We start from the raw sequence: 144,179 nt of genomic DNA, 5'->3' as shown, positions 1-144,179 counted from the left end.
AATTAAAAGAGGATAAGAGACATAGGTTTGATTAGAATAATACCATTATTAAAGTAAATTTATATGTATCAGTGTATCATTGAAGCAATAGGGTGGCTTTAACCAATATTTTTATATAAAAAAGATTAATTATTCTAATCGAATGCAAACCATAGATTCCTTGATGTAAGAACGAAATATGCAAAAACAAAACAATTTGGCAGTAAATGAAACTGGATTGTATATAAATATAAAGTGCTCTCCCACCATGCTAAAGTTTAGCAGTAAATGAACTGTTAACTTTACTGAAATTCAACTTAATTTGAATCTGCTTCTATTTATATACATGGTTTCTATATTCTTTGCCACTAATTATCTTTTGGGCTAGATATATTCGCATGTTCAAAATAATATTATTATATTTCCATTCCTATATATATTGCAAAGTTAACACTAGTTAGGATATTAGCACAAAATCTAACCTGGGTATATGTAATCTGGCGTCTAGTGTAATGTTCAAAATAACCCTAACATCACTCACATGAGACATTTGGATGGTTATATAATACAGAAATATAAACGACACAGCAATTTTAATAAACTCTTTTTAATATATTTTCTTTTATTATTAGTTTAATTTTAATAAAAATTACAAAAACATAATTGGTATGTTTATTTAAACTTTTTTTTTTCTTTCTAAAAGTGTTTCACTTTAATAAAATAAACGTTTTTCTTTTAATTTTTTAATGTGTTTCTCTAAATTTTATTTTTTAAAATTAATTTTTTTAACTTTTTTTTAATAAACAACTCTATTTGTTTCTCAAAAAATTACTTTTTTTAAAAGCACTTGTTTATAAATATTTCTTTTTAAATTTAAATAAACGGACTCAATAAGTTCTACTTCTTTTTAATGAGCTACATTCATAATATTATAGTTTCTAATAAATATTAATTAATTTTAATTCTATTGTTACAACTCCTCTATATAGTATAAAACCTCTGATTCTTTCTTATAACAACTAAATATTAATGGTGAATTCTCCCTAATCTCACTCGATCTTCAACGATTGTATATTGATATGTATTTTCCAAGTAAGCACATTAGCTAAATAAGTGTGAAATATATAAGTATATAGATAATGATATGGACATATTTGAATAAGAAGATGGTAAGAGAATAATTCTGGAATATAGTAGCAGTGTTTGGGTTTATGCGGAATGAGAATAATCCTTTTTACAGAGTTGAAAGACCAATGAATTAGGGTTGCTTTCTTAGTGGGTCAAGACATTTAAAAGATCCAAGAATTTGGTCACACGCTCACACTACTTAGAATTTGTTCAGCTGACTGAGTCTGCCGACTTCATTTATACCTAACACAGTTGAATGCTTCTCTGTCTCTCTTTCCAAATAAATATATTAAGATGCTTTAATTTTTCTTTTTTTCCCTAGACAACAAGTGTTATTCATGTTGGACATTTTTGTTTGAGGGAAATTAATACAATTATTATAGTCTCATACTAAGTATTTAGTTTAATTATATATTCAAGATTTGAATTTGAAAGTTAAAATAATCTTTTGTCAATTGATTCATGCGTTGATCGGTTGAAAAAGATGCCTAATTAAACTTTGGTCACGGGAAGGAAAAATTAAAATGGTTAATTAAACTTTGGTCAAGGAGAGAAAAAAATTAAGGCCTTTTACCCTCGTCCTATGTTATGAAGGAGCACCAGTTTCAACGGCAACATGTGTCGTGTTATCATTAATAAATAATCTTATTCTTTAAAAACGTATTTAACCATTTGATTCTTTGGTCTATGAAGGTATAGTTTAATTAAAAAATAAAGTTTCAACAGCAAAACAAAAGAGTTTCCAGCAAATACCCACTTGTGGCCATTGGCCAAGTGTACGAGGAGGTTGGGAAGCACTGATAGATACAGCAAAACACAGATATTATACAATATGATTATAACTATAGGCATATATAATGATTTTTTTAAGTTGTAGCACATATATAGTGTGTTTTACTTCACAATGTGCAAAATTATTTTAAAATAAAAACAATCTCAAATTATAAGAGATGATTCAAAATTACTATGTGAGAAATCAAAGTTTTATATTCTTGGTAAGAGAAGCGTTAACGTTAAATGTTTGAGTGTCTCAAATAGGATTACTTTTGCTAAAAACAAAAAAAGTACTTGTAGGAAACAAAAAGGAAACAAAATAATATATGTATTAATGGTGTAAAAAAATTTATATTATTAATCACTTAGAAATTATTATGTATATAATTTGTTAACTTTTATAATGATTATTTAAAAGTTATCTTATCATAATTTTTTATTGACTGATATATAGTGTAAAAATTTTCTATATGTACAAAAGTTAAAACCTTTCATTTTTCATTGTATTAAAGTTTTTAAAAAAATTATAAAAATGTAGCTAAATTTTTAAAAGTATTTATGTAATATTCAACATTAGTAGGTGTCTATACAATTACCACGTAACATTAGTTTATAAGCATAGATGTTTATTTATGTCACTGATGTATCTACTTTACAAAAAATATATTGACAAATAAATTCTTTTATATAGAAGGGGCGTTAGTAAAGGCTAGAAACACATGGAAAACCTTTAAATTCATTTTAGAAACGATCACGATCGATAACTTAGCGTAACCTAAACGTTTGACTAAATTAATTTTAAGGATAATTTTAAAATATAATTTATTTATTTAAAAATATCTACTTATTCAAATTTTAAATATAATTTATACATTTAAATATAGTATTTATTTATACACATAATTTATTTTAAATTTTAGTTATATAATAAATATTTAACATATGTATACACATACTAAAATATTATTTTATAATTAATAAAAAAAATACGTTTTTTTTAATACATTTTGTAAATCATTTTATCTCTTAATTTTTTTTATAAAAAATTTTTCTCATAATTTTTTATTTAATTTTTTATTTTTATAAATTTATTTTTTAAACATTTCACACTCTTTAAATAACTATTAAAAAATGTCCACGTTTTATAATCCTTAACTACTCAAATATACTTAACATCAATCAATTGCTATATGAGAGTTCTATTTCGAAGATAGTAATTTTCTCTTTTGTTTTTGTTTGCATATGTTACCAAAAAATATTTTTTTAATATTAATCATTTTTATTTTTACATAAAATATATGATTAAAAAAATACATAAAACACAGGCGCATAATAATAATAGCAGTGTCACACTATTTATAACGGAATTAATTATCATTTATTTGCATTAATATAATAAAGGTAACGTCAAATTTGTCAATATACATTATAATTAAACCTTCATAAATTTGTTAAGTATTAACTGTAATAAAGTAAATAAAAAAATGACATTGACTAGTCAAAACAACTCTATACTTTATACACGTATACAGTAAATATCGTAATTGTTGTTCATGTGACCTTGCAAAGGCAAAGCAAATTGGATGAGTTTAATGTAAATAAAAAATAAAAAATAAAAAATAAATGAATGCGTTTTGATGAGTTTCTCTTATCAATATTTAATTGCACTATTACATTCGTATTTTACACGTGGTTGCTGTAAAAAAATACATGTGGTTATTTTTTTACATGATTTGTATTTTACTTTAATCCTTTTAATTTGAATTTTTGCATTTAATATTCATTATTTTTTAATTATTCAAATTAAGATATCATCATTCCATCAAATAGTTTAAAAAAAATGTAACATGTATGCGATATACTGTTAATTTATTCGCAAGGAAAAAAGTAAGTATTGAATATTTAAATAAAAATTTAAAAATTATTAGATACAATTTTTAAAATGATTAACTTAATTTCAACAAGTAGAAAAGTAGGAAAACTAAATATGTGTAATCAAAATTAATTATAGGAACACTAAAATCACACGTAAAACTAAAATATCAAAGTCAAAAGTGAAATTAATTTTATTTTTATAAAAATATCATTGTCAGCTTCTGTTTGCATTTTTCTTAACCAGCTTAGTGTTTTTTTTAACATTATAATTAAGATATTTTTGTCTTATGACATGGTAAATATGACATCTAGTTCATATAGTTGTTCGTTAGTGTCAGGATACATAATGATTACAATATTTAGTTTGAGTGGTGGTATAAAATTAATATTAATGTTAGATATTTATACAGCTGTGAAAATGGGCCAGTCCGGTCTGTTTCGCCCGGCTCACCTCAACTCACTTTTAAATGGATCAATCTGGTCCAGCCTACTAAATTTATTATGTAAATTTTTTTAGCCCGGTCTGCCCCATCAACTCACCTGATTTTTTTTAAAAAATTATAATTTAAAATAAATTTCAATATAAAATAATGTTTAATCTAAAGTAAAAACTATCAAACTAAGTATCATGGATACAACATTAAAATTAAATTAAAAAGTGTACAACTTAAAAAAATTAAAACAAAAAAATAAAAATTCTTTCATGAAAGTGATTATTCATCAATATCAAATTTTATTGGAGGTTTGGGTAGATAAATTTATACCAATTTCATATTGTTTAACATTGATTTTATCTTTATCTATAAAAAAAGATATCTTATTAAAATAATGCATATGTAATAATAAATAGTTAAGTGAGTTGTTAGTGAGTTAAGTTGATGGGTTGGTAAGTGGGTCAGGTGGGCCGCCCAATCCACTACGAGTTCAACCCGGGTAAGCCGGGTTGAAAGTGGGCCAGGTCACATTTTTGACCCATCATAAATTTTTGTTTATTTTTTTGGCTCGGCCTATCCCGTTTTCAAGGTGGGCCGGGTTGACCTACGAGTTGGAGTCTACTTTGACAACTTTAGATATTTATGTATCAGTTTAAATGATGATATTGGAAATATCTGATGAGGTTTGATTTATCATTCCACACTTTTGCATAATTGAATTTTTTACACAAATATAATTTTTTTTAAAAAAAATTACCCAAAGAGAACCTGTTACACATTATTTACAAGAGTAGCACAGTTCACTGTTCAAGCTCAGAATTTAGTTATCGAGAAATCAAATTCTGAGCAGCGTTATATATATATATATATATTTTACATTTTGGATTTAGGTAATGTGTTAATTTTATATCTTGAACGGTCCATTCTGAAAACAGAACGATTCGTTCTGAAAACAGAACGGTTCGTTCTGAAATCAAAACAGTCCGTTCTGTTTCCACTCGTCATGTGTTAATTTTGTATCTGAAATGATCCGTACCATTCCAGATACAAAATTAACATATGACAAAGAAAAGCAGAACGACCAAAATTCAATTTTTTGAAAATTAAATTCTGAGCTTAAATAATAAATCGTGCTACTCTAGTAAATAATGTAGAAGATGTTTTTTTTCAGGTAATTTTATAATAGCGTGAGATGGAATAGAAAATTGTGTGGTAAGTGAAAATATTAGTGAGGGAGAAAAAGTTATTGTATTGTTGTGAGGAGAGAAAGGCAGAGAAAAAGAGAAGGGATAAAATAATGGATTTCCAAAATGAAAAAAGAAACAAAAAAGAAGAAGGTTCTCATAAGCAGCGCAGAAGAAAACGAAAAACAGGTCCTCCCTGTCCCTGCTTGCCTCGTAATCCAAAGCCGCCCCTATTTCCTTTTCCTTTTGCTTTGCGCCTACAAATATGAAAACCTTCCCAACGTTTTCTCCCATCTTCCTCTCTCTGCATCACATCACCCTTCCATTCTCTCACACATCTTTTATCCTCTTCCTCTTCCGAGGTATTCCCATTTTCTCGCATTGCGATCTGCCTTTTCTTCCCCTTCTTCTGATTGCCTCCGCTTTCTAAACTTTTCTTTTCTTCTTTCTAATTTTTAACTGGGTTTTCTTCTACCTGCTGGAAATTCTTAATGGTTTTTCTTTTAAAAAAAATATTTTTTTTGTCTCCAAATTTTCATGGTGAGGGATCAGAGTCGGACAGAGACAGCTTTTGAGAAAGAAAAGCCTGTCAATTGTTGTCATGTATTCGTGGAAGTTGATGAAATAGGGGCTTATCTCTATTTAAATCTCATTTGCATATTTTGGCTGTTGTTTTTTATTCCACAGCTTGTAAATGTCTTCTAATCTCAATGGATTTTCTGGACTCTGTTTTCTTTACAATGGAATTCTGCGCATATTGTTAGATCCCTTGGTGATTGATGTGGTATTCATCTGTTTATGTTTTTGGGTTCAGGGCTTATCTTAAACCAGGATTTTGGGCACAGATTTCTCTATGGTGAGCATCCCTTTTTCCTGCTATTTCATTCAGGATTTGGATGGTGGTTAAAGTTTGTAATACTGTCTAGTTTCAAGTGGAATGTAAATAGATTATGATGTTCAAATATGGATCAAAGTGATAATCTATCGTTGGTTGTGATCACTAGGGAGAAGCACCGGCATTGCTTGTTGATGACATTCAGGGTGGGGCTCTGAATGGCCTGGAATTGAAAAACGGAACTTGCAAAACAACTGCTACGGTTGGTGATAAGACGGTGAGTATATGCAATATGCTATGAAACGAAGATAATCTCTATGTATGTTGTCACTGGTAATTAAATTGGTCCCTAGCCAATTTTTCTGCATAAAGCAAAAAGTGAGCCTCCATTTTTTTGACAGTATGTCATTGGTGGATCTGATGATGGAACTTTGTCCATTGAAGTTCAAATTTTTGACCCTAGTCTTGGAGAATGGTCAGTTTAAGTTTTCTCAGCTTCGTAGCTGCTTCTCTCAGGCTTTTGTTGCTGATATCTGTTTGAAATTTCAGGGTTCGTCCCACTGTGAGGGGCACCAAACCCACGTCATGCAAAGGCCTCTCAGCAGTGCCTTTGGAAGACAGAATACTAATTCTTAAGAAGGGTTCCAAGTCAGATGATCAAATATGGTTCCTGGAGGTTGGTGCTTTACGGATGCAATCCTCAGTCTATTCATATAATAATGAAAGAATATTAATGCATGGAAACTCTGTAACAACGTTAGATTTCTAGCAAATGCCTAACAGATGGTAAATGTCTCATTTTCTCAATATTGGCAGGTTGACACCGAATATGTTAGGCAGCAGCAAAAATCTTTGGGGACTGAGGTGGTTGCCTGGAGTAAAGGTGTGATAGGCAATGCTGAGAAGCCTGTTGTTATTAGTGGTCCTTCTGGAGTGGGTAAAGGAACATTGATATCAATGCTCATGAAGGAATTCCCATCTATGTTTGGTTTTTCTGTAAGCCACACCACGCGTGCCCCGAGAGGAATGGAAAAAGATGGTGTCCATTACCATTTTACAGAGAAGAGTATAATGGAGAAAGAGATCAAGGAGGGAAAGTTTCTTGAGTTTGCTTTAGTCCATGGTAATCTGTATGGAACTAGTGTTGAGGCTGTTGAACAGGTTGCAGATGCAGGGAAAGTAAGTTGCTTCTGGTTTATTATTAATTTTATTGGAAGCTTTGGTATTTAGAACATGAAATTGCAGGCTTTATTATCCAAATCAATCTTTGTGCAAAGGAGCCTTGCTCTTATTTGTCCTGATTTCAACCAAAGGTTTTAAATTAGTTATTATGTTTTTTTCTTAAAGTTTTATTTATAAATGGCTTTTGTCATTTTTTTTTTCTCTTCAAATCTCGATGACATTTATAAAATATCCTTACTCTTGTGAGAATCAGAATCAAGACTTTACAATACATAAAATGCAATGTATTGTACTCTGTCTCTTGTTGGTAATGAAATTAAATTTTCTGTTTGATTATTATGGGTGTAATATTATTTGATTATTTCAACATTGTGAGATTGCCTTCCTTCAGATATTATTTTTTACTTCTCTTACCTGAGATAATGATTTTTTTTTTTCAATTGATTCAGAGATGTATTCTCGATATTGATGTTCAAGGGGCAAGATCTGTGAGGGCTAGTTCTCTTGAAGCCATATTCATCTTTATCTGTCCCCCGTCAATGGAGGAACTGGAGAAGCGCCTTCGTGACCGGTAAGTTGTTTGCTCCTTAGTGATGCATTTTTATTTCTCAAGCAGGCCACAATTTTGGGTTAAACTCTGCTTTGAAATCAGAGGTACCGAGACTGAGGAACAGATCCTGAAGCGACTAAATAACGCCAAGGCTGAGATTGAGCAAGGGGAATCTTCTCACGTATTTGATTTCATCCTATACAATGACAAACTTGAGGAGTGCTATGAGAGTCTTAAGGTATGGTGTTTCTGAAGGAAAAGCCTCCAGAATCTTTGAGATGTTTTTTAACCATTAATCATCCTGATACAAAGTATCCATTGGTGCAGAAACTATTGGGACTTGATGGTTTTGTCACTGCTCCACCTAAATCAGGTAAGAATTTTCTTAATAGAACTTGATGTGTAGTTTCACAATTATAAAACCATGAAGCTAAATTGATGTGTTTAATCTGTTAATCCAACAGGCCATAATAGAGAGATTGATCTACCAATGGACCATTCAGTGTCAAAAATTGAAAACAAAATCATCATAAACTGCATCTCCTCAGGAGAGAAGGAATCAAAGAATTTGTAAGCTTTCAGAACACGTAACTTATTCCACACCATCAAAGGTTATCATACTGACGTTGAATTTTTGTTAGCAGGATCATCTTGGATGTTTCCTCACTAAAAGGGGGTGCACCTGGACGGACTAGAGGGCTAAATTTCCAAACCATTGGCTCGTTTTCGAACGGCTTGAACGGGATAGACCAGCTTAGCTAACATTCAACGAAACTAACTTGGTATCATACACATGAAATTGGGACACGTGATAAGGCATTAGATTCAAGTCTTAAAACATTTTTTACCCTTGTGGCGTTCTTTGATTGTTATAACTGTTGAAATTGACTTGAGGGGTGTTGGCAATCTCTCAATTATAATTCCCTACATAGGCAATGAGATTATTTGTGTTGTTGCATGTCAAGGAAGGCAAAATATGGTTGTTGAAGTCTCTCTATTTTCCCCACCCCAAGATCTGATGTGTTATGGGAAATACCAAGGGGGCCCAACAACAAGAGCACTTCAAAGATGTCTGTTAGACATTAGGTATTAGACTAGGCATGGCTATTCATTGATTCAAGCCATACGTTCTACACATTAAATTTGTTGGATAAATGTTTTATGTCATGATCGTGCTTTTTAGATTCCATCAGTTACATTATAGCGTTTGTTATGTTAACATCCACTTCTTTTGGCAACCACATATTCAACTAAGGAGGGTTCCCCCATTTAACACCCTTAGTGATCCAACCTCTAACGGGTTTAGAAGTGGTACTTTTATCCCCACATATTGGCTGTGTCACGAATCTATTCCAATCTGAGCATTGAGCGAGACAGTTCTAGAGCCTTGTTAACTTGACCAACCATTTGGTGGTCCAGAGCCTTTTTAAGTTTCTGATAAACATAATGAGCTTATAAAGGGTCTTGGCAGAACAGAACAGATAAAGATAAATTGGGCTTAGGATAAAGTAATTAAACATAATGATTACATAAAATTACTTAATACCCTATGTGAATTGAGCTTACAGAGGCAAAATGTCGAAAAAGATTTGTAGAAAATAGTAATTATGCGGGATGATTTTTCGTACCATACCCCATCATACCAAAATGCCATTGCTAATGAAGAATGAGCAAAAACTTGGTCATAGACGGAACTAAGAAAAGGGTTTATGGAATCGTATGATCTCTTCCGTTGGAAAGGAAAAGAAAAACGTTTTCTTCATGTGACACTTTGAACAATGTGAATATATCGGAATGCGTGGACAAGATGATTAAAACATGACAACACCGAAACCAAACTATACCAAGAATATAATAGATGAAGGCAAGTCTTGCAAGATCTTCATAGTCTTTTGGAACAAGTACTTAAGGTCAATGACAACCGACAGGTTGACCTAAAGCAAAGGTGTAAAAGAGCAATCGCAAATAGAAAGTCGGCGTGTTTGGATTTTTTTAGTTTATAGTGACTTATTTTTTACAAGAACATTTTACTTTCCCATAACACTTGAATGTGAGTTAATAATGTATATGATGAATTGTGAAAAAGATGAAGTTGGGGGAGAAGAATAAGGAAAGGGCGTTGTGAAGGCAGAAGGAAAAGTGTTGTGACATGGTCTAGTTTGGCTAAGAAGGGGTTGTGAGACGGACATAAACCGAGAGTGATGTGTCGTTCAAGGAAGGCCCTCCTCACCCTCCAATCCAATGGCGGTGGGTTCGGCCCAATTAAATAAAAAGCATTCAAATCCAACTAGTTGTTGTATGTATAAGGTCAGTATTGTTCCACATTTAAATTTGAAGGAATGAATGGGGAAGGTTCCTGAGTTGGGTGGTGGTGCAACTTGCCATCTCTGCACCCAACCTTTTGCCTGTGGGGCCCACAATTGTCCTTTTCCTTTTACTAAGTGCTAACAACACACCTATCTTTCTCTTTCTCTTCGGTGGAAAACAGGATCCTTCACAGCCAACAATCACCTCACGTGATTCTCATTCTGATTGTCACTGCAGTTTTAATTCTTTTACTTCTTTTCCACTCTGCATTATTTACGCTCTTTCTTTTTATTTTATTTTATTCTATGTTTATTTTATTTTTGTTTACGAATTTCAATCCTTCTCTTTCTTTTATTCTCTTCTTTCTTAGGTTTTTGTCCACATACTTTTGGTTAAACAAGGTTAAGATCTTTGTGTTTTCATTTCGAGCGTGTCATAATAACTAATAATTATTATTAAATTAAAATAAATAATTTAAATTAAAATTTTATAAACAAAATTATTATATACTACCATCATTATTAAAAAAAAAATTATCATTATTGTTGTTATTTACATCACGTCTATTATACTTTTGTCATATTATTATCACTATCAATGATGATAGTAGTAATGATTTATACAACTATTACCATCACAATTGTTATTGTCACCGTTTTCATCACCATTATTGGTGATGATGACAACAATGTGATAATAGTAATACCAATGATAATGATGATATGGTAACAAAATAATAGTAGTAATAACGATGACAATGGTGATTTGATAGCAGTATAATGGAGGTGATTGTAGTAACAACAATAACAATAACAGAGATAAGAATAACAATGATAAAAAAAATTATAATAACAGTGGTATATTATAACTTTATTTATATTTTTTTAATCTTGACCGTTTATTTTAAACTAATATTTATTATTAACTATTCTCATATTAATAAATATTCTTACTTGACTTTTTTTGAAGAGTCAATTTATACTGATAATATATATATATATATATAAAATACAACTAATAATAAAAATACTCATGAAAATTACTACTTATATAAAATGTATATCATAGACAGAGAATATACCTTCATTTGATTTTCAGGGTCTATTAGATATTGATATTCTTTTATTATAATTCTTTTTTGTTAGTATTATATCTCTTAAAGATAAAATAGGAAAAAAAATTATTATACAAAAAATTAATTGTTCACTCTATTAATAACATACTTATTTTGTAACTACCTTCTATTTATTGAAGATTATTTTAAGCTTTTCTATTTATACATTATTTCACTTGATTTACATGTTACTTCTATTATTTATAAATAAAATTCACATATACATGAAGCGTCTATTTTCTTGTAGTAAACATTAAAAGAAATGTTCACATGAAGATAGTAATGTTCAAGAATCATTCCAAAATGTTAGATATATTAAAAAAAAAAACTGAAAATTGTAATTTTTTTTGTTCGGTCTTCAATTTTCATATTTAAAATCGAATCAAATCAAACTATAAACATGTTAAATTTATCTTAATTTTTTTTATCTTTAAATAAACCATAACCTAAAAATTATTTTATTGTTTGATTTATATTTTAGGCATGTACCGTCCAATTTTTTTCATCTCAATTTATATTATGATAATGAAATTTTTTATTGAATATTCAGAAAGATAAAAATTGTTACAGTAGAATTTTTGAAAATTTTAATCATAAAAACTAAAAATTAATTGTTAAAAGGAAAAGTTGAATTTCAAATAAGTTTAGATTATTAAGTTCGGAAATTTTTGTAACCTTAAATAACCAGATTTTGATATACAATTGAAAATTTAAGTTACTTAAACCTTAATTTTTACTGGTATATTTCAATAATAATTTCCATGTGTGAAAAGTTGGAAAGTTTCTTATATTATATATTTTTTCATGCGAATTTATACTGAATATAAGATACATCCTAAATTCTAAACCCTAAATCTATAAATAATTTATAATTAAGTTGTTTCTTATTCTAATTTAAATTTTTTTAAAAGAAAAAAAAAATAGTTTGAAACGGCAACAAAGTGTCGAGCCTATGCTAAAATTATTGGGTGATTTCACTTGTATTTCTCGTAGCCCAATTCGCGTGGTTAGAGGAATGTCCAGCCCAGTCCATGTCATGTGCCATCTGTTCAATCCGTGTTCATTTGTTCCCCTTGGTCCGACCCATTCACATGTTCTTGGGCATAATTGTCATAAAAGTTTTGGTTCATGATATATACACTTCCTTTTTTTTATAAGTACACCTCCTTTTAAGAAAAATTAAAATTTTAAAATATTTTTAATTTTTTAATTTTATACTCAAACATTTAATTTATTACTTTTTTTTACACATTTTTTCTCATTTTTTTTTCAAATTTTACATGCACCCCTTTCCTTTCTTTCACCTCACTTATTTTAATAAGTAATTTTAATTCTTTTGATCTTACATTACTCTTCTTCCCTCCTCTTTCAATTTTCTTACTCTTATCTCCTCTCTTCCCGCTTTTAGTTTTCACACACATGTAAAATGTATAACTAGTTTTATAATATTATAAGTGTGAGTGGCTTTTTTGACAATAAGTAAAAAATTAGAGAAATACGAAATGGTGCATGTAAAAATTGAAAAATAAAAAAAGATGTGTGAAAAATAAAAAGAAAATATTAAATTAAAAGTTGGAGATATAAAATTTAAAAAAAAAATTTATAATTTTAAAAAATAAAATAAAAGAGGTATACATATAAAAAAAATATATAATAAAATTAATAGAAAGAAGAAAAAAAAAAGGTGAATGTAACAAGTCCCACATCAGGGAGGTCTCCTTACTAGGGAGGCCTTATAAGGCGGGAGGTTCTCTAACCTCTTGGGCCGGCTTTTGAGGGATGGTTCCCCTCCCTTCCTTAGTCTTATGCTTGTTACAATTGGTGCTTTTGTTGAGAGTCAGCCAACTCGAGAAGGGCTACCCACGGAGGGTTCTGACCACCGGAGGGTTCTGACCGGAAAAGGCCGAGTGAAGTACTGGTAAGTGAAGTACCGTGGAGTGCAGCCATCGAGGACGCTGGCTTTCGAAGGGGGTGGTAATGTAACAAGTCCCACATCAGGGAGGTCTCCTTACCAGGGAGGCCTTATAAGGCGGGAGTTTCTCCAACCTCTTAGGCCGGCTTTTGAGGGATGGTTCCCCTCCTTAGCCTTATGCTCGTTACAATGGTGCTTTCATTGAGAGCCAGCCAAATCGAGAAGGGCTACCCACGGAGGGTTCTGACCGGCAAAAGGCCGAGTGAAGTGCCGGTGAGTGAAGTACTGTGGAGTGCAGTCATCGAGGACGCTGGCTTTCGAAGGGGGTGGTAATGTAACAAGTCCTACATCGGGGAGGTCTCCTTACCAAGGAGGCCTTATAAGGTAGGAGGTTCTCCAACCTCTTGGGCCGGCTTTTGAGGGATGATTCCCCTTCTTAGCTTTATAATTGTTACAATTGGTGCTTTCATTGAGAGCCAGCCAACTCGAGAAGGGCTACCCACGGAGGGTTCTGACCACCGAAGGGTTCTGATCGGAAAAGACCGAGTGAAGTACCGGTGAGTGAAGTACCGTGGAGTGCAGTCATCGAGGACGCTGGCTTTCGAAGGGGGTGGTAATGTAACAAGTCCCACATCAGGGAGGTCTCCTTACCAGGGAGGCCTTATAAGGCGGGAGGTTCTCCAACCTCTTGGGCCGGCTTTTGAGGGATGGTTCCCCTCCTTAGCCTTATGCTCGTTACAATGGTGCTTTCATTGAGAGCCAGCCAAATCGAGAAGGGCTACCCACGGAGGGTTCTGACCATCGGAGGGTTCTGACCGGCAAAATGCCGAGTGAAGTGCCGGTGAGTGAAGTACCGTGGAGTGCAGCCATCGAGGACGCTGGCTTTCGAAGGGGGTGGTAATGTAACAAGTCCTACATCGGGGAGGTCTCCTTACCAAGGAGGCCTTATAAGGCCGGAGGTTCTCCAACCTCTTGGGCCGGCTTTTGAGGGATGATTCCCCTTCTTAGCCTTATAATTGTTACAATTGGTGCTTTCATTGAGAGCCAGCCAACTCGAGAAGGGCTACCCACGGAGGGTTCTGACCACCGGAGGGTTCTGACCGGAAAAGGCCGAGTGAAGTACCAGTGAGTGAAGTACCGTGGAGTGCAGCCATCGAGGACGCTGGCTTTCGAAGGGGGTGGTAATGTAACTTGTCCCACATCAGGGAGGTCTCCTTACCAGGGAGGCCTTATAAGGGGGGAGGTTCTCCAACCTCTTGGGCCGACTTTTAAGGGATGGTTCCCCTCCTTAGCCTTATGCTCGTTACAATGGTGCTTTCATTGAGAGCCAGCCAAATCGAGAAGGGCTACCCACAGAGGGTTCTGACCATCGAAGGGTTCTGACCGGCAAAAGGCCGAGTGAAGTGCCGGTGAGTGAAGTACCGTGGAGTGCAGCCATCGAGGACACTGGCTTTCGAAGGGGGTGGTAATGTAACAAGTCCTACATCGGGGAGGTCTCCTTACCAAGGAGGCCTTATAAGGCAGAAGGTTCTCCAACCTCTTGGGCCGGCTTTTGAGGGATGATTCCCCTTCTTAGCCTTATAATTGTTACAATTGGTGCTTTCATTGAGAGCCAGCCAACTCGAGAAGGGCTACCCACGGAGGGTTCTGACCGGAAAAGGCCGAGTGAAGTACCGGTGAGTGAAGTACCGTGGAGTGCAGCCATCGAGGACGCTGGCTTTCGAAGGGGGTGGTAATGTAACAAGTCCCACATCAGGGAGGTCTCCTTACCAGGGAGGCCTTATAAGGCGGGAGGTTCTTCAACCTCTTGGGCCGGCTTTTGAGGGATGGTTCCCCTCCTTAGCCTTATGCTCGTTACAATGGTGCTTTCATTAAGAGCCAACCAAATCGAGAAGGGCTACCCACGGAGGGTTCTGACCATCGGAGGGTTCTGACCGGCAAAAGGCCGAGTGAAGTGCCGGTGAGTGAAGTACCGTGGAGTGCAGCCATCGAGGACGCTGGCTTTCGAAGGGGGTGGTAATGTAACAAGTCCTACATCGGGGAGGTCTCCTTACCAAGGAGGCCTTATAAGGCAAGAGGTTCTCCAATCTCTTGGGCCGACTTTTGAGGGATGATTCCCCTTCTTAGCCTTATAATTGTTACAATTGGTGCTTTCATTGAGAGCCAGCCAACTCGAGAAGGGCTACCCACGGAGGGTTCTGACCACCGGAGGGTTCTGATCGGAAAAGGCCGAGTGAAGTACCGGTGAGTGAAGTACCGTGGAGTGCAGCCATCGAGGACGCTGGCTTTCGAAGGGGGTGGTAATGTAACAAGTCCCACATCAGGGAGGTCTCCTTACCAGGGGGGCCTTATAAGGCAGGAGGTTCTCCAACCTCTTGGGCCGGCTTTTGAGGGATGGTTCCCCTCCTTAGCCTTATGCTCTTTACAGTGTATATATCATGAGCTTAAAGTTTTCAAGATTCAATTTTGAGTGTTTAATATGATGGACTAATCATGTATTAAACCCTCAAAATGCTCCCAATTTAATGGTTTCCTACTCCATTCACTCTCACCCTTCTTGATTATCTTTGTTTCCCACAATACAACATTACAACTGTTCCATTCTTCGTTATTTCATTTCCCAAAGTTTGTTAAATTCTTATATTGCTTTCTCTTGGTATGATTGTTGGAATTTATGAGAGCTTATCTCTAACTTAATTCCTTAAGATTCTTAAGAATTGAATTTATGAGGCTCAACTCTTAAAAAAATTCTTATATACTTTCTCTTTATAATCAAATTAGAACTCTGTCCAAATAAATCATCTAAAACATTTAAAGACTCCTCGAAAATTCTTTCTCTCTCAAAATTTCTCAACATCACGCCTTAGAATATCATAACAGACAATTATTGTTAAAAGATAATACTTAACAAAAACTTATATTGTTATAAGTCAAACTAGTTTAATTGGGTCATGAATTATCCAGTTTCTTATTTAATTTTACTAAATACCTGTACAAAGATTAAATGTTTAATAATCAAGAGATAAAAAGCAAATAAAAATTTAAATTTAATAAACTTATGACTAAATCCTTAATATTATATATATATATATATATATATATATATATATATATAAATTTACTATAGTGTTATATATAATGATGGATAAAATTACCATATTATATATAAGTATTTTTATATTAAAAATAATTATAACCATTGTAACATTATAAATTTTTAATCCTTTTCTTAAATAAAATAATTTTTTCATATCTTATTTATTACATTAAGATAAATATGTCAATAAAAATAGTTATATAAGTTGAATTTTGGAAAAATAAAAAATAAAAAATAACAAAAAATTTAAAACTGTGGAAGTGGCTCGAAAAGTGTGCAGCCTACATAAGGTTGTGCTTAGACATTAATTTAGGAAGCCTTGGCCTTGTTAGCCCAATCCATTCTAACATGGCTACCTCCCAACGAGTATGGTAACCTATTTACATAAAAATCAAAGTTTTACTTCTTGCACCCAACTATTTTAATTCGCATGGCAGGTAACACGACCGTTAACTTTTCCTTTTCCTTTCAATTATTCATACATTTACTCAAACTAGATATGAGAAAATATACGACGAACGAAAAGAGAAAATGAAAAACAAAGGAAAAGGGAGCTTTTAATTAAAGGAGTATTTTTTGGAAATGCAATAAAATTACGGGAAGAAAACTAAAAATCATTTGGACTTCTTCCTCAAAATGCCTCTTTCCTCCTAATTAACAAGCGGATCATTGCTAATTTATTGAACAAATTTTAACTAATCATACTCCTCTCTCTTTTTTAGTTAACAAAGGGTGTTTTGAATAATTTTTTTATAAGCACTTTTTAGAAAATAAATTTCTTTATAAATTAATTTGCAGAAGTTCTTTTATTAAATTTTAAAAAATAATATTTTAAATTTATGCATAAGTTAATTTTAATTAATAAAAAGATTTATTTTATTTTTCTTTTGTATCTTGTTCTTTTAGAAGTATTTATCAGCTTATAAAGGAAAAGTTTATCCAACAAACCAAAATTAATTAATACACCTCAATTCTATGTATTTGTTTCTACATAAGTAATTCTAAGTTGGTAACTTATTTTTAGTACATACCACACCCCTCTGTATTTTATAAAGTATTTTGGTGATGGAAATTGGAGTAATATATGTAAGATGTTAGACTCAAACTATGTTGTTAACTCATTGTCATCATAATTCCTATGATAGAAAAAAAAAAAAAATTGGAGACCACGCTCACTCAGTGTGGTATCAATTGATTTATGGGGTCAATGTTAAGTTGTTAATTTCTTAATTAAACTAACACAGAAATTCCTAGACAATTCAGCAACAGAGGCTTATTCATTGGTAGTTAAATTTTTTAGAGTCCTGGAAATGCCCCTTACATTTGTGCCCATATACAAAATGACACATTTTAAAATGATGGCCACCCGAACCACCTTATTCATTGGATTCTCTCTCTCTCTCTCTCCGTCTGTGTTACCTCGTATATGTAGGAAGGACACCATTTGGGTCATCAACTCAATCATATATATAATAAACCCAAAACTAGCATCATTTATATTATGGACTTTTTGGTTACATTGCATATATTCCATCAAAAGCAATCCATGCATCTTTGGATTCTCATTTTGCTGCTGCAGATGCTGTACTTTTACTTCCATTTTCTATTCTTTTTTTAGCACTGTCAAAGGTAACCGTGACAATGATAATGATACCCAACATTTTCATTTACCGCTCATGTTTAATCTTTGTGCTAGATATGCAACTTTAATCATATAAAGTAGTCTGGACGCTTCTGAATACATGCAGTGCATAAAGAAAAATAAATATAATGAGACAGAATTAGGCTTCTCATAATAAAGCTTATAGCCGCATTACGTGTGGACTGCATTTCATCAGCATCATATATAGTGATGACAAAAAGAAACATCAAAAGAGGTATAAGGACCAGATGAAGGAATATTCAAAATCAAAAGCATACACATCCACATTCAAAAGTTGCTTTCTTCCCCTCTTTCTTAATAAATATAGTGTGGAGATGGCACTAGCAAAAGAAAATATTAGATAAGTTCAACACATTCAGCAAGCAAAGTTTATATAATTAATCAACTGATCATATTCATGAAGCCAAACACAGCCGAATCCTTCGGCAGCTAACACATAATTTTCAGAAGATGTCAAAGTTGTATGATACAAATTGAAACTACATGCCCTTTGAGAAGGGTATAGATAGAACCTAAATCTACATACTCGCAAATTAAGGACTAAGCTTCATTGTTTAGAAGTTTAGATTAATTCACACACACCAGCTAGCAAAACCAAAACCACAGAAATTTTAAGAATAAAAAAGTCATACCTAGCTAACAATTAAGTGCACTCTACAAAATAGTCATAAACTTTATCTCTTGCTAGTATCAGCAATTTAGACAGTCACCAACTGAAGTGAACTAAAGTGAACTGAACTTCACACTCTCTTGGAACTAAACTAGAAGCATATCCATCAAACTGAAACATTTCTGAGTGCAGAAAAGAAGAACAACTCTATATCCGGTGAAGAAAAAAATGCTATTTGTGACCTATTTGATGAGCAATTAGGCCTTGCCCTTCTCTTCTTTGGAGCTGGTGGACATGTTAACAGCTCTTGTATTCTGTGTCTTTTAGCCTTTGGTGTAGCACAGCCACTTGAACTTGAACAAACATCTTTATTATCTTCCTCAACATTGCAAATACCTTGTTCTTGGCAGCTTGAAGAAGCACTATTCTCACTTGGCCTTGTCATTGATCTTTGTTGCTTTGTTTCTTCAAGCTTTTGCTTTTGCCACTTGATTCGAGTTCTTGTAGAGGTTGACGACATCTCAGGTTCTGCCGTTGCTAAATCCAAAACGGGTCCACGCTAAAACACTTGCACAAAAACTAGTGGAAAAGCTGAGTTTGCATGTCTAAGGTGGACACAGGATAAGACCCTTACTTTTACTTTGTTGGTTTCTGCCAAAACCATGAGAGAAACCACGGAGTGATCACTCAGCAGAAAATATAGATTGTTGTTGTGAGAAGCATATGAAGGAGTTTTGAAGGCATGAAACTGTGTGAATGGTTGAAAAGTTCCTGGCCGACCATAGTATATAATATTATATATGATATATATGAATATGAAATCCTAAACTACTACGCGGCAAAACTACTACCACTAGCAAATTAATTAAATCATATTGCAAGTGCTCTAACAAATCCTGATATATAAGATGGAAAACTCTCGAGACCCTTTGTGAACTGGAATCACACACCTTTTTGCTCGAGCTTATATAATCCCCACTTAATAGTATTATTTATGGGAGTAATTAAGTTAACAAATGTGTTAAAAGATACTTAGTTATATGATAAAACTTTTAATGGAAAAGTAACAATGCAAGCAAAAGTTGGAGAAGCCGCAGACAAGGAAAGATGGAGCTTTTTAAAAACTCTTTTCTTTTTAAAAAAACGGAGCCTTTTGAAGTGGGGGATTAAAGAGAAATGTTGGAATAAACTTTTAAATTTGCCTTTTAAAAATGAGTTTCCGAAAAAACAATCCATTTTTTTAATCTATAAATATTACAATTATGTAAAAAAAAAAAAAGTTTGAACATAAGAACACATGCATATTACCTCAACTAGTCAACTCCCAAATTTTTACATTATTAGGAAATGTGTTAAATATCATTTTTAAACTAATTATTATAATTTATAAATATCAATAGTCTTATTAAACATGATAATCCATAATTAGATTGCATAAAAAAATTATCAGACCATCAGTAGGATAGATTTAGCAAGGGAAACTTTTTCCTGCCTTTATAGTTATTTACATATTTAAATTCAAATAATGTAATACATTAATTAAAGTTTAAAAGTAATAAAAAAATATTAAAATTCAACCATATCAATTCTTATATATTAAATACGAACTTCTATTTTATACAAAAAAAATTTTTAGAAATTTTTCTTTGATGAAAAAATTTTTAGAAATTTTTTTAATTTCTTATTTAATTTTATTATTATTTCATGATTATTTATAAATAAATTTTAATACCTTAAAAAACATCAATAAATAAAAATAACATTGTGTTATAATATAAATTATTTATTATAAATTTAAAATATAATTTATATATTTAAAAATATTTATTTATACAAGTTTTAAATATAATTTATATATTTAAACATAATATTTATTTATATATATAATTTATTATAAATTTTAATTATATATAATAAATATTTAAGCATGTTAAACTATTTAGTTATTCACCATGTATCTAATGAAAGTTTTTCATAATTTTTTTCTAACAATTTTATATCAAACATATTATATATTAACTTAAAATACTACAAGAAATGTTACATATAGTGACATACAAAAAGTATCACTATAGGTACAATATATGTAGGTATATATCTATTTGACATATAGTTACACACAATTTTAGTGTTGATTTTGAATGAGATTTAACAACATATTTTGTGTGTCACTATAGCTTATACCCATACTTTTTAATAATATACCAACATATATTGTAGTTATTATGTGGATAAAAATAATTTTTAGTAACATCTATAGTGTCACTATAGGATGTGTGTCACTATATAGCAATATTCTAGTAGTGAAATATTTGAGGAAGTGGGGGCCAAGGCTTATATATATATATATATATATATATATATATATATATATATATATATATATAGGGGTTATAATAACATCGGTGTAACTTTTACCAAGTATTACACTACTCAATAATTCTATATTAAATGTAAATTTTGTAAATCTAACCGTTAGATTGAAAATTCATATCACTTTATATGTGTATATCAAATTTTGTTAAAATTGAACAACAATTTGAAGTTAATCAAAGCATTCATATTTTAGTATATTTTGAAATGAATATATTACATCAATTTTGTTTTATAAGAATGAAGTATCAAATCATCTTGGATTAACATAAAATTTTATATATATGATCTAAGAGTAAAGAACTCTCAATTTAATGGTTTAATTTGTAAAATTCACATTTAATATAGAGTTATTGAGCAGTGTAATACTTAGTAAAAGTTATACCGATGTTATTATAACCCTCTTCATATATATATATATATATATATATATATATATATATATATATATAAATTGTAACCAAATTGTCCCGTTGCTTATATTTCTTTTCCTCATTAGGCCCCTTTAAATACCAATAGTTTGTCGTTTCATAAGAGCAAATGGGAAAGTCATGATAGTTTAGAGGATAAAAAAAATTTATGGTATTTTCAAAATTAAATGAGGAATAACAATTGCAAAAAGACCATCCGGCAAAGAAAAATATTTTGAGACTCATGTGAAAGAAGAAAAAAAAAAGATGAAATTAAAAAATTGTCAGATTTTAAGAGATTTAAAAATTAAGATTTAATTGTTGTATTATGTGTTGAATGTTTTAAATCGTGTCATTTAAGAATAACTGTAGGAACTTCTATTTGTATTTTAATATATATAAGAATTAAATGAATTTTTGATTATAATAAAAAAAATTATAAGTATAAGATTAAATAATAAAAAAATGAATCAGTTAAGTTTCTTCATAATTAAAAGAAAACTATATAAAAAATAATAATAATAAAATTTTCTTTATTTTTTTTTTATTTATATTTTTACCGTGTTTCACTATGAGACATACAAATATAACTTTAATTGATAATCCCGTGACCATCCTTTATTGAATCGAAGTACATTATGATTACTCAAGAATCTGTCGAGTTGTAATAATCAATGATTTTCATTTTTGTTTTCTGTTTAGTCTATCAAAGGATCATTTGTCCATTTCACGCTTCACCTGTCTTGTGACCCTTCAAACACCTCATTTTATTTTTTTTATCTGTTAGTACCATTCACGGATCAAACTTCTCAAAAATACAAATTAAACTGAACGGATCAGTTAATAGATTAGATCGATTTGGTGTAATTCGAATTATCACTTTATACTCATGAATTCATCTTTAAAAAAAAATCCAATCGATATTTTCTCAAACCAGATGGAATTATATCTAACATTATACAAAGTAAATGTCATGTTAATAAAATAGCAACTCTAATTAACTTGTGTCATACCATCTATCATGTTAAGTTCTCCAATCCATTCGATGAAGCATTAGACAATTTCGTGAGACTTAAAAATGAGTTTAAGTAATTACTTTCAGAGAGAGGGTGGTCCATCAACCTTCCCTTTGCATAACCAATTGCCATTACGCGAAATCATTCAAGTAATTAATAGTAGCATCTTGAAGAGTAATGGAGAAATTTGGAAGAAAAAAAGAATCCCAAATCACTGAAGCACACGAAGAATCTAATGACAAACTTGAAGAATCGTATAAAATAGAATAATTGCTCATTGCACTGCTTGGATAACTACATGTTCTTTAGAATCATCATACAAATTTTCAACTTTCTAACTTGAAAACCTATCGCCACCTCTATTAAACCATTGCATATTTGGGCCTACTGCAAAACTATTTGGGCCAACTACAATGGGCTCATTAATTAGGTATACCTATTAATTCTACGCGAGTTACAGTGATACCATTGCCCACTATTGCAATAAGGCAAATTGAAGTTTGCATATACTATATAAATGTGTAAGAAGCATTTCAGGTTAGTGACATCAACAGTATTCTCGTATCTAGTAATCAATGACGCATATGTATTCAATGAAAATATGGTGTTCTTACAATTATGATTACTCTTAAACTATAGACTAAATATAACAGGAATTCATCAGACAATTGGAAATTGAATGCAAACATCAGACAAATCATCACAATAACTAATATTCACACATACCTATAAAAAATAAACTACTCAGTCATTTAGTGTGTGCTCAAATGAAGACTTAAATTCACGCAGATGCGGCAAATTTCAAATGAACAACATAGTCTTCGAAGTCTACAGTCACTTCCCCATATAGGTTGAGGGGCAAAAAGAGTTGAACGACTAATTTTCACCTAGATGTTAGTCCTACTATACACGTTGAATATGAAGGTAACAAAATGTAAAGTAAAAGATAAAAAGATCCTAAAAAATTACTTATTCTGAACCATTTTCTTGTGGATCATCTTCCTGTGAGGGCCTGTGCAAGACAAATGGTGGTGGTGGTGGATCAACGTTCAATGTACCATCTAGTACTCTCACTACCTCCTCCATACAAGGTCTTCTACGTTCATCCATTTGAAGGCACCAGAATGAAATTCTCAATGCACGTTCTAGTTCCTCTGAATTGACAACACCTTCAATTCTTTTGTCAACCACATTAACTCCCCTCCCTTCCATCCATTCCTTGTAAGTCCACTCACAAAGTTGTTCATGATCTTGGCACCCTGTTAACAAGGTTAATACCAACTTCCCAAAATCCCCTACATCCTTTTCAGCTGAAAAGCCACAATATGTGGCCTCACCATCTGCTATTGCAAACCCATATTCACACACCTTAGCCACTGAATTTTCATCCAACATGACATTCTCACACTTCAAATTCCCATGGCTCACAAACTCCCTACACCCGGTGTGCAAATAACAAATGGCCTTGGCCACACTTGAGCATATTTCAACTCTCTTTCTCCAACTTAGCCTCTTGCGAAGAGTGCAATCGTCAATGTATTTATCCAGTGAAACGTTTTTGGCATGTTCATACACCAAAAATCTATGGTTAAACTCGCAACAATAACCTTCCAGCTTCACAAGGTTCTTGTGGTGGATGTTGCTCAACTTTAGAACAGCACTTCGAAACTTCCTTTCATCTATGGATGCATTCAGGTCTTTGACCGCAATCAGGCAATTGTTCGGTAGCACACCCTTGAACATATTTGGCCCAATTTGATCTTTGAGGTCCCCAGTGAGGCTCTTAATTTCTGAGAAGGAGAACACAACTAAGCCCTTTGGATTTTGGCTTGTGAAAGCTGCCGTGACATTTTGCATGGTGGAGTTTTTTCTTCTTAAGATGATGAAAACAACTCCCAGCTGGAGGATAGCAAAGATGAAAAATGTTCCTGAGGCTGCTCCCATTAGACAAGGAACACAGAACATACGAGGCAGTTTCGGCAGAGGTGGCTTGGTGAGAGCAGGATTTACAGCAAATGGACCTGAACAACTTTTAACAAAAGATATTGAGCTTAGAGATGGATCTGCATAGCCAGTAACATACTTGGTTTTCTTTATGGAGCATCGTGGTCTACCATTGTTGGAAAAGGTTGCAACCGTACACTGCGTGTCATTCAGGCATAACTGCTCACATTGCTGCAAACTACTTGTGACAACTGAATCATCAGGAGGATAAATTCCATACAGATAAGTGTTCTTATATGGTTGCATATTGGATCCAGATTCACACTCCTGTTCATATGGAACCAAACATTGGTTAGACTCAGTTAGCTCAAAGGGGCACCTGCAATCAGTAGAACCGGAAGCAGTGAAGACACAGACACCAAGTTGACCACATGTTGCAAAGACTTTGCACTGATTCTCAACTGCTTGCCAGACTGATCTCCATGACTGTGAAGCTTCAATCCATGAATACAGGCGGAGATTTCCATCCACTTCGAGCCTAAGAAATCGATAATTCACAGAATCATTATGGTCTGCTCCAAAAACACTCCAAACAGCCTTCAAACTTTGGTCTCGAAGTTGCAAAGCTCCACCAGTTGTAAGAAATGCAGTCAGATTTGAAGCAGAAGAAGGGCTTCCACTTGTCCAATATATAATATTTCTCTCCCAGCAGAGCTGCAATTGACCTGAAGCATTCATGTAAAGTGTGTAGTAACTGGTCATGGGATTCTTGGTTGTCGCACGAAGGGTCTTATAAACAGATAAACTCTGTCCTGGAAGCAGTGTATCAGATGGAGTATCAAAGCTTTGCCAAATGATGTTTTGCTCTGTGTCTATCAGAACAAGATTGCCATTATCATGAAGAGTAGCTGAAACAACAGCTCTGTTCCCAGTTCTACTCCTCCATACAGTGACTCCTTGTAAGGAATCAAACAGGATCAGTTCCCCTTCAGGAGTGAGTTGGAAATAGGACATGTTACTCACTTTGTCATGAGCTCCAACAACCCAGACCACTGTTTGTTGGTCATATGGTATAGACTTCGAATTGAATCGAATGCCAGCACTAAACTGGTTAGGTTCGTCTAAAATGTTAAAGAACCCAAATGCAAAATCACCATTGGAGGAAACCCAAAAGTTATTGTCAACCACAGAAAGCTTGGAACCCAATGGTATCACGGTTGACACAACAGGATGCAGCAAGAAGCCAACAAAAATACATAGCAAAAAGGGTGATCTAGAAACACAGTCTTGTTCAAGCATATCTATATATGCTGAGAGGGTCAAATATAAGAGATATAACAATGAATCCTATTGCCCAAGTCACATTTACAAGTGAAGGACGTTGAATTTCACCGTGGCCAAACACCTATAAAGAGATTAGGTAAGTTTTTGTCAAGGCCAAAGAGTGGCTCAGCAGTGCAATGATAAGAGCTCAAAAACACATATTTCAAAAAATATTAGGAGAGAATAATGTCAAAATTGAAGGGTCGGGAAGAAAATAACAGAATGAATCAAAGGAGGTAGAAATGTACACGTTTGGTACCTTATTGTCCAAAAGTCAGAAATTCAATCAGCAACCACACACTGCTACCATGAGCTTCATACAAACTTGCAAGAAATTGACAATGTAGCAACATAAATTTGTCAGAGCAACTTGAAATTGGACAGTGTGGAGAGCTATGTGCGGAAAATGGCTGCAAAAGGAAGATAAAAAGGAGATCCCAGGGTGGAAGGCCTTTTCATTCTTGTGGAAAATAACAGGAAAAGACGGGTTTGAGATTTAAAAATTGGAACTTTAAGCAGAGACGGGTCCCAAATTAGACTAAAGAGGAGTCCATTTCGTAGAATGCAATTACTTTTCAAGGTTTAGACTTTTAAGAAACAAAAGAATGGTCTTGCAGAAGGGTAACCTTGAATGTCGCAAATGGTTCCAATAACAGACCATGAGATGAGACCAACCCCACAAAAGAATGAAAAAGAGACAATTTGCATAATATTGCTGATGGCTGAAAAAGAGTTAGCTTGGCATTTTATGGGTTAAAGAGAGTGAGAGAGATCTGAATGAATCAAACACAGTGGAAAAGCTTGAGCTCTGAATTGGGGGAATGCTCAGCTTGAATGCACAAAATCTGATGAACCAAATGGAAATGTTGTACCTTTTTTTCCACCCTTGTCTTAGAAACCAACAACTTAGCTGAAAAGGAACTGAGCTAAAGAGATGCACCAGAAATGTTAGACTGGTTGGGAAAGGACATGAAGTTAAAGGGTGTGGATGGAAGTGAGTGAAAATGGGGTGACTTTGAGGATGCTGCTCTCTGGGAGCAGAGAAAGAATAGTGGTAAGTAAGAGTGAGAATAAGAGCAAATGGGGGGCATAAAGAAAGCAATGTAATGGGAGTACAGTGGTGAATATTGACGAAGAAGAAGAAATGAAGAACGGAAAGCAACACCAGAGAAAGGGTTTAAAAGGAATTTACTTTATTGTAAGTTATTTATTATTATTATTATTATTATTATGGTGAAATGAAGAAGAAGAAGGAGAAGAAGAAGAAACCATAGTTTGAAAAATCGGACCGGTCATCGAACCGGTTAAGGTACTGGGTCAGTGGGTCAAAGGTTGAACCGGTGGGTCACTAGTTGAACCGCATGACTCGGTTTTTATTTATTTTTATTAAAAAAATATTCATATTAAATATATTTTATACTTATAAATTTTAATAAATTTATATTTTATTTTAAATTTCAATTTTTCTATCTTATTTAAAATTATTTTTATTTTTATTTTGTAAAAAATATATAAAAAATTACATATTAAACTGTATATTAATACAAATTAAAAATATAAATAATATGTACATATATAATATGCTTGCAATTGATATCACAAAATAATATATGTAATATTTACATATATTATATTATTAAATATATAATATAAAATTAATAATATACTATAAAAGTTATTTAAGTTGTATATTATATAAACAAATACATTAGAACAAGTAGTTATTGTTATATTTAATAAGAATCTTTGTTCTTCTATTAAAAGATTCAATTTTCATTATTATTTTTGTGGTTTATGTCCCTTAAAAAAGAAATAAAAAAATAAAATAAAAAAGTGGTTGAACCGGTTTGACCCACCGGTTCACCGGTTGAACCGGAAAATTGACCGGTTCAATCCGGTTTGAAACGGGTCGACTGCATAACCGATCCAACTTAAGGTTCGGACCGGCTGGACAGCCGGTTCCCGGTCCAACCGGTCTGACCAGCCGGTTCGGTCCGGTTTTTTAAACACTGGAAAAAACATTTAAATGAATTGATTATGTTTTTCATTAGCTAAATTTGGAGTATATATTTTTCTGTTCCTAAATTTAAAATTTATGCTTTTAATCTTTAAAATATATATTAAAAATTATTATTTTACTTCTTTAACTTATTTTTTTAATTATTTATAATTATATATATATATATATGTTATTTTAATTGCTAATATTATAATTGATAATAAGAAATCGAGAAAGATTAAAATGATATTTTTTTATATTTTAAGTATTAAAAATAAAAGTTTTAAATTTAAAAAATTAAATTAATAATTTTTGAAATTATAATTTTAAATTTGAGGAGAAAAAATATATCCTCCAAATTTAAGAGACTGAAAATATATTTAATATTAAATTTTTAGACATTTCAAATAACATAGTTCCCTTAAAATATTATTAAATGATAAGTGAACTTTCTCTAAATTTTTAAAAGTTAATTTTTATAATAATTATCTTAAAAGTTACACTAATCATGATTAATGAATAATTGATTGTAAAAAAAATAGAATTTTTTTGGTATATTATTTGTTTGGGTATATTTTAAAAAAAGTGACATAATATTTTATTTTAAATAAACATTTACCACTCTTGTGCATTTAATAAAGTGATCCAATATTTTATTTTACTAAATTTATTTCATCTCACAATAACTATGGTTTAAATTTCTTACACGTATATTAAGATAATAATATTGATCATATAATTTTATTAAAATAGCTTAATGTGTAATAAATATATTATTTTTAATTATAGCAGTTAAATAATTTATTAAAAAATAATTAATATTATATTAAAAAATAAAAATATCATTCATTTTAATATCTTTTTTAAAATATTAAAACTAAAGTTATTGTAGGATGAATGGAATATAAACACTCATTATTTTATATTATTTTAAAAAGGTGAATATTTTTTAAAAGACTATAAAAATTAAGAATGTTGGTTTACTTTTCATTTAATTATTGTTCTTTTAACAATCATTGATTTAATTATTGTTACATCCTTATTTCAAAATGCTCTATTCCATAGAGTAATTATTGTTTTTTTAATATATAAATGTCTTAAGCATATTAAGTCAAATATAATGATTATACACAGAAAGTGAAAAGCTATTTTATATTTTCAATTAATTATTAATTATGATATAAATGATTTTAAATTTATTTAATAAATTAATAAATTCATCACACATAGTCAATGCATATACTACTTTATCAATTAAATACGACTTATAATATTTGCATTTTTAAGAATATACAAAAATGACTCTATGTTTTAGGTTTTAATATAATAAATATTTTTGTTTAACTTTGTACTTTTGATTTTTAAAACATTAATTAAAAATTTTTATTTTCTAAGTCAAATTAGATACATGAAATTTGTATACCACTCATGTGATACTATGTTAATATATATACACTATAGTATTGACAATAATATTCTCTAGTTTTGTTGGCAACCATGTTAGAATGTATATGATATTACTCATTTAATTATTAAATCAACGTTTTATTTTAAAGAAAATGATAATTTAATCCTAATTTTTCTTTTTATCGAAATAAATAACAGTAAAGTATGTGGAAAAGAAATATATTTAAAAAAAACACTTTAATTTTAGTCTCTAAAATATATAGAATTCATTAAATTATGTAAGTGTAGAGACGTGAATTTAAGTCTAACTTTTTCTCTTTTTTTACAAAATGAACTCACGCCTATTGAGTAGCTAAAATAACTTTAATTATGGATCAACTATATTTTTTTTGGTAACACCACAATATTTAGTTACTAAATACCTTACAAACTTTATTTATATATGATATCTTGCATATAAATTTCACTTTAAAAAAAGAAACCTTACATACAATTAGTCCTAAATAATAATTTTTATTGACAACTCTTTTATGTTATTTTTTTATAATTTGTTATTAATTTGATCATTAATAACATGTTATTTATTATTCATTGATATCACTTTGTAACATGATATGCAATTGATAATGTGACACTTAAATGTGTCAAGTCACACATCAACTAAGAGTATTAGGAGGTGTATTGAATTAAAATTTTATAAGATTTTTTTTTAGCACAAAACACAAAGACTAAAATTTTTGTAGAAATTTTTTTAAAAAAATTTCGAAAGATCATGTAAGATTGTAATGATTTTTAAAAAGTCTTTTTTATTCAAAAATTTGTAATATAAATTTTAATAAATTTGTATCTTAAGATTTAAAAGAAATTTATTAGATTTCAAATGACAATCTAAATTTTTAAAAATAATATAATTAATAAAAATAACATAAATGACAATGTTCGAATAAAATAAATAAAATTAATAATTTTTAATCTTTTAATAAATAATTAATTATGATTTCATTTTTTTAAGTAACATTTTTCTATATACAATCTTTTATGCAGTTGTATTTTTTTATTCATACTATTGAATTTAAACAATATGCTTGAATTTATGATATTCAATAATCTATAGAATTGTCAAAATATATTTTTAATATATTTTAATATTGAATTTTATTGAAAATATAAAAATTAGTTGAATTTTAACAAATATAATATTTAATCATTTAAAAAATAACAATATATAATATTTAATAATTTTAGATAAATATTCATAAATTATAATTCAATACTAATAGATAAAAATGCAACAAAAGAATATTGATAAAAGAAACGAGAGAGATGAACAAAAAGATAAAGAGAATATGAGATACAAAAGACATTAGAAGATATATATATATATATATATATATATATATATATATATATATATATATATATATATAGAGAGAGAGAGAGAGAGAGAGAGAGGAAGAAGAAGATGAGATTGGGAAGAAAGGGAGAGAGGAGAAAGAGAGGGAAAATAAAAGATGAGAGAGGAAGGGGAGAAAGAGAGGAAAAAAAAGAATATGGGATAGGGAAGAGAGATAGGAGACACAAAAGATGAGAGAAAAGCAAAAGAGGTGAGAAAAAAAAATCATGTAAAATCTCAATAATTTTAGTGAGATAGTTGAATAAGTAAATTATATGTTAGTTCTACTAAAAAAATCTCACAAAAATCATTTATCAAAGTAATCTATTGAATTTTTTATGTTGTGTAATACCCATAAATTTTTTCAATTAAAAAAAAATCTTAATTGAATACTATTGGATTTTAACATACTCGTAAAAAATGATTTTCTTAATTGAATAACACTAGATGTTAATGTACTCTTAAAAAATATTAATTGTATTAATTGAATACCACATAACATTTTTATATTAATAAAAAAATTTGATTAAATATCAATAGACTTTTTTATAATAAAAAATCTTTTAAAATCCTTTGAAATTTTAATCCAATACACTCTTTAATATCTTGTGATGATAAAAAAAAATTAAAATGACTGATAAAAATAAAAAAATAAAAAATAATTTATCATATTTTTTCTACTATTATCGTGTCTCATGAAATCATAGACCAAAGTAGTACTCTACTCTACCAATAATATATATTACTTAACTACTTCATAATTAACTTGAGAGGTGATTTACATTAGAACTAGATATATTGAAACTAGAGTGGGCCTAATAGTAAAAATTAAAGTAATATGCACAAAATTTTAGATTCAAACTTTGACGTTCTTATTCTAATTCAAATAGATAAATATACATATACATATATATATATATATATATATATATATATATATATGCAACTTATTTATTTGGTGCTTAAAAAGTATAAACTTTTTTTTAATTTGTCAGTATTTATGTTGTCTTTATTATTAACTAATGACTAAAAAAAATAAAGAAAGATAAGCAAAACTGAACCCAATATAAACCAAAATTAAATGATAGATTGATATTGACAATTTATGGAGATATTTATATAATCTAAGATAAATATTACTATATCACGATTTGGATTTTTTTTATTTTTTAATGTATTTCATTCATAATTTGTTGGACAATAGAGTGAGAGATATAACCAAAGTCATGTAAATCAGCATAAGAAATAGTCACCTTTGTCAAAGAATGGACTATCAAATTCGATTGTCTACTAATAAAATCGACTTTATAATTTTTTAAACTAAGAAGTAACAATTTAGATTTGCTTATAATGGTTCCAAACTCAAAAAAATCTTTATGATTATTTTTAACGTTGTAACCACTCTCTTGCAATCTACCTCGAAAGAGATTGAATCACCCACTCAAGGACTTTAAGAAGTGCATAGGCCTCACATTCATGCCACTCCAAAAACAAAGAGAAGATGTTTAATGATGGAAACCTTAAAGAGAAACTTGATTGTTGTAGCCTCTCCTTCAAGTTTCTTCCCATTTTTTTTTTTCTTAACACTCCTCAAGCTTCTTCAAGGTTTCCAATGGAAGAGGGAACTTCTAAACTCACCTTCAATGGTGAATAACTCTCTTCAAGTGGTGTCACTTTAAGGTAGAAGATAAACTACTTTAAATCCCATTACACTCTTAGCAAAATGATAAAAGAATTGGAAGTAAATCAAAGAGAGAATTTAGACTTTTGAGAGACACAATTTAGAGAGAAATTCTTAGTCAAAATCTAAATAACATCAAAGTTGTACAAAATGTGTGAAAACTACAATATATATAGAGTTTAGTTGACTTATGGTGCTAGTTAGACTAATTATGGTTATATTTAACCATGGTTAGTTATCTTGTACTTAAGATAATTAACTCTAGTTAAATGTCTCTAATTAATTGTCTAAAAGCTTATGGGATAACCTAAGCTAATCCTAGTTTAAGAATAACCTATGTTAGCTTGAGTTAATTCTAACTATCTAACCTAGTCATTACAACTTACTAGACTAATGATTACTTTTAACAAGTTTGTTGAGATGTTATTATCAAAGCTATGTGACTTAATTTGTAGCTTGGATGGCAAGTTTGACATGGTTTGGACATCCAAAACACTTGCTTAAGCAAGTGGACATCCAAACCCATGGGCCATAAAAAGATTTGGGTCATTCAAACCCAAATAAATCTAACAAGACTCTAGTAGTTACACTTCTCATAATCTACTAATTACACCCTGTAATACAAGGACAAAATTACCTACACTACTTGACCCAAGATACAAGACCAAAAATATCATAATACATTAACTACTAAAATGAATTGCAAATAAAAAAAAAGCATAACAATAATAGGGTCCTTTAAGGTAAGATAGGTCTCCAAAGGTATGGTACCTTATAAAATAAGGATAAGTACCATACAATTTTTCAAACCAACTATATCAACCTTCACCCTTCTTGAACTTATCTCTTTTAAAGGAATTCTTAGGAAGTATGTTTCCATCACCAAACCTAGCCTTCACAAAAGAGCCTTCGTGGTTGCAAAGGTAGAAACCAAACATCGAAGGACCTCTTAGTTGTAAATAAAGTCACATCCACGTTGCACTTTGGCTTGCCAACTTTGGGAGGAATCCACCTAAGTGAGTGAGGCGATATGGTGATCTTGTGGGCTGACACCTTATGGTTGTGCTCTTGAATCCAAACTACTAAGGTGTTTTTGGCTCATAGCTTAATTTCATAATAGTTCCAAGTTGCACCCTTCCCAAAGCTTCTTGTTTTTGCTAGTCCACATTCTCCACACTAAAACTACAAATTTAGCAGCTTCATGAGTTTTAAAAGTTTTACAAAACAAAGAAAAATGAGATCTTCTAGGCTTTTACATTTCATTAAAAAAGTAAAGATGATTTTTCCTACAGAGTTGGCATTCCAACATTGTTGAGCGTAGGCACAACCAATGAGAGTGTGCCAAGAATTTTCATATTGATCATCGCAAACTACATAAATTGTCAAACAATGTATGCCCCTAGCCTATAAATTTTGTTTGGTAGGGAGGCAATTCTTACGAGTGCCAAAGGAAGTCTTTAACTTTGGTCAAGATATTTAGTTTGCACATCTCATTTCATGCACCATTAGCATGCAAGTAGTCCAATTTCAATATGTTGCTCACGCAACTGTGGTAGGTGTATTTAACCAAGAAGCAACCATCTTTACTCCATTTCCATATTCTTTAGTCCATTCATGTTTACCAACGGGATGTTAAAGATAACAACATTATCCTCGTTATTAAAAATGGTTGTGATAGTGTCTTCTTTTCAACTTTGGTTAATCATGTAAATGAGATCATTACTTTCACTCCTTACAACTTGGGGATAATTGGTGTACTAATACAATTACCATGAATATCATGTTTTATTCAAGTCTCGCCCTAAATCATAATATCCTTTCCACTACCCACTCTCCAATGGATACCTTATTTAAAAAGAGGTCTAGAGCTCCAAATACTTTTCCATGTGTAACTAGGGTCATTTTCTAATGGAGCGACCAAATTTTCTGTTATTGAATTTTTTCCCTTATTTCTATTACTTTTATATTTTTACTTCATCATGATTTATTTATTTAAATTAATAAATTTATTTTAGATATTCAACATAATCTAAATTGAGCATAGTGAACTTTGAGCATCTTCAACCAACAATTCAATCAAAGTTTTTCTTCTACATTTTGATAATATACAAAATCATATTACATTAATTATTTTAAACAACTCAAATAATAACTTTTTTACTTTAACTAAGAAACTCACTAAAATTTCTTAAATGAATCCCACAATATATTTATTAAACATTAAAAAAGCACAAAATATTATATTTTAATGATATATTTAAAAATATGGGCCCATAACAAGAGAAGAGAAGTGGATACCTTCCAAGAACCTACTTGGAACTCTAAAAATTACTCTCCAACATTAAAATTTTACTTTTCAACTTTCTAATGCTGTTCACATGAGGTATAGTATTGTCGTAGGAGTTGCTCTCAATCAAGGGGATGGTGACATGACGTTCTCATGCATATTTTTATTTCTTTCAAAACATCAGGTTCAATTTGGGGGTAAGTTGTAAGTTCTAATTTTCATTTTATTAATTTAGAAACAATTTCTATCTGAATAAAATTTAAGGTTGAAATGATTTTAAAATTAATTTAAAAATAATTTTAACTTGCTTTTACAAACAGAAGAAAAAAAAATCTTATTTCTTGTTTTAAATTTTTAGAAAGTGTATTATCATTTTCCATATTTTTTTTCCAACCATATTAATCTTTTGCAGATCATCTATCACACGAAGTTTATCTGAATTTTTTTTGTAATCTTAGACCATAAGGTTTTCATAGTTGTGACGAATCTATCTAATATATATTAAAAAAAATTAAGACTTAAATATTATTTGGACTATAAGCAGTGTTTAAAAAACCGGACCGAACCGGCCGGTCGGACCGGTTGGACCGGGAACCGGCGGTCCAGCCGGTCCGAACTTTAAGTTGGATCGGTTATGCAGTCGACCCGTTTCAAACCGGATTGAACCGGTCAATTTTCCGGTTCAACCGGTGAACCGGTGGGTCAAACCGGTTCAACCACTTTTTTTTTATTTTTATTTCTTTTTTTATTTCTTTTTTAAGGGACCATAAACCACAAAAATAATAATGAAAATTGAATCTTTTAATAGAAGAACAAAGATTCTTATTAAATATAACAATAACTACTTGTTCTAATGTATTTGTTTATATAATATACAACTTAAATAACTTTTATAGTATATTATTAATTTTATATTATATATTTAATAATATAATATATGTAAATATTACATATATTATTTTGTGATATCAATTGCAAGCATATTATATATGTACATATTATTTATATTTTTAATTTGTATTAATATACAGTTTAATATGTAATTTTTTATATATTTTTTACAAAATAAAAATAAAAATAATTTTAAATAAGATAGAAAAATTGAAATTTAAAATAAGATATAAATTTATTAAAATTTATAAGTATAAAATATATTTAATATGAATATTTTTTTAATAAAAATAAATAAAAACCGAGTCATGCGGTTCAACTAGTGACCCACCGGTTCAACCTTTGACACACTGACCCAGTACCTTAACCGGTTCGATGACCGGTCCGGTTTTTAAAACTATGACTATAAGTAATTTTTAATTTTATTCTTTATATTAAAATAATCTTTATTTTTAATTCTTTAAACTTTTGAATCATTAAATTTGGTCTATGTAAAATGAGTAAACACTACAAAAAAAAATTGTTATACAGGGACATATACTTTATAGTAACACAATATTTATTACTAAATTATTTTTATATACACTATAAACATAATATATATTGATATATTAAAAAGTGTAGATATAAACGATAATAACATACAATATATGTTATTAGATCTCATTCAAAATGAACATTAAAATTATGTGAAACTATATGACAAATAGATTTATATCTACATATTTTATACTTATAATGACATTTTTTATGTCAATATACATAACATTTCTATTAATAAAATTTTGATTTTGATCTTCTTAAAATATTTTCTTTAGTTTTTATCTTCTAAACTCTAAAATTATTATTTTTAGTTATAATATTCATTTTAAGATAGGTAAATAATATTTAATTATAAAAATTTATATTTTTTTTTAAATATCAAATACTAACATATTATCATAGACATTTATGATTGTTACCTAAAGTGGTCACTTAATCTTATAACAAACACATTGATTAACAAAGATTACATAATAATATATATGGGCTAAAATTAAACATTAGTTCCATTTACAAGGATAAAAAAACATTTTTAAGAGAATTAAAATATACTCGTTTTATAGAATAAAAATATATTTAAGTCATTATCTTAATTATCACATACTTAACATTTATTTTGTCTTTATAATAAAATGTTAAAATTACTTAATTACTAAATATTAATAATTTTGTGGCTTAAAAAATTATTATAAAAATTGATATTAATATTTCATTAATTTTGATCGAAGAGGTTCGGAATAATTTAAATAAGGAAGTAGAAACTTATTGATATACGACATTGAACGATCTTTCTTTTGTTCCGGTGAAAGTTTTATCTAAAGAATTTGTTTTGAATTCAAAAATTTTATATATAGAATCTATTTAAATATAAGTTATAAACCTTTTTGAAATATTTTATATTAAAAATAATATATATATATATATATATATATATTTTCAGTAAATAAATTTTTAAAACATTATATCCAATTAGATTCAAGTTTTTTCTCCTATCCTAAAATCATGTATGAAACAAATTAACCCTATGGAATTAGGTGGAAAAACCTAGCTAGTTGCCATGAGACAAGGGTTAGAAGTCACCCTTTTAAGTGATTAACAAAAGGAAAAGATGAGTTTTATGTCTAAAACAAACAATGAGATAGTCTTCTTTTAGTGATAAAAAAGCAACTAAAAGAAGGGAGATTCTCTTTTGATCTCTCCGTCCCACCTTTTATCAAAAGAATACAAAAAATTTAAATTATGTGTGAAAAGCACTCGTTGGTGCAAACTCGATCATGAATGCAATGTAATAATAAAGTGGCCCTTTCCCTTCATCGAATTCTCATTTATAAAATGGACCCACTAACAAATTTGTCCAAGATTTCGCACGGGAATAAATTAGGTTTAAAGTGGTGATTTTAAGTGATAGAATAGTTCCAAATCTTGTGCAGAACGATCTTTTCGTTCAACAACTTATGTCCGTGACTCAAGTCCTTGTTTTTATTACCCAAACTTTTGTTTAAAACCTTAAACTAATAAGATAGAAGTTTTATAATTTATGATGAGGTGTTTGACAAGGATTGGTGAAAAAAAGTGACTAAAGATATGGGGATATCGATGAACAAATTTATTTTATTCTTTTACTACTGGAGTTGACAATAAAGTAATATGTAACAAAAGATTAAGAGGAGGTTTAATTAGTAATAAAATTACACTTTATTGACATCACCTATTAAAGAAAACGCTAAGCATAGCCTATCACGTAGTTATTAGTCATTTAAAAAGACTATTAACAAAGAGATGACTAATATAGTTGATATTAAGATTAAAAAAAATAACAAATAAAAAAAAAGTAAAAAGATAATAATACTTGGAAGGTCAATTAATTTCTACTGAAAGACTACTAATAAACTACTAATAGGTATGACTAGGTGAAACTCAGGAGTGTAGAGGAAATGAGAACATAACCTGTTTTTTTTCTTCTTCTTAGAATGTAAAGGAGTGAGGTATTAAAAATGGCTAATTAATTATTATAGTATTTAAGATTTAAACTATCAATAAATTAGTTATAGAGACATAATTCTAGTTAATATATTTGAAATATCTAGAGAGACATAATTATAACCAATAACATATAGATGCGATGTCATCAAGTGTGAAAATTAATTCTAACGTAATGTCTTGATGATATTTTTCTATAGTTGATTTGAGATACTTCCTAATTCCTATATATGTACCTTAAATGTAAAAATATTAAATTTGTGACACCGACTAATATTGTACTTGTGATTAACACCATGCAAAAGCTGAGGGATTATGATTTTATCAAAATCATGTAATATTTTTTTTCGATTTTTAAGCATTTGAATGAAATCGAATAAAATGCCAGTAAAATTGTTAGTTCACACTTATTTGTCATTTTCTTGCTACATTTAACACAAATTACTAGTTGATAAAATCAATATTCATGTTTTATTTATTTTTTTTATTGAAATCATTTATCTTTGTAACCATATAAGGTATTGTATTAATAAATGATACAAATACATCATAATTCAACATTCACCATAAAAAATATTACCCATAATAATACATAAAAAAATATCATTATAAATTTATATATATATATGTACCGTCTAGGTAAAAATCCGACTAATGTATCGTTTAGGTAAAAATCCGACTTGACCTTCTGCTCGGCTAATACCTGACTAGGTTACCAAGCTACAAGCCTTTTCGCCTTATAGGCTCAAGGCTGGAAGGCAAGTGTACCGTCCCGGTCAGAATTCGATCCAACCCATCTACATGGGTACACTCGGTTAGAATCCGACCTGTCTGCTCTGCAGGAGTAACTCGGCCAAAATCCGATCTAACTCTCCCACATAGATATTGTTCCGATATCAGGGATAAAATCTCATCTTTAATGACAAGATATTCTCCAAATATTAACGGTTAAGGAAATCCCTTGATCCTCGAGGCCCAAGAGGCCCATGAACGACGCACTATAAAACCCAAAGACCTAGAGCTAAGGAGGCAGATTACACTTTTTGAATGCTCTGGCTTTGCGGCTTGACCTAGGAAAAACCCTAGCGCACCCCGTGGCCGGAACATTATGGCGCCCACCGTGGGGCTACGGTAAAACTCTTCCTACGCCCCAAGTCACAGGAAAAAACCTACACTCTACTATGGCGAGAGGCGGCACATCCAACCACGACCCACAACACCCTACCGTGGAGGAGATGATGGCGTTGATCAATGGCTTGAGAGAGGGGAGCGACCCTGAGAGAGAGAAGGAGAGGAAGTTTCCCGCACAAAAACAGAGTGGGCTCTGTGTTTTCGTCGGTGTGAGGTCTTGCACCGTTGGATCGGGCTGATTTTTGGACTGCAGGTTCCAGAAGTGTGGTTCTTCATTCTGACCGTTCGGATTATTAACCAGAGGCCTGGTTTGGGAGAAAACAGCTTCGTATCAGTAGGTGAAAGTGTTCTAGCGCAAAACAGGACTGGTACTGTGTTTTAATCGGTGTGAAGTCGTTCACCGTTGGATCGGGCTGATTTTTGGACTATAGGTTCGGGAAGTGAGGTTCTTCATTCTGGCCGTTCGGATCGTCAATCTAAGGTCCCGTTTGTCAAAGAACAGCATCGTATCAGCAGTTGGAATCGTTTGACGGGAAACAGGATCCTAGTCAACATCTAATGGACTTTCGTGCCCAGATGTTAATTCGTGGAGGAAGCATGGGAGTCTGCTGCGAGGGTTTTATGCCACAAAGGTTTTTTAACGAGGTAACATCAAATAATAAAAATCATTATTTTCAAATTATTTTCAAATTGATTCTGACTTGTAGGCAAACTCGTGATTGTCGGCAAAAGTCCGGCTGGGCGAGTATAAATAACTCGAAGAACTCGTGATTGTCGGCAACAGTCCGGCTGGGCGAGTATAAATAACTCGTTTTGTGAAAAAACTCGACCTTGATCGGTTAGATTCCGACTTGGCGAGTACTCGTGATTGTCGGCAAAAGTCCGGCCGGGCGAGTATAAATAACTCGAAGAACTCGTGATTGTTGGCAACAGTCTGGCTGGGCGAGTATAAATAACTCGTTTTGTGAAAAAACTCGACCTTGATCGGTTAGATTCCGACTTGGCGAGTACTCGTGATTGTCGGCAACAGTCCGGCTGGGCGAGTATAAATAACTCGTTTTGTGAAAAAACTCGACCTTGATCGGTTAGATTCCGACTTGGCGAGTACTCGTGATTGTCGGCAACAGTCCGGCTGGGCGAGTATAAATAACTCGTTTTGTGAAAAAACTCGACCTTGATCGGTTAGATTCCGACTTGACGAGTATAAATAACCCAGAACGGGTAGTTCAAATGAATCAGTGACAACAACGAATCAGGGCTTAATTGTAGGTTCAAATTACCACGACTACGGCTCAAAGTTTCTATAACACGAACTGCTTTAGAAGTACTCCTAATTTGAAAATACTGATCGACCACCGATTGCAAATCATCTCAATCCACAGGCGGAGACTCGCAATTCGCTTCAGTTTCCACAAGATCAAGCTAAACATCAATCTTGGCCCCCTCACATGATTAGGGTGGTATATCGGAACTGGTAGTTCAATCAATACATTCAGAGTGATTCTCACAAGATGATTCTCATATCTTTCCTACTTCAGAGGTACCACAAGTTCCTTACTTAGTTCAGTTTCTGATGTTACTAGTCGGTATTTTAACGACTAGATATGGTCGGTATTCGGGCGATTAGTTATTTTTCAACTGTTGTAAAACTTGGTGAAAAATTTGGAGTCACTAGTCGGTATTTGAACGACTAGATATGGTCGGTATTTGGACGACTAGTGATTTTCACCTGCGTTTTAAATTTAAGTAAATTTTTGGAGTCACTAGTCGGTATTTGAACGACTAGATATGGTCGGTATTTGGACGACTAGTGATTTTCACCTGCGTTTTAAATTTAAGTAAATTTTTGGAGTCACTAGTCGGTATTTGAACGACTAGATATGGTCGGTATTTGGACGACTAGTGATTTTCACCTGTGTTTTAAATTTAAGTAAAATTTTGGCGTTACTAGTCGGTATTGGGACGATTAAGTGCATTGCCACATTCGCATGATCAAATGGGAAGTACAGGAAAGTAGTTAATGCAACAAGACATATGAGCAATGAAAAAGAAGCTAATTCTTGAAATATCGACAGGAAATTCATCATTGGGAAATTTCCCTTGTTCGCTATGTAAACCGGTTTTTGGCCGACTTTGAGGTCCCTTCTTTAATCGGTAATTGGCCGAGTGGTTCTCCTCAAATTAATTTTAACTTGGAAAAATTTTCCTTTCTTTTGAATCGGTATTTGGCCGAGTGGTTTTCTTCAAATTAAGTTTCACTTGGAAAACTTTTCCTTCTTTAGTCGGTATTTGGACGACTATATATTTTCATATGCACTTTATATTTAATTAAATTTTTGGCGCTACTAGTCGGTATTTGGACGACTAGATATTTTCATATTCTTGTTAGATAAATAAATCTTTGGTGTTACCTAATCGGTATTCGAACGACTAGAAGGTTTCATATTTGGTACTTGGACGACTAAATGTTTTCAAAAAGTGCTCCAAACTTGGTTAAAATTTTTGGTGTTATTAGTCGGGAGAGTTAGATCGGATTTTGGGCGACTTGTTCTCAACTCGGCCGGAATTCGCTTTGACTCTACTTATTTCTGATATGGTTCGTAAGAGCCAAGCCAGAAGCCCTCTCGCCTTATAGACTCAGGGCAGGAAGGCAAGTGTACCGTCTAGGTAAAAATCCGACTAGTGTACCGTTTAGGTAAAAATCCGACTTGACCTTCTGCTCGGCTAATACCTGACTAGGTTACCAAGCTACAAGCCTTTTCGCCTTATAGGCTCAAGGCTGGAAGGCAAGTGTACCGTCCCGGTCAGAATCCGATCCAACCCATCTACATGGGTGCACTCGGTTAGAATCCGACCTGTCTGCTCTGCAGGAGTAACTCGGCCAAAATCCGATCTAACTCTCCCACATAGATACTGTTCCGATATCAGGGATAAAATCTCATCTTTAATGACAAGATATTCTCCAAATATTAACGGTTAAGGAAATCCCTTGATCCTCGAGGCCCAAGAGGCCCATGAACGACGCACTATAAAACCCAAAGACCTAGAGCTAAGGAGGCAGATTACACTTTTTGAATGCTCTGGCTTTGCGGCTTGACCTAGAAAAAACCCTAGCGCACCACGTGGTCGGAACAATATATATATATATATATATATATATATATATATATATATATATATATATTTTTTTTTTTTTTTTTTTTTTTGACACATAGATATTCACAATTTTAGTATTTTAAATGAGATTCAATAATATATATTTTGCATCATTATAATTATTCATACCTAGATTTTTTAACAACATACTAAAATATATTATATATATAGTATAGGTAAAAAAATTAATAATAAATATAATGTCATTATAAGGTGTGTATCATTATACAATAATTTTTTTTAACAATTAAATGACTTTTGTTTGAATCTTAATTTGTTGATATATTTTATAATCATGTGTTTTGTGGCCACATTAAAAAATATGTTACTTATTTAAGAGTCATTTTGCTTCAATAAAAAAAAATGTTAAAATATTTTTTTAATAATTATTGAGATTTTTATGTTTGGAAAAAATGAGCTAATGACATGATCTTTTATATGATACATAAATTCACTAATATAGTGATAATTTGATAATAAGTTTAGACACTTAATATTAATTCGTATGGAACTGGTAGGCCAACGGAGGAAACACCAAATAATATGTAAGAATGATATCTTCCATATTTTTTTTTGTAGTTTTATCTGTGTTTAATTTTTTTTTAGGATAATAATATATAGAAATGTTTATTTAATAATGCTTAGATATTGAATTTTTTTATTAATATAATATTTTCCCTACAATGACACTAAGATTTGAATAAAAAAATTATATATATACTATTTCAATCCTTCGTTATTAGGTCAATTTAGTGATTTATAGTAATATTTAATGAGAAATAATTGACATGGAGTGTCCAATTTAAAATTTAAACTTAACTTGAGCTTGTTTAAATTCAATCAATAATATTTAAAATAGACAAAAAAAAAACGTAATGTATGTGTGACTTGATAAGAAATAAAACAATTCTTGAAAATCTTCTCATTTAAAAATAAATATTCACACTTATACTATATATATAAAAGTGCAATTGTGTACATATGATACTTTATTGATGGAAATGTTTTAATTTTTCAGTACTCTTCAATCCTATTATTTTCTTACTTGTTCCTTTCATTAATTTATTGTTCTGTTACTCTGTTAGCAATTGCATCCATGTTTCAATTGAAAAAATAATTGAAGAATGTATGGGAAGAAGGGGAAATACATTTAATTAAACGTTTTGTCCTGTTAAGATTGGTTAGACAGATATGTTACAGTAGATAACAACACTTGCATGCTGCATTTTTACCGTACAACCTTATAATACATTTACTATATATGATGACAACATCAATCTTAATTGCATTTTAGTTAAATGAATTAAATTTATCTTTTTCTGCCTTCGTTGAGTTGAAGAAAAAGTAACTTATGTGAACGAAGTTGATAATATAATAATTCAACTACAAAACAGAAGTGTCGTGGTGTATATATATAAATCATTCAATCCTAGTTGATACTTGTTAAGTACGCGTTTACTATACATATACACATGTCTCCACATTGGTGACATATTATTCATTTTGGATCCAAGTTCTCATGGATTTGTTTTTGGACATCACCCAAAAGTAGGCAAGTGTGTGTATATAAATTCATGTTTATCCTCTTGTTTAAACGATGTGGGACTTTGTTTGCATCCTAAGCATCCTACCACTTGTTGAGCACGGACGGGGATTATCACACATATACACATGTTTTCATGTTGGTGAGATATTGTCCACTTTGGACCTAAACCCTCACGGATTTACTTTTGGACATCACTCAAAAAGTCTCTCAACCAATAAAAACAAATGTGTGTATATAAACACATATATATCCTCTTATTTGAACGATGTAGGACTTTACTTGCATCGCAACAATAATTATTGAGTTCTTCAAATCATTTTCTATTACTGTACTACACTTTGAGATATATTGAACTGGTAGTGGTAGCCAAAGAGCAAGTAACTGGTCTATCTTCTATCTATCAATAATGACTTTCACATTTCATTCTCAAACACTGTTCTGTTAGATCGATACATGTAAAAAAAAAAAGGAAGAAGGAATTTGAAGAGGAAGAGGATGAATAAATTGAAAATATTGAGTTCAGATTAATCTATTGAATCTATATTATAGATTGAGAAACGTGTTAGTAACCTAGAAAGGCTAGAATTCGAATTACAAAGTTTATGAAGAAGTTCCCGTGATCATATCCGATCGACTCGGGAAAAGTTTTTGATACGTCGCTGTTATATTTGTCTGCGCCTCTATGATCTTATGGCTCCATTCGCGTCATTTCGGTTTTATATATCCTTAGGACCAGGCCCAGGATCAGGCCCAGCATGACATAGTAGAGACTTATAATATGTCTCTTGCATGATGAGATGTGAAAAATACTAGTAAAGTCAAATTCTTGATTTGTGGTATCTGTTAATACTTTGTGTATATATCACATTAAAAAAAAAATCATATAGTGGGCCATTGGTTTCTTGTCACCTTTATCAGAAGCAGTCTCTTATTTAGTTATTATTCTTTAATGGAAGCATTTATACAAATTTGTGGTAATTTTGTCTTAAACACGAATTTATTAGTGTGAGAACTCCTTTAACCAGCCAAGTGAAGGACTAGAGAAAGAAAGGGTTAAAATATAATTTAAGAAGATGGTTAAAATTAAAATTAATTTGAACAATTCATATATGATTATCATAATTATGAAAATAAAAAATAAAAAATGATGTTTGGAAGAGTGAAAGAGGGACAAGTGTCCGTTAGGCAATGAAGCAGGTGGCATTTGGTCCCCATGGGAGGGGGAGAAATTAGCATGTGACAAATCAGAATCCAACAAGAAAGAGGTGTAAGATAAGAGTGTGTTGCCCCCACCACGAAATCAAAGTGAGAAACAAACGTCACTTTCTAGATACGGATATCTGCTTTTTAAATGCTTCTTATTGCTTCCCAGTTTTTGCATCACAATCACTTCCCAAATTTTCAAAACTTTTATTTATTCCCTCCTTATTCTCCTTTTCCTTAATGTCTAATACTTGCAAGTGCATGAATGCAATTTCTGTTTTGCACATACACCACTTCTATCGTATATGCCGACTCCCACCTTTGAAAATGAGAGCAAGAAAGAGAGTGAGAGGGGAATCCAGACCAAAATACTGACCTTGCTTTCTTATTTCTATATCTCTTGCATAAGAGATTAAAACCTTGCATTTTTTTTCTTCTTACTCTCTTCATTGGATATTTTTAATAATTTTTTTCTGAATTAAGAATATCTCTTAGTAAATTTTGTATTTTTCAACAGTCTTTTTCAAATAAATGATTAGAGAAACACATTTGATATGTATTTTGTATTTTAAGGAACCTAAGTGGATGCTTTCAATATTTTTTATTTACATATATTATTTTTATAACAAGCAAATCTTTTTTAATTTGACTCATTTGATCGACTATAATTTTATTTCTAAGTTTTAACTTTCAATAATGTTTTTTAAAAAAAATTGTTAGTTTTTGAAAATCTTGTCTTGGCTTAAATTATTTATTATAATTTTTAAATTTTTATTATAAACTTTAATTATATATACAAATTAAAATACTAATTGATAATATTTTCATGTAATAAACAATCATATTCAAACATGTGGAATATGTAAATACTATGTGCAAAGAATATATATTCTGTGACAAATGATAACACTTTTGTTTTTTAATGAATACAATATCAATCATCCATAAAATGGATGATTTTGTGAGAAAAAGCATATCTATATGTATTATAAAGAGAATATTGAAATATATAATCGCTTATAATCTTAATTTTTTAATGGATCATTATATCTGTCAAATATAAAATAAAAAATAAAAAATGAAAGTAAAAAAATATTTTATATCATTTCTGAATATCAATACGCAATCTTTTAATATGTTATCTGTATATAATTATTAGAGATACAAAGTGTCTCTACCTCTTTAATACTTATAATTATTTTTTTTCCAATTTTTAGTAGATTATTATAACCTTTAAATATAAAAAAAAAAATCTTATATTATTTTTAAATAACTACACACAATCTTCTAATATTTTATTTATGGATAATTATTTGAGTTACGAAGTTTTTCAACCGCTGTAATTACAGAATTACTATATATGGGTCAAAATATAGCAGGAAAAAAAATTGCAAGGGATTATCCATTACTTTGTGCTACAAAATGTTTTGTTTCCTTCTTCCACTTGTCTCGTCTAATCTAATAGTAATAATATGGAATTTATATTTCCAATAAATTTTTTAATTTATTTATTTTATATCTAAATTTAATTTAGTCTCTCATCACATGATATCGTTATAGAATTCAGTTTTTCTTCTTAAACAATCTAATAAATATGTTTAGTTGGGGGAGGGAGTGTTTGACAAATAGTGTGAGTTTGAAAAGCATGGATTTGAAAAGAAAAGAAAAACTATATGTTTGATTGGTAAAGCTGATTTGTAGAAAAATAAATGGATTTCATGTGGGTTTCATATAAAATTTCTTACCTTGAAACAGTGAGTTTTTGTGCAAAAATAGTACACCTCTAATCCGGATGACCAAAAACCTCCAACGTGACAAACAAGGCCAGGAGGGACGGAATTACATGAGTCATAGTCTTTTTTTAAATGTATCAAAATTATTTTAAAAATATTTTTTTTCTCTAAAATTTATATAAAAAAATTATTATAAATTGATAGATAAAAATTATTATAATAATTTATATTTAGAAGAAGAAAAAAATAAAATATATATATATATATAAGATTGATATATAATATAATAGAAAGAAAGATTAAATAATAATAATAATAATAATAATAATAAAATATTTATAATATCAAAATATTTACATATAATCATTATAAAAAAATTATTAACCTTCCTCAAGTCAATTTTTTTAGCTCTGCTCCCGGTGACAAAGTAACTGTGTTATTTGTGTAATGGAGTGGTGATCATAATCCATTATGATATTTTTATAATCCATTATCTAACATGTGTTATTTGAGTCATATGGTGACTATAATCAACAATGATTGACTGGTAATCCATTATGGTCTAAGATAATCAATTATACCAATTCATTATGATTTGAGATAGTCAATTATGTCAAATTATTTGAAAATAACACGGTATAATTAATTATACTTTTAAATTATATTAAATAATAAAAAAATATTATATGTTAAAATAAATAAAATTGTATTACAGTAATTTTATAAAATAATTTATTTTTACAAAATATATATATATATATATATATAAATATAATTTTGAAATAAGAATTCTTTTTATTTCTCACTCGATTTTACTTTAACAAACAATTATAATTTTTATTTTATTTTTTTTATTTCCTATCAAAATATTTCTCACTTATTTCTTCATTTTTTCTTCAATTATTTTTCCTCCTTCAAACAACACAATCATATTTCTTTAACTATTATATAATCTTCTAACTTTATCCTTTGTTTCATTCAAAACACACGATGTTCAATAGTGGTATATATGGTAGTGGTAGTGATTGTTTGTTGATGTTGGTCGTGTGGTGATGCAAGATATCGGTACAAGTTAATTGAATGTAGTTGAAAATGAGTCTAAGCTATTAAAGCTTATGTTGAGGGAAAACAGGTTGAGTAAATATAAGACATGATGTTGTCTTGAAGCACAAAAATTGGACTTTATATCTTAAATTTGGGTTTGAAGTATGTAAAAATTTATTATTCTCACTTTATATTTTATTCATATCATTAATTGGTATATCTTCAATACATACTTCTCATGCCAATAATCAAATATTAAACATGAAATTTATAAGACTAAACATTTGTGACTGATTCGCTACTATAGAGAAGATTTATGACATCGACTATACAATCAATAGAGATATAATTGATGTAACAAAATGATATCCTACACAAGTCAATTTTAACCGATGTAAAGATATATGGATATAATATAAAAATATGATGGCCATGCCAATGCGTCTTTACCTTCTCTCCTCTCAGTGTACCACCTTCCTTCTTCTTCTCGTCGTATCACCTCCCTTCCCTTTGTCATGCCAACTCCTTTTCTTGTCATGCCTTTTCCTTGCATATGTTGTTGTTCAAATATGAAATCGTATGCACCCCTCTATCCACAAAGTAAGTTTCGCAAATTTAAAATAACAAACTAACAACCATTGTCATAATTAACAACAATTAAAACAACCACAAATTTAGAACAAGGAACAAAACTTACATAGCGAAGAATTATGAATGTACAATATTATATCTTTAAGTATAGTAATTATGTGATTTTAATTTCTCAAATATAACGATTATATATATTTTTTTACCATTTTAAGTTATAAATATTAATTATATATATATATATGTGTGAGAGAGAGACTTAATACACAAATAAAAATTATAATATATGTAATTTAATTAGGTAAAAAATGTAATTAAACTTATAAGATATTATCGTTTTGTGGATATATAACTTTATCTTATCGGATCGACTCTTATAGGATAAAGTGATACGTTTACAACTTCATATCTAAAAAAAAATCAAACTATGATATTTACTTCAGAAGCACAAATGTCAAATAGGGGTAGCAATCCACTTTTAGACAGAGCGAGTCAAGGATTGCAATCTATTTTCTTTTGATAGATCAGTCTGATTCAACTTATTTTTGATGAATTGAACCTTAACAATTAGGACTGGATGGACCATTTAGACATTTTTAATGTCAAATCACTTGTAATAATAATTACCACAATATTTAGTCTAATAATTATTTAATTCTTAATAATTAATCAATATAAATACAACTCAAATTAAATAATTATTTTAAAATCAATTTTTATATTTTTTACACAATCATAAAACTTATTAAAAATAACTAATTATAACATGAATTAACTATATATATATATATGTATATTTATTTTTAAATAACCTCTAAAATTTGTTTAATCTGAACACATGTCAAAAGTAACAATTTAGGAAATAAAAGTTTGTTTTTTATTTAAAAGTAATAATTTTAATATTTTCTATAGTTTATTGTGATGATTTTGAGAAATACTTTTTATTATTTTGAATTATTAATTTTAAAATAATAATTAATAAAATCATAAAAAAAATTATAAAGAAAAATGATGGAAGTATCTAGATGTAGATGCACGATTCCAAATGAGATGACAAGAATGAGAAGATCGGAGGGATGCAAAAATGAGTCTTATCCGCAACCTTGTTATTTGGCTATGACACTGCCACGTCATCAACTCTAGTCATCTTCATAACTCATCGATCACTTGCACTTATTTTTCTTGAACAATTCTAAATTCTTTTGCATCATTGTCTTACTATATTTTCTATTATTATAAGCCTTACAAGTTTTTTTTTCTTTTTTACTTATTTTATATTGTAATTCAAAACACTGAATACATTAATATTTTTTTAAATGAAATAGTAAAAGGACTTATATGAATAATTATAAGCAAATTTAATTAGTCAACCACGGCGGCACCTTTAAAATCTCTTTTTTCTTTCCTATCAACTTTTATTTTTTCTTCTTTCTAATTATTATTACAAAATCAAAATGTCTCCCTTGACCTTTCACCATAAGCTACTGTGGTATAAAGGGAATACTTTGTTTTTGGATTAATGTTTTGGACAAAGATTATAAATTACACATTTTGATCTAAACTATATTGGGTACACGTGCAAAGCAATCTATAGATATAAATATTTTATAATATTTTTAAAATTTGCCATTTTTTAAATATTGTTTTATTATTATTTTAATTAAATTTTACCATATGTAATTTTTATTATATTTTATTATAATTTTTATCATCTTAGATTTATAATATTATTCTATTATTTTTAAATTACTTTCTTAAGATTATAGCATTAGTTTAATATTGTTTTTAAATTTATATGTATATATTTTTTATATTTATTATTATTGTCAAATTTATTTTCTTTATTTTTTCTTTGGAGATTATAATACAAATATATAATTTATGTATTTTGTAAGTATTTATTAACGTTTTTTTTATTATATTAAACATGACTCGGAGATTTAAAAAATATTATAATATTATTTAACCATTATTAAAAAAATTATTCAAGCAAATTTAAATTTAAATATTATTTTAATTTTAATTAGTTTAAATTTCATTTACGAGTTTTTAGTTTTCACATATTATACAATAATGTTAATGAATTTTTGTTTAAATTATTTAATATTATATTTCCTTGACAATTTAAAATCTAGTATCTTTAAGTGATATTTCATTTATAAATTTATTTTATAATATTTTTATATTATATTTATTTTTTAATATTATAATAATTATTTATTATTTATAACTACTATATTTTTATTTTTATAATAATTATGGTGCTAGTTTGCAATTTTATTTTATTAATACCGCTTATATTATCTCTATTATTTTTTTAACTTTACAATAATTACATCAATAGTTTTGTTGTATTTGTATGTATTATATATGTTATCGCATAATTTATTTTTGGGGTTGTGTGGAACTTAAGTGATTCACAGCTCACAGTCTCCTTTTTTATTTAACTCAATATTGAGCTAAGGAAAATTATAACTCAACTCTGGATGGAATTGCGTTGTGTATGTTGTTTGAACAACTTTCATTTTCGTGGTTAAAGTGCTATGTGATGGAAGATTTGGCAAATTGGGATTTTTAGAGTTCTTGAAGAAAAATAAAAAAATTGACAATATACTTTATTTTTGTTGATGCATGTTGTTTTTTCCTTTGATTTATAAGTTACATGTTGTTAGAAATGAAAGATTTTGAAGTTGCATGCATGAATTATTGCATAAGTTGAGAGGATTTAAAGATTGGATTGTTCATCGACATGCATGAGCTTCTGGGTTTGGGACACTAAGCATGAGTTTTCATGCTTAGTGTGATAATTTAGAAGTGTTGCCAAGAAGCTCAAACTCAACATGAGATTTTGCGCTAGGTGTGAGTTTCAGAATAAGTGTGAAAGTTCAGATGTGCCTCTAAAAGACTGAGGCTTACAATGACACTATGCACTGAATGTGAGGGAGGCTAAACGTGAGTTTCACGCTGAATGTGAGAGTTGAGATGTGCCTCTAGAAGGTTGAGGCTTAACATGAGATTTTGCGTTGAACATGAGGACTTAGTCAAATAAATTTATTTTCTAATTGAGTTGGTTGCTTGCTTGATGAATGAGTTGTATGTTGAAGGCTAGTTGTTTGAGTTGTTTTATGGTTAAGTGATGATGAATAAATTGTAGGGATGTTGTTGTATGATAAGGAACTTTATATGTTGAATGTTGATAAGTTATATGTTGGTGATTATGTTGTGAGTTGCTAGTTAAAAGTTGAGTTGAGTTGTAGGTTGTGTGATTGTGTTGAGTTGTGCTGAGTATGCTATATCCATGAAGTTGTTATGTTGTTGAGATGATGGGAATATGCAATATACATGAAGTTGTTGTGTTGTTGAGTTGTGTTGACCAACCCAAGACTATAAAAGTTTTAAAAGTTGAATATCTCATTGTGTAGATATTATGTTATGGTGCTTTGCGAGCCCAATTTGTTGAAAAATACTTCTCAAGAAGTTGACCCTTGAAGTGGAGAGTTGTGTTGAGTCTCCTCTATGACTTAGTTGGTACAATGTGTAGGAAAGGTTGAAACACACATGTATAAAGCGATCAATTGAGTAAAATACAAAGTTGAGAACTTAGTTCCTAACCAAGTATTGGAAGGACAGTATTTGAAGGGTAGTCAGTGAGCTAATTTTATAAGTGACTTAGTTAAGTTAGCTGATGTCGTGGTAGACCTAAATCTAGTTGTTCTACCTCAGCAGTAGTACTAAGCTTCCTTGTTATGTGGGGACATCCGAGAAATCAAGTTGCTATGCTATAGATTTATATTCAATTTATTGTTGATCTAACAAGCTCAAAAAGATTATCCCGTGTTGTCAATTCAATAGGGTCAAACCACTTAAATCGCTCACCCTATGTTGTAGGAGATATCTTAGATAAAATGCGCAATGACACGTGTATATGGTTATGTTGTAAATAATGTGTTACTAAGATGATCAATATGTGTTAAAGATATTGTAAAGCTGAATTGGTATTATGTTGTAGTAAAATGAGTTGTTTGGGTTGACGTGTTGAAACTAAGTTTTTCTACCGATATGTATTGTTGTATTATGATATCTTGTGTTGTCAATGTCAAAGAAGAGACGAGAATGTGATGCTACATTTAAGCTTGTTGTTGTTTTTATGTTGTATATACATTATTCTTTAAACTTTAGTTTATCCTTGTGTGTTTTCATATGGTTTGGACTACGATAATCATATGTGATATGGGAGCATGACAGGAATAGGTTGAAGTCATGTAATGGAGGCCATTTATTGGTGCTAGAGCTGAAACAATTTTGAGAATTACCTTTTTAGTGTGATTTTGTATATTGTAGAAGTTGCTTGACCAACAACTTAGGTTGTACAACTTACATTTTCCAAGATGATTGTATCAATATTGTAGAAACATACTTGTGTAGTTGATGTTTTGTTATATACCTTATCTATGATACATAGTCAGGTATTATTATGCTTTCAATCCTAAGCATAAGATGAATTTCCATTGTTAGTGGTGATGACGATTAATGTAGAAATCATTGATGGGTCGTTATAATACATGTGTAATTTTTTTTAAATTAATATGTCGTTCGATTAATTGTGTATGTAATGTCATAAATTTTAGAACTTGTTATTGATCTTATTTTAATATATGTTGATATTTTAGTTATTGTTTTATGTTGAGAAACTCTGCAATAAAGAAGTTCCTTATGAGTTTTAGGTAGTTGAGAGTTTCTCTAGGTAAAAGTCTAGTTTTACCTTTAAAGGAGGAATATATAAGGTCTTTGTTTAGAATTGAGTTTCATAAGTTTAATTCTTCAGAAACATAGAGAGATAAACTAAAGAGAAATGCTCTAGGTCTGTGAGTTCTCCTATTCTCTATTTCTTCTCTTGTAAGGATGATTTTTCTTTGGAATCTCATCTTAGTTGTGTTGTGTATTGATTTAAGGCAGTAGAACCTTGAATCAAGAGTGTTGATTTGTGCGAAGTTGTTTGGTGGTTAATTGGAGTCTTCCTCTTCTCTTCCTTGGTTTACTTTAATCTCAAGGTAAGAGGAACTATGACTACTCTTTATTTGATATTAAGTTGCATATGGTGCATTTTTCCATCAATAATGTATTGATGGGTTGGATACTCAAATTGTAAGATGAGATGATTAGCTGTGGTATTTTGAAGTGTACTTGAGTTGAAAATATGTTTTAACAGAATGGTGGTTGCATGTTGTTTTTATGACTGAAAATGAGCTGCTAGTGTTGAGTAAATATGGAATATTGTCTTACGTGTTAGAATTTATGCGTTTCAGATGTAAAAGAGGCAAATTTGTGACATGCTATGTGTAGAACTCATTATTGTCCTAGGCGCGCCATTATAACATCAAATATGGTTCAATCAAAGACACTCTATATTGGTTACACCAGGTGCAGGATTAATGACACCGGGCATGAAGAGAGAGAAATTTGTCGGGTTGAATTGGCACTGATCGTGGGTTGAATGACGTTGAGCATGAGATGAGAAAATCGACTCTACCTGGATTTTCATTGAGAGTCAAAGGAGTGGTGTCGAATTGTCTCAGGTTGGTCAAAGGCCGTGCATGGGACTTTGTCACGCTAAGCATGAGATTACAGGGGATTTTACCTCTAGGCGCAAGTTGTGTGGTGTCGAAACTGGGCAAGGTAGAGGGCCCCTTACTTTGATGGCACCGAGCGCTGGATATGTGATGTTAGGTGCTGAGTATGTGGCATTGGCCATTGGTTGCTTAATGGAAACTTGTTATTTAATCGTATACACGGTGAACATGAATATGTTAGATGAATTTGTTGCATGTTGTTGGTTGATAAATGATGTTTGTTTTTGGTTGATAAATGATGTTTGTTTTATATACTTTGATCTAAGATGATGTTTATAGATGATAAATGGTTGAAAGTTAAGTTAAATTGTATGTTGTTCAAATGAGGAGTTGCATTGAATATGCTTATGCATGATATTGTTGTGTTGTTGAGGTGTTAATGTTGAAAATGCTTTAGACATTTAGGTATGAATGTTGATTGACTTCATTTTAAAAGGGAAGTTGTTTTAAAGTTACATGTCACATTGTGAAGATATTGTGTTGTGGTGCTTTGAGAGACTAGTTGGTTGAAAATCCTTTTTGTAAAGTTAAACTTGAAATGGATAGTCGAGTCTCTTTTAAAACCTTAGTTGATGCGGTATGTGGGTCAGATTGAGGCATGCCGATTATAAGTGATCACAATATAGGGGTCAGGTCAAACTATACTAATTATTAGTGACCAATTGAGTAAAGTACAAAGTTTGAGACTTAGTTCGTAATCAAGTATCAGAAGGGTGTAGTGTTTGGAGGATAATCAGTGGGCTAATCTCATGAGTAACTTAGTTGAGTTAGCTAATTAATATTGTGATAGACTCACATTAAAGTTGTTCTACCTTGACAAAAATACTATATTTTTTAGTTTAAGTAGCGACATCCGATAAACCATGTTGTTATGGATTGATATCTCAATTGATTGTTGATCTAGCTGGATTGAAAAGATTAGGTTGTTGGTTTGGTGTTGAGATTTCCGTTGAAGTACTTTTGTTATAATTGAAATTTAGTTTAATTCTATCAACGGTCTCAAACACGGCAAGTATACCGGCCGTTCAAGTAGTAAAAATATCGTATCCACAGGGATTAGAAGGTAAAATAAGCATTTATTGACTATTCGTGACTAAAAAATAATTCCAATTTCATAATTTGTCATGTGAATTCAAGGTTAAGACTATTGGAATGAAAGCTGTAAATAAATATTGGTTTGTGAGTGGAAAGGGTAGAAATGATTTTATGGTTTTGTGAGATTGTGGGGTCAGATTTCACCAAACGTCAAACTAATGAATCCTTAATCTCTTGTTAAATCATTGCTTAGTCAACCCAATAGTTTACTCAAACCTAATCCCTTAGAGTAAGAGCCTAGATGTGGATATTGAATATCAATCCCTTGAGTACCCAATATCTACATCCGCATTACGGGCTAGGGTTTAAGACTACTAATGGGCTAAGCTCCATTCCTAGATACATTTCCCACTAGGCATTTGTTTCAGAGCTAGTTTCAAGGGTTATTTTCCAATACCCAATGGAACCTATATCATGCAATGAGATTAAATCCAAAGCAAGCATTAAGAATAGAAACATAAACAACAATGAATGAAACAACATGTATATATATCATAAAAACCGTAAGGATTACAATAGAATTCGTTGGTTACATCTAACCCCACAAAAATGGGTGAAACCACTCAACAAAGAGGGTAAATACAAAATAGAGATGAAGGGAGAAATGAAGAACCGAAGGAAAGACCCACACACGAACGGCTCCAAGCTCCGGGAATCCCTTCCACAGCTCCCAAAACGCGCCCAATGTGTGAATGAGGGAGAAACCCTCGAAAATGGCTTCAAATACGAGCCTGGGAGGTCAGATTAGGGTTTCGCGCCCGGCGCCTAAGTCTTCGCGCCCGGCTCAGAGTCTTCTGAGCACTTTCTACCTCGTTATAAGCCCGGCGCAATTACTTTTACGCCCGGCGCAGTGTCTTCCAGAGGCTTTCAAGCATTCTCTACCTTAGATCAAGCCCGGCGCAATTCTCTATTAGGCCCGGCGCAATTCGTTCCAGAGAGTATTGAGGTACTCTCTGCCTCGATCACGCCCGGCGTGGTGGAGTCTCGCGCCCGGCGCATGTATGACTTCCAGAAGCCCACTGCTCTGTTCTTCTCAAGCCCGGCGCGGCGTCATCTTGCGCCCGGCGCAGCCACTCTGCTCTGCTCCTTGGCTCCTTATGTTTCCAATCCAAAAGATCTTCAATCCTCAAATCTCTAGCTCAATACCTGCACAAAAAATGAGGTGTATTAAGGTATTGTTAGCTAAAATGGGTTAGCTATATCTGCACAAAAGATGAGTCAAAAAGGGAACAATTATCTTGCAATGGTGCTAAGAATGAGTAGAGTTGTACAATAATTCTCATTCAAAAAGATGTATAATTGAGACTTAACAACTCCCCCAAACTTAGAACCTTGCTTGTCCTCAAGCAAAAGGTAATTAATCTAGCAGATAATAAGCAATTCAAGTGTGTCAAATTCTATATCCTAGTTCACTTGTATTTTCCTTTCGCAAGCATGAACCTCAGATGAACTTTCAGTCACAATTGTTGCAATGGAACATGACAAGGTGCAAACAAAGGTTTCAAAAGAGATCAAAGAGCTGAGAAGAGTAATGACTATCTGTGTATACATCCTCACTAGGAAAGTGTTTCTCTCTATGCACACTAGTGTATTAGGGTGAGTGTTTCTCTCATATCTACTACTCACGCCACATGATTCAACTTTGCTCTTCGTTTCCAAATGAAACCAGTGGTAAAACAAATGCAGGCACTTATCACAAGGTCTTTATTAGGGTCAAGCAGGGTCAAGCATTAGCAGTTTTATGGTTTTCAGGGATTGCAGGTGCTATGGCTTAAGAGAGTAGTTGGAATTTTTACAATGATATTCCTCTCCATACCCCAATACAACAATTTAGCACACATGCCCTTTCTCGGATCCAAGCCATTTGCCTTTATGAGATACATATTTACACTTTTGCATCTTAATATTTTTGTTTTTTGTTTTGCTTTATCTTTTTTTTTTTTTTTTTTTTATATTTTGAATGGCTGATCACATACTTCCTTTTTCCCCAAAATTTCCCATTTAACAACTCCCCCAAACTTATTTGATGTCATCAATTTGCTCTCTTAACCAAAGCAACGGTTATGGTTAATTTTTCCTGGTTTGGGAGAAGTAGAAGGTGTGGTGTTTGGGCTTAGGAAAGTATGAGTCAAGTGAGAAGTGAAAATGGCTTTTTGGCTTAGGAGGTTAACAAAATAAGGAACAATATGAATGCCTTGATCACCTAAGTACACACATAAGTAAACCACCAGGGAAACTCAAGCAAAGTCTATCATGCAACATAAGCGTAGTTCACTCATTAGTGTTTAGGCTCAAACCTCACCCGGCTATTCATCCACAAATTATCAAACTCAGTTCAGTTCTATGATCAACATTGAAACCCGTATGCAATTGGTCATGAACTAAAGATCTAATGTGACTTGAAAATGTCTAGGGTACAAACACTATGAACATCAAGCAAACTACAATCCAGAATCAACCACAAGCAAAGCAAGTATCAACAAGATTAAAAACCATGCTAAAGCAGAATATTCACAAAAAGAACCAACAAAGTAATCACCAAAAAGAAATAGATATATAAAATAGAGTTCTGGAACATGAATAGTACAACACTGAAATGGAAAGACTAAAACATAAATGACAAGAAAAACAATAAAAAGTAGCTAAGTCAAGCTCCTTCCGTATCCATCATGGGGCCTGGTCATCATCATGTCCGGGGTCAGCTCCACCCTCCTCAGCAGCAGCAGCAACACCAGCATCCTCGGCAGCTCCACCCCCCCAAAGAAAGAGGCCTGGTCCCCAGGCCACCCCGTGTAAGAATGGTAATCAGCGGTGGTGGGGAATTGGTAATCAGGGGCAGAGTGCAGCGTGAAACTCCTGAATGCATCAAACATGAAGGTCTGTCCACGGTGGAGAGACTCCATTTGGCCCTCGTGCCTCTGCATAAAAGTATCAAGGCGGTCCTCCTGGCGCTGCATGAATGTGGTCATGCGACCCTCCAAGGCGTCAAAACGCTGATGGATAGTGAGGGGAGGGTCTGGGACAGCAACATCATCCATATGCACGTCCTCCTGGGGCCCAGCAGCATGAATAGGCTCGGGGGCAGAGACTGCTGGTGGAGCGCGGTCCTGGCAATAGGCAGAGATGTATCTGCTGTCAATGGCCCTGCCAGGACCCTCAAAAGGCGGTGAGTGGACATCCACACCGGCAAGCTGACACAACTGGGTGATGAGGGATGGATGTCCTAGTGCTGAGCCAGGTGCGGAGTTGGCGCAGCCAGCGATCTCCATGCAAATAATGCCCCCCAGATCCACGGTCCTCTGAGTCATGATGCAGTACATAAGCATGGACCGGGTCCAGTGCAGGTCAGAAACGTGGGAGCACGGGAGAATGTTAGCATGCACCAAAGCTGACCAAATTCTAACCACCAATAGAAGATCCCTGCGTTTCACGTGCAGAGGTTGCTGAGCTCGGTTCCTGTGGAACCCACGTCCTGGCATACATATGGCAGCCTCAACCACATTAGGATCCATAGTAGTGTGGCTGTAGTTGCCGTACTCATTCTGCTCATCGTCCCTCAGTGTAGTCCCCAAAAATTCATTGATCGTCCGAGCTTCAAAGGGGACATGCACACCCCTAACATAGCTAGTGAATGGGGCAAGGCCCTCCTGTCTCAGAGCATTAGTGTAGAACTCTTTGACCACAGCTATGTTAGCCGGAAGTGGATAGGAACCGAGCTTTTCCCATCGGCGACTGCGCAGTTCAGCTTGAAACTCGGGAGCCTCATTTGGCTCCAGCTCGACCCGCCTCTCCAGTATAAATTTCCGAGCACTAGTGACCTCGAAATGCTTCTCATTGCGTTCTGTCAGAAAGAGGTTGGAATAGGGTCGACTCGGCCGGCGCGAGGGCTGACCCGATTTCCCTGCACGAGGGCGCTTACTGGAGGAAGCCATCTGTAGAAAATACACAACAGAAATCCCAGGCAGACAGACATGAGCATAAAACATATAAGGATGACCAGTGCAATTTACTGAAAAGGAAACTAGCCCTAGACTGAAACTAAACCCTAAAAAGAAGCTAAAAACAGTGAAAAGAAGGGTCCAGATGTGATTTGCGCCGGGCATAGGATTTCATTCGCCTGGCGCAGGGAGTGTAGAAACTCTCTGGAAACACTCGCGCCAGGCGCAAATCAAATTTGCGCCAGGCGTGAGACAACATAATATCTCTCTGGAGACTCACGTGCCGGGCGCAAAACAGAATTGCGCCAGGCGCACCACAGAAGAAATAAAATTTCAAAACAGAGGGCGCCGGGCATAGGATTTCATGCGCTGGGCTTGAATTCAAACGGAAAATTTAACTCGTTTTGTGCCAGGCATGGTTCGGTGCGCCTGGCGGTCATGCACCCAGGGGTTACACATATGACAACATTCTAGCCCTAAACCCCCAACGTGGGTCAACAGAAACCTTAGGACCCCAAAAACCAAAAACAGAAAGAACAAGCTACAAAACAAGACAGAAAAACCAAAAGGAACGAAAGAAAATGAAAAGGAAGAAAAAAGGACTTACTTGAGTGGAGTAGAGAATGAAGAAGGCGAAGAAACTAAGCCTAGACGTGCCCTTGAGATGTAGAGCGTGAATCGAACGTGCCCTTGGGAGAGGAAGACGGAGAATGAGATGGAAGAGGAGGAGGCGTGAGAGTGAGAAAGTGGGAGAAGTGGGGCGTGAGAGTGGAGAGAAAGTGGGAGAAGTGGGAGGTTCTGTTTGAAATGGAGGGAGGTTATTGGGCATCTGAACCGTCACGCTGGGCGCACTAAATTGTCGCGTCGGGCTTGGTATCAGTAGAATACCAAAGGTTGGCCTAATCTGGTATGATGCCGGGCGGTGCCGTTCTGCGCCCGGCGCAATTAGGGTTACTACGTGCCAAAATTTAATGCGCCGGGCATGGCAGATGGTAAGCCCGGCGCAATTAATGCTCAGACCTTCCAGTGGTGAATGCGCTACGCGCGCCGGGCCTGCCTACCCCCTGGAGCACCTAACTATTAATGCGCCCGGCACACCAATAAATGCGCCGGGCTTGGTTGTTCCAGTGCCACAATGAAGTCTGGGCCGGGCGCAAAATAAATTGAGCCCGGCGTGTGTCTTGACAGAGACCAAATTACTCTAGGTGCGCTGGGCGTGGATAAGACAAGCCCGGCGTGATTAACTCTGAAGCTTTCACCTAGATTTTCCACTCCTCACACTCCTCACATATTCAACTTAAATCTATCCACTCAAGCATGATTCACACACTTAAAACAAATAATACTAGATACAAACAACACAATACACATACATATTACAGAACATAAACAACCACAAAACAAGTTCTAGAACAAGTATAGCATACAATTATAACACAACAATAAACAATCAAAATTAAAAACAACAAGTAACTGCAAAACACATAAAAACAAAGTTCAGATCTCTGGGTTGCCTCCCAGGAAGCGCTTGTTTACTGTCCCGAGCCTGACAAGAAGAGACCTCAAGGGTCTCTAAAAGAAAGGATACAGCAAAGTCTTTCGACTTCTTCACCCAAGTAGGGTTTCAACCGCTGTCCATTCACAACCCAACTTCTTTGTGCCTCAGGATCTTCAATTTCTATGGCACCATAGGGTTTCACCTCCTTAACTCTGAAAGGGCCAGACCACTTTGATCTCAGTTTTCTAGGAAAGAGTTTGAGCCTGGAATTGAACAGAAGCACTGACTGGCCTGCCCTGAACTCTCTCTTCAGAATTTTCTTGTCATGATAGCTTTTGACCTTTTCCTTGTAGAGCTTAGATGATTCATAGGCCTGGAGCCTCAATTCATCAAGAGCATGCAACTCCAGCTTCCTCTTCTCACCGGTGCTGAGAGGATCAAAATTCAACAGCTTCAAAGCCCAATAAGCTTTGTGCTCCAGTTCCACAGGAAGATGGAAAGCTTTTCCATACACCAACTGAAATGGAGTGAGACCAATTGGAGACTTGAAGGCGGTTCTATAAGCCCATAGAGCTTCATCAAGCTTTGTAGACCAGTCCTTCCTTGAAGCTGAAACCGTCTTCTCCAGAATCCTCTTGATCTCTCTGTTAGATACCCCAGCTTGCCCATTGGTTTGAGGGTGATAGGCGGTGGCAACCTTATGATGGACTCCATAATGTTCTAGAGCCCTCTCAAATTGAGCATTGCAGAAGTGTGAACCTCCATCACTGATAAGTACCCTGGGGGTACCAAATCTGCTGAATATGTGCTTCTTGAGGAACTTCACCACTGTTTTGCCATCCGCCTTGGATGTAGCAATGGCTTCAACCCATTTTGAGACATAGTCCACCGCCACAAGAATATACTCATTTGTGAAGGACGAAGGCAGTGGACCAACAAAATCTATGCCCCAGCAATCAAACACCTCAACTTCCTGCATGTTCTGTAAGGGCATCTCATGCTTCCTTGTGATTCCTCCGGTCCTCTGACAACTGTCACACTGCTTGGCGTGACTGTGGGCATCTTTGAAGAGTGTTGGCCAGTAAAATCCAGATTGAAGCACCTTGGCAGCTGTCCTCTCTCCATTGAAATGACCTCCATAGGGGGAGTTGTGACAGTGCCACAAAATACTCTTGGCCTCCTCTCTTGAGACACACCTCCTCAATAGGCCATCTGCACCAATCTTGAACAAGTGAGGGTCATCCCACACGTAGTAGGTAGCATCACGGAGGAACTTCTTTTTCTGGTGCCATGTGAAATCTTCAGGGATTACTCCAGCTGCCTTGAAGTTTGCCAGGTCAGCAAACCAGGGTCGCTCTCGCACCATGAACAGCTTCTCATCAGGAAACTCCTCCAAGATCTCCCTCTCCTTCAGGGTCACCTCATCATTTATGAGCCTTGAGAGGTGATCAGCAACCAGATTCTCCTTGCCACTTTTATCTCTTATCTCCAAATCAAACTCTTGAAGCAGAAGAATCCACCTAATGAGTCTTGGCTTGGAATCCGGTTTGGTGAGTAAGTACTTAATGGCTGCATGATCTGTGAACACAACCACTTTGGAACCAATCAAATAGGACCGAAACTTTTCCAATGCAAACACTATGGCTAGCAACTCTTTTTCAGTAGTGGCATAATTGATTTGTGCCTCATTTAAAACCTTGCTAGCATAGTGAATGGCATGAAAAATTTTGGTCCTTCTTTGGCCTAAGACTCCCCAACCGCATAATCACTAGCATCACACATGAGTTCAAAATCCAGTTTCCAATCTGGTGCAGTGATTATGGGTGCAGAGGTGAGTCTAGCCTTCAAAGCTTCAAAAGCCCTCATACAAGAAGCATTAAAACAAAAAGGAGTGTCTTTGTTTAGGAGATTGCTCAGGGGTTTGGCTATCATTGAAAAATCTTTTATAAAGCGCCTGTAAAAGCCAGCATGCCCTAAGAAACTCCTAATACCTTTGACATTGATGGGTGGAGGAAGTTTTTCTATTACCTCCACTTTGGCTGGGTCAACTTCAATGCCCTTGTGAGAGATCTTGTGCCCCAGAACTATCCCCTCGGTCACCATGAAATGGTATTTTTCCCAGTTGAGTATAAGGTTGGTCTCCAAGCATCTTCTAAGCACCACTTCAAGATTGGTCAGGCACTCGTCAAATGAAGACCCGAACACGGAGAAATCGTCCATGAAGACCTCAATGCTCTTCTCCACCAAGTCGGAGAATATAGCTAGCATGCATCGTTGAAATGTTGCAGGAGCATTGCACAGTCCAAATGGCATCTTCCGATAAGCAAAGACACCAAAAGGACAAGTGAAAGCGGTCTTCTCCTGATCTTCCGGATCCACCACAATCTGGTTGTAACCTGAATACCCATCAAGAAAGCAATAATAAGCTTGACCAGCTAATCTCTCAAGCATCTGATCCATGAATGGGAGTGGAAAATGATCCTTCCTGGTAGCCTTATTGAGCTTCCTATAATCAATACACATTCTCCACCCCGTGACCGTTCTAGAAGGAATCAGCTCATTCTTCTCATTCTGAACCACCGTCATGCCACCCTTCTTTGGAACTACTTGCACAGGGCTCACCCATGCACTATCAGAAATAGGGCAGATCATGCCGGCATCCAACAACTTAATCACTTCCTTCTTCACCACCTCTTTCATCACAGGATTAAGCCTCCTCTGTGGTTGAGCAACCGGCTTGTACTCATCCTCCATAAATATCTTATGCATGCAATAGGCTAGGCTAATTCCCTTGAGATCAGAAATAGACCAACCAATTGCCCCTTGATAGAACTTCAGAACTCTCACAAGTTTCTCTTCCTCCAATGTGGATAAGGAGCTACTTATGATAACCGGCTTGCTTCCACCTTCTTCTAGAAACACATACTTTAGATGAGAAGGGAGTATTTTCAACTCAAGCTTCGGGGTAATCACCTCCCCATCCTCCTTCGAATCTTCCATGTGCACTCAGTCCGGTGTCACCTCCTTATATGAGTCAAGGCTCATCAGACATGCCTCAACCTCTCTATCTTCTTCTTCATGGAGGTATTCAACCATATTGACTAAGACTTTTTCCAAAGAGTTAGTGAAAGAGATATGCTTCCTGGAATCTTCAACAAGTCCATCAATGACATCAACCCGGAAGCAACTGCTCTTGTCCTTGGGGTAGTGCATGGCATCAAACACATCAAAATTAACCTCTTCATCATTCACTCTCACCTTAAGCTTCCCATCATCCACATCAATTAGAACTCTTGCAGTCTTCATGAATGGTCGGCCAAGAATGAGAGGTACATCAATGTCCTCTTCAATATCCATCACCACGAAATCAGCGGGAAATAAGAAACGGTCCACCTTCACCAGAACATCCTCCACAATGCCATGAGGATACTTCACAGATCGATCCGCCAACTGCAAAGTCATGCGAGTAGGCTTCACCTCCAAATCGTCAATCCTCTGAAGCATAGATAAGGGCATGAGATTGATGCTAGCCCCCAAATCAAGCAAAGCCTTCCCAATAGCTAAACTCCCAATAGTGACTGGAAGAGTGAAGCTACCAGGGTCCTTGGATTTTGTTGGCAACATCTTCTGAATAATGGCACTACACCCCGCCTCCAATGTAATGGTCTCCTCTTCAAAATACTTTCTCTTCTTGGTGAGGAGCTCTTTCATGAACTTGGCATATGTAGGCATTTGCTCTAATGCCTCGGAGAACGGAATGTTAATTTGCAGGGTCTTGAAAATCTCCAAGAACCGAGCATATTGCCTCTCCTTATCCCTTCTTGAAGGTGCATGAGGATACGGTAAGCTCTTGGTGGGTGGCACCTTCACAATACTCCTCTCCTCCATGGGCGCTTTATTCTTTTCTCTAATGATTCCTTCTTTCTCTTTTTCAAGTTCCTTTTCTGTCTCCTTCTTTTTGTCATTTTCAATTTTTTCTTTATTCTCTACAACCGACTCACTTCCTCCACTCCTTCTCCACACTCCTGGGCCCTCCAAGATGATCTCTTCATCAACACTAGCATCATCATCTTCGCCTGTGTCATTTTTCTCCTTGCTCTCATCATTCTTCTCACTCTCCTTCACCACAAACTCCCGACCACTCCTTGTAGATACTACATTCAAGTGCCCCTTCGGGTTTTGCTCAGTGTTGGCTGAGAAAGAACCTTTATGCTGCTCTGCTAGCTGCTTTGCTATTTGCCCCACCTGTATCTCCAAATTTTTAATTGAAGCATCAGTGTTCTTTTGGTTGGACATAGACAGTTGCATGAATTGTTGCAATGTGTCTTCCACCTTGGTGGTTCTCTCATACAAAGGTGGGTGTTGGTGTTGATGTGGAGGCCTGCTACTTGATGAAGCATTCATGTCTGGTTTGTTTCCACCATAGTTATTTCTCCACCCCTGATTTGAATTTTGCGGATAGGGGTGTTGAGAGAAATTTTGCCGCCCTTGATTCCCCATGTAATTCACTTCTGCACCTTGGGAATTAGAAGATCCGGCACAATAACCATTAGGGTGGTCACCTCCACAAAAATCACATGCCATCACTTGTTGCATAGGAGGAGCATTAGAGTGCATAGCTTGAAGTTGTTGAGGAAGCTTGGCCATCTGTTGATTCAAAGCTTCAATTTGTTGGGAAAGTATCTTGTTTTGAGCTAACACCGCATCTTGAGTACTCAACTCCAAAACTCCTCTCTTGGTTGAAGAGCTTCTACCATGCTGGCTCCTAAAGTCTGTGGAAGCCATGGACTCAATGATTGTGATAGCTTCTTCAGCAGTTCTGAACATGACTGACCCTCCAAAAGAAGCATCCAATATCATCTTGGTTTGAGGTTGTAACCCATTACAGAAAGTTTGAACTTGAAGCTCCACCTCAAAACCATGATTAGGGCACCTCCTCAACAATGATTTGTACCTCTCCCATGCTTCACATAGTGGCTCATCCGCACCTTGAGCAAAAGTAGCAATAGCAGTTCTGGCCTCAGTGTTCTTGGATGGGGGAAAGAACCTGGCTAAGAATTTGGTCTCCACATCCCTCCAAGTTGTCAGGCTTTGGTTTGGCTGAGAATGAAGCCAAGCCTTAGCCTTCCCATTCAGAGAAAATGGAAACAACCTCATGAAAAGTGCCTCTTCATCAGTCCCAGAAACTCCAACTGAACCACACAACTCATAAAAAGTGTAGAGATGAGTGTGTGGGTCTTCATGATCCAGGCCAGAAAATTGATGAGAACTGATAAGCTGTAGCAGTGCAGGCTTCATTTCTGCTAGTCTGTCGTTCATTGTAGGCCTCACAATGCTTGAGAACTCCCTCGGGCTAGTGTAGGTGAAAGTATCACCTATAGTGCGCCTCCGGTTTTGATTGTTATCGTGAGTACCATCTTCACCTTCCATAGTGAACTCAGGAATGTTAGAAACAAAAGCTTCAGGAAACTGAATGGTTGGTTGGCTAACTGGATTTGCTCTAGTCCTCCTTCTCCTCCTGTTGCTATTATTCCTCCTTGCCGTGCGTTCAATCTCAGGATCGTTCAACAATGGCTCAGAAGAAACAGTACCTCTGGTTCGGATAGTACCTTGCATACAAGAGAAAACCAAAGACTAGAGTGCACAAGTCATCCCAAAGAATTAGTTGCTGAAATAGAAATTAGCAATAAAAGTAAAGGAACAAGTCACAAATAGCTATAAATACTAAATTGCCTTGCTAATCCCCGACAACGGCGCCAAAAACTTGTTGAGATTTCCGTTGAAGTACTTTTGTTATAATTGAAATTTAGTTTAATTCTATCAACGGTCTCAAACACGGCAAGTATACCGGCCGTTCAAGTAGTAAAAATATCGTATCCACAGGGATTAGAAGGTAAAATAAGCATTTATTGACTATTCGTGACTAAAAAGTAATTCCAATTTCATAATTTGTCATGTGAATTCAAGGTTAAGACTATTGGAATGAAAGCTGTAAATAAATATTGGTTTGTGAGTGGAAATGGTAGAAATGATTTTATGGTTTTGTGAGATTGTGGGGTCAGATTTCACCAAACGTCAAACTAATGAATCCTTAATCTCTTGTTAAATTCATTGCTTAGTCAACCCAATAGTTTACTCAAACCTAATCCCTTAGAGCAAGAGCCTAGATGTGGATATTGAATATCAATCCCTTGAGTACCCAATATCTACATCCGCATTACGGGCTAGGGTTTAAGACTACTAATGGGCTAAGCTCCATTCCTAGATACATTTCCCACTAGGCATTTGTTTCAGAGCTAGTTTCAAGGGTTATTTTCCAATACCCAATGGAACCTATATCATGCAATGAGATTAAATCCAAAGCAAGCATTAAGAATAGAAACATAAACAACAATGAATGAAACAACATGTATATATATCATAAAAACCGTAAGGATTACAATAGAATTCGTTGGTTACATCTAACCCCACAAAAATGGGTGAAACCACTCAACAAAGAGGGTAAATACAAAATAAAGATGAAGGGAGAAATGAAGAACCGAAGGAAAGACCCACACACGAACGGCTCCAAGCTCCGGGAATCCCTTCCACAGCTCCCAAAACGCGCCCAATGTGTGAATGAGGGAGAAACCCTTGAAAATGGCTTCAAATACGAGCCTGGGAGGTCAGATTATGGTTTCGCGCCCGGCGCCTAAGTCTTCGCGCCCGGCTCAGAGTCTTCTGAGCACTTTCTGCCTCGTTATAAGCCCGACGCAATTACTTTTACGCCCGGCGCAGTGTCTTCCAGAGGCTTTCAAGCATTCTCTGCCTTAGATCAAGCCCGGCGCAATTCTCTATTAGGCCCGGCGCAATTCGTTCCAGAGAGTATTGAGGTACTCTCTGCCTCGATCACGCCCGGCGTGGTGGAGTCTCGCGCCCGGCGCATGCATGACTTCCAGAAGCCCACTGCTCTGTTCTTCTCAAGCCCGGCGCGGCGTCATCTTGCGCCCGGCGCAGCCACTCTGCTCTGCTCCTTGGCTCCTTATGTTTCCAATCCAAAAGATCTTCAATCCTCAAATCTCTAGCTCAATACCTGCACAAAAAATGAGGTGTATTAAGGTATTGTTAGCTAAAATGGGTTAGCTATATCTGCACAAAAGATGAGTCAAAAAGGGAACAATTATCTTGCAATGGTGCTAAGAATGAGTAGAGTTGTACAATAATTCTCATTCAAAAAGATGTATAATTGAGACTTAACATTTGGTAAGGTGAAACCACTTAAGATTACTCACCTGTATTGTAAGAGATCTTCATAGTTGAAATGCGTGACAATACATATAGTTAATTGTTTTGCATATGATGTGTTATCTGAGTTGTGATATTCATATGCTATATTGATAATGTTGATTTGAGTTGAATGTTGAATTGAGCATGATATGTAAATATATGATTATGATTCATATTGTTTGTTGACTATGTTGATTTTTTGAACTCTATCTTACCTTTTTTTTTATGTGGCTGAACTGCGATAATCATATTTAATATGAGAACAAACAATGATAGGTACAAGGAGGTATACAGTGGAGATCATCTGGCAGATGGTAGCATTTAATATTATTTTGATGTTACTCTCATTATAATGTACATATATTTTAAATTTGATGGCTTACTATATTTATACTATTTTATACTTGTATAGTTGTTTTAGACTTATATGCATATTACATAGTACATATACAATTATTGTAAATATAGAATCTTAGATAAATTATTATTTCCATTATTAGTTGAGAAAATTGTTGAGTATAATGATTATAATGAATGGATGTATTGATGTAAATAATTTATTAATACAGATTAGATACTTTTGTTTTTTTATTGTAGTTTGATATGACGAAATATTATAGTGTAAAAGTACTTAAATTTTAACATAGTTATAGACTATAAATTATTATTGATGTTTTTAAAATTAAATTTAACAAAAAATTAATTTCTCAATTTATAACTTTTTAAGTTTTTATGTATCATCAGTAGAAAATATTTTTATGAAATGATCCGTACTTTGGTGATTATTTTTAAAGAATATGTAATTATTTTAAAAATTTATAATATATTTCTCAAAAGGTCAGGCTTAATTTGTTTATTTTTTAAAATTATATTCTTTATTTGAGTGAAATTATGAAGTCAAAAATATAAATTTTAGTAACTTTTTCATTTGGTTTTTCCCTTTATTTTTATAGTTGATTATTTAAAATACTTCAAATTAAATGAGATATAAAAAATGTTTATATCTTTTTTTATAAGTTTTCTTTCATTATAATTTGTACATGAGTGCACATTAATGTACATTGACATGCTTAACTTGTATTTCTTTATATATATATATTAACTCTAAATTTTAATAATAATAGAATAAATTATTTTTTTTGTCATGTAAATTAAAAAAGACCGATACATATATTTAAAAAAATATATAATTATTGACTTATTTAAAGTCAAATTTATTGGTCAATTTAACATTGTTAATGCAAAATAGGTAAGATTTAAACTATATTTTTTTTATAATAGATCCAAACTATATATTTAAAGTTTGGCTTGGTCTAACTTACTCTCATCCTTATTAGTTCTCTCGTTTTATTTACTAGTTACTGTCATTTTATTTTATTTTATAAAAAAAAAGTTAAAATAAATTTATTTCAAATAAAGTTATGGAATAAACATTTTTTTAGAACAACAATAGTAAAGTTTTATCTACCTAAAGGTACTTTTGTAATCATATTTTGCGATACTTTTTGAACTAAAGATTATAGTTTTGTGTCTCTGAATATGTGGGTATCTGCAAAAGACATATTAATGAACATTGTCCTTTTGTTTCAACATACAACACTATTAATTTTAAAATTAGAGATTAAGTGCCCCTTAAACCACATTTTAGCTTTATTAAATTTAATTATCTTTCCAACACCATTATATGCTAAGATATAATTTGGTACTCTCGATTGTTGATAATGTTTTGTAGCAAAAAAACGTCATGTGATATTTTAGGTTAAATTTTCTAATCTCTTTAGCTATTGAATATGTTGAGATTGTCTTCACGTAGTTTAATCTTTGTGTATTGGATTTTTATAAATAAGGAAGTTTAGTGAAGTCTACCATACTCCCTATTAACTTGCTATATCCTAGCATGTTTTAGTCTTTCAAAGTTTTTAACCTAAATTCAAAAGTAGTTGATGGTTAAACTTTGATTACTTAATTTAGTGTTTGAAGATTGCTCCAGTATTAGATTTTTGATTTAGTAGAATCGAGCGTTGTGAAAATGTTACAAAAAATTTGATGGACCCCAAAATAGGTTAAAGAATTTTATAAGTTATTCACTTCAATCATTGTCATTTTAATCATCATTTTTTCTTTGTTTAATAAGTGCGATTGTAACTTATTATTATTTTTTATTGTTATAATTTTCATTACTTAGTTGCAATATAATTAATGTTTTAAAACTTGTCTTGAATAAATTAAATAAAAAATAGATTATGTGACAAAATCTTTAATAACCAATTATACATTTGATTAAGTAAAGACTAATATATCATATTGATTTTTAAAAAACATTGATGACTCATTTAAGTACTTAATCATCAAAGTCATACATATTAATTAAAAAAAGAGTTAATCATCCATATATTGTCAGTGTAACCAATCATATATTTTAAATTATTTTATTTTATTTTTATTTAATTAAATAAGCAACTAACATGATACTATTAAAATATATAATTGGTTATCAGTATAAATTTTTTTTATACCGACAGTGTATAGGTGATTAACTCTTAAAAAAAATATAAAAAAATAAGAGTTTGATGAAACTTAAAAAAGTATTTTAATAATTTTTTTAATAGAAAAAGTTGTAGTAGAAAAGAAACAAATGAAGCTACTTCATACTTCGATCGTATGAACTGGAGAAACACAAAAGATGCTCGTTCTGTTCATCTCCTACAAAAAAAAACCAAATCAAAGAACAATATTAATAGAGTTTGTGATAATTGACAAGGAAATCATATATATTTTTTAAAACAACATATATTTTAAAAAATACATTTGACAATAATACAGTACATGTTTTTTTAAAAATATGTACAATTTGAATAACTTGATATTTTAAATAAAAATAAAAAAAGTCATAAATTGTAAATTCAAATAAAAACTAGACAAATATCCCAATGACAAAAAAAGACTTAAAAATTATTAAGAGAAAGCAAAAGAGAATAAAGAATAAAAAAAAAGATAAAATAACAAATACAACATTAAAAGACCTTAAATATGCTAAAGCTATCACATAAAGAAAATTATGCTAAAACAGCAGAAAGATTGTGATACTATGCTTTTTATCTTATCAATTGTATATTTCTTTTTCCAAATTTATGCTTCTTGCTTTCATTTAAAAAAAATTATAATTATAATAGATGCATGCTTTTTAAAATTCTCATGATGAATCATGAATATAAATTCCATTTCCATTGTTATCGAGTGTTGTTGCATGCAACATGTTTTTCTTTTTTGTTTCTTTTCCTTTTTCTTTTTCTATTTTATTTCTCCATGATTTGACTCTCTCCACCATTAAATCACAATTGACTAGTGTCTGAAATCCGGGTCCGTACGTACACCCGGATTCCAACAACTCATTTCAATCCACTTCAATGCAACTGCTTCATCCGGTCACCGTGTCCCGCTGATTTACCTAACGTTTCTTCTCCATTTTCACCTCCCAACAGGTTTGGGATTAGTTAAGCTGAAATAAATCTCAAACCTGGTAATAGCCAAAGTAAAAAAATAATATACATAGGTTTAGTCTTTAAATTTAAGAATAATTTTTTTTTAATTTTGTATTTTTAAACATGTTAATGATATCTTAAGAGATTATAATAAGATTTTTAAAAATTATAAAATTGAAAATAATAAATTTAAATTTGAAAAATAAAAATAAATTTATTTTAAATTTAAAGGAAAATATATTTAAGAATTTTTTTTTCAAATCTCAAATAAGTTGGCGCCACGTGTGTGACTCCTGAGACACGAGTTGCACTAGATCCTCGCTTCGGTTTTATCCGAAAGGCTTTGCATGTGAGGTGAATTTGGACTGAATTTCCAGAAAATTTCAGCCAGCAAGTGGAAAAGTGTTAAATTATTACAAGGAGCGTTTGTCGTAACTCGCTTAGAGAATAAACCACGTCAGCCAAAAATTTACTTTTTTGTCCCTTATTTTTTGAAAAAGACGATCGTGTCCTCCACTCCATGACGAGGCTGTATGTGATTGGAAATTGGAAAACCAAAAAGGGGTTCATTTGGTAATGGGCATCCACTGAAAAATAATCAAAATCGTAACTCTCATCTCAGTGCGCTTCATCCTTTTTTTTTTTAATTGATAATAATTAATTAATTTTTTATATTTATTAATATTATCATCATTTTACTCCATTTTTTAAGTGGCTCAATTTAACTGGTCCGGCAAATTTATGAAACTGAAAATAATCATTATTTTAAAATAGGAACTAGGAAGGGCTCTTTTGTGTGTTACTCCTATTTTATATTTTTTATTTTTTTAAGGGAGAATAGAAAAAAAAAAAAAAAAAGAGTGCATAGGTAATGGAGAAAGAAGAAGAAGGTCTCTTACTAGCTCCTCTTTTGTCACGATTTTATGTGTTTTTCTCAGCAGATTTTCTCAGAATTGAAACACACTGAGCTTGGCTTTTCTTTCTTTCACTCTTTCTCCATTGAGATCTGAGGGTTGTGTCAAAGCTTTGATGCGTTGTCGTTTCGTTTACTTGCTTCCTGAGTGAGTTGCTTAGGAGTGGTAAGATTCAGTTCGTGGTTGAGATCACTTTCCAAGTTTAGGTTTTGGATCCCTCTTTGAGTTAGTTTCTGTCTCTATTTGTTTCCTCCTTTGCGTAATGATGTTAAAGTGTGTGCCAAATATGGTGCTACCGTGATCCGCGAATGATCTTTGTCTTATTCAGCTCTTGTGAGCGTGGGGGAAATATTTTGTTATTATTGTTTTTTTTTTTTATTTTTGGAATGTGTTCTGTTCTTTTCAGTTGTTGGCTTTTTGTGAATCTAGGTTTAGTTCACTCGCTGTTTGATTTCGTAAAGTGCTTGCTTTGTTCCTTCATTGTTTCTGATTGTTGTTTGAAAACAAGAAATTATGTTCTGCTCTTTGGTTTCTGGATGTTTGAAGAAGAGTAGAGGAACTTGGATGGTTGTAAGAGGAGGTTGATCTTTTTCTATTTGTTTCTTCTTTTTTTCCTTTTGAAGCAGTGATGTTTTCCCAGATGATTTGTTGATAAAAAAAAGTTGATATTTTTTATGCTTTTGTTTTCTCTAGTTGGATATTTGATTTGATTGTTGGTTAGCTTTATTACCTTGTGTGTTTAAATTCAGTAAGTGACTATGTTATGTGTTTTTAATGAGTTTGGATGCTTGTGGTAGTGCATCTGCTTTGATGTAATTTTACTTATGTATTTTTTGGTGTTTCTGAAGGACTAGCTTTAATGGGTTTGTGGTTTTTTCCTCAGCTGAGTCTCCTCCTGCAAATGAAAGTATGTGCTGTGAGTTGGAGCGGTTAAAGCCAGCACTATCTCCATCTCCGTTGCCTATTTTGATTTGCACATCTCAACCTAGAAGCCACGAGATGAATCACTTTTCTGTTGACACTGAAGATTCTTTTGCAAGCTTGCTTGAACTTGCAGCCAATAATGATGTTAAGGGTTTCAAACGATTGATTGAGTGTGATCCTTCCTCCGTAGACGAGGTTGGGCTATGGTATGGTCGCCGCAAGGGGTCAAAGCAGATGGTCAATGAGCAAAGAACTCCTTTGATGGTTGCTGCTACCTATGGTAGCATTGATATTATGAAACTCGTTCTTTCTCTATCTGATGCTGATGTTAACCGACCTTGTGGCCTTGACAGAAGCACTGCCCTTCATTGTGCGGCATCAGGTGGGGCTGAAAATGCTGTTGATGCTGTGAAACTGCTTTTGGAAGCAGGGGCTGATCCGAATTCTGTGGATGCCAACGGGCATCGTCCTGGAGATGTTATTGTTTTTCCTCCCAAGCTTGAACATGTTAAAAACAGTCTTGAGGAGCTTCTTCAAACTAATGATTCTATTGCTGGATGTAATCTTAGGGTTATCACAATCTCATCCAATGCATATTCACCACCCTTGTCAACCTCGCCGGAGATTGGGTCTCCTTCTGCTGCAGATTTCCAGCTTAAGTTGAAGTCTAATGACGCCCCTGTTTCTTCTGCATCTGAGAAGAAAGAGTATCCTGTTGATCCATCACTTCCTGACATCAAGAACAGCATATACTCAACTGATGAATTCCGAATGTATTCTTTCAAGGTTCGACCTTGTTCCCGTGCTTATTCACATGATTGGACTGAATGCCCTTTTGTTCATCCAGGGGAGAATGCTCGACGAAGGGATCCCAGAAAGTACCATTACAGCTGTGTTCCTTGTCCTGACTTTCGTAAGGGTGCTTGTAGGCGGGGAGACATGTGTGAATATGCTCATGGGGTTTTTGAATGCTGGTTGCATCCTGCACAGTATAGAACCCGACTGTGCAAGGATGGAACAAATTGTTCCAGAAGAGTTTGCTTCTTTGCCCACACTGCTGAAGAGCTTCGACCATTATATGTTTCAACTGGTTCTGCTGTTCCTTCTCCAAGATCAAGCACATCTTCTGCCATGGATTTTGCTGCAGCCATGAACATGTTGCCTGGCTCTCCTTCCTCGATGTCGGTCATGTCTCCTTCCCCGTTCACTCCTCCCATGTCACCTTCTGCCAATGGCATTTCACACTCTTCTGTCGCTTGGCCCCAGCCAAACATCCCAGCATTGCATCTTCCGGGAAGTAATCTCCAGTCTAGTCGTTTGAGATCTTCACTCAATGCTAGAGATATTCCTATGGATGATTTTGATATGTTACCTGATTTTGATCAGCAGCAACAGCTCCTTAATGAGTTATCATGCCTCTCTCCACAGCCAATAAATTCTAATACTATGAACCGCTCTGGGCGCATGAAACCTCTGACTCCTTCAAATCTTGATGATCTCTTTTCTGCTGAGAGTTCTTCTCCCCGATACGCTGATCCAACATTGACTTCAGCTGTATTTTCTCCAACTCACAAATCAGCTGTCCTCAATCAGTTTCAGCAGCAGCAAAGCTTGTTGGCACCTGTGAATACAAATTTTTCTTCTAAAAATGTTGACCATCATTTATTGCAGGCCTCATATGGGGTTCAGGCATCAGGAAGAATGTCTCCGCGAAATGTGGAACCAATTTCTCCAATGGGTTCTAGGATTTCTATGCTAGCTCAGCGTGAGAAGCAACAATTTCGCAGCTTAAGCTCCCGGGAACTCGGCTCCAACTCTGCTGTTGCTGCTGCAGCTGCTGCCTCTGCCAATTCTTGGTCAAAATGGGGATCACCAAATGGTAAGTTGGATTGGCCTGTTGGTGCTGATGAAGTAGGTAAGCTCCGAAGGTCATCTTCATTTGAGCTCGGGAACAATGGTGAGGAGCCTGATTTATCGTGGGTCCAGTCACTTGTTAAAGAATCACCAACAGAAATTAAAGATAAATTGGCAACTAGTGTCTCAAATGTTGGAGCAGCTGGATCCTCCAATGAGGGATCAAATATGAGCACACAAATGGAGTCTGTTGATCATGCTGTACTGGGAGCATGGCTTGAACAGATGCAGCTTGATCATCTTGTGGCTCAGCAAAACTGAAATGAGTTTCGCTGATCCTGAGGTAGTTAACAACAGAAATGTTTCAGTAAATAATATATGTTCTTTTTGAATTTTGTTGATGGAATTGGAAGATGGTTACAGTAACTAAGAAAGGAAGCAGTAAGGAAAGGAACCACTGAGGGAAATTCATTTTCAGGTTTAGTGTTACAAAAGTAACTTGGAAGGTTCAGAAAACCACTGGGTGGCATTCAGTGAATTAATGCCAGTGTAGGGGTTTTTTGGCTGCCTATCTATTAAAATTTTAGGCTCACATTCCTGTCATTTTTTCGTTCCTTGAGGAGCAAATGTTCTATCGCAATGCAGTCCTATTCCTAAGTTTGATCAATCTTTTTAATTTTATTTCTTTATATTTTGGGGTAGAAAATGAAATTACAGAAGGGTCATTAGAGTTAATTCCTTGTGTCTCCATTTTGGTCCAATTTTGGGGATGAAAAATACAGGATGTTGGATATGACGTTTCTCATGTAATTTGGAATTAATAATTGTCGATGCCAGGGAGTGGGTGATTTAGGAATATTTAAAGATTGATGATCCTTTGAGCACGTAACATTCAATTGAAGTTTATTACTATATTATTTTATTATCATTGTCTCCATTCTCAATAGGATACTATCATCGCAGTGTTGGTAGTTTTTAATTGCATTATATAAATAATGGAACTGTCTGAGCATCAAATTCTGTTGTTGGAGAAGTACTGTAGATTGTGCATGAACTAAATTGCTTTTATAACAATTCTATGTCTCTGTACAATTGATGAAACAGCATATTACATATTTGATGTCTAGGCCTAGTTATCCCTGAATGATTATATGGACCAGTGGAATTGTGGACTTTGGGGCGTCCTACTCAGCTAGCATTTAGATATCCAATGAAACACTTCTAATCACTTTGAGTTTATATATTAAATTAGTTGAACCTCTTGTTTTGGTGGACGTATTCGATGCATATGCTAATGATATTACAATATATCTCCCATTCTGTTCTTTTTTGTGGTTTTTTTAGGAATTGGTCAATAGTTTAATGGAGTTAGGCTTGCTTGATTATTGTCTATTTTATTTTTTGAAGAATAGTTTATTGACTGAAAAATGTTCAGAAGCTTTATATTTATTTGATAATTGAAAGATTTCGTAACATTCATGGTATTTTTTTCAATCGCTATTCTTTCTTAAAGGAAACTCAAATAGAATAGAAATGTCTTCTTATTTATTTATTATTTTTATAAACGTACTATTAAGGGGATATGCTAAAGCAAGAATATCTTTGACTCCAGAATCTGATTTATTTTCGCTGGTATTAAATCTTTAGGAGTAAAGAAACGAATGTGTTAAATATTTGGCTTTTACATTATTGGAAAAAGTTGAAAAGGATACGTATGTTTTTTTTTTTGTTTTTTGGGCTTATTTAAGCTTGCAGTTTTCCAAATTTGGACAATATATTTATTTTGTCCTCCAAATCTAAAACGTGTTGTTAGTTTCTAAAATATTAAAACTAATTATTTTGTTTTTTCAATTTTTAGTTTTTATAATTTTAAAAAAACATTATTTTAATTTCTAATAATGACAAATTGAAAAAGGCTAAAATAATAATTTTTTTTTTATATTTTGGGATTTAAACTTGAGATACCAAAATAATATTTTAAAAATTATAGAAATTAAAAATACAAGTTTCAAATTTGTGATAAAAAAAACTATACTTAAATTTGAGGAATTTAAAATATATTTAAATCTATTATTTTATCTTCAAAATTACCATCTCAATGATAACACTAAAATTTTAATTTAAAATTTTGTACATGTTATTCAATTTTTACATAACTAGGCTAATTCAAATAGTTCGAATAGAAATAATGTATATGAAGTCATAATATATGAATTTAAAAATATAATAGAAAGAGAAAAAAATTGTAAATATAAAAAAAATATTTTAATGGTTTGAGTGTCGGCATTATTCTTTCACTATCTCCGGTGCTTTTGATAAGTAGTGTGTCATTATATGCTTTTCTAAGTTACAGTTGAGTTGACTCCCGTAACCAAATCGACATGAATTTTATCACTAAAGTTAGATAAAATTCCCTCGAATAAAACAAATCATAAAGGAATTAATGTAAATAGTTTTACCACCATATCAGCATCACCTATTTATTAACAATTATTTTGTGGTGATCCTCTTCATTTGTTCTGGCCTTTTCTTTCCACTTTTGCATAAGGAATAATAATGCTTCACCACGCATTCCATTAACATCATATAACCGACCTTCTCTTTCAAGGAATATTTGTAATCTCCTATATTCTTATTCTGATCAAGGGTAATGGGTAGCTATAACATTGTCACATACGAAAATTCTTTTTCTAGTTAGGATCATACACAGGTCATTTTTCTGTTTTGCCTTTCCACCTGAGCATTACCAAATGCAATTAACTTCTACGATTAGTGCTTTGCCCAAATAGGTAATTGATGAATGGTTTCACAAAAAACATTCAAACATTCAATATCTTCATGCCTTAATGTTCTTATTTGGTGGATTGATTGAACTTTTTATTATTATTATTATTTTTTATTTTGGAGTTGGTTTTCCAAAGTCCAAAGTCCAATCGTTGGAAGTCCACACTCGTGGTAGAAGAAATTGAGAGAACTAATGGCAAAAGTCAATTTGATAATTGTGGAAAAACTATTTAAATTTCTAATATGAAATATTGGGGTGCTATTTAGATAAATATAAGGTTGTTTTTATTCTCATATAAATTTAAGATGTTAATTAAGATGTAATATGTGTATAAAGAAATTTTTAAGATGAAAAGAATCACATTACTTTAAAAAAAAATTATTACTTAAGTATTGAGAAAAGATTGTTTAATAGAAGACGTTTCTCAAAATTTTTCATAAAACATATTTTATTGATATTTTATTATGTGTATTACACATGTTAAATATTTATAATATATTATTAAAATTTATAATAAATTATATATATAAATAAATATCCTATTTAGTACGAGTATTCATTGGAATAGATCAATTCTTATCGAATCAATTAAATTGGTTCGGTTTCAATTCCAATCAAATTAATTAAATCTAATTTAATTGGTTCATGTTTAAAATTTACATACTAAAAATCTTAACTAACTTGAACCAAACTAATTAATTTATATGTTAATTTTATTTGATTAATAATTAGAATATATGTGTCATTTTGATTATTTTAAAGATATTTTTGTGTTATAATATGTATATATATATATATATATATTTTTTTTTCTCAAATACTTAAAGAAACTAAGAATAATTATATTACAATACATTGAGTGTCATTTTCATGCACTATAGTGCATTTAAACTCCCTAAGTAAATTAAAAAAATAAATTATATTAAAAATATATCAATTTAGTTAATTATTGATAATATATCAATTTAGTTCATGTTTAAAAGTTTATTTACTTTGAGAATTTTTTGCTCACCTCTTTTTCTTGTACCAATTTTTTTCCTTCCTTATCTTCTTTTCTTCTATCATCTTCTCTTTCTAATAATTTTATATGAATTTTACAATCTTTTATTTTTTTTCCATCCATCAATCAAGTGACTCACACTTTCTCGTCTTTATTCTTTTAAGTTGTAAGCTTTTACCTTTATCTTCATCATTCTTTAAATCTTATTTTTGTGATCCTATTTTTACTATTCTTTAAATTTTATTTTTATATCTTCATCTTTATCATTTTTTTTTAAATCTTTATGACTATCATATTCTCTATCTTATTTTTTTCTAGCTAAATTATATTTTTAGTCTTTTATTTTTATATTTTAGATTCATTTTAGTTATTTATATATTAATGTAAAACTTAGGTCTGGGAGCGGGTTCCATGAACTTGCTCTTGAAATAATGAAGTTAGAGTGAGAGAAACTGACTCTTTGCTCCTTATTCCTAAGATCTTCTTCTTCCCTTTCTTTGTGTAGTTAGTGAGTAGTTGAAAGAGTTCTTCCTCAAACTGTGATGCAGAGCTAAACTCGGATTCGTGCGAGCTTCTTCTTTCCTCTTTCCCTTTCAGTTGATTTTGTTTCTCTTAAGAGGTAAGGGAAGCTATAACTTAATCTTGGTGGATGATTGTGTGGATTATCATGTTGCATGTGTGGTATGAATGCCCATTGATGTATAATTGTTTGAATGTTGAACTAATTTGCAAGAAGACTTGGTGTTCTTAGTTTCTTAGAGATTTTGTGGTTTTGGGGGAAAAACCTTGATTGCAGCCAAATTCTTGTTATGAGTTGTTTTGTTGTTGGAAATTGATGCATTCTGGTTGTTTAGATGAGTTTTTAGTTTAGAATTGAGATTGGATTTGCATATTAGAATCATGTGTATTTCTTAAAGGAATTTGCTTAGCAATTTTGAAATGGCTAAGTGGTTTGGTGCTTCCAAATTAGACTTTGTTGTCTTCATAAAATTTGTCGCCCTAGATGTTAGATTTTGAATGGCTTTGGAATCAACTAAAAAGGAGGTCTAGAACTCCATCTATGACTTTTTTAGTGAGTAAATGTCAAGTTGTTAGCATTTAGGCAAACTGGTGCGATTTTTATGATTTTAAACATGTAGATGATGGAATTAGAACCTGAGGTCTTCAAGAGAGTTATAGATAATCTTTTTATCCTTCATGTGAGATAATAATGAGTTTGATTGGATTAGCGGAACTCCAATTATGTTGTGTTATGTGAAAGTTGTCGTTGTATGCTAATTGATGATTACATGTTAAAAATGATGTATTAATTTCTTTATAACATATGGTAATATATGATGTCCTAAGTTACTATATGATGAATTGTTGATATGGATGATGATGTATGAGTGTTTAATGTTGTTTACCTTGTGATTGAAGTTGTTATATTGAGATCGTTACACATGTTGTACGTTGTACTAATCATTGGAAGTTGTTCTTTAAATTATTTAGTTGTTAATTCGTTTGACTGTTTTTAGTTGATATTTAATATGTTGCTTTCGTTGATGTATGCTTAAAGTAGTAAAGCTACTTTGATGTTAAGTTGTTATACTGCTTTGATGTTTTAAGCTGTTTTATAGTTTTGTAAGATGTTGTAAGATGGATGCTAATAGTTGTTAAAGTTGAAAGCTGTAAAATTACTATGAAAAAAATGTTGTATTTATTATTATTGTTAAGTTGAGAGTTGATATATATGTTGAAAGATGATTACGTGTTAAAGAAGTAAGTTTATATATTGTTATGTGTTGTATGGTTAAGACGTAAGATGAATGATGTTTAAGTTGTAATAATGTACGATGATAAGTTATTAAGCTATTCAGTTGCTAGGCATGTGGTTGTGATACATGTCTATGTTTAAATATATTGAAACTAGAGGAAATTTAAAGATGTTTTTGAAGTTTAATATCCCATTGTGCATATATACGTTGTATTGAACCCTTCAATAAGTAAGTTGACTTCTAAATGAGTATGTTATTTTCAGTTGTCTCCTCTAGGTTTTATGTGGTATCCATATGTGGGTAAGGTCGAGACATACATGTATAAAATGACCATAGTGTAGGGGAAAGGTTGAGCTATATTAATTATAAGTGGCCAAATGAGTAAGGTTGCATGCTATATAAAGTGGTAAAGTTGTGGACATGTGGTTGAGATACATGTCTAAGTTGAGATACATAAATATTAGAGGTGAATTAAGTTATTTTAAAAAGTTGCTTCCCTAGCCTAGTATTGGAGGCTAACTAGTAGGCTAATACTATAAGTGGCTTAATTAAGCTAGCTAATGCTGTGGTAAACCTGTGCCTAAACTGTTTTATCATGATATAGTACCATAGTTTATTGTTTAAGTGACAAAGCTTGAGAAATCAAACTAAGTTGTCTGTACCTGCCTCTCTTATGAGGCTTAATGTTGTACTATACTTGACTTGATTGAGATAGGTCTAAAGTTATGATTCGGTAGGGACAAACCACTTAAACTACTCACCTTAGTTGTAGGAGATCTCCTTAGTTGAAATGTGTAATGATGCATGTTGTTCCTATGTTGAAAATATTGTGTTGTTGTGATGATTAGCCGTGTTGAGACTGTGGTGATGTTGAATTGATATTACGTTGTTGTAAATTGAGTTGTTATGCGGGTATGTGTTCTGTATTATGATGTCTTGCATTGTTGGTATTGTGGATGAGATAGTGATGTGAATATGTAACTAGCGTTGTTGATATTGTGCATTAAATATGTATTGTTTCTTTTTTACTCTAACTTATTCTTGCATGTTTCCATGTGACTTGGACTGTAATGATTATACGTTGTATGTGAGTAGAACAATGATAGATATGTGATGTTGCTGTTGAGGTGGCCGTTAGGAGGATGGTGGAGTTGGATATATTTTTGTACTACAACGGTATAATGCTATGAGTAGAAGCTTGTTAGGTAGCTATAGGTGTACATTTTAGCTTGTTAGATCACTGTATTTATATGATATATTTATGTAAAGTTGTTTCACATGTATGGTATACACTATATGACTTGATAATAGTAAACTTACACTTTTGAGATTTTTAGTAGATATTTGTTTGAGTAGTTGTGCTGTCAGTGTAGGAACTATGACGAGTTGTTATAATTAAAATATTCATTTTGATCTTTAATCATTTTTATATTTGTATCAATTTGACTCTTTTAAAATAATAATAAATTTTAATTTTATGACACAATTTTGAATCACGCAATGTTTGAATTTAGAAGGGCTATAACATAGTAAAAATTACGTGAAAAATATGTTTCATAAGCAACTATAAAATATTATGAAATTATATTTAAATTTTTTTTAATTGCCTTTTAGACTTATTTTTATGCAATGTTCATCGTGTTTGTAACATTTATTTTATTTAAATTTTGATTGTGTTCAATAATTTTCATATAAAGAAATATAATAAGACAAGCTTAAGTTTTGAATAAATATATATATTTTTAAAAATCATGTATCAAAATTGAAAATAATTGTTTCAAAAGAATTAAGTTAGTATAAATTAAAAAAATAAATGATAAAAAATGAACATTTTAAAAAATAAATAATCAAAATAAATCTAACAAATAAAATAAAGAAAAAAAAAATAATTTAACCTTTTTTCTAAAAACTAATAATTTATTTTCATCATCTCTTTCTCTACATCGAATGCAAGACACAAGCTAATGTGTGAAAGTAATTTTTATTAATATGTGATGTGATTCTTTGGAATTTATTTAAAAACTCGTATATAATAGAAGTGTTTAACCTCTGATGATTAGTCCTCTCGACATGAAAATATTGTCCTTATTATCTCAACATCTGGTTGTTGCGTTTCCAATATATACTCTTTCAAGTTCTTATTATTTTTGTTAAAATATAATTTTAAAGATTAGTTTCTAGAATCTTATATGTTTGTTCTAATATGGTGGTTGGTTTGGTACTAAACTATGGAAGTTTTGTGTAAAAAAAAAAAACTATGTAAGGTTCTTCACGGTTGGATGAGAGAGAAACCAAGGAAATGCAAGAAAGAGAGAACGGTGGAAGAAGAGAGGGGTAATCTGAAAAACATTTTCCAAAAGAAGTTTGGTAGAGAATTATTTTGAAAAAAGAAATAAACTAGAAGGATGTTTATAATCAGTAAGATTCACCTGGTGGTAGAAAGTTAAGATAATATAAACAAAATTTTAGCTTCAAATCTAGTGTTGTTATAATAATTCTAATGAGTAATTTTTTTTAAAAAAGTGTTTAGGAAAATTCAATGAACAAAAAGGAGAAAAAAGCTAGGTATATTTATTGATAACAAGGAGAAGTATAAATATCATTCGTCTTACATTAATTAAAAAAACAAATCCGGAAAATTGGCCCACAATAAAGTTTATAAAAGAAAATTCTTTGATAAAAAATATATTTTTTATACGGAAGATAGAAGATTCTCCTCTTAAATTTTTTTAATAGGATTCACATAATAAAGTCCTCTTGGAAAAAATAATAAAGAATGAATTTTTCTAGGGAAGAAAACGATGTCAGAAAATGAAATGGAATAAATTTAAAGAATTTATCTTTACTAGGAGAAAAAGAGGCATTTCCATGTCTCTCAATATTTATTTAAAAATAAAAAATAAAAATAATAAAATGAGTAATTATTAAAGAAAAATGATAGTTATTAAAATAAATTCTTAATATCTTAACTTTTTTTCTTATAAAATAAAAGGTATAATAGTTCAATAAATATAGAAATTAATTATTAAAATCTCTTTTTCTCTAATTTAGGCTTTAGGGTTTAAATAATAATTTTTTTTTCTCTAGTTTTCTTTTTTTAAAATCTCTTCAAACCCAGCATACAAGTTATAATTTCCACGTCCATGGTCAATTAGAGTCCATACAGATATGCCCTTATGGCCTGTTTGGCAATATGTTCACAAAATCACGTCCAAACATATCTGCACTGGTAGCTTCGCTTCAGAAGTGAAAAATCACGTATGACCAAACACGCGGTTAATCGTTCTCGTTGTCCTTCTCTGCATACGTGTTGTCTTAACTGTTACCACTTGCCAATCTGTTTGGATTCTATGGCCCAGAGACCAGAATCGCAAACCCACCACCTGCTTCTTTACCAAACACCTCCCCACCTAACCCCTTCAAATTACGTGACGATAGAGACTAATGTGATGAATGATACATCCATCAGCATCGCTGCAAAGCACAATGCATGCTCATGATGGCTGATAAATGGACTCAGGAACAACAATTAGCTGAGCGGGGGCATCCATTTATCCTTCAGTCAACTCAATGCATGCTATTGGTCGGTTCCTTCCAAGGGAAAACGTGACACCATTTGTTGGAGTGGATGAACAATGAGGACAAGAGGGTTTTGCAAAGCCTCTGAATTGATGAACCAACTAATAGTGTTTACAAAATATATATTTATTTAGATTGTCTCGCTAAAATAAAAATGATTAACATTTTCAACGCATATCGCTAATATCTCAACCTCAATCAAAATTTGTTGGAAATACGAGGAGTAAATTGAATAGAATAATCAGAAGCTATCAGAACTATGCTAGTTCGTATATTCATCTCTCCATCAGCTTCTGTGTGTTTATATTTGAATGCTGTTGCTGTATACCTCAGATACCAACTAAAATGCAAATTAGGTTGGCATATAACACCCTTGGTTTTATAAATGAAATAATAATGGTATAATGCTTTACTTGGAACCTCTGCTCCTCATATTAACATCTGCTCTTCTGGTCTGGCTCTCAACACAACAGAAACAAAAGCACTAATGTGTGAACTAGCTCAGTAACCAGCAGGGGGATTCAAATTGCTTTTGGAGTTCTTTGTTGAGTACAGTACAGTACTATAGGTTTCTCTTGTTTCCTCGGATCATGTTAGCAACAACAGCAAAAAATAAATAAAGGGCAAAAAGTGTCAAAATTACCACGATTTTATACGTGGTGAGGTAGCCAAAAATAAGATGGTTCATGAATGATTTTGTAGTATATGTTGTTTTCAGTGACCCTCGCATGTCACGCAGCACCTTAACATCACCAATAATCCCCACAAGTGCATTTCCCATCTTCAAATCGGTGGAACCGATTATTGTCCCTCACAATGATCACCCTTCCGGTACACTTGCTAATAAACTTGATGGCAGTGTGGCAATCACCACAAACCCTCAAGTTCTTCATTACTCTGATGGGCCTTTCCGGAGGGAAAGTAATAAGGCCAAACGCAATGGCTAACCTTTCGCTATGATACCTTATACTCATACTCTTCTCATCCCCATCCACTTCTTTCAACACAAAAGATGTATCTGCAACATACCCAGCTTTCGCCATTTCCTCACCCAACTCCTCCAACTTCTCATAAATCTCCAAAGTCTTCCCATGAGACCTATCTCCAGCAGCAAACGTATGAACCCTATTCCCTTCCTCCACCCAACTCAGCCCAGTTTCCTTCTTTATCCCCTCATCCCTCATCCTCTTCCTCGCTCTCGCCGCTTCCTCCCATCTCCCCGCAGCAGCATAAGCATTCGAGAGCAAAACCTGAATCCCAGAACTCACAGCACCCATCTCAGAAACCTTGTCAGCCACAAACGACGCCAATTCAGCGTTCCCATGAATCCTACACCCCGTCAACAAAGCCCCCCAAACAGATTCCGTGGGCTCCACAGGCATTTCCTCAACCACCTTTACCGCTTCCTCCAACTTCCCAGCACGACCAAGCAAATCCACCAACGTAGCATAATGCTGCGAACCAGGTTCAATACCAAGCTCCTGCATCAACGCGAAATAACGCCACCCCCTCTCCACCAACCCTGCATGGCTGCATGCATAAAGCAGACACAAAAACGTGATGAAATTAGGTTTCACATTCCCCCCAACGCTCATTTCTTCAAAAAGCTCAAACGTTCTCCACGTGTGCGCGTGCTGAGCACACGCGATCAACATCGCGTTCCACATGCCGAGGTTCCTAACACGAACCTCCTCAAAAACACGGTACCCCCCTTCCACAACGCCGCACTTAGAGTACAACGAGATTAACGAACTAGCCACAAAGCAGGACGAGTCAAAACTCGTCTTAAAGCTCAATCCATGCACTTGCTTCCCCAACTCGAACAACGTGGAGGCACTACAAACCCTCAACACACTAGACAACGTGAAATCATTAACACCCACGTTTTCATTCAAAGCGTGCTTGAAGAGGGTGAGGGCCTCCTCGTGGAGCCCCATTTGGGAGTACCCGTATATCATGCCGCTCCAGGAGACGACGTTTCTGTGAGGCATTTCGTCGAACACCTTGCGCGCCGAGTTTATGTCGCCGCATTTGGCGTACATGTCGACCAGGGAGCTTCCGACGAAGACGTCGGGGCGGTGGGCGGTTTTGAGCGCGAGGCCGTGGAGGGAGTGGGCCAGGGGGAGGGAGGAGAGGGCGGCGACGGACTTCGCGGCGGTGGGGAGCGTATGGTCGTCGGGGCGGAGGGCGTGGCGGAGCATGCGGCGGAAGAAGCGGAGGGCGGGGAGGGGGAGGTCGTTCTGCGCGAAGGAGGAGATGAGGGAGCTCCACGTGGTCGCGGATTTGTGAGGGAAATCTTCGAAGAGTTTGTGGGAAGAGTGTTGGAGGTTGCACTTGGAGTAGAAGTTGATCAGGTGGTGGCACACCAGTGGAACGCTTTCCAACCCTGATTTGATGACGTGGCCATGGAGTTGGACACCCTTCGCAAGGGACCGTGATTGGGTTAAGCACAGTACCACCTTGCAAATCTCTCTGTAGTCGCTCTCTAGTTCCACCATTTGAAGGTGCCAACCTACACGCTGCCGTTTTGCTCGCCGCGTCACCTCTAAAACTTTTCTGTTGGGCTTCGGCCTTTTTTAGTGAGATCCAAAATATAAAGCCCGTCGGCCCAAAGCCACGTCTTCTAAGGAGTAAGGAGTAAGGAGTGGAGAGTTCGTTGAAGAGGAAAAGAAGAATGGAGGGAGAAGCAGCAGAAGAGTTGCTATGGAAATCGGAGCCCCAACGCGAATCCATCGTCTCCGTCACGCTCGCACGTGTCATGACTACACTTCTCACTTCCCGCGTCAAGAAGCTTCACGACTCTATTTCTCGTCTCTCCGCACACTCACACTCTTCACACGTGGTCTCGCTCGAAGACTCGCTCTGGTTCTTCCACAGCTACGTAACCGACGCTGCAACCAACAACTCTTCGCTCGACCAAGTCCTTCTTCCAATCATCGACAACGTAATCAATTTCTCCTATTATTTTTCCTCTTGTTATGAATTCTGTTCTCTTTTCGTGACGCTGTGCTCTGCGTTTCTCGTTTGACAGGCGTTGAAGTCCAAGCACGGTGACCAAGCTATGGTTCTGCTGAACTGGCTATTCCAGGACGCGCTTCTTTTCCAACCCGTTGCCGAGGCTCTTGCAGGCGTCGTCGCCAGAAAGCACGACCGCTACTTGTTGCTTGGTTGGTGTCTCCTTCTTCGGAATCTAGTCGAGTACGAGAGTTCCGTTCATCAGTCCATGCTTGCTGGTGAGTTTCCGATTATTGCTCCCGCTGTTTCAATTTCAACTCTCATCGTGTATTCACGGAGAACTAGTTTAGAAAATAGGAAACCTCATTGAAAAATGAACTGGTGTAATTGACTTGTGTTTGCTAGGAATAAGGGAGAGGTATCGCGATTTGTTGAGGATACTCTCCACCTGCCTTCCGGATTTGGCTGCCATTGTCAGTAAAGGAAGGTATCGTCATTTCTCATGAATCTCTTTCTTTTTTCAAAGAGTAATGTAAATGGAGGTTCAGGTTGTTTAGTGGTAGGTTTTGCTAATGTTCATTATACTTGTATATCTATCAAGATATTTGTCTTTTAATTTAGGTTTAAATTACCCTATTGGTCCTTACTGATCAATGAACTTTGCCTTTTAGTCCCTATACATTACTATTTTTGTTTCATTTTAGTTTCTATAATTTCATAAATTTTACTTTTTATTTTCTATAAAAATAGACTAGAGGGACTAAAAGAGAAAAAAGAATATGTAGAAGAACTAAAGTAGAATGTTTTTAACTACATGGACTAAAAAGTAAAATTTATGAAATTATAAGGATCAAAAGGATAATTAAACCTTTATTTTATGTTATATATTATATATTATATATTGTGTACTCATGTATGTCTTGTATCACATATTGGAGCATTTGTCAAAATTGTTCCTCCTTCTTCCCTATCTCTTTATTGACACGTGGCCTGATACTGTCAGGAGATAACGTTTTGTTGGCTAAAAGCATTTGACTGATTATTAATGTGTTCTATGATAATCTCAATTGTACACAACTGTTCTTCTTTATAAATATACTGTTTAATGTTTCTTGTTGTAGCATGCTACCCATTTTTTCCCTCCAATAATGTCAAGTTGTCAGCTATATATGTCTTCCATTTTCTGTTTTTATGGATAGCATCTCTTTAATTTTCTTTTGTTAATTCACTGGGTATTCCATTGATTATATTTATCTGATCACTGGCTCTTCAGCACTTTGCAGGATGGTTTCGAGTTGCCATCTCGCCTTGGAGTGTCCGCTGCTGATTGTTTTTTGTCTCTCTCTGGAGCATTAGCAAAAGTGGCTGATCTTCAAAATAAGAAGTTGAAATTAAATACAAGAGCGAAAGATCAGGCAATTACTTTTGTACAGTCTCCTACTATTGACAAGAAGGTGAAACGGGATTCTAATTTTTTGATGTCAAAGGTTGAAGGGGACGACTATACTCTCTGGCATCATTTAGATGACATTATTTATTTGTTGCAAAGACTCCTTTCTGTAAGTTATACAGTCTTTAATTCTTGTTTGAACCATCTATGATCTATGTTTTAGACTGTGTCATTTTATTCATGTTAAGCAACTATGATATCCAAATGGCAAAATCATATTAAATAAGCAAACATTTGAAAGTGATGACATTATTTAACTACACAGTATAAAGAAGACTTATAGAAGGTCAGCTGTGGGAACATTGTCTGTCATCTTGAATTTGGTAACAAAAGCTTGCTCTGATTTTAGGGTCATGATTATTAACATGGCGTTTTCTTGTATCGTTGGCATCAAATAGATATGCATGCTGAATAAATGGACTGAAAAATAGGAGCTACTGAGCTCTTTTTCCACAATCCTTGTCAGAAGGGTGACTAATTTAAAATTACCCAGATTTTGTGATGGGAACTCATCTGTTTCGGCAGAAAAGTATTATCAGCCTTAAACTTGAAACTGAATTCCAAAATGGCATATAGAATTACTAACATGAAATTATGTATAAGACAAGAATATAAAAAACATGGTTCAGACAGTAATTTCTTCCTATTGCTTTTGCTTTCTGTTGAACTTTGCTGAACTTGTTCAGTTGTTTAATATTCAACTCTACATTGCAGTGGAGCAAGAAAAGTCGTTTTTTACATGCCAAAGGCTTGGAGCAAGTTCTTAAATGGCTGGAGGAAATAAAGGATCACTATGGGTCCTTTCAACATCAGGCAGGTTCTGGAATCAATGCATTTTTATATGGCTTCTTGTTATATAATTCCTTCACATACTTGTCTTCTATGAACCATAATTTTTCTTTATGTATGCCACATTGAAGACAGATTCTAATGCTCTCAAGACTGGGGATTTACTGCTCTCTTCTTGCTGGAAGCATTATAGCATGCTACTACACCTGGAAGACAAAAAGTTTTCTCAGCATTACAAGGAACTGTTGGAACAGTATTTGTCTGGCATTCAGGTAATATATGCAGTAGATATTTGCATAATGAAGTCTTCAAATAATTTGAGCAATAATCTTATGTCCTAATTTATTCCACATGGCACGGTTTCACTGTTTGATGTTTTCCATGGGAAATAGATTATCCCTGACTTGTTGACCTTGTCTGCAGAGAAAAACATATGCTGACTTAACATTATATTATTTAGCAGTTTAGGCTTTAATATATTTGCTGCATATGTAAAATATACTCACTGATCATATACTATTTATTATAAGCTATGTGTTGAAGACATATGCTGATTAAAAAAGAAATACTGTGCATTTGACATCACCAAATTTGTGGTGTCATGTGTGTTTTCCTTAGATTTGAGCATTTTATATGGTGAATTGATGACTGGTACTGGCTAGAGCTACATTAGTTTCAAGTGGATCAGAAATAGGTCAGTAGGTGATAATATTATTTGATATGATGACTTGATAACTCAATTCTTTGTGGCTTCATGTGATTGTGTGTGATGGAATTTTTTAGTAGCTGATATCCATGATAATTGCAGTATTATATGGACAACCACACTGGTAGTGGCTATACTGACAACAATGATGGTGGGTTGGAGACAAGAAAGTTTTTTTTGAATTGTTTATGCCTACTGCTGGGACGTCTAGACAGCAAGAGATTTGAAAGCACGGTGTCGGAATTTGGCATGAAAATCTCACGCATTCTATTACCACAGGTACCTTTGCCTGAGGTCTTAAAACAAAACCATTGCATAACCTGCAAATGAATGTTTTATATTTATCCTCCTTTAAAATCTTGCGTACACTTTGCCATGGATCAGGTTTAGCTCTCAATTTTATCATTGGAAACTTAGAGATAGGATATAATTTATTACTATTTTTGCTAGTCTGTTCTCACTTCTGACCTTGTATGGCATGGTGTTATCGGTGCCTTGAATGCAGTAATAATACCCTTAGCATTTGATGGAAAGATCAATGCTTTAATTTTGAGCAGTGTAACTTTCAATAGAAACTGAATTTGTTCAAAGCATTCCGTAATATAATTAGCAAGGTTGTCAATCTCAAGAGTTTACGAAATCTCATTGAGATTTCGTAAGCTTGAATCGTAAACTCGTGAGAGTTTACTTAATATAAAAAATGTTATAATACTTATAAATAACATAATAACTCAACATTTCAACTCCATATTAAAGTAAAATAGTAAATTATAATATTTAAGCAGTAATGTTTAGTAGCAAATCATGCAGAATTTCACACAAGACACAAGTTCTTTAAATGACAAATAAAAAACCAAGAATAATTTTTGCTTTTAGCAACAGATTGGGTGAGATTACTCGAGATTGGACGAGATTGTTTTAGATTGCTCAAAAACGAGTTTGCTTTTGAGTTGTATGGGTGGGGTTGACCAATATCATAAACTCGGTAATTATTACGAGTTGACACTCGAAATTGACAACTATGATAATTAGCATTGTTGGTTTACCTATGATGCACTGTCAAAGAGTACTATTTCTGAATTTCACAAACTCCAAAACTACCTGGCATTCAACAATTTTATGTTCACATAGTTGATAAACTCTGGCTTGATAATCCTGCTTTTCAGCTTCTTTTAGTTTTTATGTCTTGCTAAATTGTTGGAATAATTTTAAAGAAAATGTTGGAGATAATGTTGGTAGACATACTATGGGTTGGAGATATGGATTTTGTCATTTGAGATGGAAGACTAAGGGTATACTTGTAAATTGAATTTATCATTGATGGAATGGAATGAAAATTTCTTTGAAATTCATATAGCTACTAATTACACCTTTAGTCGATTCTCATCATTCCTATTCCAACAAACTAAACATAAGATTATGTGGAGAACTTGTTTTGTCATGTTTTCTATGCTGTAATTTTATTTAGAGAAAAAGAAAAAACTAATTATTTTAATTTCTTATGGTGTCTTGAAATTATTCCTACTTCTCAGGAGCCTTTCTAGGTTTAGAAGGACTTCAGGACTTCTAGTTTTACTTCATGGATGATACATATATTGCCATCTGTTATGAGTAATTGGGCTTATGCTGCATATTGATATAGAACTATAGATTATGATCTGGTAGTATCTAGTTTTTTCTCCCCCTAGTTATGATGTATTTAGAAGTTAGTTACTTATCAAGCTGTGATTTATTAATTTGGCTATATTTTCTTGTCAGAGTCAGAGTGACAACTTAGCTTTTACTCTTCTCTCTTTTTCTGTAGCTTAATTGCACCGATGAAGATGTGATAGTTGGGGTTGTTTCAATATTCAAGGCTGTCATTCTGAGGCCAGATTACTCACAAGAAGATACACTTACTGACAGTAGGCAGGCAAATATTGTGATGCCTTTTCTGCTTCAACTTCTAGATGAACGGGATGGTACAGCTGGAGCTGTTGTTATGCTGATAGCAGAATACTGCTCAATGTAATCAGTTTATTCTTTTTCTTATGATATTAAGCAGGAACACTTTTTAAGTCTTATTTATTTATTTATTTTTTAATTTATAACTGATATGTGTGGTGATCCTCCAGGAGCAAAGATGATCAGTGCCTTATGGAAATTCTAAAGCTACTTGATTCTGGAAACATTTCACAGAGAAGAAATGCCATGGATGTTATAACAGAAGTCCTACACATATCATCTAAGTCACAGAATTTAATGCCTTATTCTTCTAGGTATGATTGCTTATGTTGTTATACTGTATTTTTAGTTGTTTGTATATTTATTTGTTGAGATGTGAGTTTTAGGCAAGATATAGCTGACAAATTGCTAGAGCGGCTTGGAGATGAAGAAATTATGATCCGTGAGCAGGCATCCAAATTACTTCCAATGATAGGTTAGCATTAAAATTGAAATATTGGGTGTAATTTGTTATATATTTCTTATCAGTTATGTTACTTGGCAAGTGTTATTGGGTCCTATTACTTGCCTTGGCTGGAGGGTTAGGGATGATTGTTTCTGGACATGATGTTGGATCCTCTTTTTTCCAAATAATTTTGTGTTTGAGCTTCACATCTCTTTTTTAAAATTTGATCTGAAGAAGCTATTGGTGGGCTCATGCTATTTTCACACATCAAATCTTAAAGAGTTTTCATGTGAGGAGTTGTATTTGGGATGGGAATAAAAGCAATTTCTAAGCTTGCACCTAATAGCTTAAGCTTTTAGGTTGATTGCTTCTTTGCATTTCCCTTTTACTTCTCTCCCCCTTTATTTCCTCCTTCAAATGATTCATTAACTGTCATTATTTTGTTGTGCTCCTCTTACATATATCTATTTAAGCATTAATGTTTGACTGTTTTCACATCAATTCCATACTACATTATGGTGATCCAGTAAATATCTGTCAAAAGAATATTTTGACTAGCATATGCAAATGCTTGTGACACGTTTTCATTGCTACTTTCGCAGACCCTTCATTGTACTTGCCTGCACTGGTTGATCTTGTCTACTCTCCAGATGAGAGCCAATCATCTGCTAGTGATGCCATCATTGGGGTCCTCACGCGTCACAACCAGAGAATTGAAATCATATTGTTGCTTCTTGACTGTGTTAGGTATGTTTCCTTTTCTTTCCTCTTTCTACTGGGCCTTTAAAGTTCAGTTTTGAACTTATAAAAACTGTTTCTAGAGCTGGAGTTCAGAAACTCAGATTTTTTTGATGTATGAAGATATCGCTGCTTGACTAAAAGTTTTGCCTCCTTATCCCTGTAGCAACACCAGTAAAAGCCTAGACCATCCACAGTCTACTGGAGATGAAGGTAGTTTTTTCCCCTCCACTTACATCATCACAATTTGACAGACTATGCATTTCATTGCTTCCCTAGTTCTATTTTCTATATCACTATTTATAAAAGGTAGGTTAGTTAGCATTTACTGACACCTGTGTAATTTTAGATTAGATTTTTACCTTTATTAACTTCTGAAGAATGCATTGCTCATGAAAATCTCCTGTTAGTTGGATGCCATTGATTTGTAGATCATTTTTGTAAAATTCCTTACCATTTTTAAGCAGTTTTTTAGGGCTGCAAGTGCACTTGAAATTGGGATATTTTCTTATTCTATTCCTTGTTTACAACTATTAATGTATTTGTAATCAGTTTCTCAGTTATACACTTCAATTTTATATTCTTATTTGTTAAAAAATACTGCATCCATTATCATTATGTTCTCATGCTTTTTAATTTGGTGTCAGGCTCAAAGTTGGATGCTGACCGGGTGCTCAAACTGGTTCCAGTGTGGTCTAAAAGTGTAAGATAGACTGTGCAACTATGAATATGGCTCTGTGGAATTTGGCTAATTAAAAGTGAGAGATGCACTTAAATTCAGAGAAATTTATGGAATTATAACCGTTGATTGGAAAATCAAACATTGAGATTTTACTACGTAATTTGTTATACATGTGCCTGTTTTCTATCACAATTACAATTTACAACCATTTGATTTTCCAATCAGCAGCTATAACTATGTACTGTACCCTTTAGTGTACTTAGCTCACTAGTCACTTCATAACTGTACTTACAAATCAACAGTTATAGCCACGTTTTTTTGTCTTTTCTCCCTTTTTTTTTCATTGTGGGAATCTGATCAAGAAATATGACATATATATATATTAGTAGGTAGAAAAGTAAACCAGTTGAGTTAGTTAATGGAAATTTTTGACTTCTTAGACTTCATAGTAGTGATGAATACAAATAGATTATTTCAACATTTTAAGACTGCTAATTGCTAAAGCAATTTTGTGTTACTAGATTCCTTTAATCTGTCTAGAACCAAATAATCCCAAAAGTATGATCTGTTACTTAGGTGTACACCTTAGACTGATCTTAGTCTGCTCCCTCGCATGAAATTCCTTTGCGCTCAAAGCATGGACAACGACATAGCACTACCCCTCCTGACCTAGTTAAAGGTTAATTCGATTATGAAGATTTGGGAGGCTACAATTAACCGTAGTAGAAGTTTCTCATACCCATGTTAAGAACCAAATCATGCTGAAGCTTAAGCTGTTGGGTACAGGCACAAAATGGTTTCTTTGTTTCTCTAACAAAACTCAATTCTTGAACAGTTGAGGTTCCACTCATTTTTGTTTGATATTCTGTTATTCCCCTAAATATTTCACATGTGGCTTGACCATGTACATTTACATTTTGTATATATTCTGTTGGTTCTCTGTAAATCAATTATGGCAATCAATTATAAAATCGCTCCAATAAATGTACCTTCAGATACAGGAATTTATATTGGAAAGGTATTCTAATTTGTTAATTCCAATATTAACAGGTTCAAGACTGGAACTTCTTAATTGGACCACTGGTTGATAAGATGTTTGCAGATCCATCAAATGCAACTAATGTCAAATTTCTGAGTTATATAAGTGAGAACCTGGCAAATGTTGCTGATCTTGTATTGCATCATGTTCTATTACATGTTAAGGAGCAGAAGCAGTGAGTATCTGTAGTATTATTTTTTTTTAAAGATCAAATGTTATCTGTAATTGTGCGCTCAAGAGCTTTAACTGTAATTATATCTGCATTATTGGCCAATCAAAGAGAGTTTTGTCTCTGCTTCTATTTATTATGATAATAGTGTAGTGGTTACATGATATTTATGATGGCCATTTGCAAAATTTCCAGTGGATAAACTTTTTTTTTTGGGGTCAAATAGGATATTGATCTCACTCACAACCATACAACATTTTCATTTGGATTATTACAATATTAAAATCTCTGTCCATATATTCTGTCATCACAGTGAGTGTGTCTGTATATTTGTCTAATGTATCAATTGTTTATTGGTTTAGTCTACAGAAGTCTCTTTCCATGACTGGACTTGATGTATTGGTGGTAGTTTTTTTCCTGATATATTTTCTATTCCATAGCAGGATTGGTGAAAGTTTTGTATCAAGATGGGAGCAAAGAACCTACACCAGTGATGAATATGAAGAAATGCAGCGATCTCTGTTTGAGCATCTATGCCCTTTGCTTATAATTAAGATTCTTCCCTTGAAAACTTTCAATGACCTCGATTCATCAATTATGTATGGACATCTCATACAATATGTAATCCAGGGTATATATTCCTGCCTTGTGTATCTGCCTGTCTTGATGGCTATATTGTTTGCATGTTAAAGATTTAATTAGTCTGTTTCTTTCCTCGTGCATATCTTCTTTTTTTAAACCTTTGCTTTTAGTTCATTATTTGTGTTTTTGTCAATAGTTATTCTGTCAGTTTTACCTGGTATTAAAGACTGTTAACTGTTCTAATCTTCTGATGTGCAAATTAAGGGGTATGGAATTGAGGTCTTCCTGTTTTTATATGCTCATGAATTTGGGACAGCTGAAGTTTTCTTGCTGAGCATACTGAGTTGAAATTACTATTTTTTTTTAATATTTCACAAAATTGGATAGAAAAGTTACCAACTATTCATTTATATAATAAAATCTTGTAGTAGTTTAGTCTTACATTTAAAAATATTAATCATTGAATCTATTTTTTCATTTTATGGATGTTCTGCTGATTTGTTAAGTATGTCCCCAGCTGGTCCTACACTTGTAGACTTGTAGTTGCAAGAAATGTATTTGGACAGAGGCAGCATAGCCACTTTTAAATTTTCAAGTTCTCTTTTTTTTTCTTCTCAATGTTCAATTGTTGATAAATCATAAATGCATATGTTTGAAGTGCTTGAAACTATAGTAGTAACTGTTGTTTCATGGAGAAGAAAATAAAAAGGTTGACAGAAGAAATCATGATACATTAGCATTTCTATGTAAGGTTTTTATTTATATAAATTCACGACTCTGGATTTCAATCCTATCTATAATCTCATGTCCTTGAGTATGGTGCATAAACTACTGTACGTCTATCAGACTAGTGGTTGTGTCTTTTTCTGTTTAATAAATCATGTTTTTCTTCTGGTCATTACAAGTGATGTATATATTTTTTTTCTCTTGCGAGGTAGATGCAGGAGGTGGGGACACTGAGATTGGTGATAATTGTATCGCTGCTCTCCTTCTAAACAGGTTGGTCCTTCAAAGAGCATAGCCTTTGTCCCTTTCCACTAAACAGTACAGAAACCTGATGCATATGTCATGCCATTCTATTGTTCCAGGGCTTTTAGTGAGTTTGAATTTGAAGATGTTCGAAAGCTTTCTGCAGAGCTGTGTGGACGCATTCATCCACAAGTAATTTTTAAAATTTTTGTGGATGACATCCACAAGCATAACCTTGGTTTTGTTTACATTTCAGTTTGAGAGATTCTTTTTACATTGTTTTGTATACAGCATTACAACATGACTGAAAACTTTTAGATGCAATTCCTCAACCCTCGTATAAATTTTTGTTTTGATGGAGTTTTTAATTCTGTCAGTTCAAATATTTGGTTGTGATTATTATTACATTGTAAAATGTGTAAATCCTTATATTACCCTTGTTTCTCTTCATGACAGAAATCCTTTGTGAATCACGTCATACTCTAGCACCACAGTCAACCTTATTAGTTATTACCTTATTGGCAGTTTTTAGGGATTACTTTAACCTTTATATGCTGTCTGATTCTTTAGGTTCTCTTCCCGTATCTTTGCTCCATGTTTGAGATGGCTGTTGACTCTAAGAATATACTTAAGATAAAGGCCTGTTTGTTTTCAGTCTGCACATCCCTTGTGGTAAATATTTTCTCCATCATTATTTAGATTGTCAGGTTCTGTTTTTTAGACATCTATTTCAGTTTCAGCATTATCTATTTCAACTTGGCTTGCAGTAATGTGCCTTTTTTTTTCTTCTTATAGGTCAGAGGCTGGGAGTCACTTTCTCATCCTTCGATGTATGCAATTAGAAAGATGATTGAAGCAGTGCTGTTATGGCCTTGTCTGAACGATGATTCAGGTCCAAAATAATTGTAGCTTTTGCATCTTTTGTTAGTTTTGACATGGTTTTTATCTTTTAATGCACGCACAAAATGTAATTGCAAACATGCAGCAAGTTTCTTTCAATTTTTATTAAGTACAACTAATTTTGATGGGCATTACTTTTTCTCTCAGTTGCGAAAGCACAACATGGATGTATTGATTGTCTAGCACTGATGATATGTGCTGAACTACAAGCTAAGGAATCAATCACCAATTCCATACCAGACAAAACTAGGGCCGGTGGGAAGAAAGGTATTATTGATGTGTTTTCAGGAATATTAGCATGGTGCTACCGAGTAGTTGAATGCAAATTCATCTCAAACCTGTTTGCTACTGCAGGGAATTCCATTGTTGCCTATGTGATCAAACTGTTCTTTAATGACAAGAATGAACGAACTTCAACTGTTGAGTTTGGGGATGAAAACTCTGAATTTGCTGCTGCATTTCCTCTCTCTTTCCGTCTGTGTATGGGCAATGTTCTTATTAGCACTTGCCAGAAGATTTCAGAATCTTGCAAGAAGCATTTTGCAGCACAAGTTATTCCGTTACTCCTTCATTCTCTTGAGGTACCGTTACATATTTAGATCTTGATTGCCTGATATAGTACGACTTTTAATTCTTGAAACTTTATTCTTGCTTGGTTATGAAATTAAGTATATTTGGTCAACAGTTTGAAACGAAGTCAGAGATTAGGGCAGCATGCACCCAGGTCCTATTTTCAGCTGTCTATCATCTAAGATCTGCAGTTCTTCCTTATGCATCTGACCTTCTTAGAATTGCTCTAAAGGCCCTGAGGAAGGAATCAGACAAGGTAAATTACCTTTGCTGTTTTACATTAATAATACTGTATATGTAAAGTTATCAGAATGAACAATTTTACACGTCTCTTGTATATGTTGTTTACTTGCTAGATCTAAACATGGGTTCCATTTATTATCCATATTAGAGGTGGGTGTCTAAATTGTGGCATGAAACTAATTGCCATGTCATTTAGTAAGATTTTTCTCTTTTCCTCACTAATATATATAAAACCCCATAATTTCAATAATATCCTTGTTAGATAGACGCAAAGTTGCATTAGATTAGATATCAATCAGAAGTTTCTATTTTTCCTACATGTATATATATATATATATATATATAGTTAACATAGTGGAAAATAAAGAGAATAGTTCTTTGATTTAATAAGAAGGTAAACTGTAGAATTTTTCTTGGAGAAAATAAGTTTCTATTGGTTAAAATCAAAATGTTGAGAGAAAGGCAATGGATGACAGCTTGGTAAAAAGTGGACAAATATGGAAGCCGGTATGGCTTTCTTTGGAGTGTAGCCATATGACATTATTTATCTTAACGTGTGAGAAAATATGGTATAATGTTGATGTATTTTTTATGTTCAACAGGAAAGGATGGCAGGTGCGAAGCTAATAGCATCACTTATGGCCAGTGAAGATGTGATTTTGGAAAACATATCAGTTGGACTATTAGAAGCAAGGTCTGTACTCTCAACCATATCCTCTTCAGATCCTTCACTTGAGTTACAACAGCTATGCCGCAAGTTGCTAGCATGCATATCTTCTTCGTGAGTTGCGACAAACTTTTTTGCAGAGTATATTTCAAAAGATCACATTTAGTTGTCTCTTCTCACCTTTTATATATATATATATATATTTTTTATATATATTTATTCAGTGTACATAGTTCACTTTTGTGTGCAGATAAAATATTTTAAAACAGGTATCATTGCATACTTGAATAGTCATAAATATATATTCCTATGATCATGTTGTATACAATACCTGTTAATACCAGGTTAATGTCAAAATTCAGGGATGTGCACGCTTCCATGAGTGTGGTATGGAAGAAAAAAGACCAGAAATTGTCGGAGAAAAAGTATTGGTATTTTTCCGAGGATTCATGGGGGGTATATTTAGTGAGAAATATATTTTTATACGAGAATGCGAGAAGTCAATTTAGTTAGTTTAAAGTCTCATGATCTTTAAGAGTCCCGTAACTTATTTAAAAAAATTTACCTGACTCGTGTATCTTAATTTTTTTCTTTTTTGATAAATTTATCTTAATTATTATGATCAGATTTAATGGTCCATATTCATTAATAAAATAAAAGTCCTCATTTGGTATTTCTCCGTTTTGATGGTGTTAAATTTTTTTTTTTGTTGTCATAGACTTAGTTTAAGTAATATTTTAAAATTGGCAATTAAGGTTTAATTTGTTCTCATTGGTAGATTGACTTGTTGAACAAATATATTTTAAATTTACAAAGACTTTAGTTTTTAAAATATTGAAATTTGTTTAAAAATATAAAGATTTATAGATAATATAATAAATAAAGCACTAGAAAAATATTTTTCTATAGTCATTACAAATATTATGGGATTGTTGATTCTGTTTTTTTTTTCTTCAGAAATAACTAGTATGTTGATCCATGTTCTTGCACATGTTGCATTTTTTTTAATGTATTATAATAACTTATAAGCCAGTCTATAATTTAGGGTTTTCGATATGACCTACGGGTTATGGTTCATGTCTTGAAACTGATTCATTTGAATTGTGAGTTAAATTTGACGCGACACACTTAGCTTGTGGTTCCCCCGGATTGAACATGTGGTAAACACAGGGTTGGTTCTTGAGTTGAGTGTTTTTCAGTTACAACTCACTATACTAAATTGCCAAGTAATTAAGGTAAATACTATGTAAATTCAATTATTTAATGATTATAAGAGATAATAATACAGTTTTTTTTTTATACATATAGATACAGAATTTAAATTTCAATGACTTTTCAAAAATTTGAAATATATAAATTGTGGGACACTACAAAGTAAACCCACTAATATAAAAAAAAAAGTCTAAATGAGAATGTTGACGAAAATAGGCGGAAAATGTTTCAGGTAAAATGCATCACATGTGGATCCAAAGCCACCTTTTATCATGTAGTTAAAATGTTTTTTAAAATTTAAAACAAATACATCCTTAATGAGAATACTAATTACATATATTTTGTTATTAAATAAATTTTATAATAAGTGTTGACATATATAAGATAATTTCTAATAATTTAATGAGTCGCATAAAGCCTAAACGTACCAATTTCGATTCGGATAAAAAAAAGATCTAGAGAGAGGGTAAATGTCCAAATTAATTCTTATTATGAATGCTAGAAACATTTAACTCCCCCAAAAAAGAGTATCAAATTCTTTACAATTATAAACTTTCATCACTACTTCAATAAAATAAAATAAAATAAACGTTCAACACTTTAATCTTTTCATAAGGTTGCTAAAGAAAGACAATTTATTATAACATTATACACATATTTTTAGTTCTCGGTTAAATTTAATATAATTTATAAATATATTTTACCATTTTTAAATCCTTTCACGTTTAGTCCCTCAATGAAAATATAGTTTTACTTTCACTCTTTTTTTACACCTTTTCATCTCTTCCATCGTTTAAGTTAATGTTAAAATATTGATTTACATTATCAATAATTTTATGAATTATTAAATCAATATTAATAATCTATCCTCTCTTTATACAAATTAATATTAATTATATCTTTTAATTTATTATTTTGATTTTTTAAAATTAAATTTTAATATTTTTAAAATATCAATAGTTAGAGGTAGTTTTATTTTACAATATAAATTATTTATAATAAATTTAAAATATAAATTATATGGTAAAAAATATTTATTTATTATAAATTTTAATTGAATACATTTATTTATACAAAAAGTATTTATTTACTACAACTTTTTATAAAAATAATTTTTTTTTCCTGTACTTACATAAACTAAAATACTAATTATGCATTAAAAATAAAGAACATAATTGAAAGACCAACATATTCTTAGATGGAGATTATATTATTAACGCTTTTTAAAATATCAAAATATCTTCTGTGCTCTTATTTTCAGGAATAGTGTTGGTCACATAAGGAAATCGCTAAACGTACACCTCAACTACTCTACCTATATCAATGAGTAGTTGATTTGAGTTCAATTCAACATTAGATTTTGATTAAGTATAGTGAATAGAAAAAACGTAATTAAGAAGTAAAATTTTATTAAAGATAATTTCTCAATGAAGTTTAATTTTTTATAAAGTCCTAATCGGAAAAAAAAAACTTTACCTATTTTTTTTATTACCTAAAATATCTTTCTATATAAAAATCATATAATTACATTCCACACCCTCCATCTTTACTGTTTTGTAAACATTTCTCACTTATTTTATTTTATTTTTGTTTTCTCTTCTCCCTGTTAAAGGTAACAAAATTCTACATAATCTTATTCTTTTGCAACTCTACGTTGCAATGGTATCATTTTGAGAATTATTCAATCAAATTCTAGATTTTCTATTTTGAGATTTCACGTTCAAGTATTTTTTTATTTGTTTAAATATATTTTTAGAATTTTAAATTTAAGATAAATTTTTTTAGTTCCTAAAATTTAAATTTAATCTTTTTAGTTAATGTAATTTGAAGGAAGTTTGTTTTAGTTCATGGACTACCAATAATCATTAAAAAATGATAGATTGAGAGAATTGTGTAACATTAATTGGATTTAATATGATATTTTTATTAATGATGATATTAATAGATAAATTTTCTTTTAACAAATTCAATAATAAGAGATTATTTTTTTTATAGATTGACCAACATTTGAGTAAAGAGACAAAAGTAAGTTATTATATTTTTTTTACAAATTATAAGACTAAAATATTGATTTTAAATTCAAGAGATGATAAACAAATTTACTTATTAAGGAACTAAAAATATTTAGGCCTTTTTTTTATTCTTTTAGAAAATTAATTTTCGAAACTTAAATCTGTCATCAAATTAACTTTTTTGAGTTTTGTTAATTGTTCGAGAAATTATTATTTTGAACACAATGATTTCCATACCGAAAATGAATTTTTAAAATTGTAAAAGAAGAGGAAAGGAATACGAAGGGATTAAAGGAAGAGATTTTTTTTTTCTTTTTTTCACATAAGGAAAAGATATTTGATTAGACAAATGTGAAATAATTAAAAGAGAGAAGACAAATGAAATCTGTTACCAACAATACGAAAATAAAGATCATTAGGGAAAAAAAGTGAAAGAAAAATGAAAAAAAAAAAGAAAAGAAAAACATTTTCCAATAAAGTAGATCATTTGTCTATATCCAAAATGATGTCTGAAAAAGTATATAAAAGCTTATCCATGAGTTGGAATACTAAATGATGAAATACCACTTAATGACATTACTACTTTCGAATAATCTTTACGTCAATTATATATGAGATTATAATTTTGTATATGTATAAGAAAATTTATTTTATAAATAAATTTTATGAAATGAATTAAATTTTAACTTATTTTATTTAGGTATGTCAAAAAAGAATTGAGAAGTATTTTCTTGGGTTGGTGACAACTGAGAAGACGAAGGCATGGGAGCATTGTTTGAATATAAATAGTAAATAGATCTGAGTTGTGAAGTATATCCAAAAAAAGAAGAATGCTGGAACTAGTGTTCGCTGTGGCCTTCTCCGCTGTGCCTCTCACTCTCTACATTCCGCCCATACGAAGCTTGAATCTGTTGGTTCACACCATCCAGACCTTCCTACAAGATTCCTCCTCCTTCTCTCTCCCCGCTTTTCTCCGCATCAGACTCCCTATCTCCCGCATCTTCAACTCCATCATCATCCACCTAACCTGGTTGGTAGATCCTCTTTCTCTCTTTCAATCCTAATATCATTTTTATACTTTACCATCTCTAACTGTTTCTCCTCACATCATTCATTCATCCATCAATAACCTTCATCCATAAGAGGATCCAATTCTATTTTCCATCTTATAACTATTCAATCAATCATAATTCATATCTTTTTAAAATTAATTTTAAGTCAACAGATGAAAAGTTATAGGACCAGGATTCCGTGGTTGTAATTCTAAAGTTGTAGTCATGATTCATGATCCAACAAGATAAATGATTTTTATCATTTTTTGTTTATTATAAAATATATGAAGGTAATTAAGATGCAGATTTGGTTCAATTGAAAAATCAACTGCAAGAAATCCACTGTATAATATTAGACGTGCTGTGCGATTTATCTTATTACTTTTTTATTTTCTCTCCTCTTTTATTTTATTTGTATGTAAAATTTTGTATAATTTGTGGTTGTTGGTCGTCGGCAGATACATGGCTGCGTGTCGCACGTTCAAGGGCCACAAACTCTTTCCATTTTTTCTGCGTTTACTTTTCATCGTATCAAAATAAAATCACATTTATTTTAAAATTCAATAATTAAGTATAATTTAATTTTAACCGATATTAATTCTATAAATTTAAATTATTTTTTGCAATCATTGTTTAAATAATATATTAAATATCACTTCATTATCGATATCAGTTGATATAAGTAATATCAGTTTATATTTCTTAATCAAAATATATCAACAATTTAATTTTTTTGAATATAAAATAAATTACACAAAGAAGATAAAGAAAATATTTGTTTTGTATATGTTAATTGACGATAAATATTCTGTATTAATACGATCCTAAAAAACAAAATACACTCCATTAGCTTGTACTTACCATTAAATTCTAAATCATGGATGACCGTTAATTGGTACTTAACGTTATTTCAACAAACAGGGTGAAAACCATAGAATTGCGTAGCAAATACAAGTAGTACATGTTGACAGGACTTTGGATAATGGATCTGACATTTTTATAATGAAACATTGACTTTATCACGAAGAAATTATTATTTTATCTTTAGTCACTTTAAATCATTTCCTAATTAGGGTTGCTAGTGTCCAAGTGCCATAAATACAAAATTTGGTGATCGGAAAGGGAAGATGTGGCATATGGGACATCCTCGTAAGGCCATATCTTAATTAGAGCTACTTTAATATTGCCGATGGAGTAACATTATTGTTGATGACAACGGGTAGCATGTGGCAATATTCCCCTCGTCTCCCAATATTATATGGAAACGTAAACTTGTTAAACATCTTTCTTTTGAACGCTTGTTATACAATTTTTACGGATAGTTATCAATAATTTAAAATAAAACAAATTTAACAAGTAAAACAAATATTGACATTTTTCAAAATTAAAATAATATAACAAGTCTTTTCTTATCATGTTATTAACCATCTACAGACTTTTTTATAACTAATTTTTTATAAAAAAAATTTAACTAATTATTTTTATTAATATCTTATCTCATAATCACCTTTTTTCATTTATGGGATTCAAATTCAAAATTTTATTTAAAAAATTTAAATTTAGTTTCATTCAAATCAATAACTTATTGATAAATAATATAACAAGTTTAATTATGCATGTTGCAATAATTATTTTGCATAAAAGTTACAATATGTTTTCAATATTTTTATTAAAATCTAATTAAAAAAATACTATAAAAGTATTCACATTCTTCTTTAACAATAATAGATTGATCATTAACTTTTATAATACTTATTAATTTAAAAATTATATTAAATTTGATTTATAATTATTAGGCAATAATAATGTTTTTAACAATGATAATAATATTTTGTGTACAATGCTAACAATAAGATTATAATTTAAAATTCAGTACAAATTATTCAAATTTACTCCTTCCTTCGTTTTATAATAAATATTGTCAGTTTATACAAGTCAAGAAAAGTTAATAAATAGATAAAAAAAGATAGTAATTTTAAGAAATCAACATTACGATTAATGTTTTTTTTCTAGAGATAATATAACACAAAAATCATTTTCTACATAATATTATTAGGGGTATAAGAAAAGGTAATTAATACTATATTTAATTAATATTACATTGAAAAGTTAATATAACATTTATTTTATAATTTTTTTTTTCAATGCGACACTTATTATAAGATGGAAGGGGTACTAAGTCAAATGTAAATTATGTAATGAGTAATAATGACAATATATGAAAATTAAATTAGGATTACGTATATTTTTATCCCTTGAACTTTTATTGATTTTTACTTTTAGTTCTAAAGTAATTTTTTTAAACTTATTTTAGTCTTGAAACTTTTGCTAATTTTCATTTTTATTCCATGAACTTTTGATTTTGTTTACATTTTTGGTTCCTGATGTTAAGATTTGTTGTTTATGGAGAAAAAATTTGGAGACTAAAACTAGATTGTTCAAAGACTAAAAATAAAAATTGACAAAAGTTTAGAGACTAAAAATATATGAGTTAATTAGTTATACACTGCTGGTATAAAGTTTTTTTATACCGACAACCAATCATATAATAGTACCATATCAGTTGCTTATTTAATGAAATAATAATAAAATAAACAACTTTAAAAGATATGATTGGTTTCCAGTATAAAAAACTTTACACTGACAGTATATAGATGATTAACTCAAAATATATTAGCTAAATTATAGTTTTGGTATCTCAATAATATCGTATATGCAATTTTGGTCACCTTACTAAATATTCATCAGTTGATTGTTTATATTATAACGTTAGTCATGATCTAATATTAAGTAGATGAAGCAATAAATAATATTTAGATTAAATTATACTTTTAGTTTCAATTTTTATATCATAACAATGATAAAATGGAATGAAAATGAGACAAAAATGATAATTAAACATGCAATTTAATCTAAATATTTTAAATATTAATTATTTTTATCATCTATTTAATGTTAGATTATGATAAACGTTTAAATTTTAATGATCAATCGATGAATATACAATAACTAAAAATTATAGACTTTATAAAGTTCAAGGATTAAAATTTTGAAATTAAAAATTAGGAGATCAAAATTACGAATTTGAAATTTTAGGAAACTAAAAGTGTAACTTAATCAAATATGATTAATCCATTAAATTAATATTGTTATAAATTCAATTATTTCAAAAATCATATTTTAAAATAATATAAACTATAAAGTATAGTTTTATCTCATCTCAAAACGATATAAATATATAATATATAATATAATGAATATTTTTTTTATAATATTAAGAATGTTTATTTTAATTTATTATTTTTAAATTATAAAAATAATTGTTTTCTTGCTAGGAAAACTGACATATAAAACGAGTATGTGGTGGGGATTGAAAGGAACAAATCCCCTTGACTCCCCCTTTTTTTGGCCATTAGATTTAGAAGTGACAAACTTGATTCCTAAACTAAGGAAGAAGGGCGAAGAATAATGACTCTAAATTAATACTGAAAGTTCCACACCAACTTAGATTCCTAGCTCCACATGTTGTGAATCACCAACTGACTGATCAACTATGATCTTCTACAACTCTAGGAGGCTAAGAAAAGGAATAAGAAATCTTAGAACCCTAGAATTTCTCTTTCTAGATTTTCTTTAAGAAATGAATTTACGAAACTCAAATTTTAAAAGAAACTTTATATACCTTTCCCTCCAAGTCAAATTGGACTTTTGTCCAAAGAAATTCCTAATCGCCTAAAACTCATAAAAATATTCTCAAAGTTTTTCAATAGTAAACAACAAACCACCACAACATACACTTAGGTAAAATCAACAATTATTAACAAAAAATGTACATGCTATATGTTTTGTGTATAAAATTTTAACATTTTACTGTATTTTTTATTACAAAATATTTGATTGTTATTAGGTAAGAATTGTTATTTGTTTTTTTATAACACTTTTTTCATTAATCTAATAATAAAAATCAAATAATTATATAATTTCATAAAATATGATATCTTTATAATTATTTAAAATTTAAAAACTATAAAATTGTGTTGCTAATTTTTTATTATAATTTTTAGTTTCTAAATTTAACAAATTATTTAAGTAAAATAATGTTATATATGTTTTTTTTATTGTTTCATTATTTACTTATATTTTAATTTTTCTTTTATTATGATAAATTAGGAAAAATATATTTTTCACTTTGATTTACTATGCTTTTTATGTATATTTTAATCATATGTAAATTGTTGATTTGTTATTTTAAGCTAAATAAGATATTTTCTATGTTAGATTATGACACAATTACATCCTACAAGAAAGAAAAAGACTCATTTTTTTTTGTAAGGGATATTTTTATAAAAACAATGTTTATATATATAGGAAAGTAATATTATAACTACACGTACATAAAAATCTTTATTTCTCAAGAAATCTTTATAAATATTTCTAAGAATCTTTATAATAACCAAACAAATTTTAATCATTCCTAGAAATCGTGATTCTTAGGATTTGTAATTTGCAGGTATGAAAAAATTTCCTCCCTACCAAACACTCCCTTAGTTTCTTGCATTTGATTTGTTATTTAAAAAATAACTAGGAAAACAACTTTGAATTTTTTTCATTTCAATTTGTTTCAAATCGATTGTAAATCTTATTCATGATCAATCATCAACTAATACAAAGATTATAAGATAGTCTATTAATTTAACGCTAAGCACAAGACTTAAACATGCAAAGAAGCAAAACAAATAATTCAAGTTGCACTCTTTGTAAAAAGACTCATTATATACATTATACATATTTATACGCATTTGTAATCATCAAAATTCTCGAGCTTCAACTTGATCTTGATTAACACTACCGAGCTTGATTAGACCGAGTGACTCACATCTAAATCACCCAAACATATTAGTTGGGTTGAGGTCACCAGGCCCATGAGGCAATTACCACATATTCCCCAAAATTAGTAGTTATATGATATCACCCCCTATTATCTCAAAATCGAATCATGTTAACTGCTTTAAATACTTAATGGTTATCAAGTAACCATTTTTTCTTATCCTAGTTGTTAAAAGAAGATACATTTGTTTACATATAATCATTAAAGAGATATTCTCACTTATGGATAAACTTGATCACCTATATAAAGAAGCTTAGGTATCACTTATAACCCAATTTATTCATTCTTTACTTGTGAGACCGCTTCTCACTTGAGTGTTGAAGTCTCTTTTATAGGTGCCTCCATCGTTAATACTAAGGACCAGAGACTTACACTGAGTCCAATAGAGTACTTGTGGATTTTAGTAAGAATATTTTGTTTCACTATGCCTAAAATTCCATCGCTTAGGAATAAGACTAATGATCGCTTATAAAAATCCTCTTCCTTTAATTTATGAAGACGTCAAAAGACAAAATTGTGACGGTTGGAACATTAGCACTAAAAAGGAAGGTTTAGGACTTTTGTCCCGGATCGATTTGTTTTAATATATTTAAAAGTCTCACATTACTTAATAATCAATGTCAGAGGTCATCTATAAACACATTCTTTCCTGCAGTGATGTCCTACTTAATATTCAAATAATCAGTACAATATGTAGGTGTGGTTGCTTTTGTAAGATTGCTGATCAAATATTACTTGATTAAGATATTTCGTCACCATTGTAAGCTTATATTCTGGTCACACCTCTCTTTCTTTTCTCCACTCAATTATTGCCGGTTGATCTCTTTGCCATAAGGATAACCATGTTATAACGTTATCTTCCAAGCATATAAGCATTATCATTTATCATTCACATGAATATTTCTGATTAACTAACCCGTATGGTCATCACTCATCACCATATTATCATTCGGTATGGCATGCACATTCTGTGGCACATGAGTGGTAATTCACGATGGCATGCACATAAGAGAGCAAACAATAGCATGGGATAAAGGTGACCTGAGTCTCGAGAATCAGGCCGTGTATGGCAGGAGAACATGTGAAATATAGTTGGTGAATTGGAAAATGTTGAGGTGGATCTTATTTAAAATCTTTCTCCACAAGGACAAGTTCAACCTATTGTATAGAAATGGAGAATCCAAGGATGCGGTCAGAGTTCATTCAAGACAATCACTGTATATGACTTGGAAAAAGTCTTGCAAATATTCTAGTCCACCTCAACTACATTCACTAATCACTACCCCTTTTTTTCTCTCTCCGTCTCTTGTATCCGTATCTCTATATATGTAAATATACAAAATAAGGTGCCAAATTGGAGCTTTGTTGTGTAACAATCATGACAACTGGGTAGGTACGGAGGTACCAAAACCCTTGGACGCAATAGAATTGTCATTTTATAATTCAAGGACATTCTCCTGCCAAAGGCAATGTCAACGTCGAGGGATACTGCTATAACTCTAAATCCTCTTAAACTTGATCACGCTTAACATTAAATTCAGAATCATGGGCCAATTAAGCTTCAGAGATTTGCATTAATCATTATACTAAAAATAAGCATATTCTTATATATTTGTGACTTTGTCTTAATTATGCAATAAGCAGTACTCAATGGATCATTGTAGGCGTAGCCATGCTCCACCTAGCTAGCTAGTTCCAGATAAAGTTTAACCCGTGAGCTGAAAAAAAAAAGATATGTAAAATTAAATGGCCAATCAATGAAAGACAACGTTGAAGAGCTTATTAAGTATGGCATTAAATTATCCTGCAAGGACTATCAAGAATCATCAAATGGACATTACATTCACTCAAAGTAGAGGATTAATGGACTATCAACTTTATCTTGCATGGTTTATCAAGATGATCATCACCCTCCATTGAATCATAGAGGTAATGCATTAAGCAAAAGACCTCTGACTTTAGTATCCCCTTGTGCAGTTTGATAAATCTTTTCGTTTTCTAAAAGAACAAAAAGCTGTCTTGTTTGGGTGATAAACAACTATAATTACTACCATGTGTTAAGACCATCATCACCATGCATGCCTATAAATATCAACCCGTGCTGGCAGTGCCAAGGCTGCAACAAACAAAAGCAATAAAAACCCAAAATATTTTTAGCATGATAGAAAAAAAATAGAAAAACGGGATTTGAAACAACAAGAATGTAAACCACCGTCTCTATGATATTTTTGCTCTAACACTCTTTATCATTAGGTTATATTTACGAGCATCTGATTTAATGAATTCATCTCTTAATTTAGTTGTAAAATTCGTTAACACCGGGGACAATCCACATAATGGGTAGTAAGTAAGTCACACAACTGAGCGCTTGATCTTGGATCCATTTGGTCGAACCATCAGCTCTAATACTAATATTGGAGAGTTTTTAACATCGGGAAACACTTCACATAATAAATAGTGAGTAAGTCATACAAGTGAGCATTTGACATCACAACATATCTTAAAACCTTAATACATTAAGTAGGTGAATCATTCTCACTTATATATTACTTAACATGCCTCACTCTAACTAGTGTGAGACTTCGTTTCACACTTGAATTCCAACCGTAATAATAAAGAAAATATTAGTAAAAAAGGGTTAAAATGAGCGTAATTAGCATTTTTCTCCAAAACAATCACTGAGCACACAGTGAATAACGGTCACATGGGCTTTGCCATTTCTCCAAACGTGAAAACATTTATACCAACCTACACTCCTTGCTCCTACATATCCCGCGCCTTACATGCAGTTCCAAGTATCACCAAGTAGTGATACTCCTCCACTACCACCTTGTATTTCTCAATTCACTTTCTTAAATCACCTTAACTTGTTCAAGTTCAACCATCCCAATATAAATCATGGATACTTGCAAGAAGTCATTGAAGCCATGGAAGAAAGGTCCAACCAGAGGGAAAGGTGGCCCCCAGAATGCCTCATGCCAGTACCGAGGTGTTCGGCAGAGAACATGGGGCAAATGGGTCGCTGAGATAAGAGAGCCAAAGAAGAGAACCAGACTCTGGCTTGGTTCTTTTGCCACAGCTGAAGAAGCTGCCATGGCTTATGATGAGGCTGCAAGGAGACTCTATGGACCAGACGCATACCTTAATCTCCCCCACATGCAACCCACTTCCACTTCACCATCAGGAAAGTTCAAATGGATTCCTTCCAAGAACTTCATTTCAATGTTTCCTTCCTATGGATTGCTCAACGTGAATGCTCAACCTAGTGTTCATTTAATCCACCAGAAGCTGCAAGAGCTTAAGCGAAATTCAGTTGTGAATCAATCCCCATCAAGTTCATCAAATGAACCAAAGGCAGAAACTCAGAATGTAAACAGCAAAAATGATGGAGAAGACCCTCTAAAAGATGCTCAAACATCATCAGAGGAGTTGCTTGGAGATCTTCAGGAGAAAGAGAAACCTCAGATAGACCTCCATGAGTTTCTTCAACAGCTGGGAATACTGAGAGAAGAAAGAGAGTTTGGAAGAACTGATAGCTCAGTAAGTTCCACAGTGCCTGAAGCTGTGTTGAGAGATGACAATGCTCATCAATTAGAAGTGTTTTCTGACAATTGTGTTAACTGGGAGGCATTGATTGAGATGCATGGAATTGCAGGTATTCATCAGGAATCAGAAGCCACACAGTTTGAAGCATATGACCCAAATGATGACCTTACTTTCTCAACATCCATTTGGAACTTTTAAGAAACTTGGTTTTTAAAGAAAAGAGAGAATTTGGTTAGATATGGGTACTTAGCATATCAGCCTATGCAATAGATCAGAAGGTTTTGGTTCTCCAACTACACTAGTCCTGTTGTTTATGTCTGCAGAAATCGAATCTGTTGGCAGCAATGTAAGAATAGGAAAGTTAGTAGCTAGCTAGAATAGAAGACTAGTAGTGAGAAAGGAGCTTATTTCAGTTCAGTGGTTGTGATGACAGAAAATGGAGAAAAGACTGAGTCTGGAAGTAGTAATGTAACTTGACTTACTATTAGCACTTTAGGGAATTGTTAACTTCTAGCTTTCTTCTGTTAACTCCGCCTTTTGCTTTGTTAAGGCCAGATAGACCTACTGTTCAAATGGAACAATCCAATAACTAGCCCATGGTAGGCTAGGCCAACCCCCTTATCCAAAATTTGAAGAAAAAAAATATGTGCTCCTTACATTTGTTCCTTTTTTTTTTTTGGTGATATCATGAGCTCGTGTTATGTTGTTATGAATTTCTAAATTTCTTTTTATTATACTGAGCTCTTATGTGTTTTTAATTTTAATGAACTTCAACTTGGTACTTGTGAATGTATTACTTATTAAATTAAATAATTATATTAATGCATTGATTTAAAAGTATGATAATGTTATCATTCATTATTAAAATAGTATAACGTATTAAAATTGATTATTTTACATAAGTAATATACATAACTAAAAACTAAAATTATATCATCAGTGTTGTTAAGGACTAAGTGATTTTCAAAAGAAAAAAAAGTTACGGACCCGTTGGCCAGCTTGTTTGGGCCACAGTTCATACGTTAAGTTAAAGTAAAAAACATCTAGCCCACAGTTAAATGCCCAAAAATGTGATGGTCTATCATGGGTCAGCTATAGCTTGTTTGACTCAACCTCTACGGGTTGACTCACAATTAAAGGCTTTATAATATTTTTTTTTGACAAATACTAATATATTTTATTTTTAGTTGAAAATTTTTATAAACTTTCAAATCACGTTTCTTTTGACATTCACCTCTTTTCACTCTACATATCCTCTTCCATTAACTCACCTTAATTCATTTCTTCTTAACGGTGGGTCCGTTTTTTAATTTGGTTTTTCAATATACAAGATAGTTTTCTGCTTTTTAAATTGTTTTTTAAAATAAAAATAATTCGATTTCTAATTTTTTAAGAAGCAAATCTTATCTGCTTAAAAAAATTACTTTTTTTAAAATCATTTTTCTATCAAACACTTAAATTTTAAACATACTGGTCTAATGATCTTCATCTCTAAATTTTTTTTTAGTTTGTTCCTGAAATATCCACCGCCGATAACAATGACTAATCTCCTCACTATGTTGAAGGCACCTCAAAAGATATATATACTATTTTGAAAAAGTATTTTTCAAAAATATGTTTTAACAAACAAAACTCATGATTCAAGAAACTACTTTTCGTTAATAATACAAATTGATTGTGATTGACAGTACCTTGAAAAATCAACGCGCAGATGTAATTTGGAAACATGGGCGACCTCTAAAAAATTTGCAAACTTATAAAATAAAAGGAATAATTAAAATGGAGTAAAAAGACTTAAAAAGAAATTATTTGCTTTAGTGACAAGGCATTTACATATACATGAAAATGGTTTGTATTTGAATTTCACCTTTAAGGATATATTTAAGATTTTTTTTTGAAAAAAAATGAGAAGAAAGACTTTTTAAGAGGTATACATATCATTTACCCAATTAAATTAGTCTGACCCAAAAATATGATGACTTATCATGAGTCAATCCAAATGAACAACATATCATATCTACCACTTTACTAGATGGATTAGTAATAAAAACTAAATCTTAAATCATACATCTAAAATCCTAAAATAAATGAAGACTATATATCAAAATTCAAAACTAGTGTATAATACTAAAAATCATTAATTTAATTGATTTCACATTTATATTCCTTAATTAATAATCATGACTCAATTTTTGACTTCAAGATGAAATCGCGATGGAATGTAAGATTTATACCTCTTTATATATATATTTTATATAAAAAAAATGGTATAATGGCGTACGGAGACTAATGCTAATTTGCCTTTTATCACCAGAAAATTGTTACTTAATTGTCTATGTTGCTGAAAAGGTCCACTGCATACAAACGTTAACTTTATGAGTATATGAAAAATAGATTAAAAAAAACATTTTATATTATTTTATCCCGTCATTATATGACTAATAAAAGTATTTTAACCTATGTATATTAAACTCATCCAAAAATAGTAACATCTTTTTCCTCCCATCTTCACACAACATACACATTGGCCAGCTTTTATTAATCTTATCCTACTTGGTAAAGTTGGTTAAACACTATTAGGTTCAGTGAAAAACCAAATTATTAAGGATATTATTCATGACGATATCACTTTCGAGTTTCAATAAATACCAATAAATTTTTTCTTCTACATAAACTGTCATTCTTTCCATTCCAAATAGCTTAGGAAAGATTTGAGAAACCTTCACATATCTACTAACAACATCAACAAAATCAATAAATTGATCACATGAGTGTAACAGTAGAAATCTTAACCTTGGGAGTCTGGCCTACTCATTCTGGTACTCAGATGCACTCAGATACTCGCCATGCTCCTCAAAATACTCAATCAATCGCTTCAGAAATCCATCACCACTGACTGTCTCTGTGTCACAGACAAGACAGCATTGCCTTCTAGACCGTGTCACAGCCACATTCATTCGCCGGCGATCACTCAGAAAGCCAACCTGAAACATATATTCCAAGTCTCTCTTATTCTTTCACAGCATGCTACCAAAATCTGCTAAGAAAGACCTATATGAACCAAATAAATCTAGCAGGCTTGTTAGAAATACCTCTTTTTTTGAATTTGATCGAACCATTGATATAATAATGGCTTCCTTCTCCCTTCCCTGGAAACCATCAACTGTTGAGATTTCAACATCCTTCAGCCGGTCCTCCTTGTTTTTCAACATCTTGAGCAAAACAACCTGCCGTACCAGTTGCCAGGAGTTAGGTAAAACATCTACCATATTGTCAAAACTACTAGAATATGAAGCCTGTGCCCGCAGAACATTTATTGAAGGTTCACAAGGAACAATTTCATACCTGGGCAGCATATGGGGTAATAATTCCAATATCAGAAGGAAGCACCCCACTCTGCACTAGTCTCTTTGCATGAGCCACGGTAACCTCAGCTTCGCCTTCATTAAAGGTGCTATCTTCTTCATCTTTCTTTTCTTCCATATCACATCTGAATTTCACCAATATAGGCAGTTTGATTACATTCTGTTTGAAAACAAACTCCTACGGATATCAAACAAACTATATTTGCTTCGTATGAAATATAATGACTTCTTTCTCTTGAGCTTCGTTATACCAGTTAGGTCATAGGTTAAATTCTTGATGAGACAGAAGAAACCAGTATCCCAATTACTGAATATAGACTAATCAAAACACCAAATCATTATAAACAAAATGATGGTACATAAATTTTTATTAGGAAGAGAATGTCATGCAATCCACATGTCCCTCCTAATCAAGCAGTTCTAAGATAAAATTTTCAACAAGGACATAATCCAACATACCCAGCTGTGTCTATGAGAAGAAGGGTTGGTTCAGATGAAGTTGTCCGCTTCACACCCTCAAGATCATATAACATATGTGCAGCAACACTTGGATGAGCCTTGATCTGTGATCACATAATGTGCAAGGCATAATGATCGAATTACATGTTTACACCCCCCTCTCCAACATAATATAATTTTTCAGTTCAGGATTGATATAATATGCTTTGTAGTGGCATATAAAATATTGCTTCACCGTGATGCAATATCAAGACAAGCTTCAAAAATTTCGAGTACCTTACTGTCGTAAAGCTCTTTAGAAGACCAATCCATGATAAGTTCATGCATGCGGTACTGGACAGTAAGCATTGATGTGATTTCGTCTCCATACATGTCTGCAAGACGTTCAAAGAGTGTTCTTCCTAAGCCTTTCTTCTCAGCTTCAACACTTTGAATGGTTGGAGGAAGTTGAAGATGGTCCCCTGCAAGTATACATCTTGAACCCTAAAACAATGAACTCTTCATTTAATTCATTATAATCAAAACGACATCATGTAATGATTAGAATTAGAAGGCTACATGTTTTAATTCTGATTCTGAATCAAATATCAAGCTTTTAGCTTTGCCATTCCAGAACAACTTCTATTTGGTAAAGGACAGCACATTTTGGCATTCAACTTCCCATATAAAACTTTCAATTCATTTCAGTTTGTTATTTGGTTAGTTTTCTTATACATCCTATTGTATCGAATCCAGGACACTATAGGACATTATTGGGGAAATGGATGATACTGTTGGAAAACACTATTTTTCTAATCATCATCATAGTAAAAATCAGTTCAGGATCAGTGGTAGTACTTAATGCAATAAAATTTAAAATATTTTTAGGTTTCAAATTCTGGCGTATTATTGTCTTAAATAAACCATCCTTGTCTTATTTTCAATATATCTGTTATGGGTTTCTAATAATATAACTTCTCTATTTTCCCTCCCTCTCCCAACTACTACACACTGGTGGCAATATGAAGAGAAATTTTGGAGAAATGGATGATGCTGTTGGAAAACACTATTCTTCTTATCATCATCATAGTAAAAATCAGTTCAGGATTTGTAGAAGTACTTGATGCAATAGTTTTAGGTTTCAAATTCTGGTGTCTGAGATTTTATTGTCTTAAATAAACCAACCATGTATTTTCAATATACCTGTTATGGGTTCCTAACAATGTAACTTCTCTATTTTCCCTTCCTCTCCCAACTACTACACACTGTTGGTAATATAAAGTGTTCAAACAGCCATAAAACAAGACATGTGCATGTAATCAGAAGATAAAAGGAAGTCTGAAATCTTAATGTATTAGTGTTATGATTATGAATAACATCAAACGTAGTGCATATTCTTTTTAACACTACCTTCAGCAGAGGTATCCAGCATGCTATCTCAAGTGCTTGAGCTGCTTCATCAATAATCACCAAATCAAATGAAGTGCTGTCTAGTTTCTTAGAGAAAGCCCCAATCAAAGTAGTTAATATTACATCTGCACACTTGAGTACATCTGTTACAGCAAGCTGCTGCCTTTTACGTTCTTCTTTGGATAGAGTCCTAAGTTCCCTTTGTATGTCCTTTCTCGTATTTCTGTCTTTGGTTTTCAGAAGCTTTCCATTCAATGCCTGAAAAAAATAGTCTATATCATGTGAAAAGTAATATTGCATAATTATATCTATAGCCTTATCCGTTTTGTCCACGATTAAATGGACGGGCCTGGGCTAGCCTTCTAATTAAATAGAGTTATAGACCATGTTTTTGCACAGTTTGCATCTATCCCACTTAGCCTGCGGACTAATAAACTAGTCTGTGGCCCAATAATTAAAAAAAAATTGAGAAAAAAATTAAAAATTAAAAAATGATTGAAATGCCTGAAAAACTATTTTAAAAAATTGATAAAAATTGAAAAGTGTCTAACATAAAATTAATGAAGAACATAAGAAAATATGCATGGATTAATGAAATAAAATTTAAAGGAAAATTTCTTCTACATCACTTTGCTCAAACATCAAATAAATCATAAAAAAAAAAAAAAAAAAAAACTCAATATCTCTAACTTTTTACATCAAGAAATTATAAATATTTAAATACTAAGAGGCAAACACAGTAGTAATTATCCAAATACACCAATAAAACTAAAAGCATTAAATAATATTTTTAAAAATGTCATTGGCCATGAGTTGGCCGTTAACCTACAGACCCAACCAGTTTAATCCATGGGTTAAACAAACTGTGCCAAACAAATCCACATTGAAATGGTCTGCGGGTAAAATGGACCATCAGTGAACTCAAGTCCACATACCCACCTCTAATATATCTAATCAAGCTAACATGATGTTAACGCTGACATCAATGCTAACATCTGAAGCAATAGTCCCAGAAACATCAGCTAGATGAAATTAACAATGTTGGTAAATGGTAATCAAATCACAATGAAAATTAAGATTCAGATCTGTATCTTTTGTTCTAAAAATCACCTTCATTTCTTTCCGAATGTCATTTGCAAGACCACTATTATCTCCTCGTAGTACCTAATATCAGAGAAATTCAATACGAAAGGGTGAACATATAAAAAAAATCATATTTGAAGAATGCCAATGAATACTATGTAACTTAATCCATCATTAATTATTAAAACTAGAAACCACAAGGTGAGGATAACAGAATATCTGACACTTTGTTGGGAATCTTTCTTAAAGAAAAAAAAATTGCATTTTAAATTGATTGGTAGTTGTAAAATTGGCTCTTTATCAATTTGAGGAAGCAATTTATCTGTCTAGAATCTTTTGGTAAACTTTTTTCTTCTCATTTTAAAGGGCTTTGAAGGAATGTTATGTTTTGTGGCATTGTGCTCTGGTTGGAGGGAATTTGGCATTTGTGTATAGAACAACGTCAGAACTTTTAACCAGATTTTTTCCTCCTTCTCATCTAGTGTGGGACAGAGTATTTTTCTTGGTTATTATGTGGTAGTTGGCCAACGCCCAACGGTATTTAATGGGGGGTTTCTACCACTGATCTCCAGAGAGATTGTGGAGCTCTTTTGAGATGACATCTTTGCCTTTTTTAGAGAATATGCATATAACACTGACATAAATTTGGACATTTTACTATTGCTATTTTGGAATGGTAATAAAAATGGGATAAAAATAACTAAGACAGATATCAAATGTTACCTGAGCATCCAGCGCACTGTCCAGTACTTGAGGCAATAACCGTGCAGGATGACCGAGTCTCACCAGCTTAACTCTAGCAGAAAATGTCAGATATCATGATGAGTATCAAGTGTCAACACGTGATTTTACACACCTGATGAAGCTAAACCAAGTGGAGAGAGCATATCTCACAGAATGAGGAAAACAACAAAAAGTAAATAAGAACAGAAGCATTAAAAGAAAGGTATCCAAATTATAAACTTTACAAGACATTGGTACTTTATCAAGGGGGAGAATGTTGTAGGAGGAAAAAGCATATTTCTTTCCTTCATAGAATTACTGATTCTGTGGACAAATGTTCCACAATAGCAGACTTCGTTATCTATGTTGACAGATGTTAAGGGTGTGTTTGGCGGTTAGGATAAGTTTATCCTATCCTATTTTAATATAATGTTTGTTAGGCCAACATGATATAATAATCCTATCCTATGAGCTTATCCTATCCTACTTAACAATGTAATTTTTATCCAATGGGAGGACCCCAGTTAGTTAGAAATTTACAGCATGGATAAGAATTTTTTTCCCATCTCACCCTTATAACTATTTGAACCAGGCTCATTCATCTTCCCCAACAGACTGTCCTCCCATCCATCCCTGTCATTAACTTTTGCAGACGCCCCCATCTCTACCGGGTCTCATCTCTCCTTCATCAATCACTTTATTTCCTTTCTCAGCATCTCATCACATCTAAGATTTCTACTCTCGTCTCTGCAACTTTTCTTATCTGTTATTCATTGTCTTGGTCTTTTGTTTGGGATTTAACATAAATTTAATCAGAGATGTTCATTGATTGGAAATATCCATTTATTTTTCTAACCATGGCCAAAATAGACTAGCCAAGCCAACAACTGAATGGATGCACTTGAGAACTGTGTTGACAAGTTGAATCAGCTGACTGCAATAGCATCCAATACACGACGAGATGTTGCTTAGAAGAGAATCACTGAAATTTGGAGACACAGTTATTCCATTCTAATAGAATTTGTAGTGTAGAAGCATGAGTGGATTGAATTTCATTGATCAAAGAATAAAATTATTTGCTTTAATTTTATTATTTTTTATTATATCATCAAATAAGTTTGAATGAAGTAAATATATACTTCATCTCACAATTTATAAAATTTAATAAATATATTTAAATAAAAAATTTACATGTTTGCTTTTTTTTTGTGATTTTATTATATAATTTCAAATTACATAATTTTTTATAATTTAGTTAATACTATAAATTTTTATAAATTGTAAAAACTAAAAGTCATTTCTAACAATATTCTATATGATTTTAACAAAAGGGTAATTTAGTTATTTGAACATATTTTATGTTATAACATATCGTCATTATCTAGTCCATGTCAAACACATGACAATGCTATCTGGTTTGTTATATGTTATACATCAAACAGCAGATATACAATGAAAATTTAGTGTTTTTATCTTATCATGCTCTCATCCTGCTTTCATCTCATATTCTATCTTGAGACCACAAATTGAGTCCAAAATCTACTATCAGAAATCACAATGCTCCAATCCAAGTAAAACCAGTCAATTATTATAGGGCCAAGCCAATAATAAAATAATTATACCTATGTGGAACTAGCCGCTCAACAATGTTATCAACAGCAATATTTGAAGCAGCACAAGCAAGAATCTTAGATCCACGTTTCACTTCTTGTAATATAATTTCTACAACTGTTGTAGTTTTTCCCGTTCCAGGAGGCCCATGCAGCAAGAATGCATTCTTTGATGATAGAGCTTTTGAAACCGCTTCTTTCTTTGAAGATAAAAACAGAAATACATAATTTTGTGAATGCAAGGGGAAGATGTTCAAAGCTAAAAAGATGAAGTACTCTCACGTAGAAATACCACTCTTATAATAACAGGTATATTCTGCATTGGTTAATTGATATCATAAATAACATCAATAACAACAAAAGCCTTATCCCACTACGTGAGATTAATTGATAACATAAAACCAATAAAAAACAAGATGCACAACAATAGAAATAACTGTGTAACTAATACATAAATATGTTATGTGCTAATTATAAAGGAACAAAAACCTTCAATGAAATGATACAGTGAATGGAAATAGACTACAAAAGGTAGGGAAAAAATTGGAAAAAAAATATAAAAGAATAACAAATAAAGTGACTGAGCAAAAAAATTAGGTTACATACCTGGGAATGATCAAGATTGATATTAAAGGGAGAGAAGGATACATCCTTCTTTGACACTGTCGGTGGCCTCTCCCCAAACAAGACAGGAATCAGATCAGAGGCAGGACCCTTGTGCACTCCTTTACTCAATTGTATCAGTGCATCTTTCATCCTGCGATATGTCACCTACATGAGCAATAAATATTTGCAACTCATAAGAACCTAGGGTCCAGAAATTGATATTAAAAAAAGATAGGAAAACCAAGCAACACGTTAATATTATGTTTACACAACAGAAAACAATAAGCTAAGTAGCTAACTAATCAAAAGGGAGAGAAAATGTTACATATTAGGGTCCCCTCACTGCATTTCAGTATTTTATGCAAATCTAGAATCATACTTGAGCAAAATTCATGGAATCTCACAGTAGTCATTGAATTATTTATAATCAAACTACTAACTAATTTATGCAAATAAGCAAAGACCTATTTATGAACCTATCAACAACAGCATACCTCATTTGCTACTTTTTCCAGCCTTAGGGGACTGTTTAAACCATCTTCTGGTATATCATCAAAAGCAACAGTTATTGACGAATCCTGTAAGCAATTGTATCAAACCAGTAAGTCAAAGTAATATCCAAAGGTGGGACCATCTGTAGCCAAAGGCATGCACAATTTCTTTTTTATTTTTTCACAAATTGAATCAATCACATACCTTTAATCTGTAAACTACACCTTGACCAAGAGCAGGAGAACCTAAATCAGACTTGTTGAGTTTTAAAACGACGACATCATGAGTACTAAACTGCAAAAAAAAAAAAAACCTCGTTGACTCCTTAAAGCAATGCTATATGGATTGAACACACAGAAAATGGTCCTATCAGTGCTACAAGATGTTTTTGTGGCAACCTTTTTGCTGTCATACCAATCTCAGAATACTTGAGTCAAGTACTTATACTGAATAACAAAAGAAAGGAGAAGGGAGAAATGCATAAAATATAATAAAAAGTAGGCTCACATTCATACAATAATACAATACTAAAAGGCACAAATATAAATTTGAGTAAACCAGTATAAGTATAACCAATTGGATAGTGAAACGACAAAAGAAAGGCAATCCTTTATTACCTTGTGTGCAGGAAGAACATCTCCTTTTGTAGACTGGAACTCAATCAGAGACTTCCCCATGAGCCCTGTCTATTTTCAGAATAAAGAAATGAACACAACATATGAATTAAAGCTCCACTCCACTTACCACTAAAATGCACAGAAAACAAGATAAATCAACTGTAAACATGGCTAGCTTAGCTTCATTTCCTTGATTATCAAGAGTAATGAAATAAGATAAATAAATAAAAATCCATTTATCTTTGTCCTTAGGCATGTCTCCATTTTGAAAGCAACAGATTACATGCTAGTTCAAAACAAAATAGGAATTAAAAGAGCATAAAAAAAATGAAAAAAGAGGCAACCTGGACATCGACGCACTTCAAGTTGAGGATGGTGGAACCCCTCTTTTGAGCGGTGTCCAAGTTCCTGGAGGCGCCGATGGCGATTGAGCTTGAAATCTCAGCATCCTAAGGCAAAATGAGAGAATTAGTAAATTGAATTGAGAAGAGAGAGAGAGAGAGAGAGAGAGAGAGAGTTACCTTTTCCAAGTCAAGAAGAGGAGCGGTGATGGAGATGAATTGCTGCAATGAGAGAGGCGATGCCTTCTTCTTACTCCCCATTCTCACTGCTATCTATCGATCAGAGCTGCGCCAACTGCAGTTAGCTTCGGAATGAAATACACTCACTGCACACGAGCGAGTTAACATGCCTAATATATGATTGTAGTAGCAACTATGTGTTTTTCAAAAGACACTCTTTTTATAATTATTTCATAAATTTTTTTGAGTGTTGCTTTTTAATTAATGAATTTTAGGGTAATTTTATAATTTTCAGTTAACTAGTAATAAAATGAATGTTAAATAATATGTTAAATATTCCTCAATTGCAATGGATGAAATATTTTGTCAGTTGAAAAAACAAAGTTGAAAAATACCATCATAATTAATATGAAAATAAATCATTTTAACACCACAAAGTTAACAATTAAAATACCCTTGCTCTACTTTATTTTAATAAAATAATTATTCATTTTTAATGACTAAATGGTTCATATACTTACATGCTAAAGACTTGTAGTATTATATCTAATAAAAAGATATGATGTATAATAAATTTATTAATTTTTATAATAATTATTACGAGTCATATTTATTATAACTAATGCTATAAAACTTTTTACATCAATATAAAAATTAAAGTCAACAAGAAAGCTAACAAAAATATTATTTTTGCAAAAATTAATTTAAACCAAGCATGTTATATTAAAGTATATCGTTAATTAAATTGTAATTGAACTTAAATTTCTTAAGTAAGTCTTGTGTTTAATTATTAGTGAAATGTTTGAATAGATACTATAAAAAAATTTATCCATAAAAAAGATACAAAGACATGACGAGAATTAAATTTAAGATTTAAATAGGTACTACACTACTTATTTTTTACTTGAAGAAAAAAAAAAGTTCATAACCACCCCTAATTACATGAGTAGTATCTTTAATCTACACTTTTGTATACATTGCAAGTTGCATAAGAAACTCTAAACTTTTAAGTAAAATTTATATTCAATATAATTTATTAAATCTCATTTTATTTTTTTATCAACTACAAAATTATTGTTTAAAGTTTTATAATTAAGTGTTTCTAACATTTCACTATGAATATATGTAATAAATAAATAAAAAAAGATAAATTTATTCAATCTATTATTCTTTAATATCTAAAAGTTGTTTAGTAACCGAAGAAACAATTTTCCGCTAAGTCTGAAAGTAATTCGGTAATTAAACTTTCATATTAGTAAAATAAATAAAAATATAGGAATGGTTCACATATATAATTGTATTGCACAATTAAGAGATAACATAATAATTTCTTAATAATAAAAAAATCGCACTCTTTAATTTGAGTTGATAATTTGGCTTTTCAATTGTTTTAAGCATGGGTAATTATATTGGATATATAGGACATTAATTGACAAATTTGAAAATGCAGAAGACATTTTCTTAATATATAAAAAATATCTTAATATTTTGAAAAAGTAAATGTGTGCATGGATATCATTTTGGGATTAAATTTTGGAATATAGAACATTGAAAAGTCAAATGATTTACTATCTCCATTTCTTATTAATAAAATAATTTTAATATTTTTTGTACCTGTCTAAGGACACACTCGTAATTTTCAGGTGGGTAGAGGGCCGAACAGGAGCTTCGGGTGGATGCTTCAGAGGGGGGAGGTACCTGCAAAAGGTACTCTGACGCTCAAGTTAGGACAAACACGAATCTCTAGGGTAATAATTGAACAGTGACATACCTCGTTACGTGTGACCTATTTATAATACTTGACATGGGCCTGAGCATGGTGAGCCTTTTCTGACACTTACCAAATTAGGTAATACGATGTTAATCGGCGGGTTATGTCTTAATTGTGCTTTGTCTCTCGTTAATCATGAACGTCGTTCTAATTATTCTGTCTCTGTTGACCTTCAGCCGAGCCGATACGGAACGGCTGAGACGTCGTCTTCGGCGTCTGGCCGAGCCGATAGGGGAAGGATGCGGTTCTCGGTCCCTTGCCGAGCCGAAGTGATAACTAAGCTGCGTCAATATCTGATAGGACATGACGTGTCGGTCCACGTGGTCGATCCATGTGGCCGATAGGACCCTTCCGGTACATTTTCTATTATATCCTCTTTTATTTTCTTTTCCATAATTGATTGTTACTGTAATAGTATAAATTAGTTGACGTGTCGGTCCACGTGTGGTTCAGCGGTAGGGGTTGATCCACGCTTAAGCAAGGTCAGGGGTTCGAATCCTGCCTTGTGTATGCAGCCGCGTTAAATCTTGGGGCCAGCTATCCCACCCTTTGAGGTGCCTCCAACGTAGCGAGGAGATTAGTCACTGCTGTCGACGGTGGATACTCCAGGAACGAACCTAAAAAAAAAAGATTAGATATAAGAGTATAAAATAGTAATTAATGTTTTCTTGAATTTTGAAAATCTCAAATAAATAAAAACAAAATTTTACTTAAAAATCAACATCAAAACTAGTATTTTCTAAATTATATGAAGCCAGTAAAAAAATATCAAATATATAAATATTTGAACTCAAGTATCCGAAAAAAGCAAAATATTTGATAGAAGAATTATCTGTACAATGGAAAACAACTTGCTATAATGTATTAATTTCTGTTGAAATTATTTTATGATATTTGTCTGAAGAATATTTGATCAAAATTAATATTTTTTAAATTATATGAAGCCAGTAAAGAAATATCAAATATATGAATATTTGAACTCAAGTATTCGAAAAAAGTAAAATATTTAATAAAAGAACTATATGTAGAATAGAAAACAGCTTGCTTTTATAATTTGTTAATTTTTTTCTTATTTTATTAATGTGAGACTTGTTTGTAACTCAACAATTTGAGCCACAATATATATTTTGAAATTATGATAGCATTCTCCCTCCTCTCCTTTTAGAATTGCGGTTTCTCTCATTATCTTGATAACCAGATTTCATCAAAAATGTTATTTCCAACCTCGGATTTAGATGCTTGCTTTTCTGAGTAAGAGAGAGAATGGCACTGAGAAGCTAATAAGCAATGTTTCTTTTCTTTGAGTTTTAATCATTGGTTCATGTGCATTTTTTTCTTTGCATATTCTTAATTTCATCCTTCCTCGACCGAAATCAGATAGTTGCCAACATGGTTAAAGTGAAAAATATCCTGTATCGAATTTCTGTAGAAACCCAAAGTATCATTGACGTTGGATTGGACAACAACATAATAACATCGAGTAGTAATCCTAACTAATCACTACAAATTTGTTTTCATCCCAAAACTCTTAAAGTTAGTGGAGTATCAATAATTCAAGTTTCAACTTGTCTATTAAGGTATGGAAGAATGAAAGATCTACTATAGCTTAAATAATAAATACAAAGAGATCAAAGTAAAACAGATTCTTAGTTTAAACTTTAAACAATTTTGCTTGCTCTACTCTCCACCTGTAACTTATTCAATATTCAATTATAATTTACAGTCAGCAGAGACAGAAAGTGAATATTTAGACTTTGGGTACATTTAATGTCCAATACCATATTTGCATGTGTACGTAACTATGGAAGAGCATATAAGAGATGTTAGCACTTTAAATGGATTCCCATATCTTGGGAGACTAGTATCTGACTTTCAGGAGCTAAAAAAAAAACATACTAGGTAAGAATAAAAAAATGGGAAATCAGAGAAGAGGGCATCCCTTGGCATATACACCTGAAGCTGTGGGGCATTTGGCCAAAGGGCAGTGGTCTGCATCAAGACCCCACCAGGCTGGACCAAAAATACCATTAGATTGGAGGGCAAAATAGAGGGCAACACCCATGAAAGCAACTCCAGCATCTAATGCAGCTGAAAGAATGTAAGTATGTCTAGCCCACCATGCCTTGAACTTTCTATAAACATAGAAATTGAAGAAGATTCCAACAGTTCCCCATGTAATATAATTCACAGATCTGGCTGGTGGGATGTTGGATGCACCTTCAGTGATAATGGGAATGTTGATGAGTTGAATCCACTTGTGGTTGGGGAATTTACGAGAAAGCAGCCACACTGGAAGAGGTGCAAGTAGACCAATCAGGAAAAACCAATTCATAGCAGGGTAAACACCATCCTTGGTGAACATTCTCTTTGGTCCTACTACTCCCCATACGATTGAAGCATTATAGAACACATCATCACCAGGGCATGTCCAGGGACTACCCTTTGGCAACAATGCTTCATCACAAATGTTCTCAATAGATGTGAGAAGCCACCAAGCTGTGGCAAAGTGGACAGATGAAGCAACAACTGTGCCTACTAGCTGCACTATGAACATAGATTTAGGAGGAATTTTCATATAGTGGCCTAATTTGAAGTCACCAAGAAACCCAAGTGCCTGGACCATGCTGACATGACCATAAGTCTTGAAGGCTACATTTGCTAGGGGCTTTCCTGGGTAAATGAATCCAATTATCAACTCTGCAATCACATTGAGTCCTGTTTGTATGTTTGTTGTAGCTTGAATCACCCCAACTGGCAAGGTGAAGACTAGTGCAATTACTAGAGAGAGTAAAATTCCCCACCATGGCAGTTGGAGTTGCTTGCCAAAGCCTTCACAAGCAACCAAGGCCATAACAACCATGAGAATCAAAACGGTCACAAACCACCATTCAGGGACTTGTTCATAGTTTTTCTTCATAATTCTTGTATGGACATCTCCTAGTTGTTCTTTTAGTGCACTTGTTGTCTTCCTCCACATTTGAAGAATCATTTCTCCGTGGAAGAGGACAACATGTGAGATAGTGGCAGTCAGAGTTGCAAAGCAGAGTCCATACTCGAATGCAAACGTGACACTAAGATAGATCTTGCTGTAGTTGTTATAACTATTCAGATCAATTTCAAAAGTTTTGGGATTTAGAATCCGAGTAACATTATATGGTGCACCAGTAGAGTCAAAAGTGTGAGAACTAATGAGAGGAAACTTTTTGGCATCATATAAGTTGTTCCAATAGGCAAGGGGAATCACGACATAGACTTCCAACACAAATCCAATCAACATGTTGATGATGGCAAAGCCAGGTATAGCCAAAGGACTGCCAAAGAAGCCTGCAACAGTGTTCCAATCAAGGCCAAATGAGCCAAGGCCGAGGCCTTCCATGCCTGAACCAATCTGTTGAGCTGTGATGGAACTTTTCCAAATGAGGCAAACAAAGGAGATAGTAGATATTGCTTGGAAAAAGTACCCTGGAACGGTGTAATAGGCAAAGCTCACTACAAAGACTAGGAAAAAGAATTGCAGCCTAGTTTTTCCTCCTTTAGGCCTTTTTTCTTTTTCATGAAATGCCCTGAATAGAGACACCTGCACAAGGGTTTCAGGCCACCACATATAAGGGGAGTCAACAAGGAATTTTCTAAAAATCCCAGCCCATCCATACCCAAGCATTTGGGTTGAAAGTGCTAGCAAATAAGCCGCTACTGGATGAATGTTCCTATGATAGAAAGCCTTAACAATTGTGATGATGCTAATTGCATAAACACCACTAGATCCAGAGGTAGCAAAGATGGTGATCAGCACATGTTCCTTCAAAGAGAATGGCCCCGGATTCATCGAAAAAGACCATTTGGTGAACGGGACTTGGATCGGTCTAGTGGGGAGAGTAGCAGCCATGAGTTTCCCAAGTGGGAGGGTAATGATCTGTGCTGAAACTGAAGATATTTTCAAAGGGTTGGTTCTGTAGCCCAAAAATTGGTTCACAAAGGCAAGGAGCACACATGATGCCAACCCCAGAACCCATGTCCGGAATGTTAGTGCAGGCTGAGTAGGGTCATCAGTGATTGGAACCGTTAGCCTCACTTGCTCTATGGGACAGTCATCAACTTCGAAATCATCTTGCTCAGCATCCTCTATGACCCTCTCTTGAGACACACTTGTGCTTGATGCCTCAGCTTCCTAACCCAAAAACAAAACAAAGGACAACAACAAATCCCATAAACCACTCTTTCCAACCTATGTATGACCTTTATCATTCTTCTAATCTGCCAATGTAACCGTTCAACAGGTGCAATTAGAGGGCATCAATCTGCTTCTAGATTTATTACTTACGTGCAATGACTTGGAAAAGTTCCACAATATTTACATAAAAGGACTCAATCAGGCCAAGTGGGACTAAACAGCAAGAAACATGAAAAGTAAGTGTAGGCATTATTAGACAGTAGGAGAAGGGAGTGAGAATAGATACCTTTTCCAGATCAAGAAGAGGGGTGGTAACAGAGATGAATTGCTGCGAAGAAAGAGGTGATGCTTTGTTATTATTGGCGCCTCTCTTCATTGCTGCTATGTAAGGATTGCAGATATAGAACAGATCGAGAAAATTGTATCTTTAGTACAACACAGCATGAGCATGCTTGTGCACGTGGGGATATGGATTTGCTCGTTGCATTTTGACTCGTTCAAGTCTTTATTTAACATGGATAATAAATATCTGTGAATGATGTATGGACTTTGAGATTGCTGCATGAACCTGGACGAAATTCTGGTAACCGGGAACAAAGCTTGCTCAACTAACAAACAATTGGGTCATTGTAAATTTGTAATACTAATTACATGATTGACTTGCGACTACAATTTAGCTACTCCGAACGAAATATATCTATTTTTGATATCTAGTTTCAATTAAGAACATTCTAAGAAAAAAATAAATTTTAAATGAAATTAGTAAAATTAAATGATATCCACTAATTCTCCCAATCAGTGTAATCCACTTATTTTTCTTCGCTTATAAATCTGTGCGGAAGGAGTACTTTAGTTTGTTTGTCGCTTTGATCACACGGCGTCCATGCCCCAGCATATCTCTATATCAATCCACGTTAGATTTCATTTTTCAACTTATACATATTTTCGTGATGAACTTTGAATAATGGACATTATATTCGTATAGTTTTGCTTATTAATAAATTAATTTCAATTCGGAACAACCAATAGGGTCTGAACCCTCATTAGATCTTATCCTCTAATATTGTTTTATTCACCAATCATTTTTTAAGTCGTAATATGTTTAATTCAACCTTTTTAGAAGAAAAAATCAAAATAACTTGCCATCCAAACATGTGCATACATTTGGTAGTAAATTTATAAATTTTACTTTTTAATCTTTATAGTTAAAAAACATTTTATTTTAATTTTCGTAAACATCATTTTTTTTCTTTTTAGTATATGTTACCAATTTCTATAGAGACTAAATAGTTAATTTATAAAATTATAAAAATTTAAAAATAGTATGAATAATATAAAGACTTAAGAACATAATATTTTATTATACAAACTAAAAATTAAAGTTCACGATACTACATATAATAAAAAAAATAAGTAAACCCTTTTTTTATTCAGCTTTTTTTTTAAATGTCGAGATTGCAGATCTTTTTCCAGAAAGCAACTAATATAGAGCAAGGTGAAACTTTAGACAATAAGACTCTCCTTCCAAATATTAAATACATTCGCATAGCCAAAACTCGAAACCGTTGAGCTAAAACAATCTTACACTAGTTCATTTTCTTTTAAAGTTTTCAAACTCGAATTATTTAAAAATTAACGCGATGCAAAAGCACCTTGTCTAGCATATGGGTGGATCTTGGGTGCCAACCTTTAGCCCTCTACACCAGTTAGCAATACCATCCATATACACATAAAACTAAACCATTAAACACCAAGCTAAGTGAAATCAATGATAAATGAGAATAAAGATTGCACAGAACAACAAAATCATGATGCAATTCTGTGGATACTTGAAAGCAAAAAGCCCTTGGGTAGTTACAAGTACAACATTATTTTCCGCTACATGAATACCACAATAAGGGCAGAAATGATCATCATACATCTAATTCATACTCATCATTCCGACGGTATAGCAAAATTAGACGGTGAATACCCTGTATCAAATTTCTACAAAAAAAAAACCCCCAAAATGCCATTGATAACAACTAACAACATAATACATCATGTTGGTGATCCTCACTAGTCACTACAAATGTGTTTCCATTCCAAAACTCAGAAAGTTGGCGGGAATAGACACCTCTACCGCAAAAGGCCTCAACTTACCAAGAGAGGCATGCAAATCCAACATGAACTCATTTGTATATGAGAGCATCACGTCCAGGGCCAACACCAATGTAGTGGATAGGGACACCCACAAGTTCTTCTATCCTTTCCACGTACTGACGTGCAGCTTTTGGAAGTTCAGAGTAGTTTCTTACAGAAGAAATATCAGATTTCCATCCAGGAAGTACTTCATATTCCACCTAAAACATGAAAATAAATAACCATAAGAAAATGCAATTAAGGACCTTTACCTTCCTTGAAAAACCTGTTACTTCATTTTGGTTTATATAAGTCACATCAAATAAAAGCATTGAGTTATGTGATCTAGAACTAAAGTGAAGGTGGATGTATAATAGCGCAAATTTACCTTCAATTGCTCAAGGAGACGGAGATCTGAAGGAAATGATTTGATTTGGGTGCCATCAACAAGTTTGTAAGCAACACCCAACTGTATTTCATCAAGATCCGATAAAACATCCAGCTTGGTAAGATTCAACGATGAGAAACCGTTGATCTGACATGAGTATTTCAATGCAACTATATCGAGCCAACCACACCGTCGAGGACGGCCAGTAGTTGTGCCAAACTCCTGCCCAGCAAATCTGAGGAGATCACCTCCTGAACCCAAAATTTCAGTTGGAAAAGGACCAGAACCAACTCTTGTAGTGTATGCCTTCACCTGCACAGCCAAAATAAAATTAATAAACCATTCTGCCTGTGTTAATTATGTTTAAGTTGTTTACATTATATTTTTTGAATACATAAAAAAACAGAGAAAGCATGACGTTCCTGAGCTAAAACTACCTTTAGCAGTAAGGAATAAGAAACACAGGCTTCTTTTTGGGTACAAAATAAGAAAAGATTACCAACAACTCCAACAAACAATGAAGAATAGAAAAATATCTACTTACCACTCCTATTAAATCACCAACTACCCTTGGAGCAATACCAAGACCAGTGCATATCCCACCTGCTGATGGGCTAGAAGAAGTAACAAAGGGATAAGTTCCAAAATCAATGTCCAACATGGTTGCTTGTCCTCCTTCAACCAAAATATTTTTCTTTTGTTCTATAGCTTCATTCATGACATGCACAGTATCGGCAATAAATGGCTCCAACCTCTCGGCATATCTCTTGTATTTTTCAACTTCTTCCTTGAGCACGTCTGGACCATAGTTAAAATCTTTGAACCTCAATGCTGCATCTGACAATATAAGATCAAGCTTCTGAGGAAAGGTATCCATGTGCCTCAAATCACCCACTCGAATGCCGTTACGGTTAACCTTGCTGGAGTAGCAAGGTCCAATGCCTCTCTTGGTGGTGCCAATGAAAGATTTAGCAAGCTCAGCTTCTCTTAGCCCATCCACTAATTGGTGGAAATCAAACAACAGGTGTGCACGATCAGATATCAATATCCTTCCGTTGCAAGAGACCCCACTTGACTCAAGACCGTCAATCTCTTTAAACAACCCTGGCAGGTGCACTACAACACCATTCCCAATCACACATAGAGTATCCTCATTGAGAATACCAGAAGGAACAAGATGAAGGGCGAACTTTTTCCCTTCTGCATTATAAATTGTATGCCCAGCATTAGCTCCACCCTGAGAACATACAACAATCACAAATTATCAGTGCAAAACAACAATTAAAAGACCAAAAATCATGCACCAACACCAAGTGAAACAATCAACACACCAAATTAGTCCCTGAGATTAATATCTGAAATTACAAAGAATGTAGTTTTAGTCCCTAAAATTACCAAACGTCAATGACTTACAAAAGGAATGCTATTAACACTCTATAATACACATTCTAACACACTCTCTACTATTGATTAAAATTTATTCAGAACTACAAAATCATGAGTGGTGCTCATTAAATAAAAAGTGAGACCCCCAAATTGCAATTTCCAATAAAATTCAATCAACAATAGAGAGTATGTTATAGAAAGTGTCACTAGCATTTCTCTCATTTTAATCCTTATATTTGTAAATTCAGGGACCCAAACCATTAACCATTGGTAACATGGAAGAACTAAAATAACCATTAATTAATAATTTCAGAGAATAAAAAAAAAAAAGGCATTTCTGCAATTTCAGGCATAAATAATAGTGATTGGCACTATCCTTTGGTAACACGGAAGAACTAAAATAACCATCAATAATAATTTCATAGACAAAAAATACATTTCTGTAATTTCATGGATAAATAAAATTGAGAGGCAGTCGTAATCACAGGATCAATCAAGTGTTCCTCTCATAATAAATCACACGTCCATCTCACACAGTAAGCAAGTCCGTGAATCTAAACATCGAAAACCCCAAACAAAAGGCACTGATTCACGCGCGTGAACAAGCCCATTCAAAACCAATTCGGTTAAACCACAGAGCAACCAACCCTAACACAACAACGCACTAATTCCATCGAGTTCCCGAACCACCCACGATTCGCGGCGAAGGGAAAAACACGCGAAAAGTGAAAAAGATGATAGCTTTAGCAGTACCTGGCAGCGAGCAACGATTTCGAAGTGCTGGGCCAAGATGTCAACGAGCTTCCCCTTGCCCTCGTCGCCCCACTGGCAACCGAGCACGCCGGAGACCTGGCTGAGCGACCCGATGCGGCCGGCGGAGGCGTCGACGGCGGCGAGCTTGGTGGGAGGAGGCGCGACGGGCTTGGCGGAGCAGACGACGACGTTTGGAATGGGGCGAGCGCGGTGGAAGGAGAAGGGGCGCTGAGGGTTGCAAACGGCGTGAGAATCAAGCGCGAGTGACGAGATGCTGTTCATTGTGAACGAATGAATGAAAGAAAGAAAGAAGGAAAAGGGCACAAAGGTTGTTGTTTGTTTTGTGTTGATGTTTTTCTGTGATACTTCTTTCCCTCTTGGACACTACCACCAGAAAGGAGCGATAGTCATATATCTATTTAAGAATTATTTTTATATATATAATATACTCATGTACATGAATTTCATTTTACAATATCCTCATAGTATTAATTATTTCAAAATTATTAAATATTTTTTAATGTACGTACAACGAATATTATATATTTTTGAGTCAACAACAAATATTATGTTTTTATGTTTTAAATGTAATTAATGTTTTCTTCTTATTTAGTATGTGTAATACATCTTCATATATCATTAGGTTAGTTTAATAATTAGAGAGAAAAGGTTAAAGTTGAAGTAAGATTGTAGGTTTATTTCTTCACATGTCTGTATAATATTTCTCATAAATAAAAAATATTTTTATGTAACTCTTGTCAACCTTTAATAAATACTCGAATTTAATTGTTTAAGGATAATATTTTAGATTTATAACAGGTAATTTTTCTTAACGAGTATTTTATTAATATTTGACTTTTTATTATTAATTTATTTAAAAAATAATTAAAATATTTCATGAATATTTATTTTAAAATAAAGTTGGGTTTTTAAAACATAAATTAATGATTAAAAAAAAAAGATATATGTTAAAGAACACAAGACATTTATATAAATGTTTATAAGTTTGTTACTGTATTAAAAAAAGGTTGATTGACTTTTTATTACTAAGTATCTTTTATTTTCTTTCTACAAGGAAAAAAAAGTAGACATTAAATCTGCTCAAACAGCATTAGAAGCAAGAGGAAGAGGAATTAGTGAATTAAAAATATGAATTCTAAAGACCCCTCCAGCAGAAGCCTTCTGCTACACCTACATACCCTGCAATGCCCAACATATTGTTCTAGTTTACTCACGAAATGGTATTACTTATTTTTATAAATTTTATTTATTAAATTAAATACGTAAAGACAAAAAGAGGAAGTAGGAGATAATGACAGTTATTAATAATGTCAATTATCACCCATGCGAGAAATTACGTAAGATTTTAATGGACGTTTTGCACATTATTAAAAAGTCATTATCAATCTAAGCTGGATTTTTTACATGTTACATATTTTGCCATCCTTTCTTTCGCATCAAAAATTAGAATGACTACGTTCACAGATTAAAATATGATTACACCATGTAGTCGCACCAAATCAAATATCCTCAATGTCATTGTATCAAGGGGAACAAAAGATGAACAAGGGAAATAAATTTATGATTCCCTTTGTTAAAAAATAAAATAAAATAAATATTTTCATTCCCATATTATTGAATGATTTAATATGTAACATCTATTGGATACTTGACCAAACCCTAGTTCTTCCAAATAATCTTCGCATTAATCAATTAAGTTCCTCATTTGGATCTTACCAAACAATGATGAGGTAATTCAAACTTCTTGTTAAGACCAACTTGTTGCCTCCTCCAAGGGTCATTATTATCCAACTTGTAATGCAAAACCTTAATTAATGAAAAAAGGGTCAAAAGGAAAAACACAAACTAATATGAGATTAAATTGCACAGAATATATAGTTGTGGCAAAGAAAGATAAGTACTTGTATTATTATTATTTTTTTATTAATTCAGTTCTACTTCAAAATCAGATATACTAATTTTTGGAAGTTGAAATCAAATCTTTTTTGAAGTAACATCAGAACTGGTTGTAGATCTACTTTAAAATCAGCAAAATATTTTGACATTGACTTCCAAAGGACCATCGAATGTAATGTCTTTTATGTTGTCATAATTATTATTTAATTAGATGTTACAACTCCATGTAAATGTGCTGTAAATATATGTAACCGGTATGTGATCTAAGAGAGTGTATTAGATTGTACTTAAAACAAAAGTCTTGTTAATTTTAAAATTTTTTTGTAAGATTTTAATAAGTTTTAAGATTTTTTTAAAAAGAGTTTTAAGAATCTAATAATTTGTTAAGATTTTTTTAAAATACTTTTTAAGCAAGATTTTGTAGTATAAACTTATATCTTAAAAATTTACAATATTTCAAAGGATTTATTAGATTTCAAAAGATAATATAAATTTTTAAAAAATAAAACAATTTTTCTATGTACAGAAATGACAAGGTTTAAATAAAGGAAATAAAATTAATAAATTTTTCAATCTTTTAATAAATAATTAATTTTAGTTTCATGATCTCTTAAGTAATATTTTTTTACATACAATTCTCTTTACATTTTTATATTTTCTCATTCATATTATTGAATTTAAATAATATGTTCAAATTTATGATATTCATTAATCGAAAAAATTGTCAAATATATTTTTAATACTTATTTAAAAATTTGATATTTAATTTTAATAATTTAATTTTTTAAAATATATAAAATTCTAAAATAATTTTAAATATTTAATAATTAGAAAACAAATATTGATAGATAAAAATGTAACAAAAAGTATTGATGGATAAAAAAAAAGACAAGAGAAAAAATAGAGAGAACAATAAATAAAAGAAGAAATAAATGAGAGAGATGAAAAACAAAAATATATGATATAGAGAAGACATGGGAAGAGAGAGAACGGCGGGGGGAGGGCGGGGAAAGAGAATAAAAATAGATGAGGTAGAGATAGAAGAAAAGATGAGAGAGAGAAAGAGCCAGAGAAGAAAAGAGAGAGAAATCAAAAAGGCCATGCAGAAAAAAAATGACAAATAAAAAAAAAGTCATGTAAAATGATTTTGATGAAATTGTTGGATGAATGAACTATATATAAATTCTACTAAAAGTCTCACTAAATTCATCCATGAAAATAATTTAGTAAAACCTTTATGTTTTTAAATACCAACAAACTTTTTTAACTAAAAAAAGGCTTAATTGAAAATGTACTCCTAAAAAAATATGATTAATTAAATAACACTAGATTTTGATATATTCTTAAAAAAAATTCTAATTGTCTTAATATCATATAAATTTTTTATATTAAAAATAAGTTTTAATTGAATATCACATGATTTTTTTATAATAAAAAAGTTTTTTAAAATCTTTTGAAATTTCAATCCAATACACCCTCTAAGTACATGTAATGTTTCTTTGATATAGATATTTGTATGTCTCTTTTGCAATAGTTACAAAAATTTTGTGAACATTCCTTCAATATAGCCAAATCTTTTACTTTTTTTTTAGTAATCATAATATTATAATTGGTATGAAGTATCTATCATCGAAAGCAATGACTAATCTCTATTAAAGATCGTAAGTGCATATTTCCAACATTAACTATTTCATAACCAAAATCAAGATTCAAATCCTAAACATCTTAGTTAAGAGATATAAGTCACTGTCACAGTGTGACTTATGTCAACCAATATTGATATCTTTTGTAACTATAGCATTGACTATTGCACATATCTCTACCATTATATATTCCTCCATTGTGCGACATAGGCCACATTTATTGGATCACTAGCAATAGCTTTGTGTTTCATGGGTGCTTGTGTAATTATACATTCTTCTAGAAGAAGTTCACTTGAGAAAACTTCTAAAGAGGGTACAGGTTCACAATTTATCACATTAAAACGTGTTACTTCAAAATAGAGCACTTGAAATGAACCGGAACTCATGAGTCGACTCAATTTATCATGGGCTTTGGACTGAGTTAGACTAGAAAATTTTGACCTATTTCAATTAAATGAATTATTTTTTTTGGTTCGTCTCTGGAGTATCTACCGCTAATAGCAGTGATTAATCTCCTCACTACGTTAGAGATACCTCAAAAGAGTGGGATAGCTGACCCCAAGATTTAACGTAGTTGCATACACAAGGCAGGATTCGAACTCCTAACATTGCTTAAGCGTGAATCAACCCCTACCGCTGAACTACACGCTTGGGATTTCAATTAAATGAATTAGAACTGCATATTGCATTTATACTGATATTTAAATGGTGATTAGATCCTAATTTATGAATCTGGATTCGGGATAGAATTTAGGAGAAATTTGGATTTTGTTCCCTGAACAGAGTAGAGGCAGCAGTTTGCTGAAACATACGATTAAGTGGAATTGATTATCATGAAAAATTTGTTGGTGCCATTTTTCAGGAATTTGAATAGCACCACAATTATTTTTATGGTGTGTTTGGATGAGGAACTTTACAAATTTAAAGAATTTTCTTGGTATTTGAATTACTTTGATTTCAATTTCTATCATTTTTAAAATATTTTGTTTGGATAAGTCAATTTAAATTTTTAAAATTTTAAATTGTTAGGTTGGATATAATAATTTGATTCCATTGATAAAATTAATTTTAAAAATATATTTATATGTTGAGATTTTTAAATTAAATTTTATAAAAATAAATATTAACTAATTTTTAAATATTTAATAATTTTAAAAATTAATATTATATAATATTTAATAATTTTAAATATATTTTTGAATATTCAATAATTAAAAACATGAAGAGATAAGAGATAAGATAAAATATATAAGTGAAATAAGAAGAAAAAATATGAAGAATTTCAAATTCTTATTCTTTTGGGAAAATTTGAAATTCTACTATTTCAAGAAATTTCACAAATGCTTGAATTTTAAATTCTTTATAAATTCCTTATTCAAACAAGGTATTTCACCTCAAAAAATTTGAAAATTTTCAAATAAATAAATTACTCCATTTAAATTTTTCATCTAAACAAACTATTAGTGATTGCTGACTCAAGTTTATAAAGAAACTGTAAGCTTACTAACCACAAATACCGACTTCTGCATTTTAACTTCTCGATATTCAATGTAAGGTCTAACTAACCACAACGTGTTTGTTTTACCGTTTGAATATCATTCACCAGATTTTTTACACTTTCTAAAGCAGAAACGTAGAAATAAGGGAAGGGATGGACCACTACATCCAACGTGAAAACAAACACACGCTGGGTAGTGTTGAGACGCATGTGCCCACTCATTAAATTTAAGCATCTCCTAAATTATGTATTGTCCACGGCATTCTGGATTTTGACTTCTTGACATTTTCGTCTTTTATATAAGAAAAGTTTTGTTGTCTTGCCAATGAATCTAACTTCATTTGCAACTATTATATGCATGATTTCGTATGTAGCAGTTGGTGTTATATCGTCATAAAGCTGTGATGTGTAGATATACTGAAGATGCAATTTTTTTTTTCTTGATGTTGTTTAACTAAACAATTGGGTTTTGTTTGTCTCAGATAGGGGCTGGAATCCTGCATGTATGCTTATGCAGTGGTTGGGTAATCACGTTTGGTTATGTAGCACTTGATTTGCTTCAAATAGATGCGTGCAGTACAAGTCTGCTTAAACTTGCCTCAAATTTCATTTGTAATTGGGTTGGTCTTAGTACGTTTTCTAATGAATTTTCAGTTGGCTGATAAAAATAAAAATTAAAAAAAAATCTTGACTTACTATATTGTTTTATATCACTTTTGAAGCATTGCTGATAGTAAGAATAAGTAAACCATGTATAATTGTTGGTACTTTTGTTTTCTTCCATCCTTTAAGGTATAAGCTGAAGTTCCTAATAGAGAAAAACAAATATTACATACATGCATTTTCCATTTTAGTATTACTTCTCATGTGCCTCAATTTGAAGCAAATTCATCTACATCTTAATATTGATGTCAGGATAGTGCCTCAAATCATTGTTGCTCTGATTCTGAAAGGTCTAAAAGCACGACTAACATGCAAACTAGCATATGCACGAACACACTGGTAAAGTTTGGCTTATACACACATGGCACATGCAGTAGGATTATGATCCATGGATCCTTTAAAGTTTAGACTGCAAATTTTACAAAGTAGTGAAATTGAAAACCATAAATGAAAAAAAAAAAAAAATCAGTAGTTTCAATTTGTATAAAATTCAAACACCTGTATAACAAATAGTAGATTTGTCATCTAGGATTACCACTATGCACTTTATAACGTACATGATGCAGGATCCAATCCCAAGCAGTAATATACAACCTATAGATATATGCTGATAAACAAAAGTAAATATAACTGCATACTCAAATGAGGAGCCTCATGAGCACATTTTTGAGACATGAATCAAGAACTTGAACCAAAAAAAATCTGCCTCATTGTCACTTATAGTTCGAGGAGGGCTAGATAAGATACTCTCATAAAGTGATAGGATGGGTACTAGGTCCAAAGTAAAATGATCCAAAAATTTTACTAGATGGAGTTAGTTTATTTTAAATATATTACATTTTTTAATTATTTTGTAATTTCTTTAATTTTCTAAGATGATGACACTTGTAGGGTTGTAATCCTATTAGGTTAGTGGTCATTGGTATGATGTAATTGAGGATATAAAGAAAATGAATGAATTTAGCTTTATTACTCTTTTTACTTGTTATTTCCTCTAGAAAATTAGGTCTTCTAGTATGATCTCTCCTTTAGTAGCTTAACATATCTTCAGACACGAAATATGATAGAACCAAAATATTGCTAACTTGTCTAAATTTGACTAACTGAAATATTATGTCTCTATCTCAAATCCACCAAGTAAGTGCCTGAGCACCATAAAGTTCAGTTGTCCATAAGGTTGCATTATCTTGATCATACATCTATTCACTCAGTGTGTCCCTATAACAGCCAAAAAGAAAAAAAAGAAAAGGATAATTAAAGTTTAAAACTGAAAAAATCACAAGATTGCTTTTGGGATATAACCAAGAGTGACATTCATATCATCCTTAACTCATGGAGCAAGCTGTTAAACTCAGGAGGCAAACCATAAACATATATAAGAGGCCTTTTCTTAGCCACCACCACAACATTAATATTGATAACTTTTTCACCAAAATTCTGATTCTCCAGAACATCAACCTGAGCAGGATGAATCCAATTAGGCCACTCCCTATAGAGGATATGATAGAAGGAGTGCTACAATCTACTCCATACCAGCCATTGTCACACTGAAAAAGGCATCAGATTCAATTTATTTATATAAATTTGATGTAAGCAAATATAATGTATATGGCACCAAATGTGAGACAATGAGAGTGAACGCATTTCTCATACTTTCTGTTAGTAGTGAGAAACTCTAACTCTATAGTAATAATATAAAAAAAAACTCTTAAATGTATATGGTATAAATAAATAAATGACAGATTTATAAGGTATTATAAGGGAATATCCTTTTTTTAATGTACACTTTTTTAAAAACAATTATATCATTGTGTTGTATTTTATTTATTTATTTATTTTTTCTAATTTATATTTAAGGATAAAATAGAAAAACTATATATATATATATATATATATATAATAACTGTTCTCTTTAAAAATAAAAACTATCCACTTTTCTTTTATAAAAATATTATTTTATTTTTTCATTGAAGTACGAAGTATTTTTTTTTAACTGGTATAATTTAATGTAATTAAACTATTATTACATTTCTATCATGATTTCTCATTTTTCTTCCCTCCAAAATATACAATATGAAAAATATCATTATAGGGTATGATTTCTCATAGGCCCAATTCCACCACCTTAGCTGATGGTTTTAAAGTGTAAGACAAAATTATTTGGTATTTCTTTTGTCTCTTGCTTTTCTTATTGGCTATCAAAATATTGTTAGCGGATGCCAGCCATGTTTTCAAGTGGAGGAAAAATATTTAATATTTCAATATTATAAATTAATAACACGCTGGTGACATGAGACATTAATTAAGTGATTCTGCACAAAGTTGACTTGGCAACAACTACTGTTTTGCTTTCCGATCTCTGGTGTTTGGGTTTCTGAGATCTATGGCTGAGTCATTCCTCTTCAGCATTGTGGAGTCACTCATAGCAAAGCTCGCTTCTCGGGCTTTTGAAGAAGCTTCTCAAGTGCTGGGTGTATACGATCATCTCAAAGAGTTTAAAGAAACTCTCTCATTAGTGAAGGCTGTGCTGTTAGATGCTGACCAAAAGCAGGAGCACAACCATGAGCTGCAGGAATGGCTGAGGCAGATCAAACGTGTCTTCTATGATGCTGAAGACTTGCTGGACGAGTTTGAGTGTGAAACACTTCGAAAGCAAGTGGTCAAAGCTCATGGTACCACCAAAGACAAGGTAGCTCACTTCTTCTCAAACTCTAATCCACTTGTTATTCGTTATAGGATGGCTCAACAAATTAAAGATGTCAGCAAGAGGCTTGACAAGGTTGCAGCTGACAGGCATAAGTTTGATCTTCAAATAATTCATGTTGATAGGCGTGTTGTGCATAGGAGAGAGATGACACACTCCCATGTGACTGATTCAGATGTCATTGGAAGGGAACATGAAAAAGGAGAGATCATACAGCTTTTGATGGAGCAGAATCCCAACGATGATCATAAAAGTCTTTCTGTTATCCCCATAGTGGGGATGGGAGGTTTGGGAAAGACCACACTTGCAAAGTTTGTGTTCAATGATAAGAGGATAGATGAGTGTTTCCCATTGAAGATGTGGGTGTGTGTTTCTGATGACTTTGATATTAAGCAACTGATTATCAAAATCATTAATTCTTCCAATGATTTAGCTCCTGCTAATGCTCCTCCTCTCCAACAAAATTTAAACACGTTGGATCTGGAGCAATTGCAAAATCAGTTGAGAAACAAACTTGCCGGTCAAAGATTCCTTCTCGTCTTAGATGATGTGTGGAATGAAGACCGTGTTAAATGGGTTGAGTTGAGGAATTTAATACAAGTCGGTGCTGCAGGAAGTAAAATTCTAGTGACTACACGTAGTCAGATAATTGCTTCCATGATGGGTACCGTTCCTTCTCACATTTTAGAAGGTCTTTCTCCAGAAGACTCATTGTCTCTATTTGTCAAATGGGCGTTTAAGGAAGAAGAAGAGAAAAAATATCCTCATTTGGTAAATATTGGGAGAGAAATTGTGAAAAGATGTGGAGGAGTTCCATTAGCTGTGAGAACATTAGGGAGTTTACTATTCTTGAAATTTGAGGTAGAAGAGTGGGAATATGTGAGAGAAAATGAAATTTGGAATTTGCCACAAAATAGAGGTGACATTTTACCTGCACTTAAATTGAGTTATGATCTCATGCCTTCGTATTTGAGGCAATGTTTTGCACTGTTTTCCCTTTATCCAAAGGATTATGATTTCACTAATTTTGAGGTAACTTCACTTTGGGGGGCACTTGGACTCCTAATATCACCGAAAAAAAATAGGACACTAGAAGATGTTGGCAATCAGTATATATATGAACTACTATCAAGATCTTTTCTTCAAGACTTTGCAGATGGTGGCAATGTATATGCATTTAAAATACATGATTTGGTGCATGATCTTGCTTTGTTAGTTGCAAAAGATGAGTGTCTACATATAAATTCCCACTTTCAAAATATTCCTGAGAATGTTCGACATTTATCTTTTGCTAAAAACGATTTACTTGACAATTTATTCAAAACAAAGTCAGTAGCTATGAGAACCATACTAATTCCAGATGGAACAACAGGAGTCTACAGTGAAACTTTAGTAAATACTTGTGTCTCAAAGTTCAAATACTTGCGATTTTTGGATTTAAGTGATTCAACATGTGAGACTTTGCCTTATAGCATTGCTAAGTTGAAACACTTGCGATATTTCAACATTAGTTATAATCAAAATATTAAGAGACTCCCTAATTCTATTTGCAAGCTCCAACATTTGCAAGTGTTGAAATTTGATGGATGCACAAAGCTAGAAGCATTGCCCATAGGACTAAAAAAAATGATCAGTCTTCGGCACTTGGCGATAACCACAAGGCAATTTGTTTTGCCCGATAATGAGATTGCCAACTTGAGCTCACTTGCTATTCTGTCTATTCATTCAAGCCCAAATCTAGAGTTTATCTTTGGAGGGGTGAAATTCCCTGCTCTTAAATCATTGAATGTTTCTGAATGTCAGGGTCTGAAGTCTTTGCCACTGGATGTTGAAAATTTTCCTGAATTAGAAACTTTGCTTGTCGAAAAGTGTGGTAATTTGGACTTGGAACTGTGGAAGAACCACCATGAAGAACAAAGCCCAAAGTTGAAGTTAATATATGTTATATTATCTGGTTTACCACAGTTGACGGCCTTGCCTCAATGGCTTCAAAAAACTGCCAACTCTTTACAGACCTTGTCAATTGAAGATTGCAGAAATCTTGAGATGCTTCCAGAGTGGCTGACAAGCCTGACTAATCTGAAAATATTTGGTATATCATACTGTCTAGAGTTGTCATCTCTTCCGGATAACTTCCATCACCTCACCGCACTTGAAATTTTAGAGATTGAAGGTTGTCCTGCATTATGTAGAAAATGTCAGCCCCGTGTTGGAGAGTATTGGCCCAAAATATCACATATCAAACGCCTTGAAATTGAAGAACTAGAGGAAGAGTAAGACGTAGAAGAATGCTTTAAATGAAACAGATAAGCGATGAAGCCCTTCTTCTATTTATTGTGTAGATTGTTGCTCTTGATCGTTCTCTCAATATGTTTTGAACTCTTCGTGTATACTCTTAATATGGTTCGCGTCAAATTGCACTTGGATCATTTGTTTGGTTTAGGCTCTTTCCTTATTATCTTTTATCTTCAACTTTTTCTTTTGTGAAAGTAAATTTGAGTTTCTAGGAAAGGCATTTTAATTTACAACCTCCATGATTGTGCATGCAACACTACAATATTTGCTTATTTTTTTGTAATTTTAATTGTGATTTTTTCTTTCATTTATATTGATAGGCAAGCACATCTTCACATATTCCATTTATACTCATATTCAGGTGATAATTAGATCGAACTTTCTCATGTCTTTATTATAAGACATTTATAAAAGAATTACACAAACTAATAT

The 144,179-nt window shown here is 32.5% G+C and overlaps 11 protein-coding genes and 1 non-coding gene across 26 annotated transcripts; 6 read left to right on the top strand and 6 right to left on the bottom strand.

The window, feature by feature from the left end:
- Nucleotides 1-5,475: 5,475 nt before the first annotated feature.
- LOC109796193 (guanylate kinase 2) lies at nt 5,476-9,128 on the top strand. Of its 3 annotated transcripts, none has more exons than XM_029270958.2 (11): nt 5,476-5,563; nt 6,189-6,230; nt 6,379-6,486; nt 6,611-6,684; nt 6,759-6,885; nt 7,026-7,388; nt 7,841-7,962; nt 8,044-8,179; nt 8,269-8,314; nt 8,406-8,511; nt 8,583-9,128. In XM_029270958.2, exons 2-11 carry the CDS (start codon nt 6,228-6,230, stop codon nt 8,701-8,703), a joined length of 1,206 nt encoding a protein of 401 aa, XP_029126791.1. In that variant the 5' UTR covers nt 5,476-5,563; nt 6,189-6,227; the 3' UTR covers nt 8,704-9,128. The 3 variants fall into 3 exon arrangements, with proteins under 3 accessions (XP_029126791.1, XP_029126790.1, XP_020211453.1); XM_029270957.2 differs by lacking the exon at nt 5,476-5,563 and adding an exon at nt 5,581-5,736; XM_020355864.3 differs by lacking the exon at nt 5,476-5,563 and adding an exon at nt 5,583-5,736 and having other exon boundaries at nt 8,586-9,128.
- A 14,066-nt stretch (nt 9,129-23,194) lies between these two features.
- Nucleotides 23,195-26,893, bottom strand: LOC109797822 (G-type lectin S-receptor-like serine/threonine-protein kinase SD3-1). The gene is made up of 2 exons (XM_020357964.3): nt 25,970-26,893; nt 23,195-25,792 (listed from the first exon to the last, which is right to left on the bottom strand). Exon 2 carries the CDS (start codon nt 25,684-25,686, stop codon nt 23,413-23,415), a length of 2,274 nt encoding a protein of 757 aa, XP_020213553.2. The 5' UTR covers nt 25,687-25,792; nt 25,970-26,893; the 3' UTR covers nt 23,195-23,412.
- Nucleotides 26,894-63,459: 36,566 nt separating this feature from the next.
- On the bottom strand, nt 63,460-66,069 carry LOC145958724 (uncharacterized). Its single transcript, XM_083076244.1, has one exon. It carries the CDS (start codon nt 66,067-66,069, stop codon nt 63,460-63,462), a length of 2,610 nt encoding a protein of 869 aa, XP_082932370.1.
- LOC145949428 (small nucleolar RNA R71) lies at nt 65,369-65,474 on the top strand. Its single transcript, XR_014427636.1, has one exon. It is a non-coding gene; the product is annotated as a small nucleolar RNA R71 (small nucleolar RNA).
- A 5,910-nt stretch (nt 66,070-71,979) lies between the features above and the next one.
- LOC109796653 (zinc finger CCCH domain-containing protein 30) lies at nt 71,980-75,818 on the top strand. 5 transcript variants are annotated; one of them, XM_020356392.3, is made up of 2 exons: nt 71,980-72,280; nt 72,964-75,818. In XM_020356392.3, exon 2 carries the CDS (start codon nt 73,025-73,027, stop codon nt 75,212-75,214), a length of 2,190 nt encoding a protein of 729 aa, XP_020211981.2. In that variant the 5' UTR covers nt 71,980-72,280; nt 72,964-73,024; the 3' UTR covers nt 75,215-75,818. The 5 variants fall into 5 exon arrangements, with proteins under 5 accessions (XP_020211981.2, XP_020211980.2, XP_082933331.1 ...); XM_020356391.3 differs by having other exon boundaries at nt 71,982-72,280; nt 72,999-75,818; XM_083077205.1 differs by lacking the exon at nt 71,980-72,280 and adding an exon at nt 72,304-72,321 and having other exon boundaries at nt 72,999-75,818.
- An 8,267-nt stretch (nt 75,819-84,085) lies between these two features.
- On the bottom strand, nt 84,086-86,512 carry MEF1 (mitochondrial RNAediting factor 1). Its single transcript, XM_020355460.3, has one exon. The coding sequence runs from the start codon at nt 86,510-86,512 to the stop codon at nt 84,764-84,766; it is 1,749 nt and encodes a 582-aa protein (XP_020211049.1). The 3' UTR covers nt 84,086-84,763.
- A 176-nt stretch (nt 86,513-86,688) lies between these two features.
- LOC109795896 (ARM repeat superfamily protein) lies at nt 86,689-99,535 on the top strand. Of its 3 annotated transcripts, XR_014434722.1 has the most exons (24): nt 86,689-86,958; nt 87,046-87,247; nt 87,375-87,456; nt 88,243-88,528; nt 89,134-89,236; nt 89,344-89,480; nt 90,017-90,193; nt 91,719-91,921; nt 92,029-92,172; nt 92,245-92,333; nt 92,906-93,050; nt 93,208-93,254; nt 93,689-93,744; nt 94,774-94,937; nt 95,372-95,562; nt 96,452-96,512; nt 96,602-96,674; nt 97,053-97,154; nt 97,278-97,374; nt 97,530-97,649; nt 97,737-97,963; nt 98,068-98,208; nt 98,798-99,131; nt 99,225-99,535. XR_014434722.1 is itself a non-coding variant. In XM_020355458.3 (23 exons), exons 1-23 carry the CDS (start codon nt 86,689-86,691, stop codon nt 98,978-98,980), a joined length of 3,297 nt encoding a protein of 1,098 aa, XP_020211047.1. In that variant the 3' UTR covers nt 98,981-99,535. The 3 variants fall into 3 exon arrangements, 2 of the variants coding, with proteins under 2 accessions (XP_020211047.1, XP_020211045.1); XM_020355458.3 differs by having other exon boundaries at nt 95,375-95,562; nt 98,798-99,535; XM_020355456.3 differs by having other exon boundaries at nt 98,798-99,535.
- Nucleotides 99,536-102,377: 2,842 nt separating this feature from the next.
- Nucleotides 102,378-112,811, top strand: LOC109798145 (Integrase-type DNA-binding superfamily protein). Of its 2 annotated transcripts, XM_083077204.1 has the most exons (3): nt 102,378-103,116; nt 103,597-111,566; nt 111,682-112,811. In XM_083077204.1, the coding sequence occupies exons 2-3, from the start codon at nt 110,925-110,927 to the stop codon at nt 111,784-111,786; spliced, it is 747 nt and encodes a 248-aa protein (XP_082933330.1). In that variant the 5' UTR covers nt 102,378-103,116; nt 103,597-110,924; the 3' UTR covers nt 111,787-112,811. The 2 variants fall into 2 exon arrangements, with proteins under 2 accessions (XP_082933330.1, XP_082933329.1); XM_083077203.1 differs by having other exon boundaries at nt 103,597-112,806.
- Nucleotides 112,812-114,153: 1,342 nt separating this feature from the next.
- LOC109796988 (DNA-binding protein) lies at nt 114,154-128,804 on the bottom strand. 5 transcript variants are annotated; one of them, XM_083077200.1, is made up of 18 exons: nt 128,666-128,804; nt 124,209-124,825; nt 124,052-124,135; nt 122,438-122,543; nt 122,261-122,365; nt 121,917-121,985; nt 121,504-121,593; nt 121,302-121,385; nt 120,808-120,972; nt 120,214-120,401; nt 118,592-118,664; nt 117,896-117,949; nt 116,786-117,043; nt 115,673-115,879; nt 115,397-115,500; nt 114,918-115,062; nt 114,665-114,799; nt 114,154-114,556 (listed from the first exon to the last, which is right to left on the bottom strand). In XM_083077200.1, exons 4-18 carry the CDS (start codon nt 122,516-122,518, stop codon nt 114,380-114,382), a joined length of 1,935 nt encoding a protein of 644 aa, XP_082933326.1. In that variant the 5' UTR covers nt 122,519-122,543; nt 124,052-124,135; nt 124,209-124,825; nt 128,666-128,804; the 3' UTR covers nt 114,154-114,379. The 5 variants fall into 5 exon arrangements, with proteins under 5 accessions (XP_082933326.1, XP_082933327.1, XP_082933325.1 ...); XM_083077201.1 differs by having other exon boundaries at nt 122,438-122,530; XM_083077199.1 differs by having other exon boundaries at nt 122,438-122,552; nt 124,052-124,825.
- LOC109797800 (oligopeptide transporter 5) lies at nt 125,944-128,800 on the bottom strand. Its single transcript, XM_020357937.3, has 2 exons — nt 128,666-128,800; nt 125,944-128,376 (listed from the first exon to the last, which is right to left on the bottom strand). Exons 1-2 carry the CDS (start codon nt 128,753-128,755, stop codon nt 126,130-126,132), a joined length of 2,337 nt encoding a protein of 778 aa, XP_020213526.1. The 5' UTR covers nt 128,756-128,800; the 3' UTR covers nt 125,944-126,129.
- A 1,384-nt stretch (nt 128,805-130,188) lies between the features above and the next one.
- ADSS (adenylosuccinate synthase) lies at nt 130,189-133,430 on the bottom strand. Its single transcript, XM_020356411.3, has 4 exons — nt 133,028-133,430; nt 131,433-132,125; nt 130,889-131,200; nt 130,189-130,721 (listed from the first exon to the last, which is right to left on the bottom strand). The coding sequence occupies exons 1-4, from the start codon at nt 133,307-133,309 to the stop codon at nt 130,551-130,553; spliced, it is 1,458 nt and encodes a 485-aa protein (XP_020212000.1). The 5' UTR covers nt 133,310-133,430; the 3' UTR covers nt 130,189-130,550.
- A 7,616-nt stretch (nt 133,431-141,046) lies between these two features.
- Nucleotides 141,047-144,058, top strand: LOC109797618 (putative disease resistance protein RGA4). 2 transcript variants are annotated; one of them, XM_029270960.2, is made up of 2 exons: nt 141,206-141,437; nt 141,578-144,058. In XM_029270960.2, exons 1-2 carry the CDS (start codon nt 141,352-141,354, stop codon nt 143,727-143,729), a joined length of 2,238 nt encoding a protein of 745 aa, XP_029126793.1. In that variant the 5' UTR covers nt 141,206-141,351; the 3' UTR covers nt 143,730-144,058. The 2 variants fall into 2 exon arrangements, with proteins under 2 accessions (XP_020213306.1, XP_029126793.1); XM_020357717.3 differs by having other exon boundaries at nt 141,047-144,058.
- Nucleotides 144,059-144,179: the final 121 nt, after the last annotated feature.

The sequence above is a fragment of the Cajanus cajan genome, chromosome 6, assembly GCF_000230855.2.
Source record: "Cajanus cajan strain Asha chromosome 6, NIPB_CcT2T_4, whole genome shotgun sequence".
Classification (NCBI taxonomy): domain Eukaryota; kingdom Viridiplantae; phylum Streptophyta; class Magnoliopsida; order Fabales; family Fabaceae; genus Cajanus; species Cajanus cajan.
Note: the sequence above shows the minus strand (reverse complement) of the source record. Positions and strands in the feature narration are given on the sequence as shown.

Excerpts from the sequence above, each read along its gene's own strand:
- LOC109796193 (XM_029270958.2), top strand. Across the intron at positions 7,963-8,043 it reads GAGAAGCGCCTTCGTGACCG|AGGTACCGAGACTGAGGAAC; the intron begins GTAAGTTGTTTG and ends CTTTGAAATCAG. Across the intron at positions 8,180-8,268 it reads AGTGCTATGAGAGTCTTAAG|AAACTATTGGGACTTGATGG; the intron begins GTATGGTGTTTC and ends CCATTGGTGCAG.
- LOC109797822 (XM_020357964.3), bottom strand. The coding sequence starts at position 25,686 with ATGCTTGAACAAGACTGTGTTTCTAGATCACCCTTTTTGCTATGTATT.
- LOC145958724 (XM_083076244.1), bottom strand. The coding sequence starts at position 66,069 with ATGCAAGGTACTATCCGAACCAGAGGTACTGTTTCTTCTGAGCCATTG.
- LOC109796653 (XM_020356390.3), top strand. The coding sequence starts at position 72,629 with ATGTTCTGCTCTTTGGTTTCTGGATGTTTGAAGAAGAGTAGAGGAACT. Across the intron at positions 72,696-72,998 it reads TTGGATGGTTGTAAGAGGAG|CTGAGTCTCCTCCTGCAAAT; the intron begins GTTGATCTTTTT and ends TTTTTTCCTCAG.
- MEF1 (XM_020355460.3), bottom strand. The coding sequence starts at position 86,512 with ATGGTGGAACTAGAGAGCGACTACAGAGAGATTTGCAAGGTGGTACTG.
- LOC109795896 (XM_020355456.3), top strand. The coding sequence starts at position 86,689 with ATGGAGGGAGAAGCAGCAGAAGAGTTGCTATGGAAATCGGAGCCCCAA. Across the intron at positions 97,964-98,067 it reads TACTCCTTCATTCTCTTGAG|TTTGAAACGAAGTCAGAGAT; the intron begins GTACCGTTACAT and ends TTTGGTCAACAG. Across the intron at positions 98,209-98,797 it reads TGAGGAAGGAATCAGACAAG|GAAAGGATGGCAGGTGCGAA; the intron begins GTAAATTACCTT and ends TATGTTCAACAG.
- LOC109798145 (XM_083077203.1), top strand. The coding sequence starts at position 110,925 with ATGGATACTTGCAAGAAGTCATTGAAGCCATGGAAGAAAGGTCCAACC.
- LOC109796988 (XM_083077199.1), bottom strand. The coding sequence starts at position 122,518 with ATGGGGAGTAAGAAGAAGGCATCGCCTCTCTCATTGCAGCAATTCATC. Across the intron at positions 122,366-122,437 it reads CTCTTCTTGACTTGGAAAAG|GATGCTGAGATTTCAAGCTC; the intron begins GTAACTCTCTCT and ends ATTTTGCCTTAG. Across the intron at positions 121,594-121,916 it reads ATGTTCTTCCTGCACACAAG|TTTAGTACTCATGATGTCGT; the intron begins GTAATAAAGGAT and ends TTTTTTTTGCAG.
- LOC109797800 (XM_020357937.3), bottom strand. The coding sequence starts at position 128,755 with ATGAAGAGAGGCGCCAATAATAACAAAGCATCACCTCTTTCTTCGCAG. Across the intron at positions 128,377-128,665 it reads CTCTTCTTGATCTGGAAAAG|GAAGCTGAGGCATCAAGCAC; the intron begins GTATCTATTCTC and ends TTTTTGGGTTAG.
- ADSS (XM_020356411.3), bottom strand. The coding sequence starts at position 133,309 with ATGAACAGCATCTCGTCACTCGCGCTTGATTCTCACGCCGTTTGCAAC. Across the intron at positions 132,126-133,027 it reads AAATCGTTGCTCGCTGCCAG|GGTGGAGCTAATGCTGGGCA; the intron begins GTACTGCTAAAG and ends GTATGTTCTCAG. Across the intron at positions 131,201-131,432 it reads TTGGTGATTTAATAGGAGTG|GTGAAGGCATACACTACAAG; the intron begins GTAAGTAGATAT and ends TTGGCTGTGCAG.
- LOC109797618 (XM_020357717.3), top strand. The coding sequence starts at position 141,132 with ATGGCTGAGTCATTCCTCTTCAGCATTGTGGAGTCACTCATAGCAAAG.